General features: G+C 40.4%; 1 protein-coding gene across 1 annotated transcript; it reads left to right on the top strand.

The window, feature by feature from the left end:
* The first annotated feature begins 37,616 nt into the window (after positions 1-37,616).
* Positions 37,617-132,584, top strand: GUCY2F (guanylate cyclase 2F, retinal). Its single transcript, XM_041741930.1, has 18 exons — positions 37,617-38,346; positions 47,597-47,898; positions 61,039-61,393; positions 62,773-62,857; positions 66,711-66,807; positions 72,088-72,219; positions 77,928-78,017; positions 97,362-97,538; positions 99,768-99,924; positions 105,401-105,550; positions 108,799-108,947; positions 111,219-111,382; positions 112,158-112,350; positions 115,938-116,112; positions 122,503-122,601; positions 125,523-125,617; positions 132,319-132,407; positions 132,497-132,584. Exons 1-18 carry the CDS (start codon positions 37,617-37,619, stop codon positions 132,582-132,584), a joined length of 3,327 nt encoding a protein of 1,108 aa, XP_041597864.1.
* Positions 132,585-144,179: the final 11,595 nt, after the last annotated feature.

The following is a 144,179-nucleotide window of genomic DNA, read 5'->3' as shown; positions in this document are numbered from 1 at the left end:
GTTCGCCAACATCGGCAAAGTTTACTACTGTTTGCCAAAAATGACTTGTGTTTACTGCTTTATAGGTAATTATACTTCTTAATTGAGAGCTCAGAATAGGTGTCTGGTGTTTATTATAATCTCATTCAATCCTCATGACCCCTGGAGAGAGACAAATTATTATCTAAATTTTTAAGAACTCAAACTGCAATTCAAAGAGGTTAAGTAAATTGGCTAGGATGACACAGCTAGTGGAGCTAGAATTTCAACCCAGAGCTGTGTAATCCCAAAGTCTTTTCTCTTAGACACTCTGCTAGTCACGTATGTGCTTAAACTACACTTTACAAAAAAAGGTTTTATTTATTTATTCATGAGAGACACACAGAGAGAGACGCAGAGACATATACAGGGAGAAGCAGGCTCCCTGTGGGGAGCCCAATGCAGGACTCAATCTCGGGACCCTGAGATCATGCTCTGAGCCAAAGGCATATGCTCAACCACTGAGCCACTCATTGTCCCTAAACTATGATTATTTTGAAGTATTTATTCCCTACATTTCTACCTGCCCCAAAGATTGTGACCTGTCCTCTGGCCAAGATGAGTGTCTATTGGTGGGAAGGCAATAGTGCTGGGGATGAGAGGAGTGTTGAGAGTATTGGAAGGGGACAGCTGAGCTAGAGTGGAGGGATGTCTCAGAGTTTTGCACTGAATGTTTGCACGGAATTTTGTGTACTTTTATTGATGTGCTACAAGAGTGGGAGGCTGGGGAAACAACATAGAAAACAATGTTGGGCTCTGGTTGGTCAGGACAATGAACTTAAACCATATGAAAATTGTATTTGGGGGGATAAATGGTAACCAGGCAAACAAGACATGGCATTGCTCTTGGCTAGATAACTGCACATGCATGAAAAATGGGGAGATTGACTAGGAAGGGTGTGAAGGGGCTTTTCTTGGAATACAGAACGGCATCCTTGTTAAGCACATTGTTGTTGGCACCAGCATGAATTCAGATCTTGGCCGTGCCACTGAGGAGCTCTGTGACCTTGGCCAAGTTACCTAACCATTCCAATCCTTGGTCTCCCAGTCTGTAAAATAGAAATAATAATGTTAATACATGTTTTGTGATATCTTTGTTATGGACGAGCAGTCCCTGCTTGAGGAATGTTATTTCCCCTACCCATGGCAGAGATTATGCAGCCAGCTATTTAAGAGGATGAAGTCGAGACATACTAGGTAGCTTCAGTGTATTGAGGGGCATCTGTATAGCTCAGGAGAGGGTTGGGTGCTCTGCAGGCTTAATAAATTGGGGTAATTAGGACTGCTTCTGGCTGTGCTGTGCAGCCATTTTTTCCTGCTCAAGCATAGACCTAATGGAATTGAAGCTGCTCGGAGTTACTACCATCCTCATCTGAATCTTCTCCTTGCTCTGGAGTTGCCATGGACTAGTCTAGAACAATCAGGGAAGTGATCCGAGGAGTCAGCCCCTTGCTCTTAGGTCTCTGGTTGGTGATCACCCTGCTCAACATTAAGTCTTATGCCCTACCAACTCAGTTAGCTCAGCGCCTTTGGCCCATTCACATCAGACAGCACTTCTTTTTTTTTTTTTTTTATTTATGATAGTCACAGAGAGAGAGAGAGAGGCAGAGACACAGGCAGAGGGAGAAGCAGGCTCCATGCACCGGGAGCCCGACGTGGGACTCGATCCCGGGTCTCCAGGATCGCGCCCTGGGCCAAAGGCAGGCGCCAAACCGCTGCGCCACCCAGGGATCCCCAGATAGCACTTCTAAAAACAGCTCTGCTGAGATATAATTCACATACCCTGTACTTTACCCATTTAATGTGTACAGGTCAGTGGTTCTTAGTATGTTCACAGTCATGCAAACATTGCCATGAAATTTTAGACCATTTTTCAATGGCCTGAAAAGAACCCCTTCTCTTCCCCATTAGCAGTTCCAATTCCTCTTGCCTGCCACCTCCTGGTACCACCGCCTGCTTCTATGGATTTGCTTATTCTGGACATTGCATATGAATGAATCATACAATATGTATCTTGGCCTAGTTTTCAAAGCTCTTCCATGTGGGAGCATGTATCCACACTCCAGTTCCTTTAATTGCAGAGTAGTATTCCATGGTATGGCTATACCACATTTTATTTATCCATTCATCCATTAGTGGGCATGTTTCCACTGTTTGGATATTATAAATAATGCTTTTATAAAAATTTGTTTACATTTTTGTGAGGGTACATGTTTTTAGTTCTCTTGGGGAGATATCCAGGAGTGCAATTGCTGGGTCATATGGTGACTTATGTGTTAAAAAATAAAATTCAACAGTAAAATTTGAAGATCCTTTTGGTTTTATTCAACAATTAATCAATTGGGCAACATCCAATCTAGCAGACATAAAGGAGCTCTGAGGAGTTGTGCAAAATGAAAGACTTTCACAGGCAGAAGGGAGAAGGAATAAGGAAGTTCTATGAAGCAAAAAAGCAGATGGGTTATTGCAAGGTTCCTTTTCTTTAGGGGATTGTAGGGGTCTATCAGGCAGATCACCTAGCTAATACTGATCAGGTGATTCCTGATTGACTGGTTTGAGATTCCATTTCCTGGAGAGCTAAAATTGTAATTAAGTAAGCCTTGGTTTGATGATGTGGGGCTTAGCATAAGCAACTGCATCTGTGGGGGCCTGTTGTCTTGTCTTTAACCTGTTTAATGTTGTAAGGAACTACCAGACTGTTCTCCCCAGGGGCAGCACCAATTTACATTCCCAGGATTGTTATTTCTCTACATCCTTTCCAATACTAGTCATTGTCTATCTTTTTTATTATAGTCATCCTAGTGGATAGGAAGTGGTATCTCACTGTGGTTTCCATTTGGATCTCCCTGATGCCTCATTATCTTGAATATCTTTTTATGAGCTTATTGGCCATCTGTTTATCTCCTTTGGAGAAATGTCTATTCAGATCCATTGTTTGTTTTAAAAAAATAGGTTGTCTTTTCATTATTGTTTTTTTTTTTATCCTTTATATATTCCAGATACAAGTCCCTGATCAGATATATGATTTACAAATAGTTTGTCTTATTCTGTGCATTGTCTTTTCACAACCATAGAGTTGTGGAGTGGGGTACAGGAATAGGTGAGTAGATCCAGTTACAACACTACAAGTGCTAATGTCCTTATGGGTGTTCAGTAGTCTTTCTTGAACACATGCTCCTCAGATTTTTCCAAGTATTTGCTTAATTTCTAGAGTTCTGAACAAGTTAATTTTGACAATGTTAGTGTTCTCATTGCTTTGGGGGAGGGGTTAACTTATAGATGTTCTCACTCTGCTATTCCGAAGCTTTGTCTAGATGGCACTTTGATAGATCTTTTGAAAGATGTTATTGGATAACTTTTATTATTTATACATTTGCTAGACTTTTAGGGAATAACTTTATGTGCTTTTCATATATTTAACATTTATTTCATACCACTGGCACAGAGTAAAAAACATAGGCAAAGTAGGTGGCAAAAAGAAAATGACCAAATGAAAATTTCTCCTCCTGATAGCTTGCTTTTATCCCCATTTCAAATCTATTCTGGAAGAAGTGAAGATGTGAGCTAATTTCTTTTTCTTTTTTTAAGATTTTATCTATCTATCTATCTATCTATCTATCTGTCTATCTATATATCATCTATTTATTTGAGAGAGAGAGAGAGATGGAGAGAGGGAGCATGTCTGTGAGTGGGTGGAGGAGCAGAGGGGGAGAGAGAGGGACAAGCAGACTCCTAGTTAAGCCTGGAGCCCAACTCAGGGCTTGATCCTCTGACCCTGAGATCATGACCCTAGCTGAAACCAAAAGTCAGATGCTTAGCTGATTGAGTCACCCATGTGCCCTCCCATGCCCCCACTCCACCCCATTTTAAAAAAATATATATTTTTAAATTTTTATTGTTTTTTATGAACTTGTTTCTTATAAAGGGAACTTTTTCTTCTTGTCAGGAAAGAAGTGAGAGAATAATCCATTTTCACCTCATTAGTTTTCAATTGCCTCCTCTATGGGGTATTCACAAGTCTTATCTTCAGGGGAGAACAATTCTTGCAACAACCCTCTGCTGGAAACTTCTTTTCCTTAAAGTAATTCTTTCCAGAAGCAAAACATACAATACAGCTTTTCTATTGGTTGAGCTCACAGGTTTGGGGAAATTCCGCTAAGACCCTGGCTCATCCACTCCATATATTTCTTAGACAAATACGAATTGTCATTGTCAAGACATTGCAACGTAAGGTTCAGACAGGGGCATACATTTAATTAACAAGATGAGGAACTAAAATATGAACATTTCCTTATCTCACTTGACTTTGAGAAGTCACCTTCATACAAAACAACTCTTTCTTATATTCTCCCTGCCATCTAGCTCCAGGCTTCTTTCTGCTCCCATGAACTCAATAAAAACAAACCCAGAAATAAGCAAAATAAAAAAATGCTCCCTCTAAAAAAAGGGGGGGAGAAAATGTTAGGGGATTCATGTAGTCACGTAATTTTTTTCTATTCTTTTTACCTTTAAATATATGTTTGCCTGAAATTAAAATAGATCTACAACAATTTTTTGTTATTATTTGCTTCATGTAAGTTTTACACCATCATTTTATTTTCAATCCTTTGAGTCTGGGGCACCTGGGTGACTCAGCGATTGAGTGTCTGCCTTTGGCTCAGGGCCTGATCCTAGAGTCCCAGGATTGAGTTGCTCATCGGGCTCCTTGCATGAAGCCTGCTTCTCCTCCCTCTGCCCGTGTCTCTGCCTCTCTTTCTGTGTCTCTCATGAATAAATAAATAAAATCTTAAAAAAAAAATCCTGGGACGCCTGGGTGGCTTGGCGGCTTAGCATCTGCCTTGAGCCCAGGGCATGATCCTGGAGTCCTAGGATCAAGTCCCACATCTGGCTCCCTGCATGGAGCCTGCTTCTCCCTCTGCCTATGTCTTTGTGTCTCTCATGAATAAATAGTCTTTTAAAAAAATCCTTTAAGTCCTTATGTTGAGGTGTGTCTTTTGTAAATTGCATGTAGTTTTTTTTGTCTGATATATATATTTTAAAGATTTTATTTATCTATTCTTGAGAGACACACAGAGAGAGGCAGAGACATAGGTAGAGGGAGAAGCAGGCTCCCCGCAGGGATCCTGATGTGGGACTCGACCCCAGGACCCCAAGATCACGCCCTGAGCTGAAGGCAGATGCTCAAGCACCGTGCCACCCAGGTGTCCCTGTTTTTTAAAATGATATACAATTCACCTAATGTTCATGAATTTTAAGTGTAGTGCTTGATGGATTTCACGAAAGTATACGCCCACAAAACCAGTAACTACATCACTACAGAGATTATTTCCAGTGCCCAGTGGGCTCCTTCCTATGTTCTCCATCAGTACTCCCCAAACTTAATCACGATAAGGACTTTTATGATCACACTTAGTTTGTGTCAGTTATTTAATGTCATGTAAATGAATTCATATAGTATGTACTCTCTAACATCTGGCTTCTTGCACTCCACAGTAGTGTGAGTCATCTGTGTTGTTGCATTAGAGCACTGGCTTAAGCATTCTTAAGCATTCTTTATTTATAAAAGCCTCAAACTGGAAACAACATACATATTAATCAGTGGGATGATGGACAAATCAATGATCTCAAGGAAAAGAATTTACTATTTCACCCTTAAGTATGATTCCTGCTTTAAAAAGAACGTCTTCATTAGATTAGATATGTTCCTTTTTATCCCTAGTTTGATTTTTTTTTTTAATCATGAACAGGTGTCAAAATTCGATCAAATGTCCTTTCTGCATCCATCAGCAACTTGCTCCTTTATTCAGCCTATATAATAAATTACATTGGATGACTTTCAAATATTCAGCCAAGACTCCATTACTGGGATAAACCCCACTTAGTCATGATTTATTGTTTACATTGTTGGATTCATTTGTTAATATTTTGTTTAGGATTTTTGCATCTATGTTCAGGAAAGAGCTTGGACTGCAATTTTCCTTTCTTGTACTCTTGTTAGGTCTTGGTATCAGGGTTCTACTGGTGTTCTTAAATATAACTGCATTACTTTCTTTTTTCACTATTTGCATTGTATATATTACTACCCTTTTTACTTCCAACGTTTCTGTATCCTTTTATTTAATATCAGTTGTAAGCAGTATGAAGTTGCATTTTGTTTTCTATAAAAGGAGAAGTAGCCTGATAATCTTTATATTTTAATATAAGTTCTTAGTCCATTTACACTTTAAGTAATTATTGAATACAGTTGGGTTTCTAGCTACCATCTTGCTACTTGTTCATCTGTCCAATCCTTTATCTTTTCATTTGTGCCTTCTTTTTATTAAGTATTTTTATTATTCCATTTTATCTTCTATAACTTTTTAGTTATTTATTCTATTATGATTCCTTTTGTGGTTATCTGCAGATTTTTATATGCATCCTTGACTTATTCTAGTTCACCTTAAATTCATACTTTTATCACTTCCCCAAACATGTAAGAACCATATGACAGTTTCACTCCCTTTGCTGACCTGTCATCTTTTGTGCTATTATTATATATTATATTTCCATGTATGTTTTTTGTATGGGAGTTAATTTTTATGTTATGCGTATTACACCACAATTTTTAAAAAAGCCCTATAGGACATTATTGTCATTGTTTTAAACAGTACTCTTTCTTTCTCCTGCAGTATGCTTCCATCTGTGATCCTCTTCCATCAGCCTAAAGTGTCCCTCTTTCATATTTCTTGTAGTGTGCATCTGTCGGCAAAAACAAAACAAAACAGGGGCACCTGGGTGGCTCAATCAGGTAACTGTCTGCCTTTGGCTCAAGTCATGATCCAAGGGACCTGGGATCAAACTCCGCTCAGGCTCCCTGCTCAGTGGAAAGTCTGCTTCTCCCTCTACCTCTGACCCTGTACCCCTGCTCATGCTTTCTGGCTCTCTCTCTCTGTCAAATATATAAACAAAATCTTAAAATGTAAATCCAAACAAAACCTCTTTTATTTGAAAATCTCCCTTTTTTCAATTGATGTGAAATTCACATGACAAAATTAACTGTTTAAAGGTGAACAGTACGGTGACTACAGTTAACAATACTGTATTATATATTTGAAAGTTGCTATGAGAGTAGAACCTTTATCGTTTTCTGTTTTTTCATTGTCAGTCTAGCTAAAGGTTTGCCAATTTCATTAATCTTTCCAAGGAGCCAATTTTTGATTTTATTAATTCTCCATGCTAATTTTTCTATTCTCTTTCATTGATTTACACTCTAATTTTTTTATAATTTCATTTATTCTGTCGGCAGTGGGTTTAATTTACTCTTCTCTTTCTAATTCCTTAAGGGGTAAAGTTATTATTTTGATCTCAGATGTGATTTAAACAACATTGGTTGTTTAAGAGTGTGTTATTTAATTTTCCTGTACATGTGAATTTTTCAGTTTTCCTTCTTTTGGTGGTTTCTAGCTTTTTTGTGTTATGGTTGATGTCATGAAATATACCTTTTTATATTTTGTATCCATTAAAATGGTTTTATAATTATAGTTTTTAATAGCTTTATCTTTTAAATTCTACACCTGAATTACAGGTTATTTTTGCACTACCATTACTGTATTGTAGGATTCTGTATTTGTCTACATAGTTACCTTTACTAGAGGGCTTTGTATTGTTGTATGCTTTTGCTTTCTGATAAGCTGGTCCGGAAAAAGCCCTGATTTATAGTATTTGCTGATTTACACAGTGGCATACATACTCCCATCAAGGGATAATGTGAAGTTACCAATGTGACATAGTCGATGTGAAGTTGGGAAAATATGTGCACAGTCATACATCTGGTGAGAATTGGCTCTAAAATAGCACTTGTTTCATGGAGTTTCCACTGGGACATGTGTAGTTTAGGAGTCTCTCAACAATTTGTGGGGAATTCATAATCACCTTTTGGGACTAATTTCTCTGTGATTCCCTCCTTTTGGTGATTTTATCCCTCAAACTTCAGCCCCTTTGGTAACCCTGAACTCTACATTTGTCTCTTTATCCCCAAACTGCTGACACTTTCTTGTCAGTTGCTTCTTAATATCTCTGAACACTTTTAAAAGTATATATTTTTTGGGGCGCCTGGGTGGCTCCATCGGTTAAGTGTCTGCCTTCGGCTCAGGTCATGATCTTGGGGTCCTGGGATCCAGCCCTGTGTGGGCTCCCTGCTTAGTGGAGAGTCTGCTTCTCCCTCTCTCTCTGCCCTTCCCCCTGCTCATGTTCTGTCTCTTTCTCAAATAAATAAATAAAATATTAAATATATATGTACTATATAGTACATTTTTTATAACTGTTTCCAGTGGGAGAATTAGTCTTCTATCAGCTACTCCTTTATGCCTGGAATTGGAAGTCTTTTCTCCTATCCAGCCTTCAGTTTTCACTGAAGAGATTAATCTATTACGTTTATTGTGGTTACTAATGTATTTGGATTTATTTCTACATTATAACATCTTAGTTTGATCTTTCTCATGATCCCACTTGTTTCTTTCTCTTTCCATACAGCATTTTTTGCTTCCATTTTTGATTGGTATTTGAAAATATGTGTCTGTTTATATCAACTACTTTTTCTTTTCCCATTTTGGAGTTAAATGCCATGTTTCTGTTCTTTTAGTGTTTAACCTAGAAATGTTAGCATGCATATTTAATAAAGGTTAAAGTAAATCAATATTATTTGCTATCCTCCCAAACAGTTCAAGGACCATAGGTCACTTTAACTCTGATCACCCTGTTTTGACTTGTATGTATATGTATATTTTTAAATATTTCATTTATTTATTCATGAGAGACACACAGAGAGAGGCAGAGACATAGGCAGAGGGAGAAGCAGACTCCCTGTGGGGAATCTGATGTGGGGCTCCATCTCAGGACCCCGAGATCACACCCTGAGCCAAAGGCAGACTCTCAACCACTGAGCCACTCAGGTGTCCCAAGTTGTATATATTGCCCATTATTTTTGTTCTATATTTTTGATGCCACAATGCAGACATTATTATTGTTTTTGTGCAGTCAATGTTTATTTTGGCTTCCTCTTATATTTATCACTTTCCAAATGTATTAGATCAAAGGAGAGGAAATGTAAGACTGTGTAAGGCAAATATATTGATAGAAGTGCACTCTCCTGGGATTCAAGATTGGAAATGAGATGGGACTCACATACTGGGGACTGACACTAGTAGTCCACTAATCAAACATTGGTCTCAATGTCTCAAAGTGCAGTCATGTCACTGAGTTCTGGCCAATGGAATACGAGCAAAGTGATATGTGACATTTTCCATTGATCCTACCAGCTGAATGTAGAGGTTGCCTATTGTAGCCAGTTCAACCTGCTGTAACAAAATTCCATAAACTGAGTGACTTAAACAACAGAAATTTATTTCTTATGGTTCTGGGGCTGGGAAGTCCAATGTCAAAGTGCCAATGAATTCACGTCCTGGTGAAGACTTTCTTCCCGGTATGCAGATGATGCCTTCTTACTGTATTCTTACATGGTGGAAAGAGCAATAATTTCTCTCGTGTGTCTTACTATAAAGGCACTGATCCCATTCATGAGGGCTCTACCCTCATGACCTAATTATATCCCAGAAGCCCCACCTCCAAATACCATCCCACTGGGGATTAGGGCTTCAACATATACATTTTGAGGAGACAGAAACCTTCAATTCATAGCAACTCCTGAGGCCTAAAGGAAAGCAGAGCCAAAGAATGAAGGGAGACTGGGTCCTTGAGTAATGGTGGAACATAGTCCTCCTCCTGACTCACTGCTTTTTTTTTTTCTTTTTGTATTATTTTTTTTAATTTAATTTAATTTATTTATGATAGTCACACAGTGAGAGAGAGAGGCAGAGACACAGGCAGAGGGAGAAGCAGGCTCCATGCACCGGGAGCCCGACGTGGGATTCGATCCGGGGTCTCCAGGATCGCGCCCTGGGCCAAAGGCAGGCGCCAAACCGCTGCGCCACCCGGGGATCCCTGCTTTTTTTTTCCTGACTCACTTCGAACTGGACATGAATGAGAAATAGACATTTTTTAAGCCACTGAGATTTGGGAGTATGTTTATTACTTACCCAACTTATGACACTGGCCAACCAAGGAGTTTACCTGGAAGGCAATGGGTTGGGTCATGAAAGGAAAAGTGAAACAACCATGTCTCAGAAACAAGACATCTGGGATCTAAATAGAAGAAACTAACAGAGCGCTTTCAGGGCGCCCCTGACATTATGAATCAGCTCCAGTTATTTTCCATCTTTGCCTTGCTCAGCTCAAGATTCAAATTCCTGGGATAAATCTAATTGACTTGACTTAGAACTTGTGCCCACCTCTTCATCAGAGGAATGCAGGGTATATTGATTGGCAGTCCCCAAATGCTGCACACAATGTGGGAGGGGAGTCTTCCAAAGGGAATAACAGCTGGCACTTGACATGTCCAGCAAAGGAGCTGTAAACTTTATGGTTTATGTGGCTCATCTATTGCATTCTTTTTTTTTTTACATCTATTGAATTTTTAATTTGTTACTGTATTTTTCAATTCTAGAATTTTTATTTGATTCTTTTCTATAGATTCTAGCTTTCTGGTGAAAGTTATCACGTCCTTTATTTTCTTGAATATGTGTCATCTGTGTCATATAACTGCAATAATTGGATCACTACGAGTCAGTTTCTTTTTCTAAAATATTTTATTTATTTGAGAAACAGAGAGAGAAAAAGAGAGAGGGAGAGAGAGAGAACGAACACAAGTAGGGAGAGGGGCAGAGGGAGAAATAGGGAGCTGATGTGGGACTGGATTCCAGGACCCTGAGATCATGACCTGAGCTGAAGGCAGATGCTTAACTGACTGAGCCACTTAGGTGTCCCTTCTACAAATCTGTTTCTATCGGTTGGGTTTTTTTTTTTCTTGAGCTAGTTTATTGGTCCATCAGTTATTCTTTTTTATTGACTATCAGACTTTGTGACTGGAAAGGTGTGTATGTCCTAGATGACCTTATGTCCCTCCAGAGAGGGTTCACCGTATTTTCTCCAAGGCATCAGGATAAGTTACTTTCATCCAATCAGCCACTGCAGTGACTTGAGACTGGTTTACAGCATTTGCTGGACATAGCCTATTTCCAGTTCATTCCCTTCCTAGGTTATAGCTCTCTAAGGGGTCCCAGATGAGAGCCAGTGACGGATGTTTCCTAAGGATCTTCCTCCTTGAGAAGTTCTGAACTCAATTTTTGTCTCTTCAGCTCTGAGAACTTTTTGAACATTCCACTCTACTTTTAGCACTCTCCTTGGCTTCTCATTTGTTACCCTGTGCAATCGAATGGGCAATTTCCTGGAGGGCACAACCTGTGCTGAGTGTCAGATTCACTTTTCTGTATTTCTCCCCTCTCGAGATCTTGGCCACCCAAATTCTATCTGGCCTCACAGACCTTAAACTCACTTCTTGTCCCCCTAGTCTTGTGATATTATGTGACATTCTGGTGGCTTCTCTGCCTTTTGAGAGCCATTTGCTACTTAGTGTCTGGTCCAAAAACTGGCAGGTATTCTAAAGGAAAACAGCAACATGCAAGAAGTTGTGTTTACTCAGTGAATTTCATGTCTTCCCCTCTGAAGTCCTAGCTCTCTGATGCCTTCAAAAAAGAAAATTCTTTTTCATATTTTACTTGATTTTTCTAGTTGTTCTCAGAACAGCATTGGTCTGCTACAAGTTACTGCATTTTTAAAAAAGATTTTATTTATTCATGAGAGAGAGAGAGGCAGAGGGAGAAGCAGGCTCCATGCAGGGAGCCCGACGTGGGACTCGATCCAGGGTCTCCAGGATCACGCCCTGGGCCGAAGGCGGTGCTGAATTGCTAAGCTACCCGGGATGCCCATCTTTTTTTTAAAACAATAATCCCTACACCCGATGTGGGGCTTGAACTTACAGCCCCAAGATCGAGTCACATGCTCTACAGACTGAGCCAGCCAGTGGCACCCAAGTTATCCCATCTTGAAGCAAAATTTTCTTGTGCACTATGGTATATTTTACTGAAGTATAGGTGACATACAGTATTATATTACTTTCAGCTGTACAACATAGACAATTCTATACATTATGAATACTCACCACAATAAGTGTAGTTACCATCACCATACAATTATTACATTATTGACTATATTCCCTATGCTGTACTTTTCATACCTGTTACTTATTTAATTTAAAACTGTGAAGTTAATCCCCTTGACCTATTTTGCTCACCCTCCCACCTCTCTCCACTCTGGCAGCCACCAGTTTGTTCTCTGCATTCATGAGTCTATTCCTGATTTGGTTTGTTTTTTTGTTTGTTCATTTGTTTGCTTTTTTATTTTTTTTTTAATTTATTTATTTATGATAGTCACAGAGAGAGAGAGAGGCAGAGACACAGGCAGAGAGGGAGAAGCAAGCTCCGTGCACCAAGAGCCGACGTGGGATTCGATCCCGGGTCTCCAGGATCGCGCCCTGGGCCAAAGTCAGGCGCTAAACCGCTGCGCCACCCAGGGATCCCTGTTTGCTTTTTTAGATTCCACTTACAAGTGAAAGCATGGTATTTGTTTTTTTTCTGTCTGATTTGTTTCACTTAGCATAGTAGCCTCTAGATCCATCCATGCTGTTGTGAATGGCAAGATGTCATTCTTTTTATGGTTAATATTCCATTGAATACGTACAATATTTTAGTGAATATTGGGCCTCCAGGAGTTTTCTTGTATATTTATCTAATTTAAGTGGTCCATAAGTGGATAGGAAACCAGATGTTTGAGATATATGTTTAATGATGATGACGACAGTGTAGCACTGTGTGTGTACCAGTCAGAGTTCAGTGCAGGAAACAGAAGCCACTTTAAGAAGTTTAAGAAGTAAGCAATGCCTTTCAACCTCTTGATTTACAAAATGGAATTATACAACCTGTTTCATTGAATACATCATACATTATGGCATGCTGTCAGCGTGGTACATATGCAGCCTTATTCTTCAATGCAATCTATCATATTCCATACTATGGATGTCCTATAATGAATTTAGCCATTGTTCTATTGACGAACATTCATGTTGTCCCCGGGTTTTTTGCCAATAAAAATGACACTACAGTAAATGTCTTTGTGACAGTGAGTCGTGGTACTTTTATTTCTATGCAGTAGAAGTTTCTAAGTGAGAATGTTGGATCAAAGGGTATACATATTTAAAAAAAAAAAGGGGTATACATATTTAAAAAAAAAAAGGGGTATACATATTTTGAAACTGTAATAAACAGAACCAGATTACATTCCAAAAAAAATTTAAAACAATTTATGGGAATAGATTTGAAACAGAACTGAACCCTTACAAAGTTGCTAGAAGGCCTAAAAGAATGGGGTATAGGCTGGATTTAAAATAATAGATCCAGAAAAATACAGAACTGAAACTTCAAGGGAGCTACTACCTCTGATGTCATCCCTAGAGCTCTGCCAAGAGTCAAGAAGCTGCCATTGAATTCACCTCTCCAAGCTGACTGTGAATATTCAGGGAGCTAGACAAAAAGCATCCATCGCTATGATCCCATGATTAGAAACTGGATCAAGAAACTGCTGTTGCTGCCTTTGCTAGGGGTAACCCCTTGGTTTTTTTTTTTTTTTTAAGATTTTATTTATCTGAGAGAGAAAGTGAGTGAGAGAGAGAGCTTGAGCTTGGGGAGGGAGAGGAAGAAGCAGACTCCCCTGCTGAGCGGGGAGCCAGACCGGCTGGCTGGCTGGCTGGCGTTTGATACGGGATCATGACCTGACCCAAAGACAGACATTTAATGGACTAAGCCTGCCAGGTGCCTTTTTGTTGTTGTTTGTTTGTTTGTTTGTTTGTTTTTGATACCCAAGAAGCTGGAGAAGAAACACTGCAGGAAAACCTCATATATACAAACAGGACTGCTCTTTCCAGCTTGTGAGCTCACTTCCACCTGCCAGAAATCACATAAGTGCATCTACTTCTTGATCTCTAATTTGCATGCAAAACCCGAGCTGCATGAGATTAAGAAGTGGAAATGGAAGTGGAGTAAACCAATCCATAGTATTAGCACAGTCTATGATTATTATATAGTATTACTAACTACTTCACATAAGCCTGGATAAGACACTAATTTCAGCTATCCACTGCCTACCTCTGGACCTTAGAAGTGAGGGAAGAGACAAAGGCAACTCAAAAAACAGGAAATGCATATGACTTACAAAATTATGGGAAAAGATTTTTTTTAAAGACTTTACCCATTTATTTATGAAAGACACAGAGAGAGACTCCCTGCAGGGAGCCTGATGTGGGATTCCATCCCAGGACCACTGGATCACAGCCTGAGCCAAAGGCAGCCGCCCAACCACTGAGCCACCCAGGCATTCTGGGAGAATGATTTTTAAACAATGCACCAGTAATTCTAAATCAGTAATAAAATTAGTTATCTTTTGGGGGGCTTTTAAAATTAGTTAATATGTAATTAGAGACAACCTGAAGCTGTACAGAGCAATAAAATAGACACTTTTATTTACTGTTGAAGAGAGCAGAAAGCAGTTCAAATACTTTCGAAAAGAAATAGACCATATATGTCAAGAATCATTACTGATAGTCATACATTGTGACCCAGTAATTCCAATTTGGGGAAACTATCCTAAGGTAATATTCCTAATATACTGAAAAGAGGCTTATACTCAAAGATACTTATTGTAGCATCATTTATGATAGGGAAAAATTGGAAACAACCCAAATATAATAATAGGGGAATGGTTAAGTAAATTTTCGAATATACACAAAATTAAATATTTTGCAGCCATAGAATAATGCATTAGCAAAAAGATCATAATGTTACCAGAGGCTTTTATTTTAATCAGTTGACCAATATAAGTACAATGCCTAAGTTCTATAAACTTTTCAAGGACCTGCAAAGGTACTTGAAATTTGACAAAAATTACTGGCTTGGAAACAGAAAGATAACTGAAAAATAATGTCAGTAAATGTTTAAGTAAAGGCTGAAAAATGTGACACAACAGTTTTATATATTATTACATTTTGTGTTCAGAAAAAACTTCAATATTTTGGAAAAATTGTTGGTTGGATTGTATCTGTTTGTAGGAATTCCTGAGCATATATAATCCGTGCCAAGAATTCATAACTAATAGTAAATTTAAAAAACAAAATTTATTTATTTATTTATTTAAGTTTCAAGTTTTAATTTTAATTAGCATACAGTATAATATTAGTTTCAGGTGTAGAATTTAGCAAATCATCACTTATGTATAACAACCAGTGCTCATCACAAGTACCCTTTTTTTAAAAAAAAGATTTTATTTGTTTATTTGAGAGAGAGATAGAGCATGAGTAGGGGGCAGAGGCAGAGGGAGAATGAGAAGCAGATTCCCCGCTGAGCAGTGATTCCCGACTTAGGGCTCAATCCCAGGACCCCCAGCTGAAAGCAACTGCTTAACCAACTGACCCACCCAGGCGCCCCAAAAAGTGTCCTCCTTAATACCCATCACCCATTTAGCCCAACCCCCTGACCACCTCCTCTCTTTTAACCATCAGTTTGTTCTCTATAGTTAAGAGTTTGTTTTATGGTTTGTCTCCTTTTTTCCTCCATGTTCATTTGTTTTGTTTCTTAAATTCTACATATGAGTGAAATCATATGGTATTTGTCTTTCTCTGAATGACTTATTTCACTTAGCATAATATACTTAAGCTCCATCCATGTTGTTACAAATGGCAAGAATTTATTCTTTTTATGGCTGAGTAAAAATCTCCACCTCTTCTTTATCCATTCATCTGTCGATGGACATTTGGACTCCTTCCATAATTTGGCTATTGTTGATGTTGCTGCTATAAACATTGGGGTGCATGTATCCCTTCAAATCGGTATTTTTGTATCCATTGGGTAAATACTTGGTAGTGTAATTGCTGGATCATAGGGGAGTTCTATTTTTCACTTTTGGAGGAACCTCTATACTATGAAAAATGAAATTTAAGTTTTACTTCAAATTTTTAGCAAAAGATATATTTAATGTAGGATATGAGTAGATGTTAAAGTATATGGTAAGATGTGAGGTGGTGCCTTCAAAAGCAGGAACACTTAGGGTTCAGCATAGTCTTAAAATATTCTGCATATATTTTGAGCACCTACTAATGTGCCAGGCACTTAATATGCACCATCTTCCTTGTTTTTCTTTTTTTCTTTTTTTAAAGATTTTATTTATTCATGAGAGATACACAGAAAGAGAGGCAGAGACACAGGCAGAGGGAGAAGCAGGCTCCATGCAGAGAGCCTGATGTGGGAGTGGATCCCAGGACTCCAGGACCACACCGTTGGCCAAAGGCAGGTGCCAAACTGCTGAGCCACCGAGGGATCCCCTTCTTTGTTTTTCTTTAAGTAATCTCTGCATCCAAGTTGGGGTCAAATTCACAACCCTAAGATCAAGTCTCATGCTCTACCCATTGAGACAGTCAGGCGCCCCTGCACCATCTTCTTTAATCCCCACAACAGCTGGGAAAGGTAGAGCTGGAGTTTGAAGGCAGGTGGCTTTGACTCCAAGTTCTGAGCCCGTAATAAGAACTGACATGTTATAAAATTGTTTACATGGTTCTATTATAATTTTAGAAACAATACAGTATTCATTGAAAGTAAAACATTTTTCTGACTTCTACTGTTCTGCATTCTCTAAAATATTTTTTGCAACAACCATGTAACATTTTTAAAAATTGGAGTTTGAGAATTCTTGTATGATAGTGACATCGCGTGGCCACAAGAGATCATTACAAAAGTACCCGTAAAATTGCTTTAATTTCAGTTTGGGAGCTGGCTACTAGAGGGCAGCACTGAGCTCTTTTCTGGTCAAATTCTCTGGGGCTGAACTTGGCAGAAAGTTGGGTCAAGATTCCACCTCTCCCCTCAAAACTACCATAAATAAATCAATAGATCAATACACCGATAGATAGACTAAATACCCTTAAATAGCCTCTTTGCATTCGGTAGCAGTATAACAAAGTTATTTAGCTCTGAGCCCTGGAACCATGCTGCCCAAATTTGATCCCTGACTCCACCACTTACTAGCTGCGTGAACTTGGCGGAATCACATAACCTCTCTGGACTTTTTCTCCACCTCCAAACTGAGAATAAGAATTGTCCTCACCGGGGGATCCCTGGGTGGCTCAGCGGTTTAGCGCCGGCCTTCGGCCCAGGGCATGGTCCTGGAGCCCCGGGATCAAGTCCCACATCCGGCTCCCTGCGTGGAGCCTGCTTCTCCCTCTGCCTGTGTCTGCCTCTCTCTCTCTGTGTCTGTCTCTCATGAATGAATAAATAAAATCTTAAAAAAAAAAGAATTGTCCTCACCTTCAGGCGCTTGGCTGGCTCAGACGGTAGAGCATTCAACTCTTGATCTCAGGGTCACAAGTTTAAGGACTGCATTGGAAAAAAATAAAATAATATTTCTTTTTTTTAAAATAATATTTCTAAAAAACAAAACAAACAAACAAAAAGAACCCCATCTCTTAGAGTTGTTATAAGAAATAAATGAAAAGATATACTGAGAGGACTGGTCGTGCCAGTTGAGAGGAGATAATTGATAATTATGATATTGCTTCCTACCCCAAACTATCCTTCTTTGAAGAATATATATAGATACAGATATATAGATATATAGATATAGATATATAGATATATAGATATATAGATATATCTATCTTGTTGAGTACCATAAGCAGAATTAACCAAAGAACTTTCAGTGGGATAGGGTTTATATAAGACATTTAAAGAGAGGTTGAGAATTGCAATTCAGAGCCTGCACTGGAATCAGGCAGATCCGGCTTTGAGGCTGGCCTGGGCAGGTTACCTGTTCTGCCTCAGCCTCATTTACCTAATATGGAGAAAATAATATTACATGCATCATAGAGTCTCCGTGACGATTGAAATGAGAGAGTGCCTTTCATGCTGGGACACAGTGATCCGCACGTAGAGCTCACACAGCTTTTGTTTCCCTCCTTACCCTCGGTGGGGTTCTACGTGACATGGCAGCCCTTGTGGCAAAACGTGGACATTTGTCTAACATCCTTTCTTTTAGTTTTCCTCTCCTACTCTCATTCATCTTCCCCCACCTCCCTTGCTCCCCAGGTTCTCACGTGACTTCCTGACTGCAAGGAGTGACTTGTCCAAGCCTTGTTCTGGATGATTAACTAGGGACACATCATTCTGTATTTATTTTTATAGTCTGTGCCCAGACCCTGCAAAGCTATTCATTCTGTGTCTCTGTCTCAAAAGGAATACATAGAACCCAGGCTAATGCCAAGGAAAGCCTTTGCCCCTTTCCCATGATATATATAATTGGGGGTTCCCTGCAGTGTCTAGCAGTACAAAAAAAATCATTAAATGTGAAGGGACTGTATTTTTGTCTTGGGAACTAATGTTAAGAGGGTAGCACGAGAGATGTGTCTGCCCTTGCAATCAGTCTTGTGGGGAGAGAGGGTCATTTTGGATGCTGTCATTCCATGGCTTCTTAGGAAGTAAAAATCATTCAAAGATAACTGAATTCTGTAAATTATTAGGTTCTGATACTGAGAATGTAGAACAGGGACTGATATGTTTCAATGAAATCCAGTAGGATCCCGTTAACTTTCCTGTGCAATAGGTCAACAAGGCAATATTTAACCAGACAGTTTAGCTAAGGCTTTTGTTTTTAAGATTGTATTTATTTATTCATGAGAGACAGAGAGAGAGAGAGAGAGAGAGAAAGAGAGAGAGAGAGGCAGAGACATAGGCAAAGGTAGAAGCAGGTTCCATGCAGGGAGTCTGATGAGGGACTCTATCCCCGATTCCAGGATCATGCCTGAGCCAAATGCAGACGCTTAACCACTGAGCCACCCAGGCGTCCCTTAGCTGAAGATTCTGACTCAGTGGTTCTAAAAAGTCTGTAGGCATGATCCCTGATTATACTCATGGATATGAAGTTTTTCAGTATTTCTTTACTCACAAGGAACCCAAATAGTTCTAAAATGATCATTAATTATATTGCCACAGAAGTCTGGAGATCTAATGGGCATTTTTGAGTCTATGGATAAATTCAATGGGTCCACACTGTAATTTTGTTTAAGAGGCAGTGGTGAAGAACTTTGACTCTAAATCTCAACCACTGGGATTCCTGGGTGGCTCAGTGGCTTAGTGCCTGCCCTTGGCCCAGGGTATGATCCTGGGGTCTCAGGATCGAGTCCCGCATTGGGGTCCCCGCTTGGGGCCTGCTAGTCTCTCTGCCTATGTCTCTGCCTCTCTCTCACTCTCTGTGTCTCTCATGGAAAAATAAATAAAATCTCTTTAAAAAAATAAATCTCAACCACTTATTTTCTTCACAATCTGGCTCTACCACCTACTAGCTGTTTGTCCTTGGGTAAGTTACTTGAACTCTGCTTCAGTTTCCTCATCTATAAAATATAGATGATAATAATATCAACCGTATAGGACTGTTGTAATGGTTCAGTTATTTAGTATATGTAAAGACCATAGAGCATTGTCTAGCACATAGTGAACCCTCAATAACTGTTAGCTATTAATATCTACAGAGAGGGGCACCTGGGTAACTGACTGAGGGGCTCAGTCAATTAGATGTCCTACTCTTGGTTTCGGCTCAGGTCATGATCTCAGGGTCAGGGATCAAGCCCCATGTGGTGGAGCTCCATGCTCAGCAGGGAATCTGCCTGAGCATCCTCTCTCTCTCCCTCTGCCTCTCCTCCTTCTCTAAAATAAATAAACAAAACTTTAAAAAATATTTACAGAGGGACTCAAGGGCTTATGGAACTCTTAATTTAAAAAAATCACTTTAGGGGACACCTGGGTGGCTCAGTGGTTGAGTGTCGGCCTTCTACTCAGGTTGTGATCCCAGGGTCCTGGGATTGAGTTCCACATCAGCTTCACCACAGGGAGCCTGCTTATCCCTCTGCCTATGTCTCTGCCTCTCTGTGTGTCTCTCATGAATAAATAAATAAAATCTGTTTAAAAATTTTAAAAAATCATTTTAGAAATTTTATTTATGTGCTAATTCCCAGCTACTTCTACTTATAATTTTGGAATTTTATGTCTATTCAGGATTTGGGAGCATTCCTTGGATGATGGTTTCTTGAGCATCTGGGATGCCATCAGAACTCTGTGAAGTATCTTCTGGGGGCTGTACATGACACCGTGGCACCAGTAGAGAAGCCTAGAAGGCCCTTACCTGTGTAAACATTTTGATCAGGTCACCCCAAAATTCTGTAATTAGGGATTGTTTACTTTGTCACCTTGTTTGCCTGGAGCCCTTACCAAAGCAGGAGCAGTCTTGGAGAGTGAGCACAAGAGATGTATCTGCACATCTGGAATTCAAATAGCATCTACCTCATGGATCATTGTGAAGATTAAAGGAGACAGAGCTTCTAAGAATGATTGTCACATCATCAGCACTCAGTAAATAACATTGCCTTATATATCTAAGTCTTGGTAACCTCATTTACAAAATGGGGAGAACAGTATCTTATCTTCATGGTTGTTGTGAATATAAAATGAGAAGATGTATATGTGAAACTGCCTACCATACTATAAAGAGACAGATAATGACGAGTGTTGACAGAGACATGGAGACACAAAACCCCTCATATATTATTGCTAGTGGGAGTGTAAAATGGTACAGCCTCTTTGGAAAACAGTTTAGTAGTTCCTCAAAAAGTTCAACATAGAGTTATCCCATAATCCAGCAACTCCAATTTTAGGCATATACCTAAGAGAAATAAAAACATATGTCCACACAGAAATGCATACATAATGTCCATGGAAGCATTATTCATAATAGCCAAAAAGTGGAAACCACTCAAATATTCATCCATGGATAAACAGATGAGCAGAAGTGGTATAGCCAATACAATGGAACATTATTCAGCCATAAAGGAGGAACGAGGTACTGACACATGCTACAATGCACATAACCCTTGAAAGCATTATGCTAAATGAAAGAAGCCAGTAACAAATTGCCACATACCATGTTTACATTTATGGAAAATGCACACAATGGGTACAGGATTTCTTTGCAGGGGCATAACGAAAATGTTCTGGATTTGGACAGAGGTGATGGGTGTACAACCTTGTGACTGTATTTAAAAACACTGAATGGTATCCTTTAGATGAATGAATTTTGTGGTATGTGAATTATGTCTCAATAAAGCTGTTATTTTTTTAAATGTCTGCCACATAGTAGCCCTAATGTAAAACAAATAATTTTCAGCCACCAACACCTCAGCGCTAAATTCTTAGGAATCTAGAACAGGGCCGTGAATGAATGGTATCCATTACAGAAGCCACTCAGGGAAAAAGGATAGATCTGGAGCATGGGAGTTTTGCCGAGGTCTGGGGTAAGTTGGAAGGAAACGCAGTGAAGGCATTTAAGGGGTCTAGAAGGAGAGACAACCTACACCTACTTTGAATTCTTGCAGGGAGCCAGCCTGGATCATCTTTCATACCCTGGACCAAAGTCACAGCTGATGAATGTCCTGGCATTTAAAGCTGTCCCGGAGAAGGATCTATGTGTGGCTATTCAACAGAAAGATAAAAGGAATAAAACAGAGGCAAATCCGAGGGTATGTCAGTCTGATTTTGAAAGGCAGAAGGCAGTAGTTGGCAGAGGATGCGTTTATCCAGAGGACTCTAATTGTTTGTTAATCTCTGGGTCAATGCATTTAGGTCAGCACTAACTATGCTACAGGTAGGATCAATATAAAGGATTAGAAGTGTCTGTCTAAATCCTAATCCTGGTCTTGGTCTGGGGATGCCAAAGAGTGATTTACAAAAAGGTTTACTATCCCTCTCAATTATTTACCCTATTAATGGAATTTATCAGCAGACTGGAGTCCTTGGCAGGATTATGAACGTACAGAGGATGCACTGAGATGAACACACTGGGTAGCCGTGCCAGAGATTTGCATGTGCAGAAGGCAAATTGAAGACATTTGAGCAGTGAATTACATGGTGAGTAGTTGGCAGCTCTTGTTTATTAGAAAGATTGTAATGGGGAAGAGACACAGCCCACATGGGAGCTGAGACTTTTGACTGAGATCTATCAGTTTTACTGCAGTATGCAGTAAAAATAGGAAAGAAAGAAAAAGAAGGAAAAAGGCAGGGGGCGGGGGATGCTTGGGTGGCTCAGCAGTTGAGCGTTTGCCTTTGGCTCAGAGATTTGGGATCCAGTCCCACATCGGACTCCCTGCATGGAGCCTGCTTTTCCCTCTGCCTATGTCTCTGCCTCTCTCTGTGTGTTTCTCATGAATAAATAAATAAATCTTTAAAAAAAAGAAAGGGAGGGGGGAGGAACTTTCAACACTTTAAATCAAGATTGGGCTCAAAGGTTCTCACCCCAGCTTTCACTCAGATTCACTCATGATTCTTTTTTATTTCTTCCTGATGTTGTCTTACAGAAACTGTTAACTTGATTCAGGCTGCAACGGCAAAGATCAATCATCCATAGAAGTCCTCGGCTTGACAAGCTAGGATAAGGAACCATTTCCCTCAGAGCTATTTGTCATAGTCTTTCTTTGTACATATTTAAAGAATAGTCCCTTTCCTTGTGAAATCAGCCTTCCCAACAGATTGTGAAAGCCACCTGAAATGAAATAATGCATCCCTATGCTCTAGCTACTTTCTACGAAAGCCTGATTCCATGCAAGTGTTTGAATCTGAGTTACCTAGGCAACGGCCCCAGAAGAGCTGTGGGTCAGTAGTATCCTATTTCCAAAATTTCATACCTTCGAGCTTTTACTTACATCCACATTTCCCATTAACCCGAGGAGGCTTCAGTCAGCTTGTTTTAAGACAGTTTCTTTTACATAGGGCTTTATAATTTTGTCTTTAAGTCCAAATCAGCAGGTGAAGGCGTAGAGCATTTCCCTCCCTCCCTTCCTTCTCTGTTTCCTACTTTTTAAAAAAAGATTTTATTTATTTACTCATGACAGACACACACACACACACACACACAGGAGAGAGAGAGAGAGAGAGAGAAAGAGAGAGAGAGAGAGACAGGCAGAGGGAGAAGCAGGCTCCATGCAGGTAGTCTGATGCGGGACCGATCCTGGGACTCCAGGATCACGCCCTGGGCCAAAGGCAGGCACCAAACCGCTGCGCCACCCAGGGTTCCCTATGGGGGTTGTTTAATGAAGAGAAAAAGCAATCAAGAAAAAATAGCAAGAGCTACTTTCTAACATGAGGTTTGAAGAAAAACCGATGTTATAAATGTGTAAATTTGGAAAATGCTATTTTAAAAAGCTAAAATTTTATGTAATTTTTTGTTTTGTTAAGAACACTCAACATGACACTGTCAACAAATTTTTAAGTGCACAAGACAGTGTTGTTAACTATATGAACTATATTGTACTGCAGATCTCTAGAATCTATTCATCCTGCTTGACTGAAACCCATGCCCATTGAACAGCTCCCCTTTCCTTCTCTTCATAGCCCTCAGCAGCCACTATTCTCCTCTCTGCTTCTATGAGTTTGGCTATTTTAGTTATCTCACTTAAGTGGAATGCTGTAGTATTGTCCTTCTGTGACTGGCTTAGCATAATGTCTTAGCATAATGTCTTCCAAGTTCATGCATGCTGTTGCATATGGCAGGATTTACTTCTTTTTAAGGCTTAATAATATTCTGTTTATTTATTTAAGAGAGAGAGAGTGGAGGGGACGGGCAGAGGGAAAGAGAGGGAGAGAATCTTTAGCAGGCTGCACACCCAATGCAGAGTCCGATGCAGGGCTTGATCTCATGACCCTGAGATCACAACTTGAGCTGAAATCAAGAGTCAGATGCTTAACCAACTGAGCCACCCAAGTGCTTATTTTTAATTAATTAATTATTAAAAAAAATTTTTTTTTAATTTTTTTATTTATTTATGATAGTCACAGAGAGAGCGAGAGAGAGAGAGAGAGAGAGAGAGAGAGGCAGAGACACAGGCAGAGGGAGAAGCAGGCTCCATGCACCGGGAGCCCGACGTTGGACTTGATCCCGGGTCTCCAGGATCGCGCCCCCGGCCAAAGGCAGGCGCTAAACCGCTGCGCCACCCAGGGATCCCTAATTAATTAATTATTGATAGAGAGAGAGAAGGCTTAATATTCTATTTGACATATATACTGAATTTTCTTTATCCATTCATCCATCAATGAACATTTAGTTGGTTCCCCATCTTGGCTCTTGTGAATAGTGCTTCAATAAACACAAACGTGCACACAAACAAGCAAAGGGGAAAAAATGAGAGCGAAATGGAGAGAGAGAGAGAGAGATAGAGAGAGAGAGATAGAGAGAGAGAGAAATCAAGAAACAGAATCTTAATTATAGAGAACAGACTGATGGTTACCAAAGTGGAGGGGGATGAATAGGTGATGGGGATCAAAGAGTGCACCTGTAGTCATGAGAACAGGATGTTGTACAGAAGTGTTGAATCACTATACTGTTCACTTGAAACTAATATTACACTGTATGTTAACTAACTGGAATTAAAAACTTAAAAAACATAAACATGCACATATCTCTTTGAGATCCTGATTTCAATTCTTTTGGATATATACCCAGAAGTTGGATGACTAGATAAGATGATAATTCTACTTTTAATACCTTGAGAGATGTCCAAACTATTTTTCAGTCACTGTACCATTTCATATACCCATCAGCAACAGCGTGCAAAAATTTCTCATTTTTCCACATCCCTGCCAACACCTGATTTCTTTTTGTTTTTTTATAATAGCCATCCTGACAGGTGTGAGGTGGTATCTCATTGTGGTTTTGAGTTACATTTCTCTGATGATGAGTGATGTTGAGTACCTTTTCTTGTACCTACTGGCCAACTTTTTTAAAAGATTCATTTTAGGGGATCCCTGGGTGGCTCAGCGGTCTAGTGCCTGCCTTCCAGCCCAGGGCGTGATCCTGGGGTCCTGGGATTGGGTCCCGCATCAGGCTCCCTGCATGGAGCCTGCCTCTCCCTCTGCCTGTGTTTCTGCCTCTCTTCTCTGTGTGTGTCTCTTATGAATAAATAAATAAAATCTTTTTTAAAAAGATTTATTTTTTAAAGGTTTTTCATTTATTCATTTGAGAGACAGCAAGCGCGCATACACAAAAGCATGAACAGGGAAAGAGAACCAGGCTCCCTACACCGGGCTCAATCCCAGGGTCCTGAGCCGAAGGCATCCACTTCACCGACGGAGCCATCCAGGCACCTGGGTTTATTTGAGAGAGAGAGAGAGCACATGAGTAGGCTGAGGGGCAGAGGGAGAGGGAGACAGAGAATCCTCAAGCAGACTCTCTGCTGAGCACAGAGCCCAATTCAGGGCTTGATCCCTGGACCCTGAGATCATGACCTAGCCAAAAAGTTAGATGCTTGACCGACTGAGCCACCCAGGCGCCCCTTCCTACTAGTCATTTGTATGTCTTCTTCAGAGAAACATCGATTCAAGTCCTTTGCCCATCTTTTAATTGGGTTGTCTTATTGCTATTGAGTTGTGGAAGTTCTATATATATTTTAAATATTAACCCCTTATCTCATATAGGGTTTGCAAATACTTTATCCCATTCTATAGGTTGCCTTTTCACTCTGTTGATTGTTTCCTTTGCCTCACAGAGCTTTTTAGTTTGATGTGGTCCCATTTGTCTATTTTGCCTTGTGCATTGCATTTTTGGTGTCATATTCAAGAAATTATTGCCAAGACTAACGCCAAGAAGATTTTCCTTTTCTGTCTTCTAAGAGTTTTTAATCATAGCTCTTACACATTTAGATTTTTGATCCTTTTTGAATTAATTTTTGCATATAGTGTACGATAAAGATCAGTTGACTATAGGCGTGTATGTTTACTTCTATGTTCTTTATTCTGTTCCATTGGTCTATATGTCTGTTCTTTTTTTAATAAATTTATTTTTTATTGGTGTTCAATTTGCCAACATACAGAATAACACCCAGTGCTCATCCCGTCAAGTGCCCCCCTCAGTGCCCGTCACCCAGTCACCCCCACCCCCTACTCTCCTCCCCTTCCACCACCTCTAGGTCATTTCCCAGAGTTAGGAGTCTTCCATGTTCTGTCTCCCTTTCTGATATTATTATATGTCTGTTCTAATGCCAGTACCATAGTGTTTTTGATTACCATAGCTTTGTAATATATTTTGATACCAGGAAGTATGATACCTCCAGCTTATGCTTCTTTGTCAGGACTGCTTTGTCTGTTCGGGATACTCTGTGGTTCCATATGAATTTTAGGAATTTTTTCCTATTTCAGTAAAAAAATACCATTGGGATTTTGATGGAGATAATATCAAATCTATAGATTGCTTTGGACAGTGTGGACATTTTGATAATATTAAGTCTTCAAATCCATGAGCTGAAATGTCTTTCCATTTATTTATGTCTTCTTATTTTCTTTCATTGACATTTTGTGACTTTCAGTGTACAAGTCTTTCACCTCCTTGGTTAAATTTGTTCCTAGGTATTTTATTTTTGATGCTGTTGTAAATGGGATTTTCTTAATTTCATTTTGGATATTCATTGTTAGTGTATAAAAATGAGACTGATTTTTGTATGCTGATTTTTCCCCTGCAACTTTATAAGGTTCACCAATCAGTTATTGTGTGTGTGTGTGTGTATAGTCTTTAGGATTTTCCATATATGGTCATGCAATCTAGGAACCCACATAATTTACTTCTGTTTTTCCAATTCGGATGTGTTTTACTTCTTTTTCTTGCCTATCACTCTGGCTAGGAGTTCCAGTACTATATTGGATAGGAGTGGTAAGAGTGGGTGTCACTGTCTTCTTCCTGATGTTGAGGAAAAGCTTTCAGTTTTTCACCATTGAGTCTGCTAGCTGTGGGCTTGTCTTATATGGCCTTTCTTATATTGAGGTACATTCTTTCTATACCTAGTTTAGTTGGGAGTTTTTATTCATGAAAGGGTGTTGAATTTTGTCAAATGCTTTTTCTGTGTTTATTGAGATGATCATGTGATTTTTAGCCTTCATTCTGTTAATATTGTGTGTCACATTTATTGATTTATATATTTTGAACCATCCTTGCATCCTAAGGACAAATCTCCCTTGATCATATGTATGATCCTTTTAATGTGGTGTTGAATAGCAAAGTTTTTAGAACTTAAGATGTGGGGCAGCTCCCGTGGCTCAGCGGTTTAGCACCGCCTTCAGCCCAGGGTGTGATCCTGGAGTCAAGTCCCGGGATCAAGTCCCGCATCAGGCTCCCTGCATGGAGCCTGCTTCTCTCTCTGCCTCTCTCTCTCTCTCTGTGTCTCTCATGAATAAATAAATAAATAAAATAAAATCTTAAAAAAAATAGATTGCTAGAACTTGGGATGTGTAGGTGTTGTGGTTAGGAGGAATGACCTGGATTATAACATAAAAATGCTAGCCTTACATCTAGAATAGACTTTGATCTGAGGAACACCAAAAGTCCCTTCATTTTTCTACTCAAAAAATGGTCTCTTCCCTTTGCCTACCTGCAACTAATGCTTGAAGTTGAAATTATAATATTAGAGTTTAATTCCTTTGGCTAAATTTTTCTTGACTCCTTTTTTTTTTTCTTGACTCCTTTTAAAAAAAGAAACACCATTTGTTGGGGAGGAATATGAAAAGTTTTCAAATATTATTATTATTTTACATATCAGTGGAATTATGTAAATAAATTATTTTTCTAGAGTTGTTTTTTTTTTCCATTAAATAGAGATGGTGGAGAGAATGAGACTAGAAGTTTGAAGACAATTTTACCTACTAGATGATTTTGCCAAAGGTGGTTCCTGACCAAGGCCTAATATAGAGCCTATTCAAGACCATAATAATATAAAACATTTCATTTGTGCTCCATTTCTCTTCTTCACTATTTATTTGGCAAGAATTTGTTCAATACCTATTATGTGTCAGGTGCTGTGCAGGGCACTGGACGTAAAATGACAAGAAAAGGAAGCAAAGAACTTACAAATTTTACCCTCCATGTGAGCCATGTTGGTGGATATTATTGCCCTCTTACTTCTGATGTACCTAATTGCATTTCTTGATGAATTTCAGGCCATATATTTCCCCACTTTTGTGGTTTCAGGCCTAGCACAAACTAGGATCTTAATGTATACGTGTTAACAATGAAGATAAGATAATGGTTTTAGGGGATCCCTGGGTGGCTCATCAGTTTAGTACCTGCCTTCGGCTCAAGGTGTGATCCTGGAGTCCCGGGATGGAGTCCCACATCAAGCTGCCTGCATGGAGCCTTCTTCTCCCTCTGCCTATGTCTCCAACTCTCTCTCTCTCTCTCATGAATAAATAAATAAAAATATTTTTTAAAAAAAGATAATGGTTTTAGAAACCCAGAATTTTCCATGTAGCATAACTCCAATATTTGGTCTGTCTGTGTGGTGGTGGTTGCGGGGGGAGAATGCGGGGTCATACTTCACATTGTAGGTATTTGATAGAGGATTCTAGAGGATTCTATTTATTCTAAAATAATCAGAAACTGGATCTGCCAGATAAGAGTAAGTACAAGCCACTTGTGGGAACACTAGTAAAAAACTAATTAAAACAGCAAAGGCTAGAGAATATTGAATGAATTCAGAAAGTAGTTTAACAAGTGCAGAGGATTAATAAAGTCACTGCCTAGAAGTACAGAATCCCAGGATCCATGTATATCAGAGAACAAAGGGACTTGCAGGTCCTCTAGTCTAGCTGAGAAAAAAAAAGAAAGAGATTTAGAGAGGAGGAATAGTGACTTTAATGTCACATGGCAAGTCAGTGTCAGAACTGGGTTCAGGACTCAGGCCTTCTGATTCTCAACACAGTCCTTTTTGTTGTTGTTGTTGTTTTAGATTTATTTATTTATTTATTTATTTGAGCTCGAGAGAAATTCATGAATGGGGGAGGGGCAGAGGGAAAGGCAGAAGAAGACTCCCCACTGAGCTGGGAGCCTAATGTGGGGCTTGATCCCATGACCCTAAGATCATGAACTGGGCAAAGGCAGACCCTTAACTGACTGAGGCACTCAGGCTTCCTTGCAGTCCTTTTTTTAAACAGCAAAGAACTACTATTTATTGAAAGAAAATTGTGTGCTCAGCATTCTATCTTATTTAATCCTTTACATTAAATTAAAGTTGCCTTCAGTTTGCTGGTGAGGAAATTGAGAATCAGAATGAACACTCCAAAGTTGCAATTCCAAAACTTCCATTTTAGAGAACTAGGATTAAGCTTTCTATAGAATCCATTGTGACTGGTGCCCCTAACCCCTGGTTGTGCAACACCGAACCCTGATTCAGAGAGCTGTCCCAAGACTGGCCTTGAATAGTAGAGGCAAATTCCTTCTGGTTGGATTATGAATGTGTTTGCTCTTCCCACTTTACTCTACCCCTCCCCCTCATTATGTAATTTATTCTTTCATGGGGGACTAAGGGAATTTTTTTTAAAGGTTTTGTTTATTTATTCGTCAGAGAGAGCACAAGCAGAGGGAATGGCAGACAGAGGGAGAAGCAGGCTCTCTGCCAAGCAGGGAGTCTGACATGGGGCTCGATCCTAGGACCCTGGGATCATGACCTGAGCCAAAGGCAGATGCTTAACTGACTAGGTCACCCAGGTACCACACTAAGGGAATTTTTAAATCCACAATTGAATTATTCCAAAGTGACATGGGTAGCAAAGAAGGTATAATAATGGTGATCTCTGGGCAGCCCTGGTGGCTCAGCGGTTTAGCGCCGACTTCCGCCCAGGGTAGGATCCTGGAGGCCCGGGATCGAGTCCCATGTCGGGCTCCCTGCATGGAGTGGAGCCTGCTTCTCCCTCTGCCTGTGTCTCTGCCTCTCCCTCTCTATGTCTCTCATGCATAAATAAATAAAATCTTAAAAAAAAATAATGGTGATCTCAGTGACTTCATAGATTAGGGGATGGCAACAGTCTATTTTAGTACTTAATCAACTGGGGTGCAAATCCCCATTCTATCACAGTGGGCCCTCAGGCAAGTTATTTACCCTTTCTGAGCCTATTTCATTATCTGTAAATGTAGGTGATAATAGTGCCTGCTTCAAAGGACATGGTGAATTTTTTTAAATTGAGTTTTCACAATAAGATAATAAATGAGTTTAGCCCAGTATTTGATACATAGCAAGAGCTCACTATCTTAGCCCTTGTTACCCAAATGCTAATTTCTGGCTTAAATGTACTACTTCTGGGAGGGAACTCACAAAACTGGGTGTGTTTGGGGGAGAAGAGGCAGTCGGTTGGCTTCTTCACTCTGTCATACATAAATAGAACTTTTTTTCCCCATTTAGAGTTATGCTCTCTGCTGTCCATTCCTGGTGGTTGAAAGAACGAGGCTCTCTAAGGACAGAAATATCATCTAGTCCAATAACCTTGTCACAATACAGACCAGAAATAGGAACCTCTCCCATGCCACCCAGAAAATGCCCTGGCTTCCAACTTTTGCTGTGGCAGATAAAAGACTGGCTGAGGGAGAGTGGGAAGAGAAGCATGTTAGCTCTTGAATAGAGCTCAGGTTGTAGTGCTGGGCTGGGAGCTCTTTGAAGGCTAAGTCTACATCTCATACCTCATCCACTGTGAAGCTCACCCTCATGCCTTCAACATAGCACACAGAATAAACTTATTTGGGTGAATGAAAATTGGGCTACATTATTTTGCAGGTCTAGGAATAGATTTGATGCCCTTATGGATATAATCAGCCCAGAACCACCTTTCCACTACCCGCGAAGCAAAGTTGAAAATTTCCCCTTCTTCATCAGATACACCCTTCAGCCTCTGGCTCATGCTGTTTTGTGAGACATTTCCTTCCTAAGTCTTTCTTGACCCTCATTTTAACCCACTTTCACTTGTTTACAAATGTTGGGGTATACTATTGTGGTAGATCTTTAGGATCCTGCAGGCGTGCCCCCAGCTGGTCTCTTGAGGAGTCACTTTCTCATGATATTAGGAATGAGACTCAAGATAACAACCAACAGGCCTGGCAGAGGCAGGTTTGTTGCCCGTAATAAACAACCAGTTTGAGTTTGACTGGTACCCACCTGCACTGATTATCAGCCCTGAAGAGAGCCATTCCATTATTTTGATCTTTGATTAGAAATTAAAAATTCACTAAGGATTTTCTTTATTAACATCTCCCTCAAGCTATTAATTCTTCTTCTTAGGTCTGGAGAAGTTATTTCTGACTTTGGATCAACCTTACTCTGTTATTCGTTCATTTCACCAACATTTATCTGATAGCTACTATCTTGGTAACTTGGCTAGGCATTGGGACTATGAAGAAGACCTCTAGGAGCTCCCAATCCAGTGGGCTCTGTTCCCCATAGGGAGTTGCCCTCATTATTGCTCATCCTTTGTGGTTGAAAGTATGAGGTCCTGTACATATAGAGATATCGAACAGTATCCATATCATAATATACACCAGAAATAGGGGCAGTTTATAAATCATATTGACACCTTCCCTAATGAGTATAAGTATGAGGCAAAGATGGAAAAAACAATGAACTCAATCTGAGGGTGTTAACTCAGGCTGCATAGAGGAGGAAACACTTCAGTTGGTTTTTGAAGGTAAAGTTCATAAGAACCCAGAAGTAGAGTGTGAGAGGAGGGAGGAGGGAATTCCAGGCAGAAGGAATGACATTTTCCAGATCCTATGCTTCACAGGCTATGTGATATATGTCTATAGAACTCCAAGAAATGTACTGTAGCATCAGGTGAAAACAGTAGGAGATGGGGGTATAAAGGCAAGGGCAAAATAGAGAAAGGCTTATGCATGCATCACCTTGAAAGAGTTCTCTACATTTACTGACTCCACTTCATTAATCCTTGTTTTTGACTCACTGTGGTCCCTTAACTGGCAGCCTTACTCTGAGTCCAAATCCAATGTTTAGTTGACTTCTCAGTAGAGTGGGAGATGTGATAAACACTATTCATCCTCCAAGCTTCATCTTCCTTGGATTGTAAGATACCACCCCATCTCTTGGATTTTGCTACTTCCCTGGACTTGTCATGTAAGTTTTCATTATTACCTCCTTTCTCTCTGCCTGACCTTTAAGTGATGTGGATTCTCAGAATTTTGTCCTCTCTTCTTTCTCTACTTCACAACTCTTTGTCAATCTTCTACATGTCTTCAATTATCCTCTATCAATTGATTATACTCAAATTTTTATCTCTAGCTCAGCTTTCTATGATGAGATCCAGTGTGTCAAATTGCTCACTGGACATAGCACTTGAATATTCTACAGGCATGACCAGTTCATCATGTCTAATGGAATGCATTATATCTCCCCACTCCTCCTGCAGTGTTCCCTATCTTGGAGACCTGTATCATTTTCTAACCCAGTTGTCTAGGTCTGAAAAGCTCAAAATCATCCTGGAGTCCTTTTTCTCCTTCCCTTCTCCATCTTGTCAGTTGCCAAATTGTTGTTGGTTCTACTTTCTTAATCTCATTGATATTTTCTAATCTGGGTGGACTTCATCTCCATTCTTCATCTTCACAACTGCTCCCTTGTTCAGACATCATTTCTCATATGGAATTACTACAACAGCTTCTAACCTGGTTTCTCTGCCTCCAGTCTTACCCCTTCCAATCTGTTGGCCACACTGCTACTTGAGCAATCTTTTAAAATGGAAATCTGGCAACCCGGTGGCTCAGCGGTTTAGCGCTGCCTTCAGCAGGGGCATGATTCTGGAGACCCGGGATCGAGTCCCATGTCGGGCTCCCTGCATGGAGTGGAGCCTGCTTCTCCCTCTGCCTGTGTCTCTGCCTCTCCCTCTCTATGTCTCTCATGCATAAATAAATAAAATCTTAAAAAAAAATAATGGTGATCTCAGTGACTTCATAGATTAGGGGATGGCAACAGTCTATTTTAGTACTTAATCAACTGGGGTGCAAATCCCCATTCTATCACAGTGGGCCCTCAGGCAAGTTATTTACCCTTTCTGAGCCTATTTCATTATCTGTAAATGTAGGTGATAATAGTGCCTGCTTCAAAGGACATGGTGAATTTTTTTAAATTGAGTTTTCACAATAAGATAATAAATGAGTTTAGCCCAGTATTTGATACATAGCAAGAGCTCACTATCTTAGCCCTTGTTACCCAAATGCTAATTTCTGGCTTAAATGTACTACTTCTGGGAGGGAACTCACAAAACTGGGTGTGTTTGGGGGAGAAGAGGCAGTCGGTTGGCTTCTTCACTCTGTCATACATAAATAGAACTTTTTTTCCCCATTTAGAGTTATGCTCTCTGCTGTCCATTCCTGGTGGTTGAAAGAACGAGGCTCTCTAAGGACAGAAATATCATCTAGTCCAATAACCTTGTCACAATACAGACCAGAAATAGGAACCTCTCCCATGCCACCCAGAAAATGCCCTGGCTTCCAACTTTTGCTGTGGCAGATAAAAGACTGGCTGAGGGAGAGTGGGAAGAGAAGCATGTTAGCTCTTGAATAGAGCTCAGGTTGTAGTGCTGGGCTGGGAGCTCTTTGAAGGCTAAGTCTACATCTCATACCTCATCCACTGTGAAGCTCACCCTCATGCCTTCAACATAGCACACAGAATAAACTTATTTGGGTGAATGAAAATTGGGCTACATTATTTTGCAGGTCTAGGAATAGATTTGATGCCCTTATGGATATAATCAGCCCAGAACCACCTTTCCACTACCCGCGAAGCAAAGTTGAAAATTTCCCCTTCTTCATCAGATACACCCTTCAGCCTCTGGCTCATGCTGTTTTGTGAGACATTTCCTTCCTAAGTCTTTCTTGACCCTCATTTTAACCCACTTTCACTTGTTTACAAATGTTGGGGTATACTATTGTGGTAGATCTTTAGGATCCTGCAGGCGTGCCCCCAGCTGGTCTCTTGAGGAGTCACTTTCTCATGATATTAGGAATGAGACTCAAGATAACAACCAACAGGCCTGGCAGAGGCAGGTTTGTTGCCCGTAATAAACAACCAGTTTGAGTTTGACTGGTACCCACCTGCACTGATTATCAGCCCTGAAGAGAGCCATTCCATTATTTTGATCTTTGATTAGAAATTAAAAATTCACTAAGGATTTTCTTTATTAACATCTCCCTCAAGCTATTAATTCTTCTTCTTAGGTCTGGAGAAGTTATTTCTGACTTTGGATCAACCTTACTCTGTTATTCGTTCATTTCACCAACATTTATCTGATAGCTACTATCTTGGTAACTTGGCTAGGCATTGGGACTATGAAGAAGACCTCTAGGAGCTCCCAATCCAGTGGGCTCTGTTCCCCATAGGGAGTTGCCCTCATTATTGCTCATCCTTTGTGGTTGAAAGTATGAGGTCCTGTACATATAGAGATATCGAACAGTATCCATATCATAATATACACCAGAAATAGGGGCAGTTTATAAATCATATTGACACCTTCCCTAATGAGTATAAGTATGAGGCAAAGATGGAAAAAACAATGAACTCAATCTGAGGGTGTTAACTCAGGCTGCATAGAGGAGGAAACACTTCAGTTGGTTTTTGAAGGTAAAGTTCATAAGAACCCAGAAGTAGAGTGTGAGAGGAGGGAGGAGGGAATTCCAGGCAGAAGGAATGACATTTTCCAGATCCTATGCTTCACAGGCTATGTGATATATGTCTATAGAACTCCAAGAAATGTACTGTAGCATCAGGTGAAAACAGTAGGAGATGGGGGTATAAAGGCAAGGGCAAAATAGAGAAAGGCTTATGCATGCATCACCTTGAAAGAGTTCTCTACATTTACTGACTCCACTTCATTAATCCTTGTTTTTGACTCACTGTGGTCCCTTAACTGGCAGCCTTACTCTGAGTCCAAATCCAATGTTTAGTTGACTTCTCAGTAGAGTGGGAGATGTGATAAACACTATTCATCCTCCAAGCTTCATCTTCCTTGGATTGTAAGATACCACCCCATCTCTTGGATTTTGCTACTTCCCTGGACTTGTCATGTAAGTTTTCATTATTACCTCCTTTCTCTCTGCCTGACCTTTAAGTGATGTGGATTCTCAGAATTTTGTCCTCTCTTCTTTCTCTACTTCACAACTCTTTGTCAATCTTCTACATGTCTTCAATTATCCTCTATCAATTGATTATACTCAAATTTTTATCTCTAGCTCAGCTTTCTATGATGAGATCCAGTGTGTCAAATTGCTCACTGGACATAGCACTTGAATATTCTACAGGCATGACCAGTTCATCATGTCTAATGGAATGCATTATATCTCCCCACTCCTCCTGCAGTGTTCCCTATCTTGGAGACCTGTATCATTTTCTAACCCAGTTGTCTAGGTCTGAAAAGCTCAAAATCATCCTGGAGTCCTTTTTCTCCTTCCCTTCTCCATCTTGTCAGTTGCCAAATTGTTGTTGGTTCTACTTTCTTAATCTCATTGATATTTTCTAATCTGGGTGGACTTCATCTCCATTCTTCATCTTCACAACTGCTCCCTTGTTCAGACATCATTTCTCATATGGAATTACTACAACAGCTTCTAACCTGGTTTCTCTGCCTCCAGTCTTACCCCTTCCAATCTGTTGGCCACACTGCTACTTGAGCAATCTTTTAAAAATGGAAATCTGGGCAACCCGGGTGGCTCAGCGGTTTAGCGCTGCCTTCAGCAGGGGGCATGATTCTGGAGACCTGGGATCGAGTCCCATGTCGGGCTCCCTGCATGGAGCCTGCTTCTCCCTCTGCCTGTGTCTCTGCCTCTCTCTGTGGTCTCTCACGAATAAATAAATAAAATCTTAATAAAACAATAAAAATGGAAATCTGGGGTGCCTGGGTGGCTCAGTCGGTAAAGTATCTGCCTTCAGCTCAGGTCGTAATCTCAGGGTCCTGGGATCGTGTCCCACGTTGGGCTCCCTGCTCTGTGGGGAGCCTGCTTCTCCATGTCCTGCAGCTCCCTCTGCTTGTGCTCTCTTACTCTTTCAAATAAATAAGTAAAATCTTAAAAAATAAATCAAAATAAATCATTTCTTTAAAAAATGGAAATCTGATTATGCCATTTCTCTGCTTAAAACTATTTTCTACTGGATTAAACTGAAAAACCTATGAATGGCATATAGGACTCTTGGTGACCTGGCCCTTGCCTTAGCTGACATCATAGATCTGAGCAGAACAAATGCCTTGGAATTCTGAGACTCTAACATATCCTCTTCTTTAATGAAGTTCTTTTTAAAAAGATTTTATTTATTTATTCATCAGAGACAGAGAGAGAGAGAGAGAGAGAGAGAGAGAGAGAGAGAGAGGCAGAGACACAGGCAGAGGGAGAAGCAGGCTCCATGCAGGGAGCCCAACGTGGGACTCGATCCCAGGTCTCCAGGATCACGCCCTGAGCCAAAGGCAGTGCTAAACCGCTCAGCCATCTGGGCTGCCCTATCCTCTTCTTTAAAAACAATTTTCAGGGGATCCCTGGGTGGCGCAGCGGTTTGGCGCCTGCCTTTGGCCCAGGGCGCGATCCTGGAGACCCGGGATCGAATCCCACATCGGGCTCCCGGTGCATGGGGCCTGCTTCTTCCTCCACCTGTGTCTCTGCCTCTCTCTCTCTCTCTGTGACTATCATAAATAAATAAAAATTTAAAAAAAATAAAAATAAAAACAATTTTCAGGGGTGCCTGGGTGGCTCAGCCAGTTAAGTGTCTGACTTTGGCTCAGGTCATGATCTCAGTGTCCTGGGATCGAGCCCCCAGTCGGGCTCTGCACTCAGTGAGGTGTCTGCTTGTCCCTCTCCCTTTGCCCTTCCCCCTGTTCATGCTCTCTCTATTTCTCTCTCAAATCAATCAATCAATAAATAATTTTTAAAAAATAAAAACATTTATAAAAAAAACCCCTGGATATTACTGTATACTGTTCCTTCCATCTAGAAGGCACTTAGCACCAAGTCCCTCATAACCCCATTTACCTAGCTATCTTTCTTTCAATATTCAAGTTAGAGAGACAGTCCCTTCTTGTCCCTCCTTACCTCCCATGAAATCAGTGTTTGGGTGATGCTCTCTATCTTCCTCTGCTGAGCTACTTTAATCATACTATTTTTTTACTCTGCATTGCCATTATTTGTTTATATCTGTGTCTCTCTCCAAGAAGCATTGTGGTAGAGAAAAATGAACAAATTTTAAAATATCATAATGATAATAATATCACTAATACAATGCAAGACCCTGTTGTAAGCACTTGCTGTATGTTTATCCATGTAATCCTTACAATGCTGTGAGGAGGGTAGCTATTGCTGAAGTTGAATCAACATGACTCAGTGATAGATCGAATGTAGGGCTAGAGATGAAGGAAGAATCTCAGCTGACTACCAGGTTTCTGACTGGAGCAAGTGGGCGAACAGTGGATGGAGGTGCCATCTATTGAGATGAGGAGTCCACCCAGGCAGTATGTGAAGAAGAGGAGTCTGGGTCAGGGTAGGGGAAAAAGATTTTCAGTTTGGGTATTGCCATTCTTTTGCCATTCTTTGATAAGCAGTCTTTCCAGAAGCTTCAGGAATAATGCAAGTAATGAATTTTTCCCTCTGGCAGGCATTTGGAAACACCACTGTCCATCTCAGTAAAGCAGACTAACCTTCCAACATTTCTTCGCTAGCTTACTAGAAGCAGGAGGGCTATGTTTTTGGGATCCTGGCCTTTTTCTCACCTTATGCTCTGGCTTGCGGCTCCCAGAAGACAGCGAAGACCCCGTGGCCTTGCAGCCTGCAAGTTCCTGCAGTTCCTGTACCTCCTGGCCCTCACGTCCATCCCTCAGCAGGTGTGGGCGCCCCCTTACAAGATAGGGGTTGTGGGCCCTTGGGCTTGTGATCCTTTGTTCTCAAAGGCTCTGCCTGAGGTCGCTGCTCGATTAGCCATTGAGCGGGTCAACAGGGACCCATCATTTGACTCGGGTTACTCTTTGGAATATGTGATTCTCAATGAAGACTGCCAGACTGCCAGAGCCCTTGCCAGTTTCATTTCTCACCACCAGATGGCCTCAGGATTTATTGGCCCTGCCAATCCTGGCTACTGTGAGGCAGCCTCGCTCCTGGGAAACAGCTGGAACAAAGGGATTTTCTCCTGGGCTTGTGTGAATTACGAATTAGACAATAAAAACAGCTACCCGACCTTTTCTCGGACGCTCCCTTCTCCCATCCGTGTGCTGGTAACTGTCATGAAATATTTCCAGTGGGCACATGCTGGAGTCATTTCCTCAGATGAAGACATTTGGGTGCACACCGCCAACCGAGTTGCAAGTGCCCTTCAGAGCCGTGGCCTGCCTGTAGGGGTCGTCCTGACCACGGGACAAGACAGCCAGAGCATGCGGAAAGCTCTGCAACAGATTCGCCAGGCTGACAGAATTCGCAGTGAGTGCTTTCTCCCCGCTGAGGTTTAAATGTGGTTTCGGGAGGAAAAAAAAAATAACGATCTCCAAAAGGTTTCCTACCCTTCCACCCTAGGAGAGCACCCCCCCCCCCCCCCCAGGTTTTCATGCATCTGCCCTCTTTCACTCCCACTCAGCCTCGAAGACCATCTGGCTTCAAGAGAGCCTATTTTATGAACGAAATACAAGTACAAAGAACTTGGCAGTTAAGATGCCCTTGGATTTCAGTGCCTACACGCAGCATCAAGAGCAACTGTAGCCACGCACCCTTCTCGCCTGTAGGACCCCAGTAGTTTCAGATCAGCCAAAGCGGGGTTCTCTTCTGGCTCCCTTTTGGTCCGTTCTTGTCACCTGCTTCATCACATTTCACTTGGAACCTGTCTTCTCTGGACTCCAAAATATACATCCCTTCTGTCCTCTTACCCCCGCCCCCAAAATAGGGCTTATCTCTTTGCAACACACAGCTAGCTGATTCAGAGGGCCTTAGCTGATCGATAAAAGCATAGTAAAATGTGGAGAATGCCCAGATTTTTACCTCTCCCTTCCCATGAGAAGGTTGACGCTCAAAGGTGATTCTTGCAGAGGCAATGGACAGAGCGTGAAGCAAAGGACTGACCCGGCAAAGCTTCCACCACCAGAGCTAGCTGGGTAGGTTTGGGGGAAGAGGAGCCCTTACTGGTCCTCTTGAATCAGATGTCTCTTACTCACTCTTACAGCAAGTCCTCGTGGCACAGTTTTGATATTTTCTATTCCAGTGTTTTAAATCTCCACTTTACGTTTTTTTTTTTTTCTGGAAAGTGGCAGAGATTTGTGGAACACTGTTCATTTCCCCTTTGCACCACTTGAGACTGGCCAGCTCAGAAACTACTCCTCAAATTGATTACTGCTAGGATTAGTCCTGGTCCCAGTCATTTCCTTAACATAACAATGGGTTTGTTAGAGAATGGTCCCGTTTAGCCTGGCCTGTAAACAGAAGCCCATTTTAAGTTTCAAAGGTCACCAGTATTGGACCTTCATTATGATCCTTATGGGAAGATGAGGACAAGAAGGTTTCATTCCCAGAACTACAGTAGTCTGCTTCCAGCTCCAGTCTACAAGATCCTATAATGTTAAGCAATCAGTGGGGCTCTGATTACTTCATAATAGAGCTTGATACTTTCAAAGCAGAGCACATAATTATTTTTAAAGATATAAAACCATTTCCAGGGGGGAGTCATGCCAGAAACAGGCTAACAGATTTAATATCGTAATTTTATAATATGTCACAAATCTTCATGAAGCCCCATGTCTCCTGCGAGCTTACAGTTCAGTGAGTGTTTCCCATTCCACCCATTCTAAATAGTATACTCTTTGAAATGACAGCTTGGCCTCTACCATGAAATGTTAAATAAATCCAGGCTCTGAAGCACTTTGGACATCAGACTGAGTGAAGTTAGGACTGAGTGCTTGCCACACACAAGTCGTCCGAGTCAGAGAGGTATCAGATGTACATATCATTGACCCACTATTCAAGATTCATTCCTTTGGGTCGATGGTTCTCACTCTGATGGCATACTAGAAGTACTTGGACACTTTTTCAAAATGACCGGTGCCAGGATGCCACCTGTGGAGACTCTGGTGGTCTGCAGTGAGGCCCCAGCAGAGATCTTTCAAATAGCTTTCCAGGTGCCTATAAAAATGTAGCCAGGGTTAGGAACCCCTGCTTTAAGTTAATGAAAATGCAAATCAATGGTCCTGACTTTAGGTTGCCAGTCATTTCTGTCTTAATATAACTTGGTTTAATCAGATTGTCTTCTTTAGAACACTATGCACCGAAAAAAAAAAAAAAAAGAACACTATGCACCGGCACATTAAAGGAATGGGAGTTTTAAGATTGGAGAAGGAAAAGCCTAGAGAGGAAGGTCTGTGGTTATTGAGGAGAGGCAGACTCTGGGTAGGAAATGAAGTAGGGACTCAGGGCGATAAAAGGGAACGAGGACAAGGCTCTGCACTGCAGGATTTTGCCTCTGGTTTCTGACAAAACATAGGCAGACTCAGATGAGGCATGCTGGGACCTCATTGACAGGAGACAGAATGGGGCTGGGGCTGGGGAGCAGGGAAACTGAGCCATCAGTTGGGATGTGGCCTCAGTATGACCTCTGCCAGTGTGGCGTAGCCAAAGATGTGTGGGACTTGGATCTGGTACAGCCAGCTGTTGGCACCTGAGGGCTCACTGAAGCAGTGGGTAGGGTGTGACAGTGGGAGTTGTGGAATGGGGGTGAGTCAAAGTAAGCTAGTGAGAGCAGTGTCTCAGCCAGTGCAAGCATGAGAGGCAGGATTCAGAGCATGAACATAAACAGACTATCAGGACTCGAACTGAGTGGCCTGGGGGTAAGGGGCACATTTTTTATCCCATCAAGCAAGTGGGAGATCTGGTGAAAAACAGAGCCAGAGGCCAGTGAGTAGGAACTGAGGCAATAGGGTGGTAAGGAAGGTTAACAACACACCAAGCACAGCACATACCAGATCAAATCTCTGATTTTCTAGCCCCTCTTCTCCGGGTGGATGGAGACTGCTCAAGTATTCCTGGCTGTTATCTCTCTTGATTAAAAGGCACTAAGCTTTTTGTGTGAGCTCAGCCCAGCCCAGCCTCTTCCCTATTCCGCTGGCTGTGAGGCTACTTCTTATACTGTGGGTCCCTGGCTGAACCTTCAGAGAAGGACTCTTGGTAATGTACAAAATATGGTGGAAATGGATTCCTTCCTTCAGAAAGGCCCAGCAATATCTGGCAGTAATAAAAAAAAAAATAGTTGAAAGATTGGTTTTGTCCAGCCTGCTCACAATAACAGTGGTCCCAGCCCCAGGTGGTGGTGGTAGTGAGGAGTAGATGTTAGGATGAAAGGGAGAGGAGGTTTATCTACTTCTGGTTGGTGGGTCGCTTGTCCTTTCTGTAAATTTAGATTTCCAATGAAGAAGCATCGCTGGCACCTCACTGGAGTCCGAAGAAACGTCTCTCTCAGAATCACGTCTAAATTGTTCTTTCAGGATACTGAGGCGTTGATAACATGTAGTAGTAAAGATGATAATAATAATAACAATAATAATAGCTGTGGGCTCTTTGGAGGGGAAACAGCAGGGGTGTTACTAGATGCTGCCATAGAGACAATGAGAGCAACCATAATACCACTTTACATGTGAACAGCTCTCTACAGTTTACAAAGTATTTGCATATAGATAATCTCATTTAATCCAGGATTACCCAAAAGATAGGTATTTCCTTTCAAGTTGTACAACACCTGTGAGTCTCACATAACAAGGAGGTAGGTGTAGGCCTTTATTAATGACAGACAATGGAGTAAATGAAGTCCCAGAGAAGGGGGGGTTTCAGCCTTTCTTGTTCATTTTCCTTGAAGCTTCAGAAGCAATTACCAATAATCTTTGTTTCTGACAAAGTCAAATAATATAGATAGTAATCGAAGACAAAGGTCCTCAATTTACAGTTGTGCTTATAGAGGTTGTGGCTGGCCCAAGGGGATCAAGCTGAGTGGGCATGAGGGCCAAAATCCAGTTCATTCTCTACTTAGACCATTAGCCCTGATGGAGATTTGGATCCCCTGGCATAAAAGAGCACTCACTCACCAGGCGGAGCACCTGTGCGGTTGCAATGACCCAGAAGAGTTTTGTTTTTGTTTTTGTTTTTTGCTTAATCTCACAAAGGCTAGAAGGAGGCCTCACTAAAAAGCTCTTTGGGGAACTTTTCAAATGGCTATTTCAAGCCCTCCACTCCTCTCCTCACCTTTTTGCCTATCAATGCTTGGCTGATTTGTGAAAACTTTTCCATTTGGGTTTACCAGGCTGTTGAGCCATGGGGACGCCTTTAAATCCTTTCAAATTGGGAATGCTTCATTACAATATGATATTTAGTAAATAGGACACAGAATGGTCTTCGTTTGTTCGAAATTAAAAAGCTTATTATGATGTTATTGCTGGGGATCTGGCTAGCCTCTTCCCATCTATTGGAGATTATTATACATAAAAAAGACCAAAACAAACAAACAAACAAACAAACCCAGCAACATTGGTAGTAATAGCTAATATTTGCTGAGAGTGTATTGTGTCCTAGTCATTTTGCAAGGGCTTTGTATAGACCATCTCATTCCATTCTTGCAATATCCCTGTATTATTATCTAACACACTTTATTGGGCAGCCCCGGTGGCGCAGCGGTTTAGCGCCGCCTGCAGCCCAGGGCGTGATCCTGGAGACCCTGGATCCAGTCCCACATCAGGCTCCCTGCATGGAGCCTGTTTCTCCCTCTGCCTCTCTCTCTGCATCTCTATGAATAAATAAATAAAATCTTTAAAAAAATAACACACTTTATGGATGAGACTATAGAAACCAGAAGAGGTTAAAGAGCTTGCCTAATGTCACACAGCTAGTGAATGGGAAAGTCAGGCTATATGCTCCGGTTGGTCTAAACAATGCCTCTCAAACTTTGGGGCTTGTTAAAACACAGGTTGTGGGGTTCCTTCTGCAGAGTTTCTCCTTCAGGGAGGAAGGCTGGGGAAGAGTCCCAGAATTTGCATTTTTAACCAGTTCACAGTGGTGCTGATGCTGCTGGTCTAGGCATCATTCTTTGAGAACCACTGGGTCAAGTGAAAGACTTATACTCTACTGCCTCCTGCCTACCTGAGATATGTCCTTAAAGCATACTCACTTAAGATCGTGTGTGCCATGTAGGTGTATAATTCAGCTCTTCCATTTTTTTCTTAATTGTTGGGCCCACTGATGAAATTCTTTTAAGCACCTGGAGGTAGCTGGTGATGGCCTTCTTTTCCTACAGTAGTAACAACAATGACATAATACTATGGCTAAGAGCCTTTGTGTCGATAGGGAATTTGGTATAGAATTTGGTAGAGATAAGTATAAGTCGATGTAAATGGTCAAAGATAACCCACTTTCATGAATGGGTTCAATGGGTAATGATAAAATTATTGAAGACCCTGCACAAGAAGAAATCTCTAAAGAGGCTTCCAGCATCTAGACTTCCAGCATTTAAGAGGCCTTCTCTGTATAGCAGTTTTAAAAAGTCAAAGAAAATATATGTTGCAAGGTGTGGCGAAATATTAAAAACTTATCTCAAGATGGGCAGCAATGTGAAGGCAATAAATGCACTCGTAGTACCAGTCTTATTGGGTATGAGAAAACACAATCTGATGTAGGTGGAATGGCCATTAAATGAAATGTGTGTCTGACATCGTACTGAGCTACTTGCACCGGTTCAACACAGGTGGCAGGTAAGGCAGTGGTGGTCTCTGGACTTAAAGCCAAAAATGTGTGTTGGGGGACAGAGGATATCCTCAGCTGATAAAAACAGTCACACATCACCTCGGTGCAGTGTTCTTACATTGTGCTTTGAAGGCCTCCTGTACCGAATCACACACTGTAGGGCAGAGCTGGGAAACATGCAGATTCCAGAGTCTCCCACCCTCTTCCTATGCATTCATTTTATAGACTGCCTAGAAGAAAGCTGACAGGAAGAGGGTCTGGATGTACTTCTTTCACAGTATGGCCAGATGGCTGAATCCTGGGGGAATGTGAGACTTGGGATAAATCACAGAGCATGCCACCCCCTCCCTCTGGCCCATGTACCTTCCCCCCCTCTCAACATTTGTTAAAACATAATATGTTAAAATAAATTTCAGTGATAGGAGATGACACAAAAGGGTTAAAATGAAGATAAAGAACAGTAGAATGTGGGGTGAGGGGGGTTTTGTTTTTATGGACTGGGAGCAATACTGTGGGCTCTTAGTATGAATGTGACTCCTAAGGACTTAGATGTGAGACTGGGCTCAGTTTCCTCCACTAAGGATTCTATAGACAGTAATCTGCAAGAAAGAAAAAAATAAACTTTGCCTTCTAAGAGACACAATTCCTCTATCTCAAGGAACTATCAGACAGACTATTTCAATATAAGAAGGGAAAGAGTTGAGCAACTTAGTAATAGACTTCTGGTGGAGGTTCATGATGTTTTTAGCTGCTGGTGTTGAAGGTGAAAGAGAAGGTCCTGGACAGCCTGCCCTAGTGGGTACCACAGTATGAAGACATAGCTGCTGGATATCTTGAGTGGGGTTCAGGAAGCTCAGAAAAAATGCTAGTATCATACTGTGGTGAGATGGGATCTCAGGAGGATGTATCTCCTGATCCTTGTTTTGGCTAGAGAGTGGCTGACTATTAACAATCAGGATGGAAACTTACAAATTAGTATTCTTCAATGATCACCCAATGACCCAGGCCTTGTCCACTAATCCTTTCCTGACAACAACTTACAGGTAAAAATACCATTTTAATGAATGTAATTTTGAGATAATAAAGCTATTTAGTAAAATCATCATGTAGAACAGATGCATCCACAAATCTCTGTTCACAAAGCATTCAATCTATTAAATTAAGATACTGTTTTTTTCAATTCAGCATATCTGCTTCCTACTTTAGTCATGTTCAATGGTGAGGTCTTGCCATGCAAAAAATGAGGGAGCCTGTGATCAGACCCTCTCAAGGCTTACATTTGCTCATCTATCAAATAATAGAGGAATGAAAGGAACTAGTAGGTCTCACAGATTCTTTCCAGTTTGAACATTCTGACTCTTTGTCTAAAATATCCTTAGTATGGGCCAAGGAGAGAAAAATTACAAGGCAAGATTAAGGTTGAGGGCAAGGTCTTGAGCATAGTTAATGACACTAAGCATTAAGGAAAATATGGTAGAATTTACCTGCTCAGTAAATATTGCTTCAACTTTTTCCTTCATACTAATAATCCAAATATGCCCATGCTTCACATCTCAAGGAACCCACAAAAGATACCCAAGTGTACAACCAGACATTCATTTAAACAATGTTCATTGGGTTCATAATATGTACCAGGATCCAGAGATAAATAAGACACAGTACTTGACTGGTCATTGGGTACAAACTGATGCCAAGAAAGGGGTACAATGTGATAATAATTGTTTAATAGCCGGCTTGTCAGGGGAACATACCCCTGATTTGTAATGTTTGCTGATTTTCATGGAGTGATTTCCATAATCACTCCCACCATACCCAATTTCAAGCTATAAGTCTGACACTGACTAGCACACATAAATCCCTGAAAATTTAACTCCAGGCTCTTGTGAACTAGCACCAGCCAGCTCCAGCACACTTCTGAGAAGTGTGACCTTATGAGTGGTGGCTCTCTTCAGCTGAGGGCAATTCTTAGAGAGGTGTTAGCTATCCTCTCCTAACACCAGCTGCAGCCCCCCCTCCCCCACACACACACCAGCAACTAGGAGAATGACTGCTTCCGTCGTCAAATGTACATCTGGGTGGTACACCATGGCTCCCACTACACATAATGTATGTTAAAGTATTTGCGGTATTTCAACCAACATAAAGCACTTAATTCCATTTAACATATTCCATCTAATGAAATAATTTTAATATTCCTTGAAAGATAGTAAATACAATTTTATCTCTGTTGGGTAATCTTGGTCAAGTCAACTAATCTCTGTTTTTGTCAAAGAAAGATACCAATATGGACTTATTTGCTAAGGATCCTGGTGGACAAACTGACCAACTAACGGAAACACCACACATAACTCATTTCTCTCCCTCAGTGGATCTGTTACTGGACTAATTTGCCCAAACCAATTCACGTTTAATAGTGTAACCAAATTTAGGGAGTTCGATGTCTTTGGTTCTTATTTTTCCTTCTGAATCCAGCTCTTGCCTTGTCAAACCTCTCTGGCACTCCATTTCCCCATTATATAATGTGTAATTATGCACAAAGGAGACTGAATTCCTCCTGTGGCTCATAAACTAGCTCCAAAGATATCCTACAGTATCTAAAGGAAGATTTAAGGATCAGAATACAGGCAAAACCTTTTGGGTCGATTATATTGAAGGCACTAATGGTTATTTGAAAACTCACATTATGCTGTATTTGTGTGTGTTTAATTTAAATCATCTTGATAACTTGCTAGTTACTCCTTAAAAAACTGAAAGGTGTCAGCTCTAGGTCAAAGGGGATAGTTTCTGGGAGTATTTATCCAGTGTCAAAAGGTTTTTGAAAATGAAGAAATATGTAAATGCCAAAGACCAGTCACTGAACGTAGTTAAGCATACTCAGTTCCTGAGATTAAAGGTTCCCTGTAAGCACATATAATTAATATTTACCAATAGCAATAGGACCTTTGCCTTTCTTCAAGGAGCTCAGAATACTTGCCAGGCATTATCTAATTAAACTATTCAATGTACCTGTGAAATGCTTTGGAATCTACATTTGAAAGATGTGGGCACTGAAGCACAAGTGGGTTTAAACTAAACTCATTTAGCATGCCAAGGGGGAAATTGGATAGAAGACTTTCAGTCTCATGATCTTGCTGTCATTCTTCAACCGTGGCCTCCTCTAATCCATTCTATTCTAGCATATCCTTGCCAAACAACATAGTTTCATAAGCCTAGGAAGAATTAAATAGAATGCAAAGTAATTCCAATTATAGAGAAGTTAGATTTTTAGAAGTTGATCATATCACCCACAGTATCATTAGTATTTAGAGGTGAATGTGAGCTAGTATCATTCATTGTCTATAATGGCCATGGTAAGGGTGGGCACAGTTGTGCAAAATTTATTGGGATGTATGTTTGCTGAGCTGGACAATAAATAGCAATGGTGAGAATGTCTCCCATCTTCTCCCTCTAGCCTTTTTATTCTTAGGTATAAGAATAGCTACTATTTTTTGAGTGCTGTGTGCTAACCCCATTATACGAATTGCTCCTTCAATCATCACTACCACCCCACAAAGTATATATTTATGATCTCCATTTTATAAACGAGGCAGAGAGAGGTAAAGTGATTTACCTAAGGGTATACAGCTAACAATAACTAGTGATGCTAATATATAAACCTGAATCTTCCAATCCCAAAGCCTCTTCATTATGCTACCTCCCATTTGCTAAATTTTTTCTTGCTGCTGTCTAGTATTAGGCTCGGCAGGTTGTAGACATGTCTGTTTTGTCCTTATGCCTAATCCAGAGTCCCTGAACATCCCTCAACCTTAGCTCGGGGCTTCAACATCTTGATCATCTCAGAGGAATAAGATAAAAATAATTTACCAATTGGTTATAACACATTTATTTATTTCTCCCAATCTGTGGTTTTTGGAATTCTATTTTACTAACATATACTACCATAACCTCCCTGCTTTGTTGGTTTCAGTAATCATCATGTGTATGCATTCGGCCTTGATTGGGGGAGAGACTCAGACGCATCTCTTGGAATGGGCTCATGATCTGAAAATGACTGATGGAACCTATGTCTTTGTTCCTTATGATGCCCTGCTCTACAGTTTACCTTATAAGCATACCCCCTACCAGGTCCTGAGGAACAACCCAAAGCTCCGTGAAGCCTATGATGCTGTGTTGACCATTACAGTGGAGTCACAAGAAAAGACCTTCTATCAAGCTTATACTGAGGCAGCAGATAGACATGAAATTCCTGAGAAGCTGGAGTTAGATCAAGTAAGTGAAGATTTACAAGTTACCATAAACGGAGACCCTCAAAAATCAGGAAGGTCAATATTGTTCCTATGAAGAGCCTCTATTCCATAGGCAACCCAATCAAGAGCAGACAGCCACACACAAATTAAAAACACCTTTTGTTTGCAGGAAACATTTATAAAACAAAGACACATTGTTGAAGAATTTCTTTTTACTGTCAAGCCACCTACAATGACAGCATGTAGCCATGAAGGATAAATAAAATATATTTAAGAACAGAGAAACAAAGCTTTTATATATAGTAGTGCTGTTCAAAGGGGCTAGAGAAAAGAAGTCTAATTGCTGACCCAAGTTCACCTAGTTTGAATAGTTCTAAATCTCTTCAAAATAAAAGACAGCTGGTGTTATGAGACTATATTAACTTTATTATTGATGATAGCAGTATTAGAGAATGCGGCTTCTGTTTGTTGGCATTTGAGCTTCCCAATGCTGAAACTGAGGATCACCCAGACTTCTCCACCTAGTCAACAGCGTTGCAGGATGACCATATTCTGGCACCATGAGGGCATGCCTTCTGTAAAATATACAGCCTGGAGGAACATAGGGGAGTATGTGTTTCCTGTAGGTAGCTGGCTCCCAAGAAAGAGAAGTTAGGAGGGGCTGGGCTACACAGGCTTAGTTTTCCTTCCGAATTAACCTGTCAGGTTAAGTCACTCCTTCTTTGTGGGAAAGAATCAGTAAGGGGGTGAAGAGAGGTCAGGGTGTTTTTTTGTTTTTTTTTGTTTGTTTGTTTTTTGTTTTGTTTTGTTTTTGTTTTTTGCTAGTAGAGCTATCTCTGTATGAAAGGAATCATTTGGAATGGGGAAGAATTCCTCCATCCCAATATGCAAGATATGCTATTTACATGTGTTTAAGTGGAATATATGTATAAACATATTTCAGATTCAAATCACAGACACTTAAGGACTGGAGGAAGATAAAGGAGTGGGGAGGGGAAGAAAGCAGAGAAAGGAATGGAGAGCAAAGACAAAAAGAGGAAACATACAAAGAAGACAAGGGATATGGGAGGAAGGCGGGGAGGCCAAAGATAAGTTAAATTTGAAAAAATACAGAGGGGTTTTTTATAAGTTGGAGGCCAGATATAGAAGAAGGCAGTGATTTTTAGAAGTATTTATTTTAACATGCAAGTAGGAGTAAAAGTTCTAGCATTTGCTAGCTACTGTATCAGTTATGATGCTTCTGGCTGCGAGTTCAACACACAATGGCCCAAATAATTTTTTTTTCAAAATTTGAAGGTATGGGAGCTCGAGGGTCAGTTAATTTATCAGCTCAATGATGTTATCAATGAACCAGGTTCAACTCATCTTTCCACTTTACAAGCCATTGCATGCTATCTTATCATCATGATTTGGTTGGTCTTATGGTCCCATGATGGCTACCACAGTCCCACGATAGCTGCCACAGTTCCATCACATATTATAGGTGGAACTGTCTCCAGATAAAAATAGGGAATGTCCTTTTCTTGTGCTTTTAAAGAGTGAGGAAATCTTTTCCAAAAGCTCCTCAAGCAGACTTCTCTCCACACTTTCCTGATCACATTCATGTCTCCTATGTATACCTAAATCAGTAATTTAGAAAGAGGAACAAGACCATCATGATTGACCCTATGGCTGCTGGAAAAATATGAACAGAATTGAGATTATGTTAGCAGGGAAGAAGGCTGTCAGGCAGGCATCTGATTGTATCTAACACTCACATTTTCTACGATATTCTCCTTTATATCCACCCTTTAATGTCTTTATCCTATAGACTTCTCCCTCTGAGCAAATGATTCATATAAAACTTTAGTTTAAATATTGATAACAAAGATTTTGCTGATTCTTGTTCTGATCAAATAGTGATTAGGAGAGATATTCACAGTGCTGACTTTGAATTTTATTGCTACTGAGATATTTATAATAAATCTTTCCTTTAGGAGACACACACATGTTTAAAAACAAATGGTCAGTTTGGTCAAGAATTGGAAAAATCCCTTAAATTTCTAAGAATGGTTGCTCAAAGCAGTTGCTTGGTGTATTTATAGGCAAGCATAGAGATGGTGAATTTTTGTACTTTTTAGCCAATGTTATGGCACCACATACATACACACTGAGTCTTTTTACTTTAATCACGAAATTGAGGGAAGGAAAAAGGGGTGTGTGTGTGTGTTGTACATGCATATATATGAACAGATATATTGATACAAAAAAACTCAGACCTTCTACTCTTAATATTTGATCCAATCTCTTTGTGCTTGTGGAAAACATAAGGTAATTAAGGCAAGAAAAAAAAAGACACCATTATCTTGGTTGCTAGGCAGCCTGTACTCTGCTTCAGACAAGAAAATAGACCTAAAACAAAGAATCTAGATCTTATAAAACAGCTTGTTTGGATGCATTTCCACCCCCACTTCGCAGTTGCCTAAGGTATACCTTCATAACCAAAGATTGAGAGAACGATGAGACAATTATCTTCACATTTCTGATAAACAAAACCTCCTTTTTCCTAAATTATTTTGCTACAATTTTGAAGGCAGCTGTTATAGCAGAATGAGCATATGATAAGGAGTTAGACACACTTGGGTTTAAATCCCAGGTTCCCACTTACTAGCTGTGTGTCCTTTTTGAGTCTCAGTTTTCTCATCTGTAAAATGGGTTAGTGATCAACATCTTCTAGGATTATTGCAAAGATTGAACAAAGTCACATATGTAAAGTAACTAGCAGAATGTCTGGCTCACAGCTCCCTCTCTTCCCACTTTTTCTTCCATTGGGCCAGAATGACCATATACTTATCATCTTAGTTAAAATCTCCTTTCAGCTCCCTATTCTTGAAATTTTGATTACTGGCAGAAAATCTCTCAATAGTTTCAGCTATCAAGATTATTTTGCTTTCAGAATTCCAAATGGTATTCTCTTAGATCCAATTATGTAGTGCATTGTTTGCTTGTCCCTGGGCTCCTGTTGTTTTTCCCCTATTCAGTCAACAGATCAACAATTATTTACTGAGCACCTGCCATGTGCCATACATTATATTGAACTCCAGATAAAACAGTAAACAAGACACGTTTCTTGTCAGTGGTGTGTTGGAGCCAGTTTACAAAAGCTGATTGTGTGCATCTTTTCCCAATTCTGTGTTTAGTGGCATCATATTGGTAGCTAGAAATCAGGCATTGGGAGTGTTTACACCACAGAAATTGGTAAATGATACAAGGAAGAGCTATTTTCCTTCTCATAGAGTTAAATATTTACTAGTGCATTGCTTGTTCCTGATCTTATTGGGTGTAAATTTTTGTGAGTGAGACAGTTAGTAAATGAATAAACAAATGAATGAAAAACATGGCTGTATTTCTCTCTTGCTCAATAACTTCCAGTGGAGTTGAAATTTCTACAGATAGGCTATATTGCCTATAGCAGTGGCTTGCAATCTCTTTTAATTTATGCCTTTACTTCTTTAAAAAGTAAAACCAGACTGTCAAAGTGATACGAGCATGTAGTTTTAAAAGTTAAGAAGTGCTAAAAAGTTTGCATCAACAACAAAACAGTCCCTAGGCTTCCCTCCTACCTTTCATCAGAAGCAACCACTTTCTTGACCTTTTAGCTCTTTATTCTGGCATTTACCTCTGGGTTTCTAAATACTGTACTGCTACTTGTCTGTCTCTCTCTCTCTCTGGTATCTCTTGATTAATTAATTTTATTTATTTTTTTATTGAGAGAGAGAGAAAATGGGGAGGGGCAGAGTGAGAAGGAGAGAAAATCTTTTTTTTTGTTTTTTTTTTTTTAAGGATTATTTGAGAGAGAGAGAGAAAGAGAAGGCGAGAGGGGGGCCAGAAGGAGAGGGAGAGAAGGTCTTAAGGAGACTCTGTGCTGAGCATGGTGCCTGATGCTTAGTTTGATCTCAGGACCCTGAGATCAGGGCTTGAGCCGAGAGTCGGATGCTTAACCAACTGCACCACACAGGCACCCCATGGAGAGAGAATCTTTAGCAGACTCCATGCCCAGTGTGGAGCCCAACTTGAGGATCAGTTTCACGACCCTGAGATCATGACCTGAGCCAGAACCAAGAGTCAGACGCTTAATGGACTGAGCCACCCAGGTGCCCTTTGATTAATCAATTTAGATATTATTTTTTGACTTTCTAATTATAGTTGAGGATCTTTAGCTCTTATATCCTTCCTTATATTCCTTCAAAGCTTCCTTATAGGTATGTCACAATTTTTAGTTAAATTCATATTTTATTTTTAATATTATACCTATCTAAATATCATTGATTGCTGATCCACATAGTATACTGTGGTAACAAATCATTCTACATGTAACATTTGATTTTTACTGGGATTAATAATTGCTTTGTTTTTAAATTTGTTTACCTTAATTTGAATTTCGAAGTCTTTCCACATTGATAGAGCTATAGAATTTTCACAGAACAATTTTATATATGGTAAAAACCCCTTATCAATTTCATTTGTTTTTTCTGAGGCTTTCCACCCACCTGTTCCAATATAAATTTATTGTTCTCTAAAGCTTCTGCAAAACTGTTATGATAAGATCTCCCTAATATCCTGGAAGGTCTCTTTCTAATATCCTGGAAGGTCTCTTTCTCTTTTTTCTCTGTGCTGAATCCATTATTCCATGAATCTTGTGACTTTTTTTTTGTCTACTCTTGTTTTGGTGGAGCACATTCTTTAGTGAGAAAGATACATGGAAGGTAAAGTTTTGAAATTTTGTATGTCTGAAAGTCATTATTCTATCTTCATGATTGATTGTTTGAGCATATAAATCTAGGTTAAAAAATCATTTTCTCTTGGGCACCTGGCTGTCTCAGTCAGAGGAGCATGCAACTCTGGATCTCAGTGTTGTGAGTTCGAGCCCCACACTGGGTATAGAGATTACTTAAAATCAATCAATCAAATAAAATAAAATCATTTTCCCTTAGCACTTTGAAGACATGGCATTCTGTCCTCTTATTTCCATTGTTGTCATTGACAACTCCAATGCCATTGCTATTCCTGAATCTTTGATGCAACCTCTTTACACTCTGCCCCTCCCCATCTCCCCCAGAAGCTTTTTTAAATTTATTTTTTAATAATTTTTAAAAAGATTTTATTTATTTACTCGTGAGACACACACACACACACACACACACACACACACACACACACACAGAAGGAGAGAGGCAGAGACACAGGCAGAGGGAGAAGCAGGCTGCCTGCAGGGAGCCTGATGTGGGACTCGATCCTGAGACTCCAGGATCATGTCTTGGAATGGTGCTAAACTACTGAGCCACCCAGGGATCCCCTCCTCCAGAAGCTTTTAAGACTATCTTGTTATTCCTGATGTTAGGAAATTTCATGATGATGTTTGGTCCTTGCCATATATTATGCAGGATCTATTATGGGGCCTTTCAATCTCGTTCCATCTGGGAAATGTTTGAATATTATTTATTTGATAATTTCCTCATCAGTACTGTCTTTGATCTCTCTAGAAATACTATTACTTGTTTATAGGATTATCTGGGTTGATTTTTTTTAACTTATTCATGAGAAACAGAGAGAGACAGAGACATAGGCAGAGGGAGAAGCAGGCTTCCTGCAGGGAGCCCAGTGTGGGACTTGATCTGGAGACCCCAGGATCGCACCCTGAGCCAAAGGCAGATGCTCAACCGCTGAGCCACCCAGGTGCCCCTAGGTTGATTTTGTCTAATTATTTATCTTGTATCATTCATGTCTTTGTTATAAGTTACTCTTCCTAAAAGAGTTTCTCAATTTTGCATTCTCATTTACCGATTTTTAAATTTTTTTCTATCACATTATTAATTTCCAAGAGATGGTTTTTGTGGTTTGACGATTCTTTTTTTTTTAAAAGGGATTTATTTATTTATTCATGAGAGACACAGAGAGAGAGGCAGAGACGTAGGCAGAGGGAGAAGCAGGCTCCCCACAGAAAGCCTGATGCAGGACTCGATCCCAAGACCCCAGGATCACCACCTGAGCCAAAGGCAGATGCTCAACTACTGAGCCCCCCAGGTGCCCTCCTGGTTTGACAATTTTGTTTTAATGGTATCCTGCTTTTGTTTTGTAAATATAGTTTTTTTCTCTTATTTCTCAGAAAATATTTATTGTACTTTCTTTTTTTTTTAATTGTACTTTCTTTGAAGTATTTTTCTGCTGTCTGTGTTTTTCTCCGTTTCTAATTTTCATGCTACTTTGTTTTGGTCTTTCTACTTCATTTTGGAAGCTTTCTCTCGTGATCCTGGTTGCCCGTATTTAAGAGTGAAGGTCTAAGAGACAGATTTGAAGGTGTATGTACATTGTGTGTTTGTTGAACAATGAGTTTCAGCATAGGGAAATTGGCTGGCCAGCTGGAGTTTTTTGGTCAACATCTGTAGATCTTGCTTCTTGGGCTACACTTTCTTCAGGGAAGAATGCTCCCATCTCCTTGGGAATCATAATCCTGGCTGTCACTATTCCAAAAATCTTGTTGGGGGAAGGAGACTGGGACTCTCATTGTTAAGTGTAAAGACTTTAACTTCATCACTCTTTTTTGTGGCATGCCTAACTTTTACCTTCTTTGAATTAGGTGTCCCAGCTCTGAATTGATTTAACCTGTTCCCAGCAGGGATCTGACTCTTCTCAATAGAGGTGGGGATGGCGGATGTCTAACTACTCCTTACAGGGACATTCAAAGAGCTGTTCCTTCTTTAAAGTTCTGCCTTACTCCTGCTTCTTCTATAGTACTTGGTGCCTTTAATTCCTGAGCCTTTCTGGAATTCTCAAGGGGGAAATCTACTTGTTGCTCACCAACATTCCTCTCTTCAGGTACTTGGGTTTAGTCGCTCCCCCCCATTCTGCTAAATCAGTTACCACTTTCCATCTTATTCTGTGGGTCAGAGTTACAGACATCCTCTATTACTAACAAATATGGAGGGTTGGTGTTTCTGTTCCTTGTTCTCCTTGTTTGGGAGTGATATTTGAGAGGAGGAGGAGAGTGAAGAAAAAAATTTGGATCTCACTATCCTCAATCAGGAAGCCATGAAGGAAAAAAGAGGTTACAGAAAAAGTTATTGGTGAGTCTAGCACAGTCAATTAATTTAGCAGTATTTATTAGGCTCAAATATAACACGGTAGTTAAGAGCATGGGCTTTGAAGGCAGAGTGCTGTACATTTACTTAAGCTCTCTGTATCTTCTTTTCATTATTTTAAGTTGGGAATAATAATAAGACCTATCTCATAGAATTATTGTGGGATTAGATAAGTTAGTATTCATAAAGAGCTTGCCTGGCACTTAAAAACCCCTTAATACATGTTTATGATTAGTCGTATTAATGTTCTTTTTATTATTACTATGGGCTATGCACTCTGCAGGTTATATCATGGAGAACAAAATAGAAATAAAGTCTTTCCCTCAATGAAGGCAAAAGTTTTACCATTTCAGGGTGCTAAGAACACTGAGTCTAAAATTGGGACTTTTAAGGGCTGGCTCAGTCAGTGGAGTGTGCAACTCTTGATCTTGGAGTTGTGAGTTCAGGCCCAACCTTGAGTGTAGAGATTACTTACAAATAAAAAATCTTAAAATAAAATAAAATACAACTGAGTGAAATAAGTCAATCGGAGGACAATCATCATATGGTTTCACTCATTCAGGGAATATAAGAAATAGTGAAAGGAGTTACAAGGGAAAGGAGAGAAAATGAGTGGGAAAAATTAGAGAGGGTGACAAAACATGAGAGACTCCTAAGTCTGGGAAACTAACAAAGAGGAGGCGGGCTGGGGGATGGGGTAACTGGGTGACGGGCACTGAGGAGGGCACTTGATGGGATAAGCACTGGGTGTTATATGTTGGAAAATCGAACTTCAATAAAAAATATATTTTAAAAATTGGGATTTTTACCTATTGCTCACAAATTCAAGACTGGGACAAGGTACTTGACCACTCTGCTTCCAAGGATGGTATTACTAGACTTCTGTGTTTCTCTTCTGAAGTACGAACAATAGCAGCTCTCAGGTATCCAGTGCTTACTCTGTACCAGGTAATTAACATAAATGGTCTCATCAGATCCTCAGATCAAGCCTACAAATCAGGCATTATTATCTCTACTCTATGGATGATGAAACTGAGGCTCGAGATAAGTTTTCCAAGGTAATACAGCTGGCAAGTGGCAGATTCCAACACTAATTTGCTACCAGAACCTGACCATTTAACCACGCATTAGGCTTTATTTTTTTTAAAGACTTTATTTGTTTACTCATAAGAGGCACAGAGAGAGAGGCAGAGACACAAGCGGAGAGAGAGAAGCAAGCTCCATGCAGGGAGCCCTATCGGGACTCGATCCCAGAACTCCGGGATTAAGCCCTGGGCAGAAGGCAGGCGCTCAACCGCTGAGCCACCCAGGTGTCCCCACACATTAGCCTTTTAAAAAATTACACCGTGTCCCATGTCCAATGCTTTATTCAAAGTAATATTCCTAAGTGACTAACACTTTTATTTGAATGGGGTTTTTAGATTGTTTTCCTCTAACATAGGAGGTGCTAGGGCATTATGAGGGCCCATGAAAAGAGAACAATAAATCAGAATGGGGAGATTGGGGAGTGGGAAGCCAAGGAAAATTTCCTGATTTAGTCTCAGGATGATTGGGCAAGGATTATCACTTTGTGACTTTAAATATTGACATCTGAAATAGATTCTGAAATAAAGCTTTAGTGCCTGCATCCCTTACTTTTGTTGTCTTCCCCATGCTTATTTTCACTGAAATTCTATTGGCTACAAATGCATATTGCTGGAACACACATTTGGAATAATTTTTCCAAATGTAACCTTACTTGCCTAAGCAAAGGAAATCCTCTGGATTTCTCAGCAAGCTCAGGGAAGACCTGAAGCTCCTGTAGTCATTGCTTTCTGTTACCTTAAATATGGGTGCCTGGCAGGGGGATAGTAGGCTGCAGGGGATGTGGTTAGTACTGAAGCATTCCAGGATAGGGTCCAGCAGACACTTGTCAGGAAAGGTTGACTGCAGCTTACAGTGGCTACAAATGTCTTTGTACATCATTCTATTAAGAAATAAAGGAATCCTTCCATAAAAATAAAGGTATTGTGTTTATGAGTATCATATCAAACAGGTTGGATAATGGCCGCCTCTTGGCTAAGTCCAAGGTTTGAGATCATGTATTATTGGAAGTAGTACCTTTAACAACAGGAATTTGATTACCATTTGGTTTCTCTATCCCTGCACGTGCCTGCCTTTTTGTTTAAAAGAGATGTTACCATCTTGTCCTTCAAATGCTGCTTTCCAACCCGAGTATGTTTCCATGTATGTTTCTAAGGACAAAACGCTGTGGAAGTCAGTTTTTGTGTCTTTCAAGCACAGTAAATCTGAACTGATGATAGTCAACTTAACAACAGCATGAACCATTAAATTGAACAAATTTGAAAATCGCTGCTCCTGGCCCAGACCTTGTTTTCTTGGATACCAAGCTCCACGAAGCCTAGGGTAGAGCTAGCTAAAGTCTCTGAATAACAAACAATCAATTGTCATTCATTTATTCATAATTCATTCAATCAGGTTCAGGTCTATACAGCAGGCAAAACTAATAGATTTGAGAGTCGGTTCACCAATCTGGGCTGTGATGTCAACAAGGTCAGCGCCTGAGGGAAATTCCTGCCAGTCCCTTTTTGCTTCTTTGGAGCTATAGCCAGAAGCTGGGACAAAGGTGGTGGAGAGGGCTTTCTTCCCTTGCTCCACCTTCTACCTCTTCATTCTCTCATTATTTGCAGTATCTGCAGCTGGAGACCTCTTGTGACCAATGCTAACAGAGTGTGTCTTTGACTTATGGGCAGCAGCAATTTCTACTGCCAAAGAGCACAGTGGGTGAAACAGCAACACAGACAAGCTGGAGCACAAATCCAAGCCCTCACAGCGAGAGCGGGCCATTCATTGTGACAGTTCTTTTGCAACCCAATGCTATCGCTATAGCTATGCTCCTTCCTTTAGCTTTAGGTCATTCTACTATATTTTTGTGGCTATGTGCGTGTGAACATGCACGCCCATTTGTGCACATGCGCACATGTGGTGTGTGCGTGTGTGTGTGTGTGCACGTGATGTGTGGTGGAGGATAGAGAATCCTGAAAAACAGGCTTCAGGTTTCAGTAGTCTTGGAAAGTTGCTGTCAGTCAGCACTAACAGGAGTCAATCCAAGAACATAAAGGGCAGCATAGCCTGGCCAGCTGAAAATCCTGTGAGACGGGTCAACTCTGAGGTGAGGGTGTCATTTTTAATAGCTTCAATTTTAACTTTTGGCTGTAGGTAGATGCAGTCTCTTTCCCAGAAGGCTCTGTGCCTTTCAAAACAGCATACTAGCATTTTCTCTGCTTTCAGGGGCTTGCTGCCTGTGTTTTGTTTTTTTTAACTCATTTGTTTTACTAGTATTGATTTTATACTCCACCTTCCAGCCTTAACTTATTGTCATAACCTATGAAAGCCCCAGAAAACAGGCAAGCTCTTGCAGAAATCCTGAAGACAATTAAATGGAGCATCTGAGAATGTCAAAAGGGAGAGTTAATGAAAGTCCCTTAAGAGAACCTCAGTGTGTGCTGGGCAACTAAGTGTGGATGCCTAGGTGGCAGCACATGCCATCTGTTCGCCATGCCTGTTTCTATGGTGCATATTAAGGCAGGGTGGTGGAGAGAGATCACTGAACAAATGCTCAGGGGACTGACGTGTTGCTTTCTGCCCTGCTCTTAGCTAACTCTGTTATCCGGGGCAAGGTTTTTGGCCTGAACAATTGGAAGCATGGAGCAACTCTAAACAAAAATGGGGGAAGAATCATTACAGATGAAGCAGGAAGATTTGAGGAGAAAACCAGGAGCTCGATTTGGGGTACATTGAAATTTAACATCCATGTAGAGATATCAGAGTAGGTAGTTGACTTATGAGTCTGGAATTTAGGAAACAGGTCTGTGCTGGAGGTATACATCTGAGATTGATGGCATAGATGTGGTACTTAAAACCATGAGACCAGAAGAGGTCCCCAATGGAGTGAGTGTTAATAGAAAAGAGGGCTAAGGATTGAGCTGTTTAATGCTCTCATGTTAAAAGATCAGAGATATGAAAAAAAACCTCATATACAGTCCGAACTGAAATGTCTGCAAGCTAAATTTGGTTCCTGAACTAGACCAAGTGCTGGGAGATTTCACAGGGGTTTACACCTAAAGAAGACCGCAGGTAACACCTACTTCAATAAAAAAAAGCTTAAAAAATGTAAAAAATTAAAAAAAGCTAAACTAAGAAACAAAAAACCTGGGTTCTAGTCCTGATTGTATGCCCAAGGGAGTGACCATGACAAATCACTTAACTACTCTGCATCTCCCTTTCCTGTTAAAAAGAAAGAGAAGTAGACCAGATGATCTCCAAGGTTTAGACCTTCGTGTTTCTAAACATTTTAGAGAGGAAGAAACTGAAGCCCAGAGAGAGGGACTAAGTGACTTGCCTAATATTCTGGCATTAGGAAGAGACCACAGGCCAGTGTGTCATCTTCTGTACTGTTGGTTTAAACCCTGTATGTATATTAGAATTACCTGGGGAGCTTTTAATAATACTGATTACTGGATCCCAAACCTAAAGTATCTCATTTTGTTGGTCTGGGTTGGGTTTGGCATTTGTATTTTTTTAAAGATATTATTTAATTATTTGAGAGAGAGAGAGAGTGAGCAAAGAGAAAATAGGAATGGGGGGAGGGGAAGCAGATGGAGAGAGAGAAACAGGCTCCTCATGGAGCAGGGAGCCAGATGATGCACAGGCTGGATCCCAGGACTCTAGAAGCTCACCCTCCTGAGCTGAAGGCAGACACTTAACTGACTGAGCCATCCAGGTGCCCTGGGCATTTGTATTTTTGACACTCCTTGGGTAGTTGAAAACCCTCTGCTCTACGTTAACCAGGCCTGGCAGTGTCTTGCTAGCTGCTACTACACCTCTCTGCATCTTGACTTGTATTTCCAACATGAAAATGATTCACTCTATTTTATTTTTATTTATTTTTCTTTTTTTATTTTTTTTGATTCACTCTATTTTAAACTCTTTTATTCAAATGAAGGTTATTACAGGAAGATAGCTTTTTAGACCTCATGAAACCAAAGTAGCAAGTATCAACTTTCTTTGAAGCTCAGTAAAATGGTATGACTATAGTTTTCTTGAACTCCATCCCAGAAGTGAAATGTTATGGAAAACCATGAAGCCATGGTCCGTGGGGGTGGGGGTGGTGGGGAGAAGGGAGGGATCATTCTCTCTTCCTCCCTACCTTTTTGGAAGAGATACAAGTTTGTTCCCAAACCAAATTTATTCGGTTAAGAAGCAGTGCATTAGGCTCAGTATTCCCATGCTGTTGCTTTTACTGTATTTATATAGCAGGCAGAGTCATGCTGTCCACCATAGAAGCCTTACTACTTTACAGTGGCTTCTCACCAAAGCTTTGTTGCTTTGGATACCAACAGGGTATAGGGTTTCTTAATTAAAACCCACATTCTCCATACATTACAATATTTGGCTCTGTATTTGGATGTGTGTGTGTGGGGGGGAAATATGTGTTTCAAACTGTATTCTAGTGTTCACTTTCTCTGGGGAGCATGTGTCTAGGAGAAGAGCCATTTTAGACTAAGACAGGACACAGACATGGGCTGTGGAGACACATTATTTACAGTCTTAACACACACACCTACCATTCTAGTAGTGCCAGCAAAATGATTTTACCATGCATAATGCACCAGTAATTAACCTGGCAAATTTCCTTTGAGTGACTCTTGTCTATTCTATACTTGTTTTTTTAGCGCCCTTTATAACTCTAAATCATTTTCTTAGTTTAGGAGCATAAAAATATATTGTGTATTACTTGGTTCGCTCATAAAATTGTCATATTCGATACATTTAAAGATGTGAAGGCCTGGGGGAGAAAAACAGAAAAATTCAGAGGAGAAACCAAGCAAGTCCTCAGAAACCATTGTTTTTTTTCCTCTGGGTCTTCATAGCTCTCCTCCACTCAGACGTGCAGCCTATAATAACGAACACAGGCTTAGAATACACTCTGAGATTGCTCTAGGGCAACTGGGACTCAAGATAATTGTAATTTTTAAAAATAGGTTTCACCATTGTTTGGAACCATCTACAATTCAATTTACTTTATCGCACAAGCCATGAATAATGCTCTGAAAGAAAATGGACCGGCTAGTGCTGCCAGCCTGGTTCAGCATTCCAGAAACATGCAGTTCTATGGATTCAACCAGTTGATAAGGACAGATTCAGATGGAAATGGAATTGCAGAATATGTAATCCTGGACACCAACTGGAAAGAATGGGAACTCTATAGTACTTATACCGTGGACATGGAAACGGAGCTGCTACAGTTCAGAGGGACCCCCATTCACTTCCCTGGTGACAGGCCCCCTCGAGCAGATGCAAAATGCTGGTTTGCTGAAGGGAAGATCTGTCGAGGAGGTAAGAAATGGAAAAATCACTGGTGGTCAATTGGGCACAGCGTGGGTTACCAGGGAACCTCTTCAAGAGACGGCAGATTTTAACATTTGAACACTCATAGAATGAGTCATTTGTGTTCAGGGGAGATAAACATCTTGGCATTCCAGGTAGTTAATTTAAAATAACGAGGACAATGAGAGGTACTTTGCAGCTTTGGATAATCACAATTTAAAAGTTACCCCCACTCATTTTCAAAAGGATCTCCCTATGAAGAGGAAGAGAAAGAGGAAGACATGAGTCTTCTCCTTGGTCTGTTGTCAACTATGACCCGTGATCATTTCCCCTGCTAGAAAGATCACCTTCCCTTGATATATCCAAATCCTGCCAGTCAGGTCCACCCACAGAAATACCATTTCTCTATCCTCTCTTCTCTGAATTCCCGTTGAACTAAAAATCTGTACCTTACAGCTTAGCACAAAATTGCTTTTCAATTGTTTCTTGTGTATTGATTGTGTCTCCCCCTCCCAAACATACTGCTCCTTGAGGGCAGGGACCATAGCTAATAATTCTTATGCCCCCCACTCCCCACAACCAACACAGTCTGCATCCAATAAGTACTTGCAGTTTGATTGATTGATGGAACTCCTCTAGCTTGAGGAAGAGTGAAAACTCCATCAAATCTCTTGAGAGCCAGAGGGCAGGGGAACTTTGGAAGGATCCATATTATTCCAATGCGAGCATATGCCACGCCCTTCTAACCAAATACATCTATTTGAAATGGACTTCAATTTCTAGTTTGCTTGACCGTGACATACCCAGGCTGCCTTTATATTAGCGTCCTCATATATTTCCTTCTGAAATCTTAGTAATCCATCCAAATGTTTAGGTTTTCTAGAGGCCAATTTACATCTCAATGAAACCCTAATTATCAAAATCAGACTCACCCTTGAAGGACAAGTGCTGTGTTTTCCATCTATTATATACGAGGTCTATGGGCTCCAGTGAAATTAAAAGGTCTTTTATTTTATGAAGGTGGCAGAATACTTACCCTTCACGGTGAGATAACATATTTATTCTCAAGAACTCTATTGCTATCCAACTTAAATTAAGGTTCTCAAAGTTTTTCATTCATGGACTTTTTCCTCCAAAGAAACACCCGGGTCAGCCTTAATTCGTGTGATTTGTTATTGTCAGAATGGTGAGTGGTTTTGCTTCAGAATGGCAAAATTGCTTTCTGTGTCCATAAAGTTAACAAGACATACTGTGCTGTAGAAAAATGGAATTAAGTTAGGTAGATGTGGCTTGATTTTACACTCACCAGAAAGCATGAGGAGCCGCTCCATGGTGCCCTTTATTTACAGCCTCTCTGATAATGCCATTCTTCCTCTTGCTCTCTACAGGCATCGACCCTGCCTTTGCTGTGATGGTCTGCCTTGCTTTGCTGATAGCCCTGCTGTCTGTTAATGGATTTGCTTACTTTATAAGGTACATTTTTGTTCTTTTTGTATACAAAAGTACAAGCGCATAATAGCCTTGTTAATATTTATTTCCAGGAAGTCATGTTTCAATACAATCTCCTCATTACATGACCCACTGATTTTCTGTTTTCCATAGCGATTTACCCTCCCTACTGGCTCCATTTAGAGTGAAGTGTTTTCCTGATGCCAAGAATAACTTCCTCAGCTGTGTTGTCAGTGTTGTTGTCTGTGAGTAGATCTGGCTCTCCCCACTATCATGAAATAAGAGAACTAGTCCTTTAGGGCCTGTGTACTCCCCATCTGTGCTTCCTTTTCCACTGGCAGAGCCTCCTCTACCCACTTTTTTCCCCAAATGGTTTGGACCAGTAGAACTAGAATTGGGATATGTTCACCAATTCCAAGAATTGGTCAGACTTTGGCTAGAATCCAAGAGTTGGGAATATGGCACCAGCTCACAGGATTGTAGAAGGGATTAAATAAAGTAGGTAAAACACCTAGTGTAATACCTGACTCATAGTAGGCGGTCAACAAGTGGTAAAGTCTCACCTACTTTCCAGGCACATGGGATTCTCCTGATGATTGTTGGGAGCCTCAAATCCTCACTTTGACACTCAGACCTTTTGCCTAGGGTATCATATTCCAGACTCGCACTGTTCTTCCTTGGACAAAAGCTATCCTGGCTAATCATCAATATCATCATTAACATCAAGTCTTTGTCTTTCTCCCTGAGATCCCATGACAGGTGACCAACTACTCTGATGAAAAAATTCAGGGTCAAGGACAAATGGCTGAAGATGGCTTAATATGATGTTCCTTTTTCATAATCTTTGCATTTTAATGGTGGAACCCTTCCCATATTAAGACAATTTGGGGGAAAGTAAAAATGAAAAGTGAAATCAGCTCTTCCCTCCCACTTTACTCTTTCCATCCTGCTAACCACACCTTTGTTATCTCTTTGTAAGAGTGATCCTGACAACAATATGACATGAACTTGGTGGGAAATAGAGTGGAGCTATTTTGGCAAGTTCTGAGAAAAAAAATGTCTAGAGTGTATTAGGCATCTGTGTAAATTTGGACAAGACACAAAACCTCTCTTGGCCAGAAGTTTCTCATTTGTAAAATGAAGGGATTGGATTAAGTGATCTTTAAGAGCCCTTCCAGCTCTGGTGTTCTAACAAGTCTGTGAAATCCTGGCTTGAAACTCTAACAGGTGGTACTCTTAGTATTTGGTATATTGACATCACTGCAAAAACCCACTATTATTATTCAATCTCCTCATTCCAAACTTGATAAAGCCATTCAGAGTGGTGTGTAGCTTGTGAATTGCTAGAACACACTTGACAAAGGTGTTCATTCAAAGGAAGTTTTTCTTTTAATTTATGTGACTGTGACATATTCCTGCTCAGAATAGAAATTTAATGTGTTGAGTTTAGCTGCTGCCAAAGACCGAAGTATTGAATTAACATCATGAGATGCTTAGTGCAAATAAATGCCATCCAGTCGGAAAGCTCCCCTCACTAGGGAGATTTGAAGAGTAATCGGCTCTGGCTACCTACTGCCAAAACATCCCATGGCAAGGTCAAAAATGGAGTCACTCAGATGCTTTAGGTGACTTGTCAACCTCCCACCTCACCCCCATGCCTAGTGTCACTGGTCTTTCCCAGGGAACAGACTGGTTCCTTCAGCTTAGAGTGAACTCAATCTGCAATTCTTGGGAAGGCAAGGGGGAAAAGTTTGAAAAATCATGAGGGGGCCGGTGTTTGGAGTTTGTGGGCTGAAGGGCCAAAAGACTGGAGAGGGAAATGAATGGAGAGGAAAATTGAGTCTGAGACAATTCGTACTTCAAGTGGTCACTGAAAACTCAGAGATGGGAGAGAGGCACATCATTTCCCAGAGTCACTTGGTCCTTGGTTCTTCAGCTAACAAAGCACAAAAGATGTCCTCTCTTTGCTGCCTGCCTCCCTCTCTGCCCACCATGACTGCAATCAGAAGAAATGAGCGTCTGATGAGTTTCTGTAATAGATGGTGATTACTTGTAGGAGAGTGACTCTCTGTTCCTTCCTTTTCTCTGTGTTTTGATTGTTTAAATTTTTTTTTTCCAGAAAGAAAGATGTGCAAAGAGCCCAACCACCCCAAAACAAAGGATTCTTTGAACTCCTCCTTTCTCCCTACTCTGAACCAGATTGCCTTGCCTTTCTATAAAGCTCTCCAGGGTTTTGTAAGACTAATGATGATAATGATAATAATGAACTCTTATACTTTCATGGTGCTTCATGCTTTTCAGACCACTTTCACATATATTATCTCATTTGATTTTCAAAACAACTCTATAAAACGGGTAACACAGGAACCATTATCCTGCTTGACAGATGAGGACACAAGGGCACAAAGAAGTTAAATTATTTATCTAAGGTCATCTGGCTAATTAATGACAGAATCCGCGCTACACCCCAGGTCTCTGGATTGGGAATCCAGTTCTCATTCTACTAGAGTGTGTTCTGTAGCATGGTTATTTTCACAGGTGTGCCTGCTTTAAGACAATTCACTACACATATGAGACAGAGAAGTTGGGGAGTGATACTTTACTTTGCCAAAAGATTCATGCACTCTACCCAAGAATTCACTACAGGGCTCTTTTAATTTTCTCTGCAGGGCAGCAGCTCCCACAGTGATAAGGGACATATTTGTTGGCAGACAATTAGAAACACATTAATTGTTTGTTTACAAACCAGTGGAATCACTGAGACAAACGCACTGTGTTGCTGGTGCTTAAAGCTACAGTGACATCGCAGGCTTCCTTAGAGCAACTTGACAAAGCATTTTGATTCAGTGGTTGTTTTCCCTACTCTGGCACTGGCTTTAATACATTCCACAGGATGACCATTAAGGGGTTATGGAAAAAGCTAAGCCAAACTGTAGCTGTCAGAGCCCCCAAGACAAAATAGAACAAAACAACTACACAGACTAAATCCAAGGTATCCTTCAGGTCCTCAAGTTGCCTGGTCAGCTCAACTGAGATGACCTACCTGGCTGTGTGGGGAGACACTATAAACTTCTATGTGTCTAGTAATTGATTTGTAGGAAATTATTACATTCGCTGCAAATTAATGGGCATGTTTGAAGAGAATCAGGTTTACACCATATCTGTGTAATGCTGAGACAAGAGACCTATTCAGTAAAAGAGAAAAAAGAAAAACACAGTCAGCCCACTTGTTTGGAATCATGTAAACAAAGCAACCAACTGATTGAATTTTTCCACTTTTCAACCTGTTGCTTTGGCAACGCAGAGATGCAACTTTGCAAGACAACTGGTCTTATGGGCAGAAATCTGGGCCCACAGCCAGGGACCAAGGATTTGAGTCCCAGCTCTGCCTCAGGCTAGGGCATCTCACAATATGTTTAATTTTGTTTTGTTTCTTTAATGTGTTTTTGTGTCTCTAAAATGGAGATTAATGATTCTTGGCCTGGGTATTATTAGAAGATATACTGTGGCATAAGAGAAAGGATGTTGAGTTTTTTGCAAGTATTATGAGATGCTGTTCTGAATGTGCTCTTGATGTGGGATCACTACTTTATGGGTCTGGGTCTGACTTACTGTCCCCATGCAGCATCTTCACCCTTCCCTTTGCATGCCTCTTCAATGGCATCTTCATTTTTTTCTTTTGGTCTTTGTAACTCTGCAAGTCATGAGACCCAGGGTTGCTGTTTCTCTTTGCTGTGGGTACTAAGGTAAAGATCTATCTGTGGTCACTCTCTCCATTATCTTGTATATTTAAAAACTTCTATTGTGATGGCAAATTTATCCTGGGTTGGTAAAATACCCAGCCACAAGTGACCCTCTGATTTTACATTTGTTTCAGGCGTCGTATAAATAAGATCCAGTTGATTAAGGGACTCAACAGACTTCTACTGACTTTGGAGGATGTGACCTTTATCAACCCCCACCTTGGCAGTAAGGTAAGAAGCATCCTCTTTTCTTGCTGCACTCTCTGATATGGTATCCACTGGCCAAAATTGACTACTGAGCACTTAACATGTGGCGAGTCTGGAGGCACCTGGGTGGCTCAGTCAATTAAGCATCCAACTCTTGATGTCAGCTCAGGTCATAATCTCAGCATGGTGAGATGGAGCCCTGTGTTGGGCTCTGCATTCAGTGGGGAGTCTGCTTGAGGATTCTCTTTCTCTCTTTCTTCCCCTCCCCCCACTCATGCTCGCTCGCGCTCTCTCTCTCTCTCTCTCTCTCTCTCTCTCTCTCTCACACACACACATAAATAAATCTTTATTTTAAAAAATTATTTCACACACACACACACATATTGTATAAGTAGGGGGGAGGAATGGAAGGAGAAGCAGACTCCCTGCTGAGCAGGGAGCCCCATACAGAGCTTGATCCCAGGATACCAGGATTATGACATGAGCTGAAGGCAGATGCTTAAGGGACTGAGCTATCCAGGCACCCCTAAATAAATCTTAAAAAAACAACATGTGACGAGTCAGAATTGAGATGTGCTGTAAGAGTAAAATACACACTGGATTTAGGGGTGTATATATAAGATATAAGATATCTCATATATATGTATATATAACATATAAGATATCTCATGAAATTAAAAAAATATATTAATTACATGTCAAAATGATAATACTTTGGATATAGTGGGTTAAATAAAATGTATCATTAAAATTACTCTCACCTGGTTTTTACTTTATTTAACATGACTACTAGAAAGCTCAAAGTGTGTATGTGGCTGAGGTTACATTTCTAGTATATAGTGCTTAGAACAGTTTTGTGGAAGTGATGCAGTGCACTTTGAGCAATAGTGTAGCTTTGACTTCATGTAGCTGTTCTTTAGTATATATGAGTACAGCATTTGATTGCTAGTTCCTCAAGGGCAGAGGTACATTATGTCAGCCCATAGCACCTGACCTAGTGCTGATAGTATAATAGGTGCTCATAAAAGTTTGGTGAGTGAATCAACGAGTGAAAGACAGTTGAATGTCCCTGGAGGTTCTGTTCAGATTGTGATAGTGTTGCAACTGGTGCTCTTCACTGTATGCCCATTACTACGTTCTGGCCCTGGGCTAGGCTTTGTGAGAGATGACATGTCTTTCCTGCCTTCAAAGAGATTACAATTAAATCAGAGAGCCAAATCACACCACACAAGAGAGCTGAGAGCTGCCATATTGCACCAAAGACACTAGATGTACGGTAAACTTCAGAGGAGATGTATCAGTGGAAGAAGGGTTTTGTTTTGTTTTGTTTTGTTTTTTGTATATTTTTAAATTGGAGTTCTATTTGCCAACATATAGCATAACATCCAGTGCTCATCCCATCAAGTGCCCCCTTCAGTGCCCATCACCCAGTTACCCCATCCTCCCGCCCACCTCCTTTTCCACTACCCCTTGTTCGGGAAGAAGGTTTTTTTAAGACACCTGGCACCAAAGCTGGGTCTTAAACAAGGATGGATAGGACTTGTCTGGATCACAGGTCATAAACTAGTAACCACTTTTGTTTGATCCTTAGAGTTATAAAAAATAGTAGGCAGAATTTTGAAATTGGGAGATTATACATAAAAATCTGGATTTATGGGTATTTTTTAAAGGTTGGAACATCCATAAGCTTTGGGTATCGTCATGGCAATCGGTCTGTATTCAGTAGTAGTTGCCCTTTTTGGAAGGCAAGCTCTCTGCAGTTTGACACAGTCCCCATCATTCTCTACTGTCTTATACTCAGCCTATGTTACTAATTTATATTTATCTTCTGGACCCCTGTAAGCAGAGAAAACAGCATAAACAAAAGCTGGGAAAAAAGACAGTATGGGGAAGAGTTTTGTCAACTGTAACTAGTAATGAGAGAGTACGCCTCTCTGTGCCTAGTCTATGTGGCCAAAATAAAGACATTAGTTTTTGCAAATTCGGGTATAGTGATTGTGAGATATAAGGAGAGAATTCAGACACATCGTATTATCCCCTGTGTGCTGGTTGCTTTTGCTAAACCAGTGTACCAGATCTGAGAATTAATGATCTCTGTGACCAAACTGATCACTAAATGAAAAGTATACTTGAACTAGTTGGCTGGGTGACAATGGGTTTACATGGCAATACTCTGGGCAGTTGGAAACAGATGAAATATTCACCTATTCAATTTAATTCTCAATTCCAACCCTAACTCTTATTTGTTTAAATCATAAAAATTTTTTTTTTGTAAGGTTCATATCATGTTCCTGGAAATGTACTGCTGAATGCCAAAATTATCACTGTGGCTAAAAGCTACATTCCACTCTCATACCATAAAAATGTATTGATGTTATTCTCTATTTTTAAAGCCACCAGAGGACCCTGGACTCAGTGGTAGAATTTGTCTGGATTTGCCATACCCTATATGCCTTGTATGAGCTTTCCCACCTTAATCAGAAGGGGTAGATACAGAAGTGCAAGCTCTGAAGCAATCCCAATATATAACCCAATACTGGGAAAGCAAGTGTTTAATCCCATGACATTTTATCCAGAAATGGGTAATAAGTAGTAAAAACAGATAATTAGAAGTTGCTGTTCAAATGTGGCAATGTTTACTAAAGTTTTGGTTAAGAGCAATAAATCTGTTTTTAAAATTCCTACTCCTGTGGTGGTGTCCATGTTAAAATGACAGTTCATCTCAATTGCCTACATGTTTTGGTTCTCAAGTGTCAAAACAAACAAGGACAGATCGATATTGGGCTGAATTAGCCACCTCTTTGTATAGGCCTTGCACTAGTCCAGTTAAGTCTGTAAAAGCTCCACCTGTGCCTTCTCTCTTTCCTACTGAAACACAAAACGTGTTGGGGTTTTGTACTGCATCTCACAAAATCACTATAAATAACAGACAGTGCTACTTTCAGATGAACAAAGTGCCTAAATTAAAAAAAAAAACTTGTTCGTGATGATATATCCTTTCTTTAACTTGTGCATAAATTTTGATATAATGAGAGTAAAAAAATACCCCAATAATCAGCACCTTTTACTGTATGAGTAAGAAAAATGAAAAGCAACAGGGATTGATAGCTTTATAGAGAATGTCTCTTTTATTTTTTTACTATTTTGGCCCAGGTGGGAAAGGATGGCATTATTCTAGAACATAGCTCTTGGCCTCCATATCCCTTTTGGCATTTGGCTGGTATCAGAGTTTCTGATGGGAAAAGGTAGGGGAAGTGTACGTTTTCCTTAATTGCTGTGTAGTCACAAACTTGCAGCTGGCTGTATCTAATCAGTCAAGAAGCCAAGCCAAGAATTCCATCCAAATGGAATGTCTGAAAGTGTAAACTCTTGGTGAATATAAAATTAATTCAGTCTAGAAAAATTGGCAGGTCAGTAGAAGTCAGGTCAAGAGAGGAAGTTTTTAGAAGAAAGTAAAGCTGAAGCCCAAATGTTTGTGGATTTTGGCAGATTCTCTTGCTTTTTCCTGTGCCCCTTCATGGAGAGGCCTATGTCTCAATATACAGATTTAGGTGCGCCTGCTGAGATATGAAAATAAAGAATGAAAGAGAAGTAGATTCCTCCCTGTCCTAGCTTTGTTGAGGAGAGTTCGGGTTTATGCAGGGGTTATGTGAAGAGTCAAGTTTTACATCTTGTCTGAATCATGAGCTGTTGAGATTTCAACACATTAGAAGTTAGGTGTAGTTTACTATTGCCTTGGAACTTCATGATAGGCTGGTCTTGGTGGACTGAACTTAACTCAGGGCTAAAGCAACTAGTGATCTTCAGCTTATCAAAGATCATTAAGAGCAGAGTATGTGAAGGTACTTAAGATTCATTTTTACTGGCAGGCAAGAGTGAAACTGAGCCTGATGTGTTAGAAAAAATCACAAGACCAGGAATTATGACATCCACATTCTTCGTCCAGTTCCTATATCCATCATGAGGTCTCTGTTTCCTTGTTGTAAAATGGGGGTGTTAGAGTTGAAGGGGGTGGGGGCTAGCCTAGATTATACAAAATGTAATTGCTAGCTCTGAATGGCTATAATTCCAAGAAAGGCACATTTGGGGACATGGAAGAGAATATGAGGAACCTGTTGATTTATGATTTCTTCACATGAAATAGGCTTGCTGGTTTAGTTGAAGATAAAGATGTTTGATTTTAGGGGCACCTGGGTGGCTCAGTCAGTTTAAGCGACTGCCTTCAGCTTGGGTCATGATCCCAGGGTCCTGGGATTGAGCGCTGTGTTGGGCTTCCTGATCAGTGGAGAGCCTGCTTCTCCCACTGTTTGTGCACTCTCTCTTGATCACTCTCTCTCTCTCTCTCTCTCAAATAAATAAAAAATAAAATCTTAAAAAAAAGATATTCAATTTTAAAGGTTACTACAGATTGCAGATAACTCTTCCTTTTGTCATTCAGTGATGTACTTCCTGGTCCTATTTTACCAGATTTGTGTGTACAAGTTAACAAATCAAGGAATAAAGAACTTGGCCTATTTAAGCATCAGACTCATAAATCATGAGCAGACGATCTACTCACTCTCTACTATCTTATTGCCTTCCGGGATACTTTCTGCCATTAATCTTGCCTGTACAAAGAAGGCTGCCTTTCAAGATGGTGTAACAAAAGGAGCCGGGTCTGAGAGCCAGAAGGGCAGGATTATGTGCTAGTTCTGCTATTGATTTTTTTCAAAATGTTAGATGATTATGTTCTTATTTTTGTCTATAGAACGAAGGTCCCAGATTAAATTATGACTGGTGCTCTTTCTTGCCTACCCCCAAATCTTTGATTTTTTAAAAAAGATTTCTTAGTTTTTCATTTGAAAGAGAGAGAAAGAGTGAGTGAGCATGAGCAGGGGTGAAGGAGGGGGGCTTCACAGGGAGAGGGAGGAGCAGACTCCCCGCTGGGCAGGGAGCCCAATGTGGGGATCAATCCGAGGAACCCAGAATCATGACCTGAGGTGAAAGCAGACCCTTCACCTACTAAGCCACTCAGGTGCCCTCCAAATCACTGATTCTAATCCTTTTTACGGGATGGAGGTACCTGCGAATATTTACTTTTCTTTTGTGGTATATGGAGGTGAAGCATGATAGAAATCCTAGCCTAAAAAAATTGTTCTGGGGGATAGGCAAAATTAATTTCATGTTTACAAAGCTCAATTCCTATAGTTACTCTCTGAGGAAAAAAAAAGCCAGATAAGAACAGTATCTTTACCATAGTTCAATGCCTTGTCCTAAATCATGAGAATTTTGTTTATAACCTTTTTTTCCCCAATCCTTTCACAGAGAGGAAGTCGTGCCAGTGTAAGCTTCCAAATCACCTCAGAAGTCCAAAGTGGGAGGTCCCCAAGGCTCTCTTTTTCCTCAGGGAGTCTAACTCCAGCTACCTATGAAAACTCCAACATAGCAATTTATGAGGTAGGATATCCAACAGCTATCTAATCTGCTGCCTTCTCAGGTTTTAAAATGAGACAGTGATTTAGGAGTTAGTCTTTGGGTAAAAATATTGAAGCTTTTGGTAAGTCCTTCCAGTTCTTTTTGTTCATTATCCACCCATGGACTTGTTTAGCTGAACTTTTCGACAAAGATTTTCCTCAATTGATCTACTTATAATTTCATTGGTCTTTCAACTCCATCTGTGTACTGTGTACGTGAAAAAAAAGTCGATGGAGCCAAACACTTAACCATGTCACACATTCTAGAAGATAATGGGTATAATAATAGAAGAAATGATTCCTGAGTCATGTGTTTGTGATGGAATGTCTAGAAACATGTTTTTGTAGAGTGGCATTTTGGGCAAACCCTTCCCTTCAAATTCTAGTTGTTCTTCCTAAACCTGTTATCCTCTGATCTTACTGAAGTCTTTTAAAATTATTCATTTCTTTTCTTTTTTTTCCCTTAGCCTGTAACAGGTGATCTTATACTGTGTAAAATAGAATGAAAAATTTTTTTCACTTAAGTTTCTGTCTTTCAAGCTTTAAGAGGCCAACCCTGACCCCTTGTTCTAAGATACTGGAATTTGGCAATCAGAACAAATCTTGCAACAGTTGGAGGGATGAACTGTTTCTTCTCAGCAGGAAAGAGTTAAGCAGGGGGTAAAAGGGAAACTAGTCCCTCCTAAATGATGACTTCCCAGTGTGGTTTTCTTGTTTTGTTTGAAGATACTCCCAAAAGCAGCAAACACTTTCAACTTCAATAGTAACTACAAAGAAAGTCCAAAACAGAACAGAATGAGTTTTTAGATTGTCCAACGTATTGAATTTTCCAAATGAGTGCTCTCCTCCATTGGCCAAATAATTGACAGAGAGGCCTAAAACACCAAGATTGGCATGATATATATTTTCTCAGTGTACCTGAGTGCTCTGACTTAAATTTGTAGCAGGAAACCCTCTGGATCTTGCCTTGAAGCTAATTTAATCAAAGAGGAGATTTGCTTCACATGTAAACTTGCGGCTTTGGGGAATTGATAGCTCTACTTTCTCAAAGACCAAAACCAAGACAATCACATGGCTTTTGAATGTCAAATGCAGTGGGCTGATAGCTTTATGAATGTACTGACACCTCTAAGATTCTGAAATGAATCTCAGTAACTTAAGGCGATCTCTTGGTTTTTCATCTGTAAATGTAGGGTAAATTCTGTAAATTCTTAATCTTGGCTACTCATTAGAATCTCCATGGGAAACCGAAAAACATACCTGTGCCTAGCCTCCATCCCTAGTAAATCTGATTCAGTTGGTATGGGGTGGGCTCAGGCATTGGAATTCTTTTCAAGTTTCCCTGTGTGTGCAGCCAGGGCTGGAGATTGCTGGACTAAGAGATCTTGAAGGTCTCTTCTGGCTCAGATATGCTATGATTCTCTGACTCTAGGTAAGAATTTATGTGTTGAATTGTGCTATGTTTTATTTGGTGGAGATGGGAGGTTATAGTGTAGAACTGAGAAGGGCAAAAATAAACATCTATATGTAACTGGCCTTTAAGAATCCATCAGATATTTCCTCATCTTGGAAGGAGGCAAAGGGTTGAGTTAGTTCCCATAATGACTGTTAGTCAGTCAGATCATGAGTATTTCTGAACTGTATAGGCCAAAGGGAGCCTTTACGTGCACAAAAGGAGGGTGTTAGTGAGAATAATACCACACCATGAAGTCAAGATTAGGCTGATGGCAGGGTGCAAAGAAAGACAGCCGAAGCTGGAAAACTGCCTGGCTAGGGCTGAAGAGGACTCTGGGAAAGAGCATAAGTTAATTGAATCAACAGATCACACAAAGAAGTTCAGTGTGCCTTCTGAAATGGTTCTCTATTGGGAGTGTTTTAAAGAAGATTCATTAACTAGCATCTGTTTAAAATAAATCAGATTTTCCTAAGTATTGTTATTGGAAGATCTACAAGTTCTACCTAGTGTGCCTGGGGTAGCAGATGGCTGATAGCAAAAGACAGGCTTCCCTAGGATGTGCCATTACATTGTGCGACAGTGATACAAATTCCCACTTTGATTCTGCACAGAGATGAGGCACCTTAGGAGCCGCACCAGAAAATTGGCCCTTATTTCATACATCCCCAGAGCAGAACACTGGGGAGAGAGAACTGGGAATAGCAGATCCAGTGGGAACATGTCACAATATACTCTAATAGCCACAGTCTAGGGGAGAGGGGTGGGGTGGGCAGTAACACAATCCTGATACGCTCAGCGAGAACCCACTGAACTTATCCCTCCCTCTTATCTCTGACTCTTTCTGCCTCTCAACCTCTCCCTGTGTTTTCCTCCTTGTCTCCTTTGTGTCTTCCCACTATACTTCCTCTCTATTCATCTTCCTTTCCCAAGGCGCTTTTTCTTATTTTTTCCTCACCTTCTTCTATATCCCACAGAGCTGTTTCCATCCCCCTCTCCTTTCCACCAACCATGTCTCTCATCACAGAATCGTCCAGCTCTGTCCATAAGAAAACTGGGGCTCAGGCCACCGAAGTGGCTGCCCTAAGGCCACCCCTGAATTTGAGGCACAATCAGGTCCAGGACCTAGATCTCTTGAATCTTAGTTAATCCTCTATGGCCTTAGTGCAAAACTGATAGACTTTAAATTACCTCTAAAAACTTAGTGGATAGGTTTGATGTTTCTTCCTCTTAATTAAAAAGTGAATGATGAATGAAGTATTTTATTCTCACTTTTAAAGGAAAAAACAAAACAAATAATGCATATGTGGTAAAGATAAAACCTGCCTGTTTCCTTCCTTTTCCTCATTATTCAGGAAATAGGACACACACAGACTCAATAAAAATTTGCTTATAGAGTTTGTGAGAATTATTTAAATCTTAAAACAAATACACACAAATCCCCCAAACCAAAGAAAGCCCATGAGAGAAAAGAGCAATAAAGTGGAAAGTGGAGGACCTTGGTTCTGTTACTACCTAGCCTTCTGACCTTGGACAAGTTGCTTAATCTCTTCAGACTTCATTTTCTTTATCAAAATATGAAGGGATTAGAACAGGGATACCCAAGATCCTTTCCAGCTCTCAAATTTGGTGATTTGGCTGGAAAAAAGCTCTGCTTAACTACTTCTAAAAGTTAATAAGTCAGAGAGAAGGCTAATGCCTGTCTGTAATAAGGCTGACTCCAGGAAAAAATGTATCAGGTACTGGCTAGAGGCAGAGTCAGGGCTGACAGTACTGACGTTCATGTTGTACACTGCGCAAGGGCGCTATATTTCAGAGGGTACTATTCACATTACAGACATATACTAATTTATATGAGAGTGGTGCAAGAGTAGGCAAAGAGGTTCTGACCTCCCAGTCTAGTTTGGGAATGAGGTGGGGGAGGGGGGCTATTTCTCATGTACATTTATACAAGTGTACTCGACTATACTCACACATAGTCACTAGTAAACATATGTGCACCTGATTATATGCTACCTTGACTAGTCCCCAGGAGTTTTTTGAGGTTACTCCTTCCTCCTGCCTAATATTCTTGGAGATCCAATTTCAACATCTCTCTTCCACGTTTATAGCCTGACTCCAAACCTGACAAAGAGGCTCCACCTGGCAGTCAGGGCTTGGTGGTATGTAGAATATCCATGCTGCTAGAGGAATGTGTTCCTTGGTATCTGGAGAATGTATGAGTAAATGAGAGTGTGGCACATGCACGAATGTATCGGGCCAGGGCTGCTGCCCAACATCGCAGGGCTGCCACAGGCTGTAAAGTTCTCACATGTTTGTTTCTTTATTTTTCCTTGAGCATCCTTTCTAATTAGCACACAGTTGCCATAACAGCTAGTAACGACCAGGGGCTGGGTAATATGGTTGCAAAGGTGCTGGAACGGCTTCCTTGACCACCGGTATATCCTATACATTTGTTGATTTTGTGAATTCCCAGTTAGAATTTTTTTTCTTGCAGCTTGGTCAAACCTTGGCTTTGATCCCTCTAAAGGGCAAAGTCCTCTGAAGGCTAAAACTCCGAGCTCATGTCTGACCCTCTTGACTTCTGTGATTAAGTAAGTGTAGGGTGGAACCTGAGATTTGGCCTTAGTTCCAACCAGTTTCCAGGTGACCATGATACAGCTGGTCTGGGGTGCAGAGAATTTAATTTCTGAGCAAGAGACCAGGCAGGCTGCCTTTCATGCTTGACCATTCTGCTGCAGGCAGGCACTGATCCTGAACTACCTTGCTGGACTCTGTAGGCGCTGAACCTGGCTGGCACAGTACTGTTCAGCTGCTGAAGGCCGCTGAGAGCCATTCCCTAGTTAAAGGGTTTTGAGTTCCTTGGCTTGAAGATGCCCTCTAACCCAAAGTGCGGACATGTAACTCAGATGCCCGCAGCTGCCGTTATTAGCCTTTGCCTCTGGCAGGTCTCCAGATGCAGTGCCACAGCTGGATATAATCCTTAATAAGAGAGTCTTATTCTTGGAATTTGACTGCACAGAGCTCTCTGCTTTATTTTCTCTACTTGATGACAAATTGGTACAGCCTGAAATGGAACATCCAGGCTATAGGTAATAGATGTGAAAGCACTTTGAAGAGTTAAGAGCACTGTGCAAATGTGAGGCATTATTATTATCATGGAGAAAAAGGAAGCTATATTTGTATTGCTTTTTTAAAAAATTTGGGTCAGACAGAAACTAAATAGGGCTTGATGACTGATGAATCCTTGAGGCTATGCACGGAGAAGAAAATTATCTATCAGGTGCTGGTGCTAAAGTGAAAACAATAAAATAATTGTTGTGTTTGACTTGACGGCAGCCTTAGAAATAGCTGCTTTGTACTTAAAAAGTCAGAAATAGACTCCTGAAAGAGTCTAGATTACTCATATTACTATGGTAGTACATTTGTGCATCCAAGTAAGAAATGTTTAATCTACATTGAAGCCAGTTGGCTTATGATTGAAGCATAAGAGGCCCCCCAAATGGCCTGTCCCACAGGAGAAAAATTGAGAAAGGTAAATGCAGAGAACATTTGCTCTATGATGTCTCCTGCCTTACATCTCCCAAGTTGGATGCCTCAAGGCAGTAAGAATTGTAACCACCAACCCTCACCATTAACCACAGGGAACCGAATGCTACACCACTTAGCTATGAGTAAGTGAAATGACCTAGCACTTTTTGCAGTTAGTGAAGGGAGTCATTTAGGAGAGTTGTATCATTCCTTTTCTGGGGTCTGCGTACTTGCAATGGTTTTCCTGGCCTTAGTCAATTGGAATTTTAATTTTTCACCTCTCTGCATGACCACATTTTTCAGATTTTATTTATTTATTTGTTTGTTTGTTTGTTTGTTTGGAAAGAGATAGAGAGTGAGAGAGCGAGACTGAGTGGGGGTGGGGGCAGAGGGAGAAGGAGAGAGAGAATCTCAAGCAGACTCCCCACTGATCATGGAACCAGAGGCTGGGCTGGATCTCACTACCCTGAGATCATGACCTGAGGCAAAATCAAGAGTCTGACACTTAGCTGACTGAGCCACCCAGGCACCCCGGCATGACCTCATTTTTAGCTCAAATACAGAATGTCCATATGGTGGAGGCTAATGGAGGAGGAACAAAGCCTGTTTGAGTTGATGGTGTGATTATACCCTTCATATGGAAGGGACATTGCTCTAAAGCTGTTGGCAACTAAGTCTCATCACTCCTCTCTGCCTTTTCTTTCTAGGGTGATTGGGTGTGGCTGAAAAAGTTCCCCTCTGGAGGTTTTGGAGACATTAAGTCCATCAAATCAAGTGCAAGCGATATGTTTGAAATGGTATGAGAAATGCTTGTTTATGTACATTCCCACTAAAACCAATCCTTTCTCCAAAGTAACTAACATCAGCTGTTAGGAAGACCCCTTAACAAATCAGTGCAGGGAAACTGCAGGGTTGCCACTGGCCTGATGTGAATCATGTGATGCTATGGCAAAAGTATGGGTTCTGAAGTCAAAGAGACATGAAGAATTCAATTTCCAGCTCTCCCCACTTAAGAGGTATTTTAACTTGGACAAGTCACCTAAACTCCCTGAGCCTTATTTTCCTTATTTGTAAAGGAAGTACATTAATGTCTATTCCCCAGGGTTAGTATGAGGATTAAAAGAGATAATACAGGGGAATCCCTGGATGGCTCAGTGGTTTAGTGCCTGCCTTTGGCCCAGGGCGTGGTCCTGGAGTCTCGGGATCGAGTCCCACATCAGGCTTCCTGCATGGAGCCTGCTTCTCCCTCTGCCTGTGTCTCTGCCTCTCTCTCTCTCTGTGCCTTTCATGAATAAATGAATAAATAAAATCTTAAAAAAAGAGATAATACACACCAAGCATCCTGCACATTTCCTGACATATAGCTTCTTTGTAAAATGGTAGCTATTATGCTTATTATTAAGTATATATCCCATAATCTTTCAAATTCTCCAGTTGTCAGGCTGGAAAAGTCATCTTGTAATTACCACTTGCATAAGAAAAATGGTGATTTCCCCAGTCTTACCAGTTATGTTTAGAATCCTTGGATGGTTCATTTAAGGAAGCAGTGTGTAGATAAGGCAGGGATGACAATGATTCCTCCCAAACCACTTAAAATTTTGGCTCCTCCTTGAGCTTTGAGTCCATAAAAGATTCACAGAGCCTGTCTCCAGTTCCTTTAGACTCATGAGTGGGAGTTTTAGAAAGTAATAATAGATTTCTTCACATCTCTGAAGCAGGCAAGTTCAAGTCAATCCAATAAGTATGAATCAGATACCTGCTACATCCCGAGCACTGTACAAGTGAGAAAACAAAGGAAATGGGGAAATGGAAGAGATGTGGCTCATGGTGGACAGGATGTGTCCCTGATGGTAAAATAATTAGAGATGAATCCAGAAGGGGGGGCAATGTCAGAGCTAGAATAGGCAATTCCACACTGGTTTGATGATCCAGGATGCTAAAAAGAAGCTAACTTCAAAGTCTGGAGCCAAGCAGGGCCAAACTTGGGAGAGCTGATTGACTGCAAGCATGGAAGTAAGATGATAGGTATTGACCCAAGGTAAAATGTGTCTGTGATTTTGGGGGAATTTTTGATTTTGATGTGATCTCAAACTAACAGAAAAGCTTCAAGAAAAATTCAAGGAATTCTTGTATACCCTACCTAGATTAAACAATTGTTCACATTTTGCCTAATTGCTTTTCATTCTCTATTTATAAGCTTATGTATATTATTTTTTCTGAACCATTTGAGAGTAAGATGTAGACATCCTCCACTTTTACCTCTAAAATACATCAGTGTGTATTTCCTCAAAAAGGCATTCTTTTATATAACTATGGTATAATGATCAAAATTAGAAAATTGAACATTGATACAATAATATAACTATTGTCCATATTTTTAAAAAGATTATTTATTTGAGACAGAGAGGGTGTCCATGAGCACGGGGAGGGGCAGAGGAAGAGGGAGAAGCAGGCTCCCTGCTGAGCAAGGAGCTCAATATAGGGCTCAATCCTGGGACGCTGGGATCAGGACCCAAACCAAAGGCAGATGCTAACCAACTGGGCCACCCAGGTACCTCTATTGTCCATATTTTATCAATAGTCAAAACACATGATAGCTAATATTCCCCAGGCCAGTTTTCAATCTAGGCTCACACATTATGGTTAGTTGTCATGGCTCCTTATTGCCTTTAATCTGGAACAGTTTCTTAGCCTTTCTTTGTTTTTTCTTCACCTGGATTTTTTTAAGAATTCAGGTCAGTTACTTGGTAGATGTCCCTCAATTTGGGTTTATCCCATGTTCCTCATGGTTAGATTTATGTTATGCATCTTTAGCTAGAATACTACAGAAGTGATGTGTTCTTCTCAGTGCTTTTTATCAGGAGGCACACAATATCAATTGTCCCATTATTGCTGATGTTAATTTTGATTACTTAGTTTAGATGGTTTCAAAATCTACTAAATTTCTCCAGTATTGAGTTACTGTCTTTCCCCCACTGTAATTATTATTTTTTTTATTTTTTAATAATAAATTTATTTTCCCCCCACTGTAATTAATACATAATCTGTAAACAGATACTTTAAGTCTGTGTAAATACCTTGTTTCTCATCAAACTTTTGCTCATTAATTTTAGCATCCATTGGTTTTCTAACTCCAGTGTTCTTTGTTTATTGGTTGGTATTGTGTTGTAAGAAAGAGCCTTACCTTCTCCACCATTTATTTATTTGTTTATATATTTATACCTGTGTGCATGTATGGACTTTTATTTTATTCAAATCTATCATTTATCTATCTGTCATCTATCTAAAATCATGAATTCATATTAATACTTCCAACTATAATTGAGTGCCACAGAGTTCATTTTGTCCTTTCTCCTTTCCATATTGTAACTCCGTTCTTTAATAGTGAGAAAACTGGCTCCCATTATTCTCATGACATCTTTTTATGTGTCCCTTTACTGACTCATATGGCCATGTCAGGTGCAGATAGCAACTCAACTCTAGGGGGAAGGCCCGAGTTTTCCAGCATTTACCACGTGAAAGGCCCAAATTCATTTCAATACTTTTATGAAGCAGGAGGTGGAACTGACTGTGCCTCTAACACTGCCTTGACCACTTACATGCCTTCATGATCTTAGTATGTTGAGACTGGATACCAGGAGCCAGAATGGAAAGCAGATCTTGGTAAGCCACCTGTAGAAAAGAGCCCTGCACAGTGAGATGGATATTCTTGAAAGGCAAATGGCTGGAGTTAGAAGGCCAAAGGATTGATGACTTTCAACATCCTTTTAGGGCCGCAGTTTCTGCAAAAGTGTGTGTAGGAAAATCAGGCTGTATCTCCAAGGTCATGTTCTTCCCTACCATCTGTAACCAATTGGCATATTCCCAGTGCCATCTAATACCTTAGCTGTTTAGTTCCTTGCCATATGATCTCTAATCATTTCTTCTTCCATTCCACTTGGCCATCCACTGCTATCATTGTACCTTGGGCTTTGTCATAATCTATAATTGCTACTGAAAGTGCTTTACCTCCAAAATCATAGATTCAGGCATCATAGTCTTTGAAGTGTATCCTCCTTTTCTTTTACCTTGTGTGTACTTTACATCAGGTCTTCCTGTCTACTGACCTCTACTTTCTTCCAAACCATAAATCGTTCTTTTGTCTTCTCTTGTGTCCATCTTAGATTCCATAATCTATCGTTTGAACACATTCTTATTTCTGCCTTTATGGTCAAACATATATACAAAATCCAAATTCTGGATGATCCTAACTCTTCACTTTGTGCCTGCTCTCAAATAGCCAAGTATTGTAGCAGAAAGTCATGCAACAAGGTATATTGTTTTCACTATAAATTCATGTTTCTCATCTTAAAATGTCCCTTATCACTGTTCATTAAGTCCATTATACTTTATTGGTTAGTTTACTCTCTTCAACTCATACTTCAAAGATTCTCCCTTCTCCTTCAACCTCCAATGTTCTTCTTTTCTTCTATTTTGACTATTACCATCCTTCTCTAAGCCATTATCAACTTCCACCAGAGCTATTGCAATTGTCCTTTATTTTTTCAAGAGAAGTAATTTTTTTAAAAACTATTTTAGGTTCACAACAAAATTGAACTGGAGGTACAGAGTTCCCATATGCCTACTGCCCAAGCTACATGCATGGACTCCCCCACTATCACCACCCCAAACCAGAGTGGTACATTTGTCATAACTGCTGGACATACATTGATATATCATTATCACCCAAAGTTCACAGTTTACATTAGGGCTCACCATTGGTGTTGTCTGTTCTATGGGTTTTGACAAATGTATAATGACATGTATCTGCCATAATAGCAACATGCAGAATAGTTTCAATGCCCTAAAAATCCCCTGCTCCGCTTATTCATACCTCCCTCTCCCTAATCCCTGGCAACCACTGGTAATTATCTTTTAACTACTCTATCCACATATACTTTTATCATTCTCACATCTCCTCCACTTTGCAAAGTGGTCTTTTCAAAATAGAATCTGATCTTGTCAGTTTTCTACTTAACTCTCTTTAAATAGATTCATATTGCTTTTTTTTGTGTGGAGATTTTAAATTACAGGTTCAATTTCTGGAATAGATAGTAGACTATTCAAACATTCTATTTCCTTTTGTACCACTTTTGGTAAGTTATAGCTTAAAAGAAAATTGGCCATTTCATATATTCTGTGAAAGTTACTGGCACAAAGAAGTATCTAATATGCTCATGCAATATTCTAAGTAGCTTTAGGATTTATAGTGATGCCCCCTTTGCATTCTTGATATTGATAATTTGCGTTTTCTCTTTCTTGATCAATTTTGCTAGAGGACTACCGATTTTTAAAATCTTTTCCAAGGATCAACTTCTGGCTTTGTTGATTTTCCTCAAGTGTATGTCTGCTTTCTATTTCATTGATTTATATTCTTATTATTTCCTTCATTCTCCTTTCTGTGTTTTCTTTTAAAGATTTTTTATTCATTTGAGAGAGACAGAGAGAGTGAGAGCACCAGCTCAGAGGGAGAGGAACATGCAGATGCTCTGATAAGCTGGGTGCCAGAAAAGGGGCTCAATCCCAGGACCCTGGGATCTTGACCTGAGCTGAAGGCAGATGCTTAACTGATTGAGCCACACAGGCACCCTACTTTCTGTGTTTTTAATTCGTTGCTCTTTTTCTAATTTTTTGAACTGGAAGCCTTCCTTATTTTCTTTTCCCTTATTTTTTTAGATTTTGTTTATTTATTCATGAGAGACACACACAGAGAGAGAGGCACAGACACAGGCAGAGGGAGACGCAGGCTCCATTCCATGCAGGGAGCCTGACGCGGGACTCGATCTCGGGTCTCCAGGACCACACCCTGGGCTGAAGGCGGCGCTAAACTGCTGAGCCACCCGGGCTACCCTTTATTTTCTTTTATAGTCACTTAAAGCTAAAAAATTCCCTTAAGTACTGCTTCAGCTACATCCTGGAAGTCTTTCTTTCCTTTTCAAAAACTTCTTATTATGGAAAGTAGCAAACACATAGAAAAGAAACAGAATAATATAACCAAACTCCATTTGCCCATCACCCCGCTTCAAAAAAATTATCAACATTCTAACATTATTATTTCATCTCTAACTTGGTTATTATTGCTGTTGTTATTGTTTTGCAGTTCTCTATTTTTTATGTACAATTATATACACTGAAGTGCCCATATTATAGATATGTAATTTTGATAAAGGGATACACCCAGATAGTCTAGACCATTATCATGATATGAAATAGGGATCAGCAATCTATGGCCCCTGGACCAAATCTGGCCATGGTCTGTTTTTCATAGCCTGGGAGCTAAAAATGTTTTTTACATTTTTAAGTTGTTGTAAAAAACAACAAAAAAAGGAAAATAAAGATTATGCAATAGAAACAATATATGATCTGCAAAGAATAAAATATTTATTATATGTAGCTTTACAGAAGATTGCTGATCCTGGATAAGAAACATTTCTTTCTCTCCAGAAAAACCTAGAGACTAGCCAAATATTCATCAGCAGGAGAAGGTCATTTGTGTTCTTCAGTAAATTTGTGCCCACCCCCCAAAAGAGGGAACCACTATTCCAGGGTTTTTCTTGCCTTACATTAATTTTGCTTCTTCTATAACCTCATAGAAGTGGTATCATATAGCCTCCCAGCTGATACTAATCCATGTTATTGTGTGTGTATAAATAGCTTGTTCTTTTCATTGACGAGTATTATTCAATCATATGAATACAGCACAATTTAATTATGTCTTTTCCTGTTGATGGGCATTTGAGCTGATTCCAGTTTTGTCTATTGTGAATAAAGCTGCTAGGAATATGCTTTTTACAAGTCTCTCTCTCTCTTTTTTTTACAAGTCTTTTTTAAGGACACATATTTTATTTATTTTATTTTATTTTTTTAATTTTTTATTTATTTATGATAGTCAGAGAGAGAGAGAGAGAGAGAGAGAGAGAGAGAGAGAGAGGCAGAGACATAGGCAGAGGGAGAAGCAGGCTCCATGCACCGGGAGCCCGACGTGGGATTCGGTCCGGGGTCTTCAGGATCGCGCCCTGGGCCAAAGGCAGGCGCTAAACCGCTGCGCCACCCAGGGATCCCCCGGACACATATTTTAATTTCTCTTGGTTAAACACCTAGGAGTTGAATTTCTATGTTGATGTATAGTGTACACTTAAGTTTACAAGACACTATCAAATCTTTTCCCATTTTAATTTCCTACATGCAAGTTATGAGAGCTGCCTTTGCTTTACATCATCAACAATATTTGATTGTCTTTATAGTTTTAGCCATTCTAATGGGTTTACAGGGGTATCTCATTGGTTTAAAATTTTTTTAATTAAGTAAAATAAGTAAACTCTATCCTTAAGGTGGGGCTTGAACTCATGACCCTGAAATCAAGAGTTGCATGCTCTACCACTGGAACCAGCCAGGCACCCCCTCATTGTTTTTTTTTTTTTTTTAATTTTTCATTTTTGTTTAAATTTTTTTGGGAGAGAATGAGAGAGAGCAGAGTGCACCAGTGGGGGTGGGAGTTGAGAGGCAGAGGGAGAGAGAGAATCCCAAGCAGGCTCCACATCCAGTGCAGAAGGCCAATGCAGGACTGGATCTCCTGACCCTCAGATCATGACCTGAACTGAAATCAAAAGTCAGACACTTCACCAACTGAATCACCCAGGCATCCCTTAAATTTTTATTTTTAATGATGATAAAGACATAACAAAATTTAGCGTTCCTGAGTATATAATTCAGTGGTGTCAAGAATATTTACATTATTCTGCAACAGATTGTCACAACTCTTTCAGATTGCAAAACTTAAATTCTATATCATTAAACAACTATCCTACCCAGCCCCTTCCAGCTCCTTGTGACCACCATTCTGTTTTGTTTCTGTGAATTTGACTACTTTAGCTATTGCATATGAGAGTGGAATCACACAGCCTTTGTCTTTTTGTGACTGGTTTATTTCATGTAGTATCATTGTGTTTTTAAAATAGATTTTTTTATTCAGATTTAATTAGATGTACTAGTCAGTGAATTTTGACAATTGTATACATCTGTGTAACCACTCCCCAAAACAAAATATAGAATATGTTCATCACCCTAGAAAGCTCCCTGTTTCCCTTCTCAGTCATTGTCCCTAGCCCAGAGGAAACCACTGTTCTGATTTCTGTCATCATAAAATGGTATTGTTTTTTGTTCTTAGATTTCATATAAATAGAATACTACAATATGTATTCTTATGTGCCTGGCTTTTCTTTCTCAATATCGTACTTTTTAAGATTAATTCATGTTTTTGAATATAATAATATTTCATTTTTTTAATTGCTAAGTAGTATTTCATTTTATAAATATATCATAATTTGTTTCTCCTGCTGCTGAACATTTGGCTAGTCTCTAGGTTTTTGGTGTAATGAATAAGGAAAGTATAATCTTTTTTAATGGTGAAAAAAACACAAAATTAGCATGTTACCTCTTTTTTTATAAAAAATCAACTTTTTTTGTTTTTTACAAAAAGTCAACTTTAATTTTAGGTGTAGAATTTAGTGATTCATCAGTTACATATAATACTCAGTGCTCATCACAAGTGCACTCCTTACCTATTTTTAAATACACAGTTCAGTTATATGAAGTATATTCACATTGTTGTAAACAGATCTCCAGACATTTTTTATCTTGCAAATCTGAAACTCTACCCATTAAGCTACAACTCTCTTTTCCACCTCCCCCCAGTTCCTGCTAACACCATTCTACTTTCTAGAGACAGATGTAGGCAGAGGGAGAAACAGTCTCCCCGCAGGGAGCCGGATGCAGGACTTGATCCCTGGACCCTGGGATCACAACCTGAGACAAAGGCAGACGCTCAACCACTGAGCCACCCAGGTGCCCCTCGCTCAATTCCTGATGGACATTTTGGTTGCTTCACCTTCTTGGCCATTGTGAATAGTGCTGCTATGAATATGGGTGTGCAAATACCTGAGACTGTTTTCAATTCTTTGGGTTTATACCTTGAAGTGGGATTAGTGAATCATATGGTAGCTCTGTTTTTTATTTTTTGAGGAATCTCATAAAATTTTCCATAGTGGTCGTCCCATTTCATCACAATCCTATCAACAGTACACAAGGCTTCTAATTTCTCCATATTTTTGCTAGCGCTTATTATTTTAGGGTTTGGGTTTTTTTTTAACGATTTTATTTATTTATTCATGAGAGACACACAGAGAGAGGCAGAAACACAGGCAGAGGGAGAAGCAGGCTCCATGCAGGGAGGCCGACGTGGGACTCAATCCCGGGTCTCCAGGATCAGGCCCTGGGCGGCACTAAACCGCTGAGCCACCCGGGCTGCCCTGGGTTTGGTTTTTAAAAAAAATTTTTATAGTAGCCACTCTAATGGGTTTGACATGATATTTCAGTGTGGGTTTGATTTGCACTTCTCTGATGATTAGTGATGTTGAGCATCTTTTAATTGGCAACTACAAATATTTTTGGGTATTTTTGTGAACATATATTTTCATTTTCTCTGGTAAATACATAAGAATGGACTAACTGAAAGGTGCCTGGCTGGATCAGTTGGTAGAACATACAACTCTTGATCTGTGGTTTATGAGCTCAAGCTCCAAATTAGGTGTAGGGATCAGTTAAGAAAATAAAATCTGTAAAAAAAAAGATAGATTAAATGAGTCAAAGAGCAGATACAGGTGACTTTATATGAAACATCCAAACAGTTCTTCCGTCTAATTGGTTACAACATTTTATACTAACAGAAATGTATGGATGTTCCATTTGTTCTAAATTCTAAGCAGCATCTGTCTTTTTGATATTTGCTTTTCTGGTATCTGTGAAGTGGTATCTTATTGTGGATTTAATTTGCATTTTCTTGATGGCTAAAATTGTTGGGCACTTTTTCATACGTTTATAATATTTCTGTGTATCTTCTGTTGTGAATTGCCCATTCAAATATTTGCCATGTAAGAAAAAATTGTTTCTTTTGTCTTTTAATTTTTGAATTGTAGACATTCTTCATGTATCCTGGATATAAACCTTTGGTCAGATATGTGTTTTGTAATATTTTTCCTCAGTCTGTGTCTTGTTTGTTTTCTTAGTGGTGTCTCTCGATGAGCAAAATTTTTTATTTTGAGGAAGTTCAATCTGTTGTTTTATTTTGTGGTTCAGAAATCCTTGTCTATTCCAAGATTCTAGATTTAGGACTATGACCCATTTTGAATTAGTTTTTGTGTATGGACCAAGATAGTGATCAAGGTTCATTGTTTTTCCATAGAGATAGCCAGGTTCCTGTAGCAATTGGTTAAAAAAGCTTTCCTTTTGTTCCTGTAGCAACTGCTTAAAAAAGCTTTCCTTTCTCCATCGAGTTAACTTTCCAATTTGGTAAAAATTAACTGACTATATATATATATATATATGTGTGTGTGGGGGGGATAATTTTTTGGACTCTCTACTCTGTTTAACTAACACACTAATGTACTCTACTGCCAACATCACACTGCTTAATTATCATAGCTCTAGAGTAAGTCCTAAAGTCAAGTGGTGTAAACTCCTCCAACTTGTTCTTTTTCTTCAACATCATTTTGGGTAGCATCATTCATTTTAATTTTCAGTAAATTCTAGAATCAGCTTCTTTTACTTAAGCAATGGCTTTGACAACTTTTGATAGAAATTGTATGAATTTATAAACCAACTAGTGACAATGGACATCTTAATAATAAGTCTTCCAGTCCATTAATATGGTATAGATCTTCACTTAAGTTTTCTTTAATTTTTCCCATCAGTATTTTGATGCTTTCACAATTTTTTTGAGTAGAACTGGTGAAGAAAGACGTCCTTGCCTTTCTCTCGGCTCGAGAGGAAAACAGTTTAACGCTTTACTATTGGGTTTGATGTTATCTGAAGGTTTTTTTCACACATGACCCTATTTCTGATTTTCTGTGATTTTTTTTTAAATAATGAGTTTTTAAAAAATATATTCTTTGACTGCCTTCAAAAGTTTATATTTAGATTTCAGGAGTTTGACTGTAATGTGTCTAGGTGTAGGTTTCTTTGTATTTAATCTGAAGGTCACTAAGACTCTTGGATCTTTAAGTTTATTTTTTTAAAGATTTTGTTTGTTTATTCATGAGACACACACACACACACACACACACACAGAGAGAGAGACAGAGAGAGAGAGAGAGAGAGAGAGACAGGCAGAGGGAGAAGCAGGCTCCGCGCAGGGAGCCTGACGTGGGACTCCATCCCAGGTCTCTAGGATCATGCCCCAGGCCAAAGGTGGCGCTAAACCGCTGAGCCACCAGGGCTGCCCTAAGCTGATTTTCAAATGGCAGGAGTTTGAGTGTGATGTTACTACGTTGCTTGTGTTTTTTCAATATTTAAATTGACATCTTTCAACAAATTCAAGAAGTTTGGGGCCACCATTTATTAATTTTTTATTTTCCATTCTCTCTTGTATCCTTTTGTAACTGAAGTTATGTATGTGCTACACTTGATATTGTCCTACAGATCCTGGAGACTCTACTTATTTTTTATCCCCAATTTTTTTTCTCTCTGTTGTTCAGATTAATGTATTTTTTATTGATCTCTCCTCAAGTTCATTGACTTTTCTGTCATCTCCTAAGCCAATCTAGTGAATTTTATATTTTCTAGCTATAGAATTTGTGTCTCTGCTGATGTTCCCTATCTGTATATTCATTTTGCATATATTGTCTTTTAAGTCCTCAAATATATTTGGGATATCTGCTTCTTTTCTGGGGGCACCTGGGTGGCTCAGTGGTTGAGCATCTGCCTTTGACTCAGGTCATGATCCCAGGGTCCTGGGAGTGAGTCCTGCATCAGGCTTCCCGTGGGGAGCCTGCTTCTCCCTCTGCCTATGTCTCTGCCTTTCTCTCTGTATCTCTCATGAGTAAATAAAAAAATATTTTTAAAAAAGAAAATAATGTTCTTTTCTGTTGGTTGCAACATCTGTATCATCTCAGGGTTGATTTCTATTGACTGTCTTTATTTTTTGTGTATAGGTCACATTTTCCTGATTCTTTGCATATCTAAGGCTTTTTGTTGATTGCTAACATTATGAATGGTACATTTTAGAAATTCTGGATTCCGTTAGATTGCTCTGAAGAATGATATTTTGTTTTTGCAGATAGTTATCTTGGCTAGACTCAATTTTCAACTTCTTCTCCCATGTAGTATGTAGTAACTAAAATCTCTGGTCTGATATTACAGGTTTACTTGTTGCCTTTTTATGAGGTACCTGGGATCTTTCTCATGCATGCAAAGATCAACATTCAGCCAAGGATTTGGGCAGATTGAAAAAAAATTTAATTGAAGTATAATTGACATACAATGTTATATTAATTTCAGGTATACAACACAGTAATTCATAATTATATATTTTATGAGATGCTCACCATGATAAATATAGTTTTGAGCAAATTTTATATGTATATTTGGTGATTGAACTTGCCCTATAGCACATTACCTTCCAGGAATTCTTCCCTAACTTTCTAACTATTCTGTTGGCTCCAGACTTTGCCTTCTGATGCCTCGAACCTGCCAGGATGCAGTTTCTGCCTTCAAGTCATATGCAGTTTGGAGAATACACTCTCACAAAACAAAACAAAACAAAACAAAAAAACCCAAATATGAATTTTACCTATTGTACTGTGTTTTTTCAGGTTTACCTTCACCTGCATTTGTGCATTTGGTCACTCTCCACTGCCTTCATGTTTTCATGGTTTAAAAAATATTGATCCATATTTTATGGGGGTTTTGGTCTATGCATTATTTAAAGACCTGTTCCTTTGTCATCTGTCTCCTTTGTTTTTGCCTCTTCAACTGTTTAGTGATTTTTTTTTATTATGTAGTAGACATTTTATATAAAGACATTGTAGAGGCTCCAGATAATATGTTCTACCATTGAGAGTTTTCTCTTTTCATCAGTTAGGTGGGTAGAGTGAAAGAGTAAACACATTAATCTAATCAGAGACTGAGCTGAATGGAAGCTATGTTGTAGTTTTAATTAGACTTAGTGCATCTTTAATTCTGTTATGTTTCCCGAGCATATCCCTCTAAAAGCCTGCAGAGCTCTCCACTTTGAAAGATTGACTATGTCCAGATGATGCTTCAGAGCCTTTGAGCTTTACCCTTTGGCCTCTACCCTTACCCTATGATGCTTCCAAATTAGGCAAATATTTTGAGGATAAGTTCAGCCATCTATTTGTGGCAGGCCTTACTCTTACAGTGAGACTTTGTGTCCTAAATATTGGGATACTAAAGGAGATGTCATCTCACCTTACGGAAGCTTCCTAGTCTTCCCTGTAGCGTCCAAACTCAGAATATATACTGGGGTAGGGGAGAACCATCTCACATTTAGGTCTCCTAAAGTTTATTAATTGTTATACCAGTACTTCACAATTGCTGGAACTTTGCTAATTTTCTCTTTTTCCCAGCAAAGCCCTTTTCCTAGACTAAACCTGATCTTCAGCTTGTGACAAGGATTAGCAAATGTCCCCGGGGAAGAAAATGACTGGCAAAAATCTGCTTATCTCAGAAGGGTTCCTGCCCTTCTTAGTTTTAGTTCCTTTATTTTGTGTATGCATATCCTTGTTGTATTTAAAAATATTATATTTTTGCAGTTTGGCTTTTTAATGTTGTGGTATCAGGAATGGTAGTCTGCCATGACTTATTGTATCTTACATGGTATAGATGTACCTCTAATTGCCGTTGATATCAAGAAAAACCTACCTAAAATAGTCCATTAGATCCTCCATGGTCTGGCTCTGCTCTGCCTCTTCAGCCTTATCTCATACTACAGTATTTCTCTTACCCTCTCTCCATCAGCCACACTGGCTCTTTTTTAGTCCTTGTATTGTGATATACACCTAGCACAGAACCTTTTCACATGCTATTCCAATCTCTGGAATACTTTTCTCTCCCTTCCTTGCCTGGTTAACTCCTCATATCTTTTAGCTCCCAGCTCAACTGTCACTTCCCAGGAACTCTCCCTCAACCTCCCTGATTGGTCACAGCCCCAATTATACATACTTACATTGTATATCTCTCCTTTAGAGGACTTGTCAGAGTTACAAATTTACATTTCTTCATGTAATTATGTAATTAAGAAGTCAGGGACCATGTAATATTTTGCTCACCATTTGTTTCCAGCCCTCACCTCAGTGTCTAACATAGAGTAAGTTGCTCAATACACATTTATTAAATTAATGAAGTGTTACTTACAGGAAACATAGCATCAGAAATCTGCTAGTACCTGGTTAATATGTTCTATATGACCATTGACCTCTGGGTGGTAAAGAGTGAATAGATTGATACAAGGAGGTCTTGAACAATAGCTCTCTACAACAACAACAAAAAAAATAAAATGAAACAGAGGAAGAAGACATAGCAGCCATTTAGTCCATGGAGATAGAAAATCTTATTGCCAGAATACGTAGCAATGGTTGACATGGTAATGGCAGGCACTAATGTAGAGAATTAAATTTTCATAAGGGTCCATACCCACCAGTAGGATGGTATCGCAGCTGTGGTGCAAGTAGGCATTTTTCTGATGTTACAATGTCCCAGAAACATTGTCAAACAGTTAAAGACATCTTTAAGATCATTTAAGCTAATGTTTGACTTAGGAGCAGGTTTCTCTGGTGACTGTATGCTAAAAGGTTTCACATCAGATGCAGTACTAACATCTTGGGAGATAGGACAATTTAACTCTTGAACATTTGATGATAACCACTTCAGGGTATATTATTGAAGGGGTAAAGTACATGCCTACCCAGGAAATGTTCAGATGACCATCTTGCTACAAAAGGTGTTCCAAACATTCTCTGCTTCCTGGGGTTGTCCAAAATGTCAGCAGGACATGACTGCATGTAGGTACCTACCTGGTTCCTATATGTGCTCTTCTCTATTGGTTGTAGCTGAGGACATATGACTGTAAAGATCCAGGGAAAACCTAGGCCTGAACTTTTTCCATTCTAGGGCTACTAGTGTAAATCTAGATGCTATAACAAATAGACCCCCAAATATTTAATGTCTCAAACACAGCAGAAGTTTAATTCTCATCCAAATAACAGTGCAAGGTAGGTGTTCTTTGTTGGCTGGTGACTTCCTTCCAATACAGGGATTCAGGGACCCAGTATATAACCATTTTATGGCTATGCCATCTCCTAGGACCCTGTCATCATCTGCATTCATCTATACAAGTGAAAAATAACATGAAAGGCATATAGTTACTTCTTAAAATCCTTAACCTAGAATTGGCACATATTACTTCCTCTTATATTTCACTGCTTAAAATTCAGTCATATGGCTACACTTAGCTCCAAGGGAGGTTGTAAAATATGGACTAATTGTTTTCCCAATAAGAAAAAGAAATAGGTTTGTGTTGAATAGCTAGCAGATACATCCACTTTGTATTCTGTCTTCCAAGAGGTTTAGAACTCAATAGTTTGGGCTCCTTGGTCCATAAGCGATGGCACAATAAAACCTTAATAGTGAGTGCCCACTTTGCTACGTATGGGCTGAATTTCCTTGTCTGCCTTAGCTGGTTTAAGCTGCATTGGACTAAGTAACTTGTAAGGAGTGCTAGGCTTTTATGCTTAAAAGGCAACTTTAATGGTCAATAGCTACCATTCACCTTAGGGATAATTTAACTTTGGCTTGGATCACCCTGTTGGAGAAGTAGGCTTATATACCAAGCCAGTGTACTCCATCTCAATAAATGTCCCACCATACTCTCAATGCTCAAAATAGAATAATTTGTGATTTAATCCTTTCTATTATTTCTTACATGAAGTGCACATATTTTATGTGGGAAATAAGGGAAAGGATTAAATCACAAATTATTCTATTATATATCCACCCCAGCTGCTGTGAATGTTGGCTGGTAACTCTCAGCTTAAATGTATATATCTACTCTATTCTACATATTTTATATGTGTGTGTGTATATATATATATATATATATATATATTTGTATATCTGTGTAAACATATTTATATGATGTTTCAGAATAATTAATGATTTACTACTGGTCAAATTCATCAGATGCTATTCCATCTTCATCTTCATCCGATTTCTCTGACATTTATAACATTTTCCTGAAATTCTTTCTGGCATTTACCTCAATTTCCTGAAACTCTTCCTATGGTGTTTATAAAATTGCTCTAAATAATCTTTTCTCCACTTCCCTGGCCTCATTTCTAAGTCTATACAGGATGTTCTTCCTTTTCCATTTTAAAAATGTTGATATTTCTCTCTTCTCTTTTTATTCTGTATGTTTTCCTTGGGCTATCTTATCCACTCCCATTAATTTCATGTACCATGCTTTGCATGCTTATAGTTCCCAAGTTTATTTATCCAGATCAGACTTCTTTCCTGATCTCCAAACCCTGAATATCCAACTGTGGAATAGTTCCTCCTTGATGTCCCACAGGCACCTCATTTTTAAGATGTCCCAAACTGAATTAATCAGACTTCCCCACCACCAAAATTTTGTTTTCCCATCTGCCTTAGGTCAGATTCTCTAAAAGCTGAGCCTGACATGGAGTTTCTTGTTCAAATTACTCATTGGGAGAATGCTCCAAGAGAAAGGGAGTGAGAGAAGCAGGATAGCTCAGCAAGTATGTGATCTCTGCTGGAGACTAGCTTCTAGCTTCAGTATGATCTCATGGGAGAAATGCTGGAGTGCAAGTTATACCATGTGTCCCACCTTGAGGCTAGGGAGTTGGATTTTGTACCAGCCCTAGGCAGTCAGTCATTGGCTAAGGTCTGTGGGTGGGACTTAACCTTTAAGGTAAGTTGACTTCCATTTGATTTGGGCTCTAGGACAATTTTCCTGAGAATGGAATAGCTGTGAGTTCTTAGCCAACATTCACAGTGTCTGGGGAATGCATAGTAAAGGTGATATGAGTGGGACACCTACATATCCATTACTAAACCATCCCTGAATTCCCTATATTGATGTATGGCACTGCTATCTACCCAGGAATCCAGGTAGAAATCTGGAAGTGATTATGAAAACTTTTTCCCTCTCATCCCCTATTAAATAGTAAGAGTAATAGATAGCAATTATTGAGTGCCCATGATATAAATTTCAAATACCATAGCAAGGTTTTCAAAGACCCGTGGGATGTGGTTCCTGTCTATCTTGTGTCTTATCTCCTTTCCCTTGCACTCTGTTCTGGCCACCCTAAACCTGTTACAATTTCCTCAACATAACATGCTCTTACTTTCAGCCATTCCCACCCTGTCACTTTCACCTGCTCAACTCTTACTTGTCCTTCATGACAGTCAAGACATTACCTCTTCCAGGAAGCCTTCTCTGATCCTTCAGGCTATAAATAACTGAGCTCCCCCAGCATGCCATTCTCCCTTCCATAAGAATACATTTTACAGTAAAATACATCTGTCAGCTTATTTGTCTATCACCCCCTTTTGAATGTGAGTTCTTCCAGGACAGTTATTTCATTTTGCTTAATTCTGCATTTCTAGCATGAAGCCCAGTGCCTTGGACATTGTGGGCACACACTAAATGCTTCTTGCATTAGTGAAAACATTAATGATGCAAAAGGAAAATATAGTCAGAATTCTAGATGTTTCTTCTAAACAAATTTGGTGGGGTTTTTTTTGTTTTTTTAAAATTTTTTTTTATTATTTATTTATGATAGTGAGAGAGAGACAGAGAGAGAGAGAGAGAGGCAGAGACACAGGCAGAGGGAGAAGCAGGCTCCATGCACCGGGAGCCCGATGTGGGATTCGATCCCGGGTCTCCAGGAACGCGCCCTGGGCCAAAGGCAGGCGCCAAACCGCTACGCCACCCAGGGATCCCTTTTCTAAACAAATTTTGTAGAGTTTGGCCTGATGTTTATGTAGGCTATTTATTTTATTACCTGAATATTCACAAATAGACAGTCTATTCCACTTTTCATTGTACTAAACTTCTTTAGTCCTCCTGGCTCACTGAGCTCCATTCCAGAGTCCCCAAAAAATCAGGAAGAAGGCCACAGCCCTAGCATTCACTTACAATATGCCAGGAGAGATCTCTCTTTAAAATCTCCCTCTTTGGGCAGCCCCCGTGGCTCAGTGGTTTGGCGCGGCCTTCAGCCCAGGGCATCATGCTGGAGACCCTGCTTGGAGCCTACTTCTCCCTCTTCCTGTGTCGCTGCCTCTCTCCCTCTCTGTGTCTCTCATGAATAAATAAATAAATTTTTTTAAAAAAGTAAAATCTCCCTCTTTGACCATTGCATCGATTTTCTTTTTTTTATTTTTAAAGATTTTATTTATTTATTCATGAGAGACACACAGAGAGAGAGAGGCAGAGACACAGGCAGAGGGAGAAGCAGGCTCCATGCAGGGAGCCGGACGTGGGACTTGATCCCGGGTCTCCAGGATCACACCCCAGGGTGATGGCGGTGCTAAACCGCTAAGCCACCAGGGCTGCCCTGCATCGATTTTCTATCAGTGCCTATGATATTGTGATTTATAGTAAAAAATATGTCTTTGGTCTTCATATTTCTAGCACAGAGCTCCTAAAACCCTTGGAATTTCCTAAGTGAGAAGAATGGTAAAGTGTCTTGTGTTATGTTAATGAGACTTTCAGACCACACCTAAGGATGGGTGCTGGTTGCCTGAGAACCAACCAGTTGATTAAAAGGTTGGAGCTTTCAGTACCCCCTCCTCCCTACTATCTGGGAGGGGAGAGGGGCTGAAGGTTGAATCAATCATGGATGGCCAGTCAATCACGTCTATGTAATGAAGCCTTCATAAAAACTTCAAAGGACAGAGTTTGGAGAGTTTCTGGGTTGGTGAACATGTGGAGATTTGGGGAGAGTGGCATGCATTTAGGGAGGGCATGGAAGCTCCACATCTTTCTGCTATACCTTGTCCTATGCATCTCTTCCATCTGGCTGTTTCTAAGTTATATCCTTTTATAATAAACTAGTAATCTAGTAAGTAAAATGTTTCTATGGGTTCTGTGAGCCACTCTAACAAATTAATTGAACTGAAGGTGAGGGTTGTTAGAATCTCTAATCTATAGCTTATTTGTAGAAGCCCAGGTAACCTGGACTTGTTACTGGTGTCTGAAGTGTGTATGGGCTGGGGGGAATCTTGTAGGATTGAACCCTTAACCTTTGGGATCTGATGCTATCTCCAGGTAGATAGTGTCAGAATTGAGCTGAATTGTAGGACACCTGGCTGGTGTTGGAGAATTGGTTGGTTGTGTGGGGACCCTCTTCCCCCAACACACATAGTGGAATTGGTGAGTAGAACCTTTATCGTCATACCAAAATAGCACAAACATAATGGCTTAAAACAGAACCCATTTATTATCTCACTATTCTGTAGATCAAAAGTCTAAGTGGGATCAGTTGGGTACTCTACTTAGTATCACATGAGGATCAAGTCAAGGTGTCAGTCATTCTCAGCTTTAATTTGGAGTCTCTGGAGGAAAATCACTTCTAGGCTCAGTTAGGTTGTGTGCAGAATTTGGTTCTGTACAGTTGTAGGACTGAAGTCCCCATTTCCTTGATGGCTGTCAGCTGAGAACTGTTCTCAGCTTCTAGAGGCTGCCCACAGTCCCTGGCTTATAGCCTCCTTCCTTCATCTTCAAAGCCAAAAATTGAGTCCTCCTACTTTGAATATCTCTGACTTCCTCTCTTCCCTCCTCTTCTTCTTTTTTTTTTTTAAAGATTTTATTTATTTATTCATCAGAGATACACAGAGCGAGAGAAAGAGGCGGAGACACAGGCAGAGGGAGAGGGAGAAGCAGGCTCCATGCACCGGGAGCCAGACGTGGGACTCGATCCCGGGTCTCCAGGATCCGCCCTGGGCCAAAGGCAGGCGCCAAACCAGTGCGCCACCCAGGGATCCCCTCTTCCCTCCTCTTCTGATTTGAAGAGCTCATACAAGCAGATTAGGCCTACCTGAATAATCTCCCTTTTTCCATATAACATAACAATCACAGGAATAGTGAGGGGTTGGAGATCATGGGGCCCAACATTCAGCTTTTCACAGCAAACAGTCATAGGAAGTTTGAAGAGAAGGCATGTGCCCTAAACTCTGGTCCCCCATTGTAAAACGACAGTTGTGAATTTCCTCTCTCCCTCTGTTTCCAGATCAAGGACCTGCGTCATGAGAATATTAACCCTTTATTGGGCTTCTTCTATGATTCAGGGATGTTTGCCATTGTGACAGAATTCTGTTCCAGAAGGAGCTTAGAAGACATATTGACAAATCAGGATGTGAAACTTGACTGGATGTTTAAATCATCACTCCTGCTGGATCTCATCAAGGTTAATGGAAAGACTGAGGAAATCTTGGATTTTCACTATAGATTCGAATTTAAACATTTTGGGATATTTTGTTTTCCTTGGATCATTGTGATGATGTCACTCTTCCACCTTCCTTCCTAGGGTCTGCCCCCATCCCTTTTCATGGTCCCTTTGTCCATATCTGTTATAAGGTACTGATATAGAAGGGATTTACTTGTCCTACCCCTCTCCCCCATTTTGAGGGCCAAATTTGTCCTTACTTCCTATTGTCACTGAGCACTCTTTGCCTTAAGCAGCCCTTCCTTCCATCCCATTTCTCTACTTTCTGGATGGGGAAAAGTATTCATTCACAGATCCTTTAGTGCTGCTTAGCCTTATCTCCTGGTTTTCACCTTCTAACAGATGGTTCAGTCTAGAACTAGGGGATAGGTCTTTGCACAACATAGGTGTAGATATGGAACTCCGCATGACCAGAAAGCCAAAAGACCATAGGGTCTGTCAGGCAGCACTTCTATTCTCTGAGGCAAGACTAATGAGAGTTAAGGGGGTTCATGAATGGGTCTATGGATGGGCTTTAGTGGAGTCTATGAACTCCTTGGAATAGTATGCAAATTGTGTCTATGTGTATTTTTATGGGGCTGAACTGGTTAATCAATGACTTGTTGAGCCTCCTGCATATTGACCAGTCTTGACCTTTATACTGTGGCCTAACCCTTTTCAAGGTAGCTTTATAGACATTATCTCATTCCAATTCTCCATAAAATAAGTATGATTATCCTCCTTTTACAGAGGCTCAGAGAAGCTAAACGAGGTACACGCTGTTATATAGTGTCTGCCATACATAGGAAGTGCTCAATAAATAGTTATCAGCCAACTATTAAGTGGCAAAGCTGATAATAGAATTCAAACCTCCTGATTTCAATTCTAGTACTCTTTCCACTCATCCTATAAGCAAGGTCCCATGAGTTAAGGGAGAAACTTCTACATGACAGTCCTCTCAGGCCCATGATGAATGAAACCCAAGAATTAGATAACTCCCGGAGGAAATTTCACCCACTGCAGACTCAGCTTGGAAGTACTGGGGACTGCAGACTTTCTGAGGGACAAGATGTAAAGCATACAGATACAAAGGGATGTCAAGCCACAAAACAGTGCCAGATACTTAAAAGGGCTCAACATAAACAGTTCTGAGATGATTGCACTAGAACATGAATTGTATTTATATGTGAATGAGTAAACCCATCTGATAAAGTCCTGGTAGATTACATTTGAATGTCATATAGAATTGCCAGGCAAGCTGCAGAGATCAGCAGTATTCAGCTTTCTTCTTTTTTATTGTCTACTTTTAATTACAAAAATAATGTATTAAATCAAGTGATATAAATATATGTGGGAAAAATAATAATATTTACTCAACCCTCCTTCATATCCTTGCCCAGAGCTAACCACTGCTGACAGTTTGGTGATTAACCTTACAATTCATCTCATGTATATTTACATACATTATAGATTTTATTTGTTTTTAAAAATACACACTGTCACATAGTTTTGCCCCTTTCTATTTTTCACTTACTTTATGGTTTAGAGATGATTTCCTGTCAGTACATACAGATTTATTTTATTATTTTTAATTATTGCAGAATATTCTGTAGTTTGGATGCACCACAATTTGGACAGTCCCTTCTTGACAGGTACTCATTGTATTTTTAATTATATAATATTATGAAGTGGAGCTGCCTTAAGTATTCTTGTGTATGTCTCCTTGTGCAGATGTACAAGCATCTCTTTAGAGAAGAAGCAAACTCCCTAGGTCACAGGGTGCATGCTTTCAATTTTGATACCTATTGCCAAACTGCCCACAAGAAAGTATATACCAATTTCCATTCTGCCAACAGTGGATGAAAGTCAGGCGAGACTTTTTTGGGGGAGAAAAATCAGAATCTTCCAATTCTCAGAAATTTTATATGTATAGATCCATCCTATGTTTGAAATGTTAATAAATCTCCCAATAACATACAATTCTCTATACACACAAGATAGGATTCTTCATCAAAAGCATACAATTTTAGAGCTGGAAGGGACCTGGAAATAATTCTTGTTGTCAAAGTTTTGCTTTGCCTGCATATAAGGGAAAAGGGGCTGAATTCTGGACCATAATAGCTCATGCCATTAACAAGCTCAGAAACTGGCTCTAAAAGCACAAAATAGTTAAATAAGTTACTAAGGAAATCCTGTTTATATCATCTGCAGGGCATGAAGTACTTACACCACAGAGAGTTTGCTCATGGGAGGCTGAAATCTCGGAACTGTGTGGTAGATGGGCGTTTTGTACTGAAAGTGACAGATTACGGTGTTAATGACATCTTGGAAACGCTAAGACTCTCCCAAGAGGAACCTTCTGCGGAAGGTAAGCAAGGTATTGTACCCTTCTGATGCACACAAGGTAACTCCAAAATTCAAATGAGAATATGCACTGAATTAAAGCCTCAGGCTGATTCAACTATCCACTTTTGTTGAAAATTCAGCCTTATTTCCAAGCCAAAGGAGTTGAATGAAGTTTGCAGGCTGTAATCTCAGCACAGCCTAACCTTCAGAACAAAGCCAGTGCAATAATGTTGAGTTCCTGCTGTGGCAGGATTAGGCTGTATTGTTTGGAGACCCCAGGAGTCTCTGGAGGAACTTGCTGAGCAATAGGCACACAGTAGGTGCTCAATAAATACTTGTCAGATTGAATGGAAGGTAATTTGGCAGCTGGACCCCCACATAGCACATTCTGGAATGGGATGTCACTAGAGCCTACCCTCACTGTCTCTGTCAGAGAGAAAGAAGCAAGGAGGGGGCTCCCTGCAAGTAAATACTCTGTGGGTTGCGTGGGATGGCTTCAGACACAACTATGGTCTTCTAGTAAATAAGTAGGCATGCCTGTAATGCGCATTTGGTGTTTTTGTCTTCTATTTAGTGCCCTGGTAGCAGCACCAAACAATGCCTGTAGGGGTCATGACAGATCAAAGAAATGGGAGAAATCTGAGATGGGGAATTGGAAGTGGATGAGTGAGGGAAGAGCTGATGGAAGACAGGAAGGAAGACTAAGAAGGAGAGAAAGGATGGAGTTAAATACATAGAGGACATTTGGGCATTAAGAATTTTAACCAGCATTGCAAGGCTGAGGAAGAGAGAGTGACACAGAAACACAGAGAAACAGACAACCCAAGAAAGACAGAGGGACAGATCAAAATTACAACATATATTCTTGAAAGAATCTTTGGCAGTGTAAATTTTAAAACTGCTGACTTTACTATGTAAGGGAAACAAAGACCGAAAGACACATAAAGAATATGCATAGGGATCCCTGGGTGGCGCAGAGGTTTGGCGCCTGCCTTTGGCCCAGGGCGCGATCCTGGAGACCCGGGATCGAATCCCACATCGGGCTCCCGGTGCATGGAGCCTGCTTCTCCTTCTGCCTGTGTCTCTGCCTCTCTCTCTCTCTCTCTCTCTCTCTCTCTCTCTCTGTGACTATCATAAATAAATAAAAATTAAAAAAAAAAGAATATGCATAGATGCAGACAAGACAGCCCAGCCATTAGGGGCAGCATCTTTGTGCTTTATAAAACTTGCAGAATATTGAATGTTAGGAAGACATCTAGTCCAACTCTTGTTTTACAGATGAGATAAGTGAGGCTCAAGATTTGCCCAAGTCCTACAGCTACTTAGTAGTTCCAGGAATTCACTTCAGGTCTTTTGAGTATTGACTCCTACACATAGCTAAATTACAATTTATAATAACAATTTCCTTTTTCTGCCCATCCATGCTTTGGAGGACTTGAAGCTCCTGGTAATCACAATAAAAACTGTGCTATATTCTCTCTTTCTCCCTCTCCCACTCTCTCTTTCTGTGGTCCTATTCTTGTTGCCAACTTAATCTTATGGTTATTGTGTGGCTACTTCCAGTTTGAAAGCTTGGAGTAGTTGCCTGGTATTAATGCTAGAATGTTGGGGACAGCAGATGCATATCGTCAAGTACTTAGCTTCCTGTCAAGAAGACTCATCTATAAAAGATAAACGCAATGCCCAGCTTCCCAGAGTTCCATTTAATTCACAGGTTGGCAACTTGCAAACTTACGAAACTCTGGTCTTGGAGTGGGGAAAGGATAGGGTGTGTGTGTGTGTGTGTGTGTGTGTGTGTGTGTACCATATCTGTCTCTTGCTCTGTCTCTCCTTCTTATTGTTTCATTTCACTCTCCAAATTGCAATGGCAGTCTGGATGCTCAATGCATTCTTCACACACTGCAGCCAGAAGGAGTTTTCTCAACTGCAAATCTGATCATGTTAGAGCTGTGCCAAAATTCACTGAATGGCTTCCCATTGCTCCTAGGATAAAGTTCAAATTCCTTTACAAGGCTTATGAGCCCTGTGTGGGTTAGGTCTGGTGGACCTCTTGTACTTAATCACTCCCCCTCTATCTCTGGGCTCTAGCAGGGCTGAACTCCTTCCAGTTGTTTATTTACCCCAGGCTCTCTCTTACTCCTGGACCTTCACACATGCTTTGCCCATTCCTTGGGATACTCTTCTCTTCCCCCTCTGTTATACACTCATCTGAGTCTGGCTAGATTGGGACTCTTTGGGACTCACCTTAAATACCACTGATTCAAGAGACTTGTCATGGCCCCCCATGCTCAGCTAAGTTTCCCTCTTTATGATTCTTAGGGCTTTGAACTTTGTTGTAATACCATATTTTGCTGTATTACCTGTTTTCTTTTTTAAAGATTTTATTTCTTAGAGAGAGAGAGAGAGAGAGAGAGAGAGAGAACATAGTAGGCAGAGGCAGAGGGAGAATCAGGCTAAGCAGGGAGCCAGATGCAGGGCTCCATCGCAGGACCCTGGATCATGACCTGAACCAAAGGCAGACACTTAACTGACTAAGCCACCCAGGCGCCCCTGGTATTACGTATTTAATTAGCTGTCTTCTCTCCCAACTTAACCTATAAGCTCTGCGAAGGCAAGAAACAGGTTTGCTTCCCTTTCACTCTATACCTGGCAGAATAAATGTTTGTTGAATTGATGAACGGATGAAATAAAATTAAATAAAGATACTTGCTGCTTCCTCCTTAGATGACAGGGCTAATAGAATCTTTTAACCGGAAGGCTCTTGCAAATCTGTGGGCTCAACTTCTGTCTCCTGACTTTCAGCTCTTTGTTCTTTTGCACTTCACCATACTGGCTCTCCACAGTTGAGTTTTATCACCACAGCAAGGCTCCGAGTTAGTACTGGCATCAGCAGATGCAAAACAAGCCAAAGTAATTTTTCTAGTTTTCCTGAGAGTTCAAGTCTAATGGTAGGTAGTGACTCTTACTTGGCTCTGGAGTGGGGATGGGGAAATGGGGGTGGGTTGTAAGCGTATTCATTACTGTCCACTTTCAATTATATAAGTATAGTGCAGATAAAGCCTCATTTTAGCCATTAACAACATACATGTAAGTGCTCTTTGAAAATACTATTTGGTAATGATTGTATTTAATCATCCAGCTTTTTACTGGAGAATTTTGTCCTCTTTTCCCTTCTTCTGCTTTTAAATGAGTAGGAGAGAGGATAGCAGAAGAAACAGCTGCATTTTTCTTGCTCTGAGATAACCTCTCTGCCCTCCCTTCCAGACTGTATCAGAAATGTATTCCTGAAATCCCACAGTCAGAAATGCATTCCTTTTACCAAAGTAACATTCAATCTCTTTGGGTCTTATTTGCAAATATAAGTCCTCCTAGGCAAGAAGACATAAAGGCAAAAACCACTATAGTAAGTATGTCAGAGAATTTCATGGGGGCAGGAAAGTGGGGGTGTGTGGGTATGACAAAGGCTGGGGACATCTGGAGGACAAAGAGAGAAGATGAGTACATGATTGAAGGTGAGGCTAGAGTTCCCCATTCCACTATTTTGATCAGAATTGGCTCAAAATAGGAATTTCCAGGGTGAGTATTTCTTTCCTGGGTTTCACTAACACACCAAAATAATTACTGACCTCTCCATCCTCCTTCCTGCTTTGCAGGAGCTTGTTCCCTGGGCTCCCTTCCCAATACCCCGAAGTTAACAAGGTGAAGAGTTAGCCAGCACTTTCACACACACCCCCACCTGCAGCAGACACTCTTCTCCAGCCTTCCTTTCTGGAGTTCAACCCTGGTTTACTCCAACCTTTTCCCTCCAAGGAGCACACTGAGTCCATCCCCAGTGCTGTCACTACCTTCTCCATCATAGCCTTCCTATGTCTCTGGTTCCCTGTCCAGCTGCTGCCCCCATCCTCACTTAGGCCCCTTTCACTTCCCCTCCAGCTCTTACTGTAATAACTTCCTAGCCAGTCTCCCTGACTCCAGCCTCTTTCCTTCAATCCAGCCTGTGCAGGTTGCCAGATTAATCTTTGGAACACAGCTTTCATCAAATCCCTCTCCAGCTCCCACACCCCTACTGCCTTTTGTATTCACTCCAAATGCCTTCATTTGGCTCTCAGGGCCTCTCACCTTCTGCCCTCATTCTTCTAGCAACCCTCCCTCCCCCACTTCATCAACCCCATTTCTCATTTCTCATTATTCCTTAACAGAGCCCTTCTCTTCAGCCAAGCTAATCTGCTTACCCCAACCCCCCTCTGCAATTTGCTCCTTTCTACTTCTTGTTCTTTTGCACGTACTGTTCTTTCTCCCTGTAAAGCCCTTACCCTATCAGCTCTAGGAAACTACATCCTTGACCTTTTTAACAAGCTCCTTTAAGATCTAACTTTTCCAGGAAGCCTTCCTGGATTAATTTGATCAGCTCAGTTTTCTCTCTCTCTCTCTCTCTCTCTCTCTCTCTGTTTGAGCATGATGGAATTGTCAATATTCAATCATTTTTGACTCACAGAAATGGCAATTTCATACGATTCTGTGTAAAGTGCTCCCTCCAACTTTTGACTATTCCATTTACATCACTAATGTTTTATTATTTATTTATTTATTTATTTATTTATGAGAGTGAAGCATATAATCGGAGGGAGGGGCAGAGGGAGAGAGAGAATCTCAAGCAGATTCCACGCAGAACACACAGTCTGACAGTGGGGCTCCATCTCACGACCCTGGGATCTTGACCTGTGCCAAAACCAAGAGTCGGATGCTTAACTGACTGAGCCACCCAGTTGCCCCATTGTGTATTTCTTTATATATTTCTTAAGTGGCCCTGACATGTATTGCAGTTAGGGATTCACATGTCTGTGTTGCCCACTGCTCTGTGTTGCCCACTGCTCTGTGAACAAGGGCAGAGGCAAGGTCTAATTCATCTCTGGCGTCATTCTCCTGAACCTAGTGCCTGGTACATAATAGACCCTCAATAAATATTTGTAGAACTAACTTGAAGGAATTGTTGCATCTTTTTGCTCTGTGAGGAATAGAGGAGGCCTGGAGATCCTCTAATCCTCTTAGAGAAGACCTGGAGAAAGCAACTTGTGAATCCCTGAGCCCTGGCACAATCAAATTACCAGACACATATAGATCTTAGCAAATAGCAAATCCATGGCAACCAGAGTGGCTGTGCACTTGCCTTTCCCTGGAAGCCTGCCAATTGCTACTTGCAGGCTCAAGAGAGCAAGAAAGCAAGTGCCAGATAGTTTTTCTACTTTGAGCTTCTCTGCCTTGCCCCACACCTCCACTATATCTGCTTGCATGGTCCTGGAGTGGGGAGAGTTGGTATGCTTTTTCTGTGTGCAATTTCTTAGATTCATAGCTTTGGACCCCGGGGGGCACGCACATGCCAGTCTGTCTAATAAAAATGTAAAGCAGTCAATGAAACAGCACCCTTGGAACCTTTCAGGGTATTGCAAATGCTGTCAGTTAATCCTCTCTGCATTCACTACACAATGCTTTCTTTTCAGAGTTGCTATGGACGGCCCCTGAACTGTTGAGAGCCCCAAAGGGCAACAGGTTAGGTTATTTTGCAGGAGATGTCTATAGCTTTGCCATCATCATGCAAGAAGTGATGGTCCGGGGCACCCCATTCTGCATGATGGATCTGCCCGCCAAAGGTAAGTGGGAAGTGAGAAAAGGCCACCAGGGGCCCACCATGACCCAGATCATCAGCCTAACCCAGGCTGTTGTAATTTGCCAGAAGAGTGAATGCAGTTATGTGTTTGTGCTAACTGCCTACTAGTCTGCAAATAGCCTGTGTTATGCACAGGTGGGACTTAAAGCCAAACAGATTTAGGAATTTGGAAGAAGTTCCCCAACCCAAGAAGCTGGCCCTTTCCAAATTGTGACATAAGCCAAGGACCTCCTACAGGACCTATGTTGGCTTTTTTTTTTTTTTTTTTTTTTTTTTTAGCAGCCTCCTCTACTTTGGGACAGTTTCTGTCAGGTATCTCAGTACCCTTCATGATGCTCCTGGATGGCAAGGTCTTCCATACTTTCCCTGTGACATGCCTTAGGCTTTTATCCTCATCTTTCACCAAAATGGCTGCTGCCTGTCAGGCACAATACATAAAGGAATGATAAAATCACTGGGCAAAAGTTTGAGGGGAAACAGGATATTTGCATATCCTGAGAGTATGAACTCACTGCATACTTAGTAATTACAAATGGAAAAATATTAAGTTTACTAGTGGAGAATGATCCTGCAGATACCACCTTTACCAAATGATCAAGGCACGTTGACATCATGTACCCCCTGACGCAATGCACTGACAAGGGCACAATATCACCTTGTGGAATTTTTGCAAAAAAATGCATAACAAGCAACCCAGGAGAAAACATCAGACACACCCCAAATGAGAGACATTCTACAAAATAATTGGCCAGTACTCATCAAAAGTATCAAAGTCATAAAAGACAGGCAGAATGAGGAACCATCACAGACTGAAGCTGACTGAGACACAATAACTAAATACAATATGGGATCTTGAGTTGGATTGTGGGACAAAAAAGGGATATTAGGGATGAAATTGATGAAATTCAAATAAAGACTAGAACAGTAGTAATAGTAATGTACCAATATTAATTTCCTTCATACTATGGTTATATTAACATTAGAGGAAGCTGAGTGAAGGGTATACAGGCAATTATTATACTAGTTTGATAACTTTTCTGGAGTCTAAATTTGTTTCAAAGGAAAAACATATAAAATGTAGACAAAACAAAACAAAAAAACCCAAAATACTTAGCTATTCTTTGCCCCACTCAGAGTCCAATAGCATTCCTCTACTCAAAACTCCCTAACTGTTCCCCATCACTTGTCAAATGAAGCCCAGATTCCTCACATGACATACAAGGCTTTTTGAAATCTGGCCCCTAGCCACCTCTCTAAGCTTATCTTCTGTCATTCCCTACACTCCAGCTACCTGTGTGCTTTCAAGAGAGCTTCTCACAGTCCCTGGAATGCCCCTACCTTCTCTCCACTTTGCCCCATCCAATTTTTGTCACCTCCTCTGGAAAGCCTTCTCTGACCTCTTCAATGTGGGCCAGGTGCCCCCTCTGTGCTTATCTGTGTATAATGTCTGCTAGAATGCTTATATTGTTGGTCATTGTTGTGCTTGCTTCGGCAGCACATATATTGTTGGTCATTGTTTACCTTTTCAATTGGACTATAACCTCCTCAAGGGCATGAATTATACTGGGCTTAAGCAGAGAGGTAACCCATTCAACTCAATGGTGTTCTGGTAAAAGGCTAAGGACTCCCTTTACTGGAGAGTGAATGAAGGCAGTCACACTCCAAGGGACTGGTTTGCACGCAATCTATTACACTGAGAGTTGGGCGCTGCAATGGAGAAGCCATTACCGATATAGGCCAACCTGGGTTAAAGGAGCAGGAGCGTAATGTCACAAGGGACTGAGAAGTCAGAGGCAGAAACCTTCCCTTTCATGGAGGCAAGGGAACACTCACTATGGTATAAAGCAGCACAGTTGGAGTGTTACAGCCAATGCAGAGGTGGGCAGGACACACCAGTGGGGCAAGCAAGGTTTAGTGCCTGTTGGAGTTGAGGCTGTGGGGAGGGGGTTAGGGATAAGAAATGAGATGAAGAGATAGGGCTTGGATTTTACCCTATATGTTATGAGAAGTCGTGAATGGGCTTTAAGCAAGAAAGTGACATGGCTAAATTTGTGTTTTAAGAATGTTTTGCAGAAGGCTAGACTGGAAGCAGAGAGAACAGTTTGAGGTCTGCTGTGGGTTGCTGAGGACATTGAAGGCTAACTGTTTTCTCCTACTTCCAGGGAGTTTTCACTCTTGTTCAGTCTGCCTAATCTTGACCTCTCAGTCACTAGCGGCTTTTGGGTCTGAATAGGGAGTTTTGGAACTCCCAGTTGAAATTTGAGGCATTTAGAAACAGGACAACATAGTAGATTGAGACTGCCTGGGGTCAAATTCAAATTCTGTCATTTGTTAGCCATATGACTTTGAGCAATTTACTTTCTCTCTGTCCCTCATTTTCACTTCCTGTAAAATAAAAATAAGAGTTCCTACCTCATCTGTTTGTAGTGAGAATCTAATGAAAGAATGCATTCAAAGTCATTAGCCCATAGTCTGATACATAGTAAATGTTTCACTGAAAGTGGAGTTCAAGGACAAGCAGCCAGGGGGATCTAGATGAGGTCTTGAACTATTTATTGGAGTTCTTAATCCTCTTTCCTAGGGACCAGGCAGGGCTCACAGCATGGATCTGGCTGGGCCTGGGCCTGGGCCTTCAGGGAAGGCTAAGTGGGTCTACTGTGGGGATTGGAAACTTTATTTATTTTTTTTAAAAGATTTTATTTATCCATTCATGAGAGACACACACACACACAGAGGCAGAGATACAGGCAGAGGAAATAGCAGGCCCCATGCAGGGAGCCCTACCTGGGACTTGATCCTGGGACTCCAGGATCATGCCCTGGGCTGAAGGCAGCGCTAAATTGCTGAGCCACCCGGCGGACTGCCTGGCATTGGAAACTTTAAATGATTTGGGTGTAAGCGAAGGAAGCCAGATCATTGGAGGTATAGTGTTAGAACTGACATCAGATAGGCCACAACTAAAACCTAAAACCTAAAAGCAGGTTAAAGCTGAGCCTAAATGATACCAATAGCCCAGTTGATCAATTTTTTGCCCTCTCCTCACTTGACTAATATTTCCTTTGCTCAGATACAATTTATATGCAAGCCATCTAAGGAGAAAGCAAAGGAGATGGCTTTTCTGTGAATCTTTTCCTAATTAACCTCTTTCTTTGCTAAACCTCAATGATCTTTTCCAAATCTTGGTGTTCTTTCTGGGGTTTTATGAAACTTTCCCTTCTTACTTCTGTACAGAAATCATAGACAGACTTAAGAAGCCTCCGCCTGTGTACAGACCAGTGGTTCCTCCTGAATATGCCCCTCCAGAATGTCTCCAGCTGATGAAGCAGTGCTGGGCTGAACCTGCAGAACAGCGACCAACTTTTGATGAAATATTTAATCAGGTAAGGACTCTGTGAATCTTAGCACTGCCCAGAAGTCATCCTAAAGCCAGCTTACCCAAAACTAACTCCTCGGGTTCTCATCATATTGTGAAAGGAAACCCTTTCAAGAGAAAAAATATCACTCCTCTTGGGGAAGAAGCATTGGGGTGGTTGCTTAGAGGCCTTTGATAGTGGAATATCCCTGGTACATTCTCCAAGAGTGCAATGGTTGGTTTTAATGTTCTTCTGTATATGTTCCGGACCATCCACAGTCTGACCTAGCCAACCTTTCAGAAATAGAATTGAACTATTGGGTATTTGCAAGGTAATGGCATTGAGACTGTTAAAAGATGGGTATCATAGAATAGATGTAGGTCCTCATAGAGCCACATTTGCTTTGAAGATCCCAGAAAGTTCTGATGAGTATACCATCAAAGTGATGCTAGGTGGTTTTGAGGGATCAAGAAAGGTAGTGTTTGAAAGAATGCTCATGATGGAAGAAAGTGCAAATGGGAGTACAAAAGCAGATTTTTAAGATTCCTAGGGAACTACTTGAGGCAACAGAGTGGAAGAAAAATGGTAACCTCTCTACTTATGAGACTGAATTTCTATAGAGGCTGATTCTTTCCCTAGAGTTGGAGAATAAATAGGAGAAATGAGGAAAGGAGGAAAGGACAGAGAGAGCACTGCTGAGGGGAACTAGGGTACAGTTCCTATATTGGAACATGCAGCTTATGGTTGTGTTGAAACTACGAGATACCGAAACTGAGGGTGCTTTCTGTGAGTGCTGTGTGAGCTCTGGTGGAGAGAGTTTTGAGCCTGGCTGGAGTACAGCACTGAGATGCTTTGTGAGTGGCAGGTATCTGAGGCAGAAAAAAGAAAGAGTTGGATTGAAAGCCCGAGGGGCCCTGCATATGAAGTCATCCATGTCCCCAGCTAACAATGCCTCCATTAGTCTGGCTGGGTTTCTTGAGGACACTCAGGCAGGTGTTCAATAGTATGGAAAAGGCAAAGGACCATGAAGGTCACATTTCTGAAAACTTACCATGAGGCAAGAGAAAAAGCATTTGCCCTTGTGTTGATGCTAGAGATGATATTTCAGAAGGCAGCAGGGAAGCTGGTGATAGAAGGAGTACACATCATACGGCCTTCAAACAAGTTATTGGTGGGGCTGCCATCACTGAAATGCTTCAATGGAAGTTGAGACCATCTGAAAGACCAGGATAGCCTGCCAACTCCTGCAGCTAATAAAACTTAAATAGGAAGAGAAGGAGAAGGAGGCTCCCTGGGTTAGGCAATAGGGAAGCCTTCAACATCTGAGCAGGCTACTGAGATTACCTGTAGGACCTTTGTAGACCTGTAGATGTGGACCAGGCTCAGAAGGAAACTCCCAAGTATCAGCTTTGGGGCATTGAGTACTAAGGGGAGCATGTGTGGCCCAGCTGCGTAAGAGGATTCACTGGGACAAATTCCTAGATGTCTGCTCAGAAAAACTACCACCAGTCTTTTCATTGTTGTAAACGTGGCCTTGTGCATGCTGAACACATCAGCAAGGAGGAGCTACCCCCAAGTGATTCCAGTGCTATGCCAAGCTCCCTGCCTCTGTAGATGGACAGGGTTTCTGGAGGGCACATTAAAAATCCATGGCATGCAGCCACATCTAAAGGATCAGGGCATATAATGGGGCAAGACAGTTAGTTGAATTTTTACATGACCCTAACTGACATGAAGGGTAGATGCTAGGGCACATCATTATTCCTGGCCCCCATGGTAAGATGGTAAGAAATAGGGGTAGATCTTATCATGTGGTTCTTGGGTCATATTTAAGAGGTCAGGGAACCATCCACTGTCCAAGAACTGGTAACACAGTGGTATTAGAAGTAAGGATGATTTAGTAGGTTGATTATCCAAAATGGTAAAATAGTACTCCCTGACTTCTTTCCCCTTATCCCACTCACAAATGGCCTGGGCTCAAGATGAGATCCTATTGACTTTGAAGTGGTTACTACTCATGTGACAGCATCTGAGAGCTGGAGAATTCTTCCCAGAAGACCTTTGCTCAGACTTCAAAGAGCCAGAAGGGTGGCGGGATAAAGTACTCAGGGAAAATGAGCCTGTGAATGGGTCAGGGTAACAATGAGTTTGAGTGGTGAATTTTCCTATTTATACCTAGGTTTACTTCTTGTGCAATGGCATTTTAGAGGAAGGGATTTGTGATAAGGGGTCCTACTCTATCATCTCTGAGTTTGAAGAGTGAAAACTCCTTCATTCCTTTTTCTGTTTTACTTCCAGTTTAAAACTTTCAATAAAGGGAAGAAGACCAATATCATTGATTCCATGCTTCGGATGTTGGAGCAATATTCTAGCAACTTGGAAGATTTGATCCAGGAACGGACTGAAGAGCTGGAAATTGAAAAACAGAAAACGGAAAAGCTTCTAACACAGATGCTACCACCGTATGTGTGAACACCTGAGGAGTGTGAATCCTTGTAACAGTGTGTTCTATTAAAAATAGAAAAAAAATTGCCCATCAACTAACTGCTCCCTCCCCCTGTCCTGAACCCTCTCTACTTCCAGTAGGTTTGAGTCACACCTTCAAATCAAAGATGAATTGGAAACCAAGGGAGTAGAGCACACCTTCCTAATTTCCCACTACCTGTGGAGCATACTGGTCATTTAAGTTTTTGGTGCTGCCGTTTTTCTATGTGTCACTTCATGACTTTGCTTGGAAGCTGACCAATTAAAAGGAAGCAGTTCTTTGAGCTCCTAGAGGAGAGTAGAAGAGTTGTTTTTCTATGTTTTTCCTTCCTTAGTTCAAAGCCTTACCTGTTGATACTATTTCCAAAATTTCCAAGGCACCTGATTATGTTGTAACATGATCTTCTAGGAGATAATTGAGGAAACTGATCTCATGCAAAGCAATAACCTGGGAACATTCCTTGAGTGAAGGGACAACTGAGGAAAAAGGTTAGCTGAAAAATCTCAACAAAAACACAGACCATGGCTGTCTGTTCAATGCTGTATCCCTGAATCTGGCACAATGCCTGGCACATCATAAGCACTCAAAATATATTTATAGACTAAATGAAAGAATTAATGTTTTCATCCAGATGACATTCTTCCTCATCATTTACTTGGCAGTGATTTTGGAGAAATTGTGTTCTAGCAGATGTGTGTGTGGCATGCAGGAAGCCTTGTGTCCTCTGAGGAATAGCTGTGTCTGTTTTTCAGATCAGTTGCTGAATCCCTCAAAAAGGGCTGCACAGTTGAACCTGAGGGCTTTGACCTGGTCACCTTGTACTTCAGTGACATTGTGGGCTTTACCACCATCTCAGCCATGAGTGAGCCCATTGAGGTGGTGGATCTTCTCAATGACCTGTACACACTCTTTGATGCCATAATTGGCAGTCATGATGTCTACAAGGTAAGTTACTCAGCAGAGAAATATATTCTAGAGAGGAATTTTTACATAAGGCTCTTCTGTATATATTCCAAAATTAAAATGGAATTTTACTGAATGTTGTTATGAAAGGAGATTTATTATTTATTTATTTATTTATTTAGTTTAGTTTCAGATGTAGAGTTCAATATTCATCAGTTGTGTATAACATCCAGTGCTCATCACATTACGTGCCTTCCTTAATGGTCAACATCCAATTATCCTGTCCCCCCGGCCCACCTCCCCTCCAGAAACCCTCAGTTTGTTTCCTATAGTAAAGCATCTCTCATAGTTTTTCTCCCTTTCTGATTAATGAAGTAAAAATTTTTTTTAATGAAGTAAAATTTAAATAATATACCACTTCCATTGGTATATTATTAGAAGTGAAGGCCAGACAGAATGCATAAAATTTCACACTTTACAAAATAAGAGGATGAACTCAGGAAGAGATTGCTAGTCAGATTTCTCTTGAGCTGTTTTCTAGAACTGAGACTAAGAAGAGGTTGGAACCAAAAGGGTTATTGCACTTCAGTGGCTAAGTAGCCACAGTAACCACATCATGCTAGGTATTGAAGGGGAGACAGAAGAAGCATTGGTGCATTACCTGCAGTTGGTGAGTGCTACAGAGTTCATCTTGGTAAAACTTGTGTAGGTCTAATAGATGCTGTTAAAATTTGCTTTGGTCCCTTAAGTACCATTTTTATACAGGAGGGAACTCTGGCATTACATACATCAAAGAACTATTAGACCTGAGGCTCTTTGGGATTGCTACAGGGTAACCAAGAGCTCACCTAGTGGACTGAGGTCTAAAGAAGTCATTAACTATGAGGTTCAACCCCCTGCTCCCACCTTCCTCCCATCCCTCCAGCTGTCAATTTCCACTCTTCTTATCAAGGTTGCAGAAGATGAGCAGAGAACAGATGACCACATTCACTCATTTGAGTGCCATGCTTCCTTACCCTTGATTTTTTATGTGTCTTATCTCTAGGCAGAAAATGATTAAAAATCTTATAGCTGTGCAAGGCCATTTCCATGTTATCTGCAACATGGATACTTGTCTTATTAATGGAGAGATATGCCCCAGGCATCCCAAACTTTAGACAGCTCCTTTATCCCAGGAACCAAGGTAGAAGTGGGGAATGAGTACCTCCATTCACTGGATCCTTCACAGTAGTCTGAAATGTTCTAACTCTCAAATCACACACAGGGCAGTGTGTTTATCTCAGATTAGACAGGGCCCTTTCAGGTCAGGTAGAAAGCCTCAGGGATAGGCCAAGCCACCTAAATAGGGCTCGGAAATAGACATCATACCTGTCAATCACCAGGAGCTGCAAACTAATGAAGAAGCACACATGAAAACCACATGGAGGAAAAATCCATGGAATCAGACTACCTGTCTTAACTTGTTGAACTCAAGCAGCCTGAAGAGAAAAACAAATCACTGAAAGCTGATTCAGTTGAAACTAAAATCAAAGATGATTCAGTGTGGGCAATAACACAGCCACTGGTTTAATCAGTGCAGCTGATACTGTTCAGACAATTGTTGGAAGTCTTAGGGATGAGGCCATAAGATATTTTGGTACTTCATGGCTGCAGTAGGGAGTCAGTGGACTGTTTCCAGGATAGAGCACAGCTATACAAATACAAAAATGAAATCTATTTTTTCAGTCCTGTTTATTAAAAACAACAGTGCAAAGGAAATAAAATTGAACCAGCAGTGAGTCACCAAACCCATTTGTGTTTTCATTTTCTTTACCTGTAAAATTGGAATCACCTCCCCTGGCACTTGATAATCTGAAATGGAAGTGAGAAGGTTACTGCAGAATTATGAAGCTGGTGATTTGTTTTCAATTTCCATTCTCCTGCCACCACCCAATACCCACCAGACCCCTTTCTATACCTCCTCTGCCCTTTCTGTGTCCTTCTGCTGGCTCATGCCACTCAGAGTCCCCTATAGCAGTTCCATACCAAGGCTAGGCACTGCCCATGCTCCCTACCTTCTAATCTCCTCATCCATATCTGTGGGGACTCCTGTGTGACTGACTCATTTTGGGCAAATGTCAATGACTATTCTTTAATAATAGCCAGTCTGTGACTCTCTCCCTCACATATAAAATTTCCCTTGTACCTGTTGCCTTCCTCGGTGCAGGCAGGCATGCATATTTGAGGGCAGGGATCCCTTTCTCCAATTGCACCAGGTAAGGGAGGCCCTGTATGGAAGTATGGTGAGGTGCAAAGTCCCATGGATTGAAAGCAACATTGTTACTGGCTATATAGAAAGTTATGATGAGAGGCCTATTGTTGATCACTAAACTTTCTCTGGAGTGGAGTCATAGCCATCATCCCAGAGCTTGTGTCAAGACATACCAGTTTGGTGGTGATGATGATAGCTTGTACTTATCCACCATGCAGGCTTTAGGTGCTTTGGCATATATTAAGTTATTTAATCCTTAGGAAACTGTAAGGTAGATACTGTGATTATCCCTATTAAAAAAAAAAAGGATACTAAAGCCCCGAGAAGTTAAGTGACTTGGCAAAGCCACACAGTTTGTAAACAGTGCAGCTGGGATTCTAACCAAGGCAGTATGATATTAGAATTTCGTGGTCTGAACTATTGCACTGTTAGTGCAGTTTTCTAGAAGAACATGGATTTTAAGTGGATCCAACCTTGGTACTAGCTGAGTCTGACTGGCACATTTCATGGAAGTCCTTCCAGCTTACTTGTCTTTTGGATTTACTCAAAAAGCTTCAACTTAGTAGTTACCTAAAAGAGTAAGCACACTTCTTTTGGGAGTATGAGGAATACAGATTTCCCTTTCTTTACAGGTGTCTAGCTCAAAGGAGTTGAGGGTAGGTATTGCTGCCCCTTAGAGATGTGGCACTAGGAGACGAGGCGGTAGTTGGTGGAAAAAGATTCAGTTCTCATACCAAAGGGACTACAAAACTAACTCCATTATATTAGCAAGGCAAAGCAGAAAGACCCCTCTTTCTTTCCCTTTCTCTATACTTGCCTTAAGGCTGACCTAGCTCATTTACCTAAAGTCTTCTAGAGAAATACTTGCTAGAGGAGCACCATATGCACTTTCTCCTGAGGTGCTCTTCCATGGACATATATGGGTAGTCCCAGAAGTCTTCCCTTTCCCTTCCCTCAGGAGTTACTTTGGGCCTGCTAGTTCTCTAGGGCTCTCCAGGAACCTGTAAAGTAGCTTCATTTAGAATCTGTGGGTGTGGGACTTAAACATTAATATATATATTATATGTATTATATAATATATATTATGTGTATGTAATATACATATGTAATCACATACATATGTATATGTATGTAATAGACATATGTAATACATATGTATATATGTATTAAATACATGTACATATGTATTTTTGACATAAAGCTCCTTACATGATTCTAAAGTGTAGTTAGACCTTGAACCTCTGACAGTCTCTCTCCATCTTCTTTATTTCAAAAGAAATAAGCCTCCATCATACCCCTTAAACTCTGTAAAACAGACACACACACACACACACACACACATTATTTGCCTACTAATTCTATTTCCCCTGATTCCCAGGTAGAGACCATTGGAGATGCTTACATGGTGGCCTCAGGGCTCCCAAACAGGAATGGAAGTCGGCATGCAGCTGAGATTGCAAACATGTCCCTAGATATCCTGAGCTCCGTGGGTACCTTCAAGATGCGACACATGCCAGAGGTGCCAGTCCGGATTAGAATAGGCCTGCATTCAGGTAACGAAAGCCAGCTAATGTAAGAAAAGACATGCACATGTACTTCAAGGAAAAATTAGAAAAGGTGGGGGAGGGTAGTTCTTCTCTGATTACTGGCAGCTGGATTATCTAGGCGTCTAGTGCTGCCTAAATTCTTTATGCCTACCCAAGGTTTACTCTCTTCCCAGCACCTGTACTAACCCAGTGGGCAGCAGTCCTTGTTCTAGGTACCAAACCCTTTCAATCAACCTTTCTTGTTTGAGACATTTCCTATGTGCCTTAAGGGAAGACTAGAAAAAGGGTAGTGCACCCTTCAATACTTTATGCTTACAACTTCCCTCAACTGGCTTTTATGACATGCTCATCACTCTCTGAATGCTTTTTCTCCATTATACTCACTGGCTCTCTTAGCAACTTCTGCTCTCTAACTGTGGCTGCTCTCCTATTGTCTGCAAAGCTCTGAGTTGTGGTCTCCTTGCTCTCTGCATGTCTTGATTTCTGTTTCTCAACCCACTTCATCCTGGCTTTCATTTTCTACCATTGTCTGATCATCTCTTCTGTTTCTGTCTGCCCCTTAAATATTGATAATCCCCCAAAGGTCTATCATTCATTCACTTTTTTTCTCCCCTTACATACTCTTCTCTGCCATGTCTATGGTTTAACTACCACTTGTATGCTGATGACTTCCAGCCCCACTTCTGCACATGTCTTCTCCCTTAAGCTTCAATCTTGTGTATCAGACTTGCTGCTGAAATTTCTATCTGAATGTTCTATGTGGACCTCAGACTCAAATCTGAAACAGAATTATTTTCTTCCCACATATGCTTACTCCTCTTACCATTTCAGTTGGTGGCACTACCATTCACCTAGTTATTCCAGTTAGTCTTGGGAGTCATCCTCCTTGACTCTTCTCTCACCCTGAATTTCACCATTCAACCATTTACCAAATCTTAAGCATCTTATCTTCTAAATATTTCTTGAATCTGTCTTGTCTGTATTTGCCTCTCATGATTCAAGTCTAGGCCACCAGCATCTTTTGCCTGGATCACTGCAATAACATCTCCTTGCTTCTACTCTTGCTTCTTTCTATTGATCCTTCTTATAGTCAACAGCATAATCTGTTTATATGTCTCTCCTTCATTAGACTTTAGGTTTCTTAATTCTTTGGGGGGGATGGTGACCAAGTGGCTTAATCACTTGAGCATCCAACTCTTGGTTTTGGCTCAAGTCATGATTTCAGGATTGTGGAATTCACACTCAGCAGGGAGTTTGCTTGAGATTCTCTCTCCTTCTCTCTCTCCCCCTACCCCCTCACTTGCTTGCACACACTCACTCTCTAAAATAACTAAAAAAATATTTTTTAAAAGTTAAAAAAAATTTTAAGTAGGCCCATGTAAGCCTTGAACTCATGACCCTGAGATCAAGAGTCGCATGCTCTACTGACTGAGACAGCTGAATGCCCCTTTTAAAAAATTTCTTAAGTGGGTTGCCTGGGTGGCTCAGTGGCTGAGCATCTGCCTTAGGTTCAGGGCATGATTTCATGGTCCTGGGTTCGAGTCCCACATTGGGTTTCCTGTGGGGAGCCTCCTTCTCCCTCTTCCTGTGTCACTGTCTTGCTCTCTCTGTGTCTTTCACGAATGAATAAATAAAATCTTTAAAAAAAACAAATAAAAAATTTAAAAGTAATCTCTACATCTAACATGGGACTTGAACTCACAACCCCAAGATCAGGAGTCACTTGCTTTACCAAACAAGCCAGCCAGACACCCTTAGACTATAAGCTTCTTGATGACAGGAACCTTATCTTTTTTTTTTAATTTTTATTGGAGTTCAATTTGCCAACATATAGCATAACACCCAATGCTCATCCCGCCAAGTGCCCCCCTCAGTCTCATCACCCAGTCACCCCAAACCCCCGCCCACCTCCCTTTCCACTACCCCTTGTTCGTTTCCCAGAGTTAGGTGTCTTTCATGTTTTGTCACCCTCACTGATATTTTTACTCATTTTCTCTCCTTTCCCTTTATTCCCTTTCACTAATTTTTATATTCCCCAAATGAAAAGGAGCCATATAATGTTTGTCCTTTTTCAATTGACTTATTTCACTCAGCATAATACCCTCCAGTTCCATCCACGTTGAAGTAAATGGTGGATATTTGTCATTTTTAATGGCTGAGTAATATTCCATTGTATACATAGACCACATCTTCTTTATCCATTCATCTTTCGATGGACACCGAGGCTTCTTCCACAGTTTGGCTATTGTGGACATTGCTGCTATAAACATTGGGGTGCAGGTGTTACGGCGTTTCATTGCATCTGTGTCTTTTTTTAATAATAAATTTATTTTTTATTGGTGTTCAATTTGCCAACATACAGAATTACACCCAGTGCTCATCCCGTCAAGTGCCCCCCTCAGTGCCCGTCACCCATTCACCCCCACCCCCCACCCTCCTCCCCTTCCACCAACCCTAGTTCATTTCCCAGAGTTAGGAGTCTTCATGTTCTGTCTCCCTTTCTGATATTTCCTACCCATTTCTTCTCCCTTCCCTTCTATTCCCTTTCACTATTATTTATATTCCCCAAATGAATGAGACCATATAATGTTTGTCCTTCTCCGATTGACTTACTTCACTCAGCATAATACCCTCCAGTTCCATCCACATTGAAGCAAATGGTGGGTATTTGTCATTTCTAATGGCTGAGTAATATTCCATTGTATACATAGATCACATGTTCTTTATCCATTCATCTTTCGATGGACACCAAGGCTCCTTCCACAGTTTGGCTATTGTGGACATTGCTGCTAGAAACATCGGGGTGCAGGTGTCCCGGCGTTACATTGTATCTGCATCTTTGGGGTAAATCCCCAGCAGTGCAATTGCTGGGTCATAGGGCAGGTCTATTTTTAACTCTTTGAGGAACCTCCACACAGTTTTCCAGAGTGGCTGCACCAGTTCACATTCCCACCAACAGTGCAAGAGGGTTCCCCTTTCTCCCCATCCTCTCCAACATTTCTTGTTTCCTGTCTTCTTAATTTCCCCCATTCTCACTGGTGTGAGGTGGTATCTCATTGTGGTTTAGATTTGTATTTCCCTGATGGCCATTGATGCGGAGCATTTTCTCATGTGCTTGTTGGCCATGTCTATGTCTTCTTTGGTGAAATTTCTGTTCATGTCTTTTGCCCATTTCATGATTGGATTGTTTGTTTCTTTGGTGTTGAGTTTACTAAGTTCTTTATAGATCTTGGATACTAGCCCTTTATCTGGTAGGTCATTTGCAAATATCTTCTCCCATTCAGTAGGTTGTCTTTTAGTTTTGTAGACTGTTTCTTTTGCTGTGCAGAAGCTTTTTTATCTTTATGAAGTCCCAATAGTTCATTTTTGCTTCTGTTTCTCTTGCCTTCATGGATGTATCTTGCAAGAAGTTGCCATGGCCAAGTTCAAAAAGGGTGTTGCCTGTGTTCTCTTCTAGGATTTTGATGGATTCTGTCTCACATTTAGATCTTTCATCCATTTTGAGTTTATCTTTCTGTATGGTGTAAGAGAATGGTCGAGTTTCATTCTTCTGCATGTGGATGTCCAATTATCCCAGCACCATTTATTGAAGAGACTGTCTTTTTGCCAGTGGGTAGTCTTTCCTGCTTTGTCGAATATTAGTTGACCATAAAGTTGAGGGTCCACTTCTGGATTCTCTATTCTGTTCCATTGATCTATGTGTCTGTTTTTGTGCCAGTACCACACTGTCTTGATGACCACAGCTTTGTAGTACAACCTGAAATCCGGCATTGTGATGCCCCCAGCTATGGTTTTCTTTTTTAATATTCCCCTGGCTTTTCGGGATCTTTTCTGATTCCACACAAATCTTAAGATGATTTGTTCCAACTCTCTGAAGAAAGTCCATGGTATTTTGATAGGGATTGCATTAAATGTGTAAATTGCCCTGGGTAACATTGACATTTTACAATATTAATTCTTCCAATCTATGAGCATGGAATATTATTCCATCTCTTTGTGTCTTCCTCAATTTCTTTCTGAAGTGTTCTATAGTTTTTAGGGTATAGATCCTTTACCTCTTTGGTTAGGTTTATTCCTAGGTATCTTATGCTTTTGGGTGCAGTTGTAAATGGGATTGACTCCTTAATTTCTCTTTCTTCAGTCTCATTGTGAGTGTATAGAAATGCCACTGATTTCTGGGCATTGATTTTGTATCCTGCCACACCGCCGAATTGCTGTATGACTTCTAGCAATCTTGGGGTGGAGTCTTTTGGGTTTTCTATGTACAGTATCATGTCATCTGTGAAGAGGGAGAGTTTGACTCCTTCTTTGCCAATTTGAATGCCTTTTATTTCTTTTTGTTGCCTGATTGCTGAGGCTAGGCCTTCTAGTACTATGTTGAATAGCAGTGGTGAGAGTGGACATCCCTGTTGTGGACAGGAAACTTTTCTTACTCATGTTGCATCCTGAATGCTTGGCACACAGCAAGTGTTCAGTATTTTTCTTTTAAAGAAAAGTGCTCATCTCTCATTTGTTCTTCAGTTCCACATCTCCAATGCTCTTCAGTATATGTCTTCTTAGATGGTTCACCATTATTTCGAATTCAACATGTCTAAAAGTTCAAGTCACCTTTTTCCACAAACCATAAGCCCACGCCAATTTCTTCATGGTTTTTAGCCAATAAATCTGTTGATTCTCCTTTCACAATGTCTCTCTTTCACCTCCCCATAATCTCCTTCCCAGTACTCACAACCTTATGCTTGCATTATAGCAACAGCCACCTAACAGGTTTCCCTGATTTTACTTTCTCCCCTTTTAATGCATTCTATACACTGATCTGAGAAGAAAAAAGGAAAAAATCATTGTCACATAATTCTCTGCTCAAAATTCTCTTGTGGTTCAAGGTCCTCAATCTTGTGCAGCCCAATATTCAATCTTGACTCCAGTTTCTCCCTAGCCCCTGAACTAGGCTGACTGCTTTCTCTAAGAGCTTCCCAAAATTCCATGCTCAATCTAAACCACAAATCTATGATTCATGTCCCTTTTCTCCTACTCAAATCTTACCCACCCATCAAGATTCAAATAAAATCCACCTTCTTTATTCTTCTTGACTGAACCATGTCCTAATAAGCAAACCCATCCCATTTTCTAAATTATTACAGCACTTTTGCTTTTACCATTTATGTTACTTCAACTATACATTGTCTTGGGTTGTTGCTTAGTTGCTTCTTGTTTAGTAGTCTCTTCTCTTTGACTATAAACTCGTAAAGAACTGAGACCATGTGTTATATTTCTTTTTTATTCCTCATGGTGCCTTAGCTCAGTGCTCAATGAATGCATATGAATGGGTAAGAAATGAATTAGTATGAAAAACGTAATTTTTGTAGTTCTTTTTTTAAGATTTAATTCATTTATTCATGAGAGACACATAGAGAGAGAGGGAGAGAGAAACAGACTCAGGGACACAGGCAGAGGGAGAGGGAGAAGTGGGCTTCATGCAGGGAGCCTGCCGTGGGACTGTATCCCGGGTCTGCAGGATCAGGCCTTGGGCTGAAGGCGGCGCTAAACTGCTGAGCCACCCGGGCTGCCCGAGTTTTGTAGTTCTTATTTATTTTTATCCTTATAAATTAAAGAAATAACTTTTTTTTTAAGAAATAACTTTTTGAAGCAAAAAACACTTAATTACTATTTTAAACTCAGGAAATAGCAAAAAGATAATGTTGAACCATTTTAAATAGAAACAAAGCAGAGTCCAGAAATGTAAGGGTGGAGAACTTTCTAGATACTCCTGAGTTAGGTTTTCAAAATGGTTTCTGAAATTTTTTTCAAGTAATGTTCACTGAACACCTAACATGGCCATATTGAAATGTAAGAACAAAATACATTCTAATGGCAAATAGAAAATGTTCTTAAGGGCAGCCCGGGTGGCGGTTTAGCACTGCCTTTGGCCAGGGGTGTGATCCTGGAGACGTGGGATCGAGTCCCACGTTGGGCTCCTTGCATGGATCCTGCTTCTCCCTCTGCCTGTGTCTCTGCCTCTCTCTCTGTCTGTGTGTTTCTGTCATGAATAAATAAATAAAATATTTAAAAAAATTCTTCAATTATCTATGCATATTGCTTGTCCATGTCCCTAACACAAATGATTGAAAATCAATTCTACTTCTTTTCAGATTTTCCAATTGTCTTAGCAATAATTCTCTTGGGAAATGAATAGTCCCATGAGATCCTTCTTTCCAACCCTAAGACATAACAAAGGCTCAGTTTTTTTTTTTTTAATTGCAACAAACATGCTTGGATCCTGAGTCTCTGCTGAGGCCTTTCTGGTTTGGCTTTTATGCTTATTTGTCCCCATTGACAGATCTAAGCATCTGTCTGTATACCTGTTGACTATAATGCCAACTGACTGCTACTCTACAGGGCCAGTTGTTGCTGGAGTGGTGGGCCTTACCATGCCCAGATACTGCCTATTTGGAGACACTGTGAACACAGCTTCTCGGATGGAATCAACAGGGTTACGTGAGTCCCTAAGTGATGGGATGGGATGGTAATCTCCTATCGTTGAAAAAGTGGTTATTCTTCAAGAGAGGGAAGGAGAGCAGAATACCTGATGTTTTAATGTTTTTTGAAAAAGTAAGATAATTTGAGAAGATTAAGATTTTACACACATTTTTTCCTGGTTTCTAATGGCAAGCCAGTAGGGGGTGATGTTGGATTAAACATGTACCTTTCTTGTTACAGAAATGAAGCTGTAGCTAAGTGACACTGAGTCAATTTGATTGAAACAACTAAAGATGTCCTTTGGGGTAAAGAAAAAAAAATGGCTAGCCTAGTGGGTTCGGGGAAGACATGTTTAGAAAAGAGAAAGTAGGGGACTGGCATTTTTAGTTTTTCAAATAGTTTGTGGAGACACACACAGAATCAGCTGCCTCCCACCCAAATGCTGTTTGCTGCTCTAGTCCTCTTTCTGAACTAGTTAGGATCCCAAGAGTTCTGGTTTTATCAAATAGCCCCATTGAATTTAGCTAGCAATAATCCCTCAGTCTAAGGAGCTTGGAATTTTGAAATAATTAATTCCAATTTGCCTGTATATAAAACCTTTAGTTTCCATCAAAACAGGCATGGTGTCAAAATAGCATTTCTTTCCCCCTTCTTTGAGAATAAAACTGTAAACATTTACGCCATCTGTCTGTTACTGGCACCTCTTTATTGGTTATTTACTGCTGGTACTAAGGCAATGTCATAATCACAACATACCTTTACCTTTATCATGGTTGAGCAAAAATTTGTTTATACTAATATAGGAAAAGCACAGAAAACAATAATAGGTTCTATATACAGGTTTCATGGGTATTCTATTTAAAATCACTTAAGCTCGTAGAAGCCCTGGCTTTGGCAGCTGCTAGACAAGATAAACTCTTCCCAAACTCCAGCAGTATATGCAGACTAGTCCCTGATGATATGGTGGCCTATATCACAGTGGGTGGTGCTCTGTCTGACCCCACTCCTCATCACTCATGTGCAGAAATGGGCTTGCACAATGGGTCCAGTCTTAGTCAATCTAGCATGTGCGGCCATGATTAAGGAGGCAGCACGGAACTTAGAAGCTGTTGTCAGAATAAATTTTCTCACATCTGGGAAAGTCTTCGAACTCCACAGACATGGCAGAAGCCATGGAAGTAGTCATCCAGGAACCACTGCATGCATATGACTGCTCTTAAACTGCAACCCAAGATGAAGAGAAATTGATCATGGAATCACAATGCAGATTTGGCACAGCACACTGGACTGATGTAAGCTTGTAGAAGACTGAAGTCATATTCTGGTCTGCACCAGGGAAACTCCACTCACTTCATATTGGAAAGAGAGCTGAGAGCAGAAACTGAATTTTCAGATTTAGGTAGCACCTTGTCCAGTGATCAGCTAGGAAGAAGAAAAGAGTGAATCATGCACAGCAGTTGTTTGTTAAGTACTGACTATGCAAGGAAGGCATTGTGAGGGAAACAAAGAAGCAGACATATGTGGTCTCAGCACTAAAAGAGCTGGTTAGTGTGCTTTTCTGGAAATTAATGACTGGGGCCAAAATAGGGCATTAAGCTCCACACCTGACTGAAGATTTGTAGAGGTAGCCTCATGTTGAATATGAGACCAGGATATGTCATAGGTCTATTAAAAATTAATTTCATCAATATCTACTTTATGCCCAGTTGAAATCACTGACTCTGGAATAGAAGTAGCTGGTGACCCAGTTCTGGAGTGATTCTCCTTGCCACACTCCTGAGTGCTAGTTGGAATGAGCTGTCTCTCTCTTTTGACCTGTGTATTCCTCGCTAGTAGGATTATGACTGACCACCAGATGCTAGTGGAATGGTGCACAGGGAGCTGGCTAGGGGCACCTAGATGAGCATGTGGCTTTTAGGAACCCTTTCTGAGCAGAGGTCATGGGTGACCATGACTCAGGCCAGTGAGTAAGACACAAATAACAGTACTGAGCTCGAAGGAAAGTTATGTTATTATGTTATGTTATTATCTGCAAGTTATTACGAGAACACATAGAAATTTCTTGAAATTCTTTCCAGCCATGCCTTCCTGCTTAGATTGTTCTCAGCCTCTGAAAGAATTATTTTCTCAAGTATATATGGGAATAACTCTTGGACTTGTATTTAAGACTCAACTTGAACAAGATCTTACTTCATAGGATAATACTTTTCAAGAAAGTCAAGGATACTATCTGAGTTAATAATAAATGATTGTTCTTCACCAAAGAATTCCACTTAGTTGCTACATAAAATTTTTAGTCATAGTCCTCAATGTTAACACTCTTATCCCAAGTTGGGCTCATTAGTTGGAAAAGATACATTCGTGTGTCTACACAGCTAGATGCATCCACCCAAAGGAAATTTATAAATCTATAATTGCCATAGAATGTTGACAGAGATCTTGGGACATTTTTTATTGATGTTATTTTAAGTGCAGCAGTATTGGAAGATAGTTGTACGAATGTGCATGTTAAAAGACACCCTTTTGTCTCTTAAGTAGGATATATAGACCTCGGGAGCTCTGCTTTAGCAGTAGCCTGTGGATGAAGCTGCTAGAGCCTAACTTCCCTCTGAGGAGGTCACATTTCAGCTGAGAGCACAGTAGTGGTAGCTGGTTTCTCAAACACAACCCTGGAGTTAAATTAACACCTTCCTATTGCATGGCCTTTCATCTGAGATAGTGTGTAGGAGGCTGATAGGTGCTATAGCTAACACCTTATTTGGGCCTGGAGAAGAAGGCCACCACTCTCTTTTCCTCCTCCTGTGAAAGCCTACCTGAAGCTCTCTCTGGGACTTTCCTTAGGGTCTCCTTCATTTAGGAGGGGGGTATTTATTACATTAATGTTTTCTCACTGATTTTACCTGGAAGAATCCAAAATCACACCTGTCTTTCTTTTACAGCCTACCGCATTCATGTCAGTCATAGCACGGTGACAATTCTTCAAGCTCTGAGTGAGGGCTATGAAGTGGAGCTTCGAGGAAGGACAGAGCTCAGGGTATAATGTCCTTTTGTGTGTGTGTGTGTGTGTGTGTGTGTGTGTGTGTGTTTGTGTTTGTGTGTGTTTTAATCAAACCACTTGGACACATCTGCCGAAAGGGTTTACCTGGATGTCTGAGACTTAGAGCTATAATTTGGGCAGAATTTCCAAGCCAATTTATGGTCCCAAGAGAGTGTTCCTTTCTGCCTCAGTTTTCTTCTCTTTAAAATATGGCTACAGTGAGGATTGTTAGAAGTCCTTCTGAATTTTTCAGACTATGAGCTGCATCTTTCTTTCTTGCCCAGAATTTGGCTTTTCAGTGAGTTGCACTATTATTTACATCTTCTAACTTCCATTTTGTTTCATCTTTGGCAATTCAAGACATGATTCAATAAGCCAAAGTATTAGTGAATTTGGGTTTTCTATTTGCCTGCTCAGTGGTCACCTTTCTAATTTTTCATCCATACCATTGACACCCTCCCCCCATTTACAGAGTGGCTTTATGTCTTTTCCCAAGGACCAGGAGGAATAAAGTCAGTTCCTGTGAAAGACAAACATTTTGTAGCACCTTTTCTCTGTTATGTCTATCGCTTGATCTGGGATTCAGGATTAGAATAATTTTCCCTTTTCTTTCTTTCTTTTTTGCCATCTCCACTGGATTCTTTTCATCTTCTTCTGGTAACCCCAGAGCCCCCTGGCTTCTCCATTTGTAAGAGACTCTAGACATCTGATCATCTAACTTTTTCATTTTTAGACAAAGAACCAAGGCCCAGAGAGGTGAAGTAACTTGATCAGGGTCACACAGTCAATTGATGGCAGAATCAGGCCAAAACCCAGGAGGTCTGACTCCTCACTCAGTGCTCTTTCTATGGTACCATGGTGCATGAGAGTCATTTTCTCAGCGATTATACTTGGGCAAAGCAAAACCCAGGTACTGAGTGATGCACACTTTGCTCCTGTCATTGGCAAGCCTTCCTCAAATGGTGGCAATTTACATGTAAAAGAATTTCAGAAGTTAAAGTTTGGAAGGTTTGATTCTAGTTGATCACTTCCTTTCCTTGCTAGTTCTAGTTTTTCACTTCCAATGGATCCTAATATCTTCTAGCAGATGGGATGAGTCATTTATGAGGGGACAGAGGTTCTTTTCCCACCTCTGCAGAGAATTCAGTGAGATGATGGGCAATATTATTTGAACAGTGAATCACATCACTCAAGGCTTTTGTGATCCCTCTCTATATTGACATTTCTTAGCAGAGGAGGATAAAGGTGGCTTTATTTCCTGAGGCACTTTCCTCTCAGTATTGCTGGGCACAGATTCCATCATTTAAAAGCTGAAAAGCTGAAGAGGTGACAATTTTGCAACTGAAAAGGAGAAATATGCCCACACCCCCATGGTTTTTATTGCCCCCCAAATTCCAGTCGGGAACAATCATATCTTTGGAATAGACAACTTCTTCATTGTTTTTTACATTTGTTTTTATTTAAGTTCGATTTGCCAACACGTAGTATAACACCCAGCGCTTATCCCATCAAGTGCCCTCCTCAGTGCCCATCACCCAGTTACCCATTGCCCCCTCCCCCCTCCCGCGCCCACCTCCCCTTCCGAAACCCTTTGTTTGTTTCCCAGTGTTAGGAGTCTCTCATGGTTTGTCTCCCTAATTTTTCCCACTCAGTTCCTCTCCTTTCCCTTATAATCCCTTTCACTATTTCTTATATTCTGCCCATGAGTGAAACCATATGATGATTGTCCTCCGATTGGAAGGACTTTAGATTATATTCTAGTGTGATGAGAAACAATAGGAAAAATCACCCTTTGGTTTAGTGATAAGATTGTAGGAAGGCAAAAGGGAAAGAATCAAAACAGTTAATTTATTGTGGTATGGGGCACCTGGGTGGACAGTTGGTTAAGTGCCCAGCTCTTGGTTTTGGCTCTGGTCCTGATCTCAGGGTCATGGGATTGAGAACCCATCGAGCCCAAATAAAATCTCAAAAACAAAACAAAACAAATCATACCTTTGGGTGTTTGGAGTACAAAAGCAGGACTACTTCAAAAGGGCCCTTTGCAGCTTCACAGTTTTCCTTACCCCAAGGAATTTGGGAACACGCTATAACAAGCTGGAGGAAGAGGCAGGGAGAGGCTTCCCCTAAGGCCATGTCAGACTTTGCTTAGTGAGGCTTCCTGATTGAGAGGGAGATACTGAGAGAGAATGGGGGGGGGAGCAGGGGAAAGGAAGGAGCAATGTGAAGAAAGAAGAGAATAGGAAGTCCCAAAGAAAGGAGAAAATAGGAGGTCCTTTCTGCCTCTGTACCTCTGCCCCCAACCAGAGGCAGGTATTGGACATTACATACTAGGGACCGGGGGACAGAAGACTTCTTGCCCTTTGGGGACATACAATATATCCCAATAAGACCATCTCACCAGCACACTTCAGAAATTCTAATTCAACATTTCCATCCCTTGTTCACTTTGTGTTGCTAGAGAGCAAGAATCACTTTAGTACATAGGTCAGAAGGGCCACATTTGATAGCCTTTGTGATGGCAAAGATGATAGTTGAAATCATCTTCCCTTCCAGCTGACTGATCCTTGAAATTCCTCTATCAGAGCTTCTTCTCTTGGACTCAAGGATTGGATCCAATAACAACACTCTTTTCCTACTCTATCTCCTTCACTGGAGTGGTAACACTTAGTTGTTTCCCCTAGTGGAATCAAAGGTGTAGATTGGATTGGGTGAGAGAAGAGAACATAGTGCAGTTGAATAATTAGGTGGGTGGGGGTTACAAAGAAAGACATCAAACTGAGAAAGCTGAGGTAGATTGGGGGAGGACTCATTTAGAGGTGATAAGCTCAGCCTCTGAGAAGTTGTCCTACTGCCTGTTCCAATCCCCTCTGTACTGGCAACAAATCATCAGTGTGTAACTGGCCAATTCTACTTTTTAAAATATTTCTTTCCTAATTGCCTAGTGATAAGTCATCTTATTACCTCTTCTCTTACATGAGTCCTATTTCAGTTATTGTTTTTCTGACGTCTGAAGCTTCTTGCTGAGCCTTTGTATATATCTAGGCTTATCAGCTGTATTTACTAGGGCCTCTTAGGTACATTTACATTCTGAGAAGACTTTCCTGAATGGCTGTTCTAAGCCAGTTTATGTCATTGCCAGAGGTGGACACTTGTGACCTTGTCTCTGAATTCTGGGGCCAAATAGGATTTGATTGTCAGGCCCCTAAGCTGTACTCCTGTTTGATTTGTGATTTCTCTTTTTCCCCAACCTCTTCCACACCTATTCTCAACACCTAACACTCATATATATAAGTTTGCACATGTATAAGCATGTGGCACACACACATGTGCACATGCACACATATACCAGCAATTGAGCTGAGGAGGTTGGGGCCACCTGAGTGGCTCAGTCACTTAAGCATCTGACTCTTGATTTCAGCTCAGGTTATGAACTTGGGGTTGTGAGACTGAGCCCCGTGTCAGGGTCTGTGCTAGGCATGGAGCCACTTAAGATTTTTTCTCTCTCTCATTCTCCTTCTGTCCTTCCCCAACTCCCATCTCTTAAAAAAAGGAAGTAATGAGGTTGTGTTGGCAGAGTCATGAAGGTCAAAATGTCTGGTCTCTAATTCTTGTCCCATCAATGACTCAATGTGTGACACTGGACAAGTAATTTTATCCTCTCTATGCTTCCATTTCTTCACATAGAAGCCTCTTCTGACCTGTGATTATCAGGAAGCTCATTAATCACAATCTTTAAAATTCTCAACAGTTGCTTTTTGGCCTCTAGACCTGTCCCTTGACTTCAGGGTGTTGGAAAAGTTGCATGGTATAGAAAGAAGAGCATTTAAAATTTGGAGTCTAAGTTGTTAAATAGACTTACTGTGATGAACATTTTACAGTATACATGCAATATATATCAAATCATTATATTGTACACCTGAAACTAATATAATGTTGTATGTCAGTTATATCTCAATAAAAATAGCTAACTCATAGTAAAAAGAAAATAAGTAAAACTTGGACTCTAGTAAAATTGGGTTCAAGTTCCAGCTATGTGTGCTTATTGACAAATCATTTAATTTCCATGAAACTCAGTGTCCCTCTTTTCAGAATGAAGTTAATAATAAGCTCACCTTCTAGAGGTTTTGTGAGAATTAAAAAAGACAGGATATGCCAAAGTGTCTTAAAAGTGTTAGGCCAAAGTAAGATGCTATTATTTGGGGGGGGGGTGTCCGGGACTGCCTAGGGATTGATACTAAGTCAAAGGGCTTGCTTTAGGTTTTAGTGGTTGCATACTTGTTTTCCCCCTTTTCTCTCTTTAGCAGAATTTTGGAAATAGGGTGGGTAAACAGAGAGCTAGGATTCTAAGAATTCTCCTGGATGGGCTCCATAACCTCAGAGAGCCCCTGGGGCTCCCCTGCATACTCTTTGATTTGGAAGCTTGCCTGGGTCCATAACACTCCCATTTTCTTTTGCAATCATTGGTTTTGGCATCCCAGTGTGTGTCCCAGGACTCACCCAAATATCTGGACAATCCTGGAATCTACAAAGCTCCTTTGGGGATTGGCATGCTGTGCCTATAGTCTCTAGATCTCAAGACAAATAGCCAGATATGCTTGGGAGTTGGGATCCTCAAGTTTGAGCTTTAAGAGTATGTTTTAGCAAAGTGAGGTCCAATGACACCTTGAGTATTCCAAGTACTCAAGGATTGAGTTTTCCAGTTAATGGAATAGTCTATGTACTAAACAACTATTCTGTATGAGACACTGTACTAGGTACTGTGAGGAAAAGAGCTTAGGAGGGCAGAAGATTTGGGCTTGTATTTAGAGCCCAAAACATGGCCTGATAGTGTTTTTATTTAACGACACTGTGAGCTTCTAAAGCACAGAGCCATTTCTGTATTTCTACACCTGGTATAGTGAGGGTAGAATAAATATAATAGGTGTTATGAGTGTATTTTAAAGTTGTTCACTTCTGAAAACAGAGTGGCTCCAAACAGTCCAATTATTTGAGGTTTAGGGTGAGTTGGTTGTCAGCTAGTGAAGATTGGGCTGTTGTGGTATTCTCTTCCTACTTGCCTATAGTGGGCTTATTCAGAGCCTTGAGCCAAATATCTGCAAAATGCTTTTAGATTCTTCCATTAAATGTGCTTATTATTATTATTATTATTATTATTATTGCATTATTGTTAAGGGATGAATATATGTGATGTATAATAGAGAAAAATGAATTTGATATTTAAAGGGGGTCAAATCTAAGTGAATTGCTAAGTTAAACAATTTAGAACTGTTCCAAATGAGATCAGCCAAGAGTGAGACCATATTTCAGGTTAATGAGTTGGAAACACATCCCATTACTTTTCTCAGTCTTAGTAAACACATTTTTTTCCCTTATGAGTTGGAAGAAATGAAAGAACAGTTGAAAGACAATTGAAAGGAGGAGAGTGAAACACATTGAGAAGAGTGCTTATTGGAAAGAGGGGAGGGTGAAGCAGAGGCAGAAAACTTGGCTCCTCTGAGGTCATCACTTAGGCTCTGGGGTGACCAGCTGGAGTTTACACTCCTTTTTTCTTCTCAGAATCCATGGTTCTCGACAACCAAGAAACTGGGCTGTAGATGGAGGCTTCCCTGGGGTCTCTCTCTACCTGTGAAAATCCCTTGGAAGGAAAAAAAGAACACTGCAGAAATGTAGACTGCTTGGGACACCTGGGTAGCTCAGTGGTTTGGTGCCTGCCTTCGATCAGGGCATGATTCTGGATTCCCCTGATTGAGTCCCGCATTGGGCTCCCTGCATGGAGCCTGCTTCTCCCTCTGCCTGTGTTTCTCTCTCTCTGTCTCTCTCTGTCTCTCTCTCTCTCTCCTCTCTCTCTCTCTCTCTGTGTGTGTGTGTGTCTGTGTGTGTGTGTGTGTGTGTGTGTGTGTGTGTCTCATGAATAAATAAATAAAATGTTTTTTTTTTTTTTTTAAGAAATGTGGCCTGCTCTAAGCAGCCAGGGTGCCCTGGCCTTTAAAGTTGCACAGCTTGCTTTCCATATCTATTCCAATTTTTGAATTTCGTGAGAGCCTTTGGCGAGTGTTTGGGGGAGATAGACTCTGAATATTTGTACTCTAGATACAAAAGACAATGGAATACCTAAGGCTAAAAGATCAGGGCAAAAATGACAAACAAAATCTTGAATTCACCATCCAGATATTTGGTTTCTATGAAGCCAAACAACCACACATTCCCAACGATGGAGCTATGTGACAGTGGGTAGACAAAGCATCTGGATGACAGCTTCAAATGGTGTTCATTTTTCTTTTTCTTTCTTTTTTTTTAGAGAGGGGAAGGGGCAGAAGGAGAAGGAGAGAGGGAGAATCTTAAGCAGACTCCATGCCCAGCATGGAGCCCTATGCAGGGCTCGATCTCACAACCCTGAGATCATGACCTGTGCGGAAATAAAGAGTTGGAAGCTGAGCCAACTAAGCCACCCTGGTGCCACCAAATGGTGTTAACTTTTCATCTGCTTGCTGTGTCAGCTTATGGAACTTGCCTGAGGCTCGGGTATATATAGTAAGGAAGCTGTGTAAGAAGGAAGACTCCAGGGAATGGTGATGAGGGTGAAACAGAGCCAATTTCTGAGCCCAACTGAATGCTTATACCCCATTGACCAGAAAATAAGGACAATTGGGAAAATTGGTTATAGCATGTTTAAAATTTTCTGTATTTTCTATAATAAGGGCAAAGGCACAGAAGAGACTTTCTGGCTGGTTGGAAAAAAAGGATTCACAAAACCCCTTCCTGTGCCCCCACCAATGGGCAAAGATGGGTAAGTAGGGTTCACACTTAATTAGAGTCTTCCTATGTCCCACTCTGCTCCACTGTCTTCACTATTTTTGTGTCTCTTCTGCCCCATAGGCAAGTGGGCCATGGCTTACAACCAGTAGAGATTGCAGCCTTCCAGAAAAGAAAAGCAGAAAGGCAGCTGGTGAGAAACAAGCCATAAGGTAATGGCCAGCAGGAAAACAGCGCATAGGAGTTTGCCAAATTTTCAAAGCTGGGGCTCCCTTTGGGATGGGTGCCCGTCTAAGCCTACACTCTGTTGGCAGAGTGTGATGGAGTTGGTGAATTTCCAAGCTCCACTGAGTTGAGCAAAAACCTTGTGGAGAGGCCTGTTGCAGAGCAAGCTGAATTTGAGGGAGGTCAGCTGCCCGGCCTGAGAGGTCCTTGCTTCCTGCACGGATAACACATTTGAATGTTAACAAGGCTGGCCTTGTCATTCAGTTATCAGACAGGTGCACCTGTCTGTTTCATTGTCAAGTACCTGGACCACATGATGAGCCACCTCACGTCTTTGGAGATTCACATATATCTAAGCAATACAGCAATATTATGATGATCCCCTTTTCCCAGGATCCATTGGCAAGACCATCTTTTAGGGGATGTTATGTCATTTCCACTGGAGGCACTGCTTGGTCCCTTCTGAGGTTGGCATTGCCAACCAAAATAAGATTGGTTACTCCTTGACTGCCTGGCTTGAATTCAGGACAATTTCCCCCATTGCTCCTTCTCCTACAAGAATGGTATGATTATGAAGCAGCAACAACAGCCTAATTATCAAGAATTATCCCCATATATTTATCTCTGAGGAATCCATTGCTTTCTGGGGCTCCTGTCAGTATCTCTTCTCTATTTTACTTTATTTTCTCTTTTATGGAGACTTTGACCCTAAGACCCATTGCTCTGTCCACATATCCTTGGAAATAACAAGATTCTGAATTAAACATAAGGGCATCTTCATACACTCTATAAACTCCTGCTCCCTTGTTTCTTAGCATATGTTCTTAGCATATTTTCAGAATAATCACAATTCTAGCAGCAACTGCTAAATACATCCACATATATTTTGTTTTCCTATTAGCCTCTGTTGACTTTGTCAGCTCTCTATGACTGATTCTCTCCTAAAGAAACCCAGTGTGTCTTCATTTCTCCAATTATCACAGGTACCCTCTGTAAATCATAATATTTATGCTTCAGAAAAGCTTCAGTACTGAGCATGCGGCTGCCCTGCAGCCCCCTATAATACCCTCTGCCGTCCTGCCACCTGGGATCTAGCTCTGTTTCTTCCTATTGGTTAGTACAAGCAGATTAAGCAGCTGGGACACACATTCATCTAATTTCCAGTATCATTCTTTCCCCTGGGGAAGGAAACACACAGACACACATAGGCACACAATCTCTTTCTCTATCTTTCTATCTTTCTCTCACAGCAAGAAAGATCTTGGAAGCTCTTGAAGGGTTTTCCCTTTGATGGGGTGTAATAGGCATTTTAGGCACTGTGCAAGAATCTATCTGTTCCTAAAAATGTGTTGGAGTTTGTAGAAGACACTGCAGTTGACTCACCATCACTGGTTGTGTGCTTTGTAGTGTTTTCCCAGCACTGCAAATGGATGTGCCTTAGGCCATTTATACTCACTCATCTGGACCCCCTTGATAGACGGCAGGTTTCTATGGGCTGTGAATATATGGGATGGATTGAAGCCAACTGGCCCCAATGTGGATTTGACCTCTGATCTTGGCCTCATTAGCACTTATGCTTTAATTAACATGTTAATTGACCACAGTGGCCTTGGAAGACTGTGCAAATCACAAAAATCCTCAAGAAAAGCACCCTTGACAAGTATCAGAAGGCTTGATCCAGATCTAAGAGCTCTCAGACATCTTGCTTCTCTCATTAAATGTCCTATGTTGATGTCATCCAATAACACCACCTATTCTACAATGTTACCAACTTTCTATGAATTTTCGGCTGACTCCTAGTGAGATAGACCCAATTCACCGAAGACTCACAATATCAATGAATGCCTTTCACCCGTTGTTGTCATGGGAGTTGTTAGGGGAAAATCTGAAACCTTTAGGGAGCCCTCTGTGGTCAGACGTGGAGGAAAGAAAGATGCTGTGAAAGGGGCACAGCTTTGGTTAACTGACTGCTATGGCTGCCTCTCAGGCAAGGCCATGCTGTCTACCTAGTAGCTCCTTTTTCACGTCCCCAAATATCTACCACGTTCCAAACCTTCCTAAAGGTTATCATGTCATCTAGTTATTTTCCCTAGAATTTCACCAATTGGGCTTCATTTGGTATTGATGAAACTTTTAATCATAGATGTACCTTTTGGAGGTTGAGATGATTAATCACTCATACCAGAGTGAAGGTGAACTGAACTAGATGTTCAGGAGCACTTGGAAGTTTCATTTTGGTTAGGACCAGGAGCAATGAGGAAGTTTGGCAGCTATGAAGACTAGAAGGTCATAGTAGATGTCTTTGGACAACATAAGAGCAGTGGATCCCTGGGAGATGGGAGAAGGGTGAAAACAAGTATAGGAGTGGAAAAGTCAGTTTAGATTTCCCCATTTTTAAGTCTTTGCTTTGGTTTTCTTTGGACACAAAGAATGGGAAGAAAGCATGCTTTTCCATCTGCTCTCAGGACCTAGGACCTCTGCCAGAGCTCTAATATAACTGCTCCATGTGGGTTAAATCAGCCTTTGCAGACTGGCCTAGAAACCTGACCACCACATATATAACACAGTTTCTATGGAGCAACGCATTCCAACTTCCAAATCATTGACTTATAAATGTTTAGGACACATCTCATTAGTAAGTTGAGGATTACTTATATATTAACATGCCCTCTTTTTTGTTAAATTTGTAAAAACCCTTATAAATAGCAACATCTAGCTATGTAGACCTGACACATATCATGTTTATTTGTTCAGCAATCCAGGAAAGTTTAGCAATTTGCAAGCTCTTTGCATAGAGTGGCGTTGTGTGGCTTGGAATCATTCATATTGAAATCCTGTGAAAGGCCTAGGATGGAGAAGGTATACTTACTGTGTTCTCTTTCTCCTACCCAGGAGTGAAAAGTTGTGAGATTGGAATCTTCTCTTGGTGAGGCAATGGAAAAGCTCACTCCAGTTCAACAAATTGTTCTGCCTGGGCAAGAAATTAATGAATTACTATACAACCCTCTGAGGATGACCAGTCTATGGGGTTATTCAAGCCTAATTCCAGTGAAAGGGGGCCCTCGGAAAGTAACTTTAATAAGTTTTGTTCATTACACAGCTATCACCAAAAAGGCCATTTGAATGTAAACTGCAATGGATATGAAACCTAAGGAAGAGTAGAGAACCACCTCCAAGTTTAGTCATTGCAAAATAGCAGGCCCAATTTGGACTAAGATAAGAAGGTCTCTATTTTCACAGAAAAAAGTAGGAGGCACTTTGTTTTCTTTTTCATTTTGTTTGAATCTCTAGAAAGTATTTAATGAGCATAATTTATAACTCAGATACTATGAGATTAGTGCCAGGAAAAAAAAAACTTCCAGCAAACATACATCTGAATCCCAGTCCTCTGTGACCTCAGTTGACGGGAATGCATAGGAAGTAGAGGGAAGAAGAAGAGTCTGCTTAATTGTGTTGTTTGGATAATTGAGGGCTAAGAAGAAGTTCCTTTGTTTTCTTATTGCTTTTTATTCAAAATCTTTCCACAACTGTCATGGTCTCTTTTCCTGTGTAAGTAAAGAGAATCGAAGCAACATAATTGAATAGTCTTTGCTAGATAGGTGAGGAGCTCACTGGGCCTCAGGGTTATATTCTGAACATGATGGAAGAGATGTAAGAGATATTGTCAGGGTAAAAGATACAGAAGTAGTGGGTTGAACTGAGCAATTTCCTTTAAGTTTTATTCTTTTTTTCCCTTCTCCTGCCGACCCTGCCTTTTAAGCCCCTACCCTGCTCCCTAAAATAAATCCCTTTGAACATTTGTTTTTACTTTGTGCTCTTAGTTTTCCAGATTCTACTTTCAAGGGGTTATTGGCAGTGGCTTGCCACAGTCACATGGACCAAAGCAATAAGACTTAAGTCATAGGCATGTTTAAAATAGTTAAGCAAGCTTTCCTCCCTTTTATTATAAAAAATAATCTCTTTATTAAAACAGCTGAACCCAAACATATCAGCCAGTAAAGCAGTTAATTCTTTTAGAACAAGCCTTTTTTTAAAAAAGAAATGCCTAGAGTATAACTTGATACCTTTCTCACTCATATTTAATTTTTCCATTATCAACTGACTCTGAATCTAAGCTTAAAGTCAAAAGCTCTTCCCGGCAGTTTCCCCACTACTTTCACTCAAAGCATCCCTGGACTCTTCACAGAAACTTAACCTCTCTCAGCCTCAGATAGTCTCTTTACTATGCTAGAGCTGTTTGAGAGGATTCAGAAAAGGCTGAAGTTACCTTTCAGCTTCCTTGATCAGAGTTTCTAATTCCTTTTTCTAGGCATGGCAGAGGAGTAGACATGAAATATCATCCTCTACTTGTAGCTAGGTCTCAGTCAAAAGCTGAGTTTTTAAGAATTCTAGGAAGGAAAAGAAAAAAAGAATTCTACAGAGGCAAGGCCTAAGGGAAGTTTCTAAGAAAGATATCAACTCAAAACCAAAGACTACTTCTCCTAGAGGAGGTAGCACTGCCCTCTAGTATGAATTGCAAGGATCATTGAGGGCAAGGGTAGGGAATGAATGGGGCTGCAGCTATAGGCTGCATGGATCAGAATTCTCTCAAACCTAATCCAGTCCTTTAGCCTAGGAACTATAGCTCTGGGCTAGACCTGCAAAATATTGAGTAACAAGATCCACTGAGGTGATCCATTAGCTCTGTGTCTGATCCTATCTCCTATTTCCCTCTTTGGTATTTCTCAAGTCCAGCATATCAACCAAACTCACCTTTTATAGCCTACTAATCCTGTCTTGTGCATGATCATGTCTTCCTTTGCTCGATTCTGTCATAAACTCCTATCTAAGACCACTCTATCCTTTCTTGGATTCTTTTTCATTAAAGCCTTCTGCTTTGACCAAAACTAAGCTCTCTTTAATTTGCCTTAGCATTTTCATTATCTGCAGAGAAGAAAAACACTCTACTCCCATGAACCATTTGACTTACCTAGTGGAATAAAGCCTACTTCTCATATACAACTGATTATTTTTCTCTTCACCTGTTGCTACTAGCACAGTGGCTTCAGTTGGTGGTTATGAAGGACCAAAATGATATTTTATCACAGCTCTTTTCTAGCTTATATTACCTGTACAAAACAAAATATTTAGAAAACAATTTGAACAATGCTTTCAAACAGATTCAAATCTGTTTTCATCTCCTCTCTTGTATATGCTTGCTTTCCTGTGATTTGTCTCTTCTCAAAATAGATTATTAGAAAAAGAAAGCCAAATGCTGATGGATTACAAGTTAGGTTCTGCTTATTTGAGGTTTTACTATACAATGTAACTTAACAAAATGGTCAACCCATGGAGCATTATTTAAGTCCCTTTAGATTTGTTTTCTTACTGATCTCAATGGCAATGCAGGTTGATTGTCAAAAATTTAGAAAACACAGAAAGGTTTATAGGAAATTTAAATTGCTCACATTCCCTTTATGTTATTTTTTTATGTTCTTTATTTTATCCTTATTTGGGCCCACTTCATACATTATTGCATGTTATTATAACAGCCACTCAGCCAAATAATACCTTAAGTCAGCTGATTCTTAAATTAACCCATTTTACTTTTATTTTATTGCTGGCTATGTTACTCAATTTTTGGTGGTAGAGGCTGAATCAGCTTAGAATGTGGGCAGCTTTCAGTGATCCACTCATTTCTTATTTCTCTTGGCATAGCTAAGCAGGAGGAGATAGCAGATGGCTATACCTCATCAGAGAGCTCTAATTCAGTTTACTACATAAAGCTACTCTACCAAAAAGTGTTGTTCCAAGGACTCCCATTCTGTCTACCTTGTTTTAGGCTTAGTATAAACAAATTTATTACCAAGCTACTCATCTCATCACATTCTTGTCCTTAATCCAAGTGGAATCAATTTGCAAGGAGTGGGAGGTGGCAAACAGCCAAATCATAATACTCTGTGCACTGGGTGGTCACATCTATGCGATATCAAACAATTGGGTGTAACTTAAAAACTTAGTTGAATCAAGTAAGCATTAATTAGACAAAAGGTCATAATGGATTGACCATTTTATTTTAACCCGTCCTCCAGTTAAAGCTGGTTGACCTAATCAAGCACATTTCCCATCTGGTTGGTTGCTTCTAGCCCATTAAAATAGTGGAAACTTTGTACTAGAATTCTCTCTTACCCCTTTTCTGATCCATGACATCTTTTTAGGTCAAGATAATTGATAGGTAGACCACAGACACAAACTGCAGATGAAAGTTATCTTTAAAAAAATACATGATATATCTGTTGTTTGTGTGTTGCTTGGGTTTCTCTGGAGGTATTTGTAAAAACCCAACTATCTCACCTCTTTTCCAGTTTGGATTTGCTGCAGGCAAGCAACAGTGGATCTTTTTCAAAGAGACACTGAGAATAGAGGTGACCATTAATCTATATTCTCACTTTGGCTCACAGAAAATTAGAGTGGCTCCAGATGCCATTAAGAAATTTTGAATAAATAAATAAATAAAAAGAATTTTTGAAAGGTGGGACACCTGGGTGGCTCAGATGTTGAGTGTCTGCCTTTGGCTCAGGGTGTGATCCCACGGTCCTGGGACTGAGTCCCACATCGGGCTCCCTGCATGGAGGCTGCCTCTTCCTCTGCATCTGTCTCTGCCTGTCTCTCTGTGTGTCTCTCATGGATAAATAAAATCTTTTAACAAAAAAAGAAATTTTTAAGGGTGATATAATTCCATGCAAATAAATAAGCAAATAGAATCATAGAGTTGGAAAGATCTTGGAGATCATCAACCCTGTTGAAATGTGAAAAAAGGATATTGGGCTCCAGAGAAGAGAAGTCATCTTCTTATGGTCACCCTCTAGTTAGTAGAAGAGGAACTGCTCTTACCAAGATTAAAAAGAGATTTGAGTTATCAAGTACAACCCTTGACCCTTAGGAATACTTACTCTTAGAGAACCTGGCATAAGATCTCTTGCCATGTATATGGGCACAGGCTTGGCAGGAATACTTTAGAGTGTTTTGAGCTGGGTAACTGTATTGACATTAAGAGGAGAGAGAGAGAGAGATTGATTGATTGATTGATTGCAGATTTCTCAATCACCTCTACCATGGAGACAGGATTTTTTGCATAGATATGAATATTCCTAATTTGGCCCTAATGTATGGAAAACAAACCTTCAGTTCTTCCCAGTCCTATGGATTCATTTGTAGTTTATAGCATATGGCCTTAGTTCCATTTATAGAATTAGTCTTGAAAATACCTGAGAAGAGGCCAGACTTCAGAGAACATCTTAGGAATATTCTCACTATGCCCATCAACCAAATAATAGCTCCAGTACAAAGTGAGGGACATAGAGAACTAAGCCCACAAACTTCAAAGCAAGTTAAGAACTAATTCAGATACTATTGTTGATACTACCTTTATCTTCCAGAGCCATAAAATCTGAGTTGTGGGCCTACTTATGTACCCAGTGAGTATAGACTAGCCAGAGAGGGTCTTTGCTCCTGTGCTCACGGACTTCAACTGCTTCAGGTGTGATTAAGCCCATCATGTAGAAGAGTCCCAGGTGAAGCTCTCCTCATCATGCCTTCCTGGAATGAGAGATTAAAGGAAAAGCAATTGCTGGGAGCCCTCTAGGGGGCTAGCTGATGGAGCTAGGTTCTTTACAAGTGGCAGTGTGGATAAGAAGCAAGACATGCTTGTTCTTTGGGGTATTCCTTGATCCAGGAGCAACCAAGAGTCAGAATAAATTTGTTGGGATGGTTGTGAGTCTGTATAACCTGCCCCGTTGGTCGCATTTGGATTTACTTAGTTACTGACCTCACAGGACAAACATTAACATGGAATATCCTCATTTATGCCTATAATTTGAAAATACAACATTGCTTTAATAGTTTATAGTGAGAGTATTCCAAAAGAGTGCTATAAGGTGATTATGTTACTCCAGAGAAGTAATTTTTTCCCTCTGTGTGTATTTCTGTCTCTATTTCAGTGTACTTTTCTGGTATTAAATTTCAGGTCTTTGTTCCAAAAATTTTAATGTTTGTACATTTTTATAAATTCCTTAGTTAAGTTCCAACCTAATGTTCTCTGTCCTTCTTCTTATAGTTTATGCTCTAGCACAAACCAATTTCTTGCTCTTTCCCCTGACCTTTTCTGATTAGCATGCCTTTATTTGTGCTTTTCCTCTACTGAAAATCTCTCCTTGCCTCCTACACTACAGGCCCAAATTCAACCCATCCTTGAAAGTCTAGTCAAATATTCCTTCCTCCATGCAGGTGTCCTTGTTCTCTCTAGTGATATGTCCCTATTTCTGAATTTCTATAATAATTTTATCTACGCTTCTTTAATGTTTATATAATATTTACATGTTTTGTATAGCTGCTTGTGTACTTATCTCTTATATTTTGATATAGAGAAAATAATAAATGTTACAGCTACCTGAGGGCAGGAATCATTTTTGAGTCATGTTTGTACTCTACACAGTACCTGACACATATAAAAGGCACTCAATAAATATGTGTTGAATAAATGTTTCTGTGCCTCTCCGTGTACTTTTCTCTGTGCATTTTCATCTCTTTTCCTTTTTTACTTTAATGTTTTTCTTTCCATACATCTGTCTATCCTCCATCACCCTTTTTATCTCTATTTCTAGATATGTACAATGATATATTTATATAATTTAATTATTGTTTAAAAAGTATATTTTGTATTTGTCATGTTTATTAAATTGAGGTTAAATACTTTGCTTCTAATCTGAAAAGCAGTACTGTTTTTATATTCCCCTCATTAAATTCCAAAGGGATAAATTAATTCATGTATTTATTATACCATTGTTGGTTAGCTATTTTTTCTTTTTCTTTTTTTAAATATTTTATTTATTTATTTGAGAGAGAGAGAGACAGAGCATGAGCATGAGCAGAAGGGAGGAGCAGAGGGAGAGGGAGAAGCAGACTCCCTGCTCAGCAGGGAGCTGGACTCTGGGCTCTATCCCAGGACCCTGAGATCATGACCTGAGCTGAAGGCAGACACTTTAACTGACGGAACCACCCAAGCACCCTAGTTAGCTATTTTTTTCTTAACAGTTACTAATCTTTGATAGCAAAAATGTTCCCCATTCATGCATTGAATTCTATTTTTTAATTATTTTGAGGAATGTCCTACTATTTTCCACAGTGACTGTATCAATTTGCATCCTCACCAGCAGTGCATGAGGGTTCCTTTTCCTTACATCTTCACCAACACTTGTTATTTCTTGTGTTTTTGATGATTCACACATTGAAAAGAATCCAATTATTGTTTACTATGGTTTCCCCTTGAAGTATTGAGGGAAATCAATTTTCAGAATTAATATTTAGCCAAGAGAAGTAGAGACTAAAGGACTAAGAGGGGCCATAAATAGTTCTCTTGATATATGTGAAAGGATACCACGGAGAGCTGGGGTTCATTTTGTTTCTTGGAGCCTCAAGAATCAGAATCAAGTGATGGAAGCTGGAGGCATAAGGTCAACATAAGGAAGAAATTTCTAGTAATCAGAAATGTCCAAAAATGAATGTTTGGGTCTTAGAGATAGTGAGTTCTCTGTAATTGGGAGGTATTCAGACAGAGGCTGAATGGTCATGTTGTGAGGAAAAGTAGACAATACTTCTACCATTGTATAGACAATTGGGATAAATGATCTTTTGATATTCCTTCCCACTTGAGTCTTTGGTTTCATGATTTCCTAACATGCCTCCTTAAAAGGATTTAAGCAGTTTCCAAATGTTCAGAACACATGAACACAGATCAGTTCAAATTAAAAGCAGACAAGAAGTTATAAGAAGCAGAATTAGAATCTTCAGATAGCACCATGATAAATCACTGTATTTGAACACTAAATTTTATTCTTGAGTTTCTTGGCAGTTGAGGTAAAAAGGGAGGAAAACAACCAAATTGAGTCACATAGTTCTCTGTCGAGTGAAAAAGAAAAATGGCTATGAGTTCATCTGCCTAGACAGATTTTTCTCCCTGACACTGAATTCTGGGAGGAATTTATCGTGTAATTCCTTATATAATGGGTAGTATTTATTATAATGGACAATGTGGTCTTGCAAAAGATAGAGATATAATCTTCGAATGGAAATGTCTTTGCATCCCCTTCAAAAAAAAAAAGGCTGTAAAATTTCACATCTTAAACCAGTAGGAGTCTTTTTCCTTTAGAAAGTGAAGATATTGTGGTTAAGGTAAATTGCTTTCTGGCTTAATATAGAGACCTGGCACAGAAAACCCAGAAGAATAGACAGTTATCATGATCCTTATCTGCTCTCAAGTATCTCCTATATCAAGTTATCCTTTGGATTGCAGACAATTTATAGTTGAATTCACTGAGGAACATATACCAAAAAATAGAGATTAGGAGCCTAAGGATTTGTAGTCTCTGCCAGTTACTTGCCAGCCAAAGACAGTAGAAGTATGCATTCCTGTCCTACCTACCTCTTTAGGGATGCTGTGAAGATGGAAGAAGAGGTAATTGATGTCAAAGCACTGGAGAAAGTTACAATTTCTAGCCAAATGTCAGGGATGAGGGATAGTGCTATTGATACCAGACTGCATCTCACCAGGGCCTATGCCTCAGGGAGGGTTTTGATGGTTAGCTACTGGGAAAAACCAATTTGTCAGATCTTCTATGAAGTGTCATTGCATATCTACAGGGGCAAGGCATTCAACTTCAGAGAAAGATGATTTTATGAAATTAATGAAACTTTTATGGTGTGAGGACCCTTGTTGACTAGTGTTAGAGTAGTGTCTTGGTCAAAGACATAGTTTAGCCACCAAAAGTAATTTCAAAATAAATCATATCCCGTAGTAATAAAAAACCATGAAGGGGATTTAGGAAAGCTCATTGAAATCCTCCTTTCTCTCCTGCTTTTTTCCCCATCATATTCCACAGGTTTCTAGTGTCTCTCTCTTCAACTCATCACCCCCTCCAACTTTTCCTGGACCTCCAGGCAGAACAATTCTCTTTTCTCAATATTGCCTTTGCTCCAAGCACTTTATTATGTATATTGACTTATAATTCAGCCTAAATTCTTTCTCCGACTCTCATGCATTCCTGCTGTCTCTCTTCTTGAAATCAATTTGCTAAACAGAGGAGGAAGAGGTTAGAGTGGTAAAAATCTGAGAAAACAAAAACCAACCTCTCTTGGATACACTGGGAAAAAGAGAAAGTTGGTTAACATATAAACATTAATAAGTTTCATCCCATCACATCATGATATGGAGCTTTAGTCAATTCTTCATTATGGACAGATGGATTACCAGAATCATTGAATTTCACTCCCTTTTGTTATTAACCCAATTTCTCTTCTTTTCTACTCCAATTTATAGAATAGGATTTCCCACAGAGTTGGAAACAAAAATATTTGGAAACAGTAGTTAGGTATAGCAAAATCTGCTGGTGGATATGGTCAGAAAAGGCAGCAAGCCTGGTAGAAGGGCTGAAGCCCCTCTTGAACTAGTTTTATACATCATTCTGAAAGATGTCATCTTCAACATGCAGAGAGAGCAAAGAAGGGCTTGCTAAACTTCCCAGTGCTTTCTATACCTGCCCTTTGC

Source organism: Vulpes lagopus, chromosome X (assembly GCF_018345385.1).
Source record: "Vulpes lagopus strain Blue_001 chromosome X, ASM1834538v1, whole genome shotgun sequence".
Classification (NCBI taxonomy): Eukaryota; Metazoa; Chordata; class Mammalia; order Carnivora; family Canidae; genus Vulpes; species Vulpes lagopus.
Note: the sequence above shows the minus strand (reverse complement) of the source record. Positions and strands in the feature narration are given on the sequence as shown.

Excerpts from the sequence above, each read along its gene's own strand:
- GUCY2F (XM_041741930.1), top strand. The coding sequence starts at position 37,617 with ATGTTTTTGGGATCCTGGCCTTTTTCTCACCTTATGCTCTGGCTTGCG. Across the intron at positions 105,551-108,798 it reads GATGGATCTGCCCGCCAAAG|AAATCATAGACAGACTTAAG; the intron begins GTAAGTGGGAAG and ends ACTTCTGTACAG. Across the intron at positions 132,408-132,496 it reads CCACCAATGGGCAAAGATGG|GCAAGTGGGCCATGGCTTAC; the intron begins GTAAGTAGGGTT and ends TCTGCCCCATAG.